The following is a 134,912-nucleotide window of genomic DNA, read 5'->3' on the forward strand; positions in this document are numbered from 1 at the left end:
TTACAGCTGATGCCATAGTAAACCTGCACCGTCTGTTATTTGTATGTTGCAGCACATTTAATGCCCCTAATGCTACTCAATTAAACTGTTGTGGGAAAAAGAGCTGTGGTTGGAGCGGATAACCGAAGAAGTAATCCACAATGAGCTGATGTCAGCTGGTTGTGGAACATTGAGATCAAATTCACCGTTTGTCTCACACAAATCATTTGTACATATATTTACCTCATTATTTGATTGTTTGACCATGTTTAATATGAACATCTAACATTCTAACATCACATGTAAAGCAGCTTTCAGAAATGCACTGAACTCCAGATAATTTTCGGACATTCTCCAGAGGGGCTGTCTGAATAGGCCCATGTGAGATAACAACAGAAGATCCTCTGAGCCACTTAATGTTAATGACATTTCTAACACACGATAGACACAAAAATAAAAAATAAAACACCAAAAGAATACCAATCTCTCAGGATGAAAAAGTACTGCCAAACACAGAGAAGACACAGACAAAGCTTTGAACAGAGCTTTGGGTGATAAAGATGGCAGATGCCTGTGTCGATGTGTTGTAAACAAAATGTGATCTACGCAGCGGCATTAATATGTTTACATTCCAAGTCACCCCTCACCTGAACGCTGCAGAAATTCTCTGGAGGAAGTTAATGTCTCAAAAGGGTTTATGTCAGAAAACTGGGAAAACCATGACAGTCCCCCTTTAATGATAAGAAGTTTAAGATTTAGCTCGTTGGCTTCCGATGAGAGAAATGTACATTGGTGGAACGATATTTGATGTTTTTGAGCGGTATCAACAGTGTTGTGCAAGTTCACACCTCTCATGAACTAGTTCAAAATTCAGTTCATACAAGTAAACATGAATAGTTCACGTTCATAATTCACCATTTAAATTCTGAACGAGTTCATAGTTCAGTTCATTTCATAGTTTTAAGGTGGAAAGTGAGAATGAAGAAAACCTTATCCATCACTACCCCTTGCCTTTACTGTCGGAATCTTTATGAGACAGTGTGTAAAAATCCCTCTCTGCTTTCTCTTGCCATCTGTATATGAGACCGAGAGCTGTTGTGTTGCAGGTATGGCCTGGCCCTTTAAGGAAAATTTGTATTGTGTGACGTAGTGCACCTGGGTATTGTGGGAAAAGACTAAAAAGTGTGTGAATAACGTGAAGTGACGGAGCACCTAGAGGTGATGCGAGTTTTGCTCCTGCTGTATATCCGAGAAATAAAGTGGCCGCATTCCAAGTAAAGAAACATCTCCTCCTTCTTCACGGAGCGGTCCGGACAGCGAGCCAAGATAACCTGTGAGCCGAGCTCCAGACTACGGCTCGGAGCCGAGACACTGGCCAGAGAAGAAAACACTTGGAATATGTTGCTTGTTTGGTGTGCATGTGTGTGCGATGAATCATGGCTAACGTAGTGCGAAGTCGAGTTACTTGGTTCAGGTTAGGCTACATCGCGGACATTTCACGGGCACTGAGCAACGACATGGTGCAAGCATTCGATTTAGACAGCGTCTCTCCTCAGGAGAAGGAAAACATTCCGTAACGTTTTAGCTAGACCTCAGATAATATTGTAATAGACTGGTAGTTAGGTTTTTGTTCTGTTTGACTGCTATGTGTTTGTAATGACTTATGTTCAGCTAACTGGACCATGTCAATAAGTATTGGGATTTCCAGAGGGTCAGTGAACCAGTCGGGGTGGGGCAAGTGACAGTTCTAGACCAATGGCTGGAGAGTTACCTGGCATGACAGGCTCTCATTGGCTGATGAGTTGGCATGTCAAGGGTGAATGAGGAAGGGGAGTGAAGAACACAGTAGTGGATGACAGGAGAGTCGGAGTTACGAACAAAAAGTGTGTCGTGTTCACTGGACTTTAATAAAGTTACACATAAAGAGAGAAGTTTCCTGTCGTCTATAAGCGAGGAAGCTGAAATATGAACGTGTTCACCGTTCAAATTCATTATTTGTCATTGAGGTGCGTTCAGTTCATCGTTCTCACAAAAGTGAACGTTTTCAATGAACGCGTTCTTTTGCGTTCGTTCATGCACAACACTGGGTATCAAACTACTATATTTTGCATTCTGGCAACAAATCTCATGAAGAAATCAAACCGCCGGTGTCACTGGTGATTGCTCAGTGTGGACTGATCCATTTGATGACCTGGAACTTTATCTGCTTTGTGTGACAGCATAAAAATAAAAAAATACTTCTGAGAACGCTTTCCATTTCCATGGACCTTTTGTCTGTCTCTCAGTACTGTCTGACCTCTCTGTACTGTCTGTATCTGTGGATGAAGTAAATCTCCAGAAATGAATCCCACATATTCAGTTTCTTAAATTCCACAATGCTAGCTGCTCTGTGGAGCTGCACTTAGGCACAGAGGTGCTTTGAGGTAAATGCTAACATCAGCATGCAAACATCCTCCATGCCAATAGAGTGATTGGTGAAGTGAAGTGTTTGAGTCCACAAAGCACTTGTGTTTTAGCCCAGGCGATCTCTTCTTTAGACGTAATAAGACAACAGAAAAAGAATAACATGCCTCAATAATGCTTTTGTGGTGTCATCCAAGTGTCAGCAAGCCCCGCCATTCATATTTGACTTTGAACGGCGTCATTTACACCTTGTGTTTAGCCTAAAAGTCCTTGACTGGTAGTGGCGATGCTAGCGAACGTAGCAACACGATGTTGTGCCTATAGGGTACGTGAACGCAGCACTGAGGAGGATATCAGAGGACATTTAGGCTTAAAACACGGTGTAAATAATGCCATTTAAAGTCAAACCTGTATATTTTATTACGTCTGAAGAAGCGGGCGCAATGGACTTCAATTGTATTGGATTCGGCTGCAGCACTGTTTACCCCTGAGACTCCCTCTATTGGCATAGTGGTCAGTGGATAATGAGTGAATTCTCTTTTTTCGGTGAACTATCCCTCAAACCATCTTAGCCTAGCATGCTAGCCATCAGTAATAAGCACTACAAATAAAGTTCAGCTGATGGTCCAGTCAATTTCTTTGGAGGTATGTGGTTGTAAACCCAAATTACTGGACACATATTTCTGAACTGATCAATCGAGACTGGAAAGTCTCTTTAAATTCCATCTAGCTCATTCAATCAAGCAACCAAGACATTTCACTCTGAACCAAAAACCTGCTAGGAGCGCTACAAGAAAAAGTCAGGGGAACAGCTAATAATTCCATGAAATAATTTGTAGTTGTATTGATGTAATTATCACACGTGTGTATCAGTAAAGTAGAATGGAAAAAAGCATATTGGAATACATCCTCAACTGACATTGAATACACGTACAAACATCTGTGGCAATCCATCCGATGGTTGTGGAGATATTTCAGTCCGACCAAAGGAGTGGACAGACAAACATTACTATGCCCAGACTCACATTGCTATCACGTCTCAGAAGCTAAAGGTGTCAGTAAGCTGCAGACATCACTGAGGAGCTTGTAGAATGGTCAAACAGCTTCTGAAAGCCCTACCCCATAAAAACTTGCTGATGGCGGTTTTGTGATTTTCAGATATGGTCATTCTCTGAATCCTTTCCATCTGATTTCTACTATTCAGTGATGGACAGAGAGAGTGGAGAACCTAAACAGATAGTTTACATATTATTTATTAGGCTTAACTGTTGTGAAATGAGTTTGAGTTTTACGTCAGATGTCACTGATTTGAATTATTACTATCGAACAAACAATGAGTATTGCAGCTGCTGTGGGAACAGTTTTAAAAAGGCCTTGATAACATCATGCTGACTGTCTGACTCCTCTTCACCTCACCTCATCTCATGCTACCTAGAGTGAAGATATATCTCTTCAGCTGTCCATTGAATTTGCATGCAATCAGTCAAATAGAATGTTGTTTATGCATTCTGTCAGAAACCAGGGTAAAAGGGCATCATAAAGGAGCTAACATACAGAGACTGGAGGAGAAAGTCCGGCTATGTATCACTGTATCAATTCCACCAATACAACCTGCTTCAACGTCGTTTCTTAATCAGGTAGTCTCTTGTATTTGCTTATCTTTGACTGATAGCCGCAGTAAACACACACACAAACACACTCACAATCCTGTTTAGCACTCCAGAAAGGCTTGTGCTGCTCTTGTAAAAGTAGTCTGCCTGAGATCCCACTAAGGCTTAGTCCACAAGCACCATTCCCACGTCCACATACACACATACCACTAAGCATATGCCATTATCCACGCTGTCAGAGGCACGCACGGAAATGACATATCTAAAGATATATATACATTATACACACTATAGACATATCAATGCATCAAACTATAATGTTTTTTTTGCTAAGATTTGTCAATGAAAAAATGCACAACTGACAGATACCAGTTAAATTAACAGTGCACAAGAAGATTAAGAAATCTTGGCTATCTACAATGCAAGTGGTTGTAATTTTGTCATCTATTTTTAGTCAGGTTAATGGCAAGGCTCCAGGAATAGCATTGTCAGTGTGTCGGCCAACCATCTTGGTCTGGAAATATCTTAACAGTGACTCCTCCAGTTTTGCTTGGACCACATTTTGATTTGTAATATAAAGTCTGAGACGACTTTTCTTTGTACAATGGGAATGTCCTACATTAACATAATATATTATTATTATCAATGCAGGAACATGCTTCTCTTAGGCCAATGAGGAAACATTCAGTCAGTTACAGGAGACAACTCCTAAGTATTTATTTACTGCTGATGTTGTGGTAGTGTTTAGTTACAGCATGCTTCATCTAATGTTATTATTCAGACAATTTAGATTTTCTGTTTAGTTTGACGTGACATAAATGACGAGAAAATGCCTGAAAGTCAGTTTTTTTCTGTGCCCCACACTGATGCATAACTGTCAATTGCCACAAAATTATTTAAACTATACTGTAATTAATCTCTAGTTTGTACATGAATCTAGTGTTAGTTTGGACTCAAGTACAGAATAAAGACTGATTCTGCCGTTTCAACAAAATATATATACACTTTTGACAATTTTAAAGTTTGCACTCCCTCATTCAATTTTTGTTTGAGAGTTAGTAGCGATTTTGACACAAATTTTAAATAATAAAGTCTGTTTCTTAGAATAGAAATAGAAATAGATACAGTATTTGCAATAGTGTGTGTGTGTGTGTGGTTGTACCATGTGTGTTACCTGAGAGCAGCACACATGTTAAAACCCCTATCTTTAGAGACAGTTAACAGTATGTTGTATTGTCTGAGCACAGTGTGAATGACAAGGAGTGGTAATAAAGACAAGTGGACAGGACATTGGGAGCAGGAAAGGGAAATGGTCACACTGGCTCAAGGTGCCTGAGGGCCAAAGGCACATCCACATGGTTTGGACTGATAGGGAATTCCATGACTTCACAAACAAAATGGAGAGTGGTTACTCAACTGTCTACACATTTACAATCAACAACAGCAAGCATTGCCACCATCATCATTATCAAATCTACAGTGTCTTAGAACGAATGAGATGTGACCCCCTGGTAAACAGATGCTTTTCACAGGGTCAACTGATAACAATGGGAAGTTCTGAAAATTTGATGTGGTGAGTTGGAATGCTATTTGCCTGAATATTTAACTCATGACAAGACATACTTCCCACACTGTCAAACAAAGCCTTGGTCACTTTGGACACTTTTCTGCCTGCTTTAATTACAAAGGCCATTTCTTGATTTCAAAGCAAATAAATACCCATCATATTTGACTCTAGTCATACAGAGTTGACTGGCTCTTTTATTGTTTTGGTGTCTTGTGTTGCTTTTTTATTAAAAATCTTATAAATAGAATTAATAAAAGGGCTCAGCCACAGCCAGAGGTTTCACAGTGCGGTCAGTATGGTAACTAACTGTGGTGACACATGTAAATTCCTTCTGTTCTGTGTCTGTAAATGTTCAGCCTGCTGTGAAACTGTTTGCAGCAGTGCACTTCAGGGAATTATCAGAGTGGTCAGAACAGTATAATTATGATTCTAATGTGATGAAGAAAGAGGGTACGCTCCAATTATATGCTACATAGATGAGGAATGCAATACATAAGTTCTTAGACTTAGTATATCAGAAATGTGTGCCATAGCCACGATCTTTCCCCAAATTATCCTTGTTTTAAACTGAGAAACTGAGTAGTTTGATATTGATGATTGACCCCTGTTTGCTTCCTGATTTTTCCTATCAGTCACGACTCGACTACCAGCACTGAGCAACTAAGCAATGTTGCCAACACTAACTGTAAGTAAGTATTTTCTGCAACTTATCAACCAACTGCTGATTAGACAATCTGCTTCCTGGTTACATCGGCATGCGCGTTACCAGTATACATGCCTGTCATTTCATATGTATTTTCAGCTGTGGAAGTATGGATTTCTGATGCAGAGCAAAAGTGATGGCCTAAGGCAGTACTCAGACCAACTTTGGCCCTGCATGAAGGAATGCATCCCTCTCATCCATTGAATAGAGTCAGCCCAGCAGCATCATAGGGGTCCCAATACTGCAGGCTCCAGCAAAACACAGTAGGGTGTCTGCAAAAAAAGTTCACACAGACTCAGCTTTTGCTGAAGCACAATGTAACATTATCCAGCAGATCACATCCATACAAGGGTGTGTTACTAGGGCATTACGTTTGCAATATGAACAAAGTATTTCTACTTTTCACTGTTTGAATCTCCACAAGGCAAAGTAGGTTCACAGAGCTAATGGCATGGCTGAAGATGGTTAAGGTGGATTTGTGTTATGCATTTCGAGTTTCTAATATGAGCACAACTCAAACACTGGCTCAAATTAAGAGAGTGGTCAGGAACAGGGACATAGTCTCTGGCTGGCTCAAACTGGCAGGAATCAAGTGATGATGAATCACTGGACTTTCCGAGATTAGTATGAGTTCAGCATGAGCAGGGCTTTAACCTTTTCTAACCTCATCAGCATGGCTGAGCGTGTTAACATGTCTGCTGTTATGTGTTTAAAAAGAGGACGTGGTAAGCATTCCTGTCTCTTAATTGCTGTCTGCTTAGTGACACGGTGACCGGAGAATAGGAAGAATGGGTTAAAAGAGTCAGTAGGAGGGCAAGGCGACTGTGGAGAGGAACGACTGGAGGGCGTAACAGAAGGGGGAGAACAGTGGGGAAAACTGTGGTGATGGAGTAGAGAAGGAAAAGAAGAATAGAGGAAAAGAGAAGGTAGGGGGTTAATGGTGAGGTCTGAGTAAGGGATTAACCCCCCTATAGACTACTGGATTAAGGCTGTACACCTGACAGGCCCCACATTAGACAAACTCTTAATGTCCCACTGGCCTCAGTCCTTCATGCAAACAGTTTTCGCTGGTATCTTGTGTAGATCTCAAACATTTCAAGGAGCCCTTCACTTTAAATATTACATGTCATACATCTAATATCTTGTGTTATGATAGTTCAAGTTGGAGAATCTTTTAAAAAAATGGACAAGGAAGACTAATAGAAGAGATTTGTCCCAGTTCCAGGGTGAAAATTCCTCATCAACTTGTGACTAATATCAGTTGGCAGATATGGAAATGGTGGCACACGGCCCCATGTTTGGTGACAAGCATGGCTGGATTTTAATTTTTTCCCCTTTGTTTTTCTCCCCCCATATTTTGAGACATGTCCTGTGGGTAGCCTGGAGTGCCAATCTGTCCTTGGCAGGGCTGAGTGGCCAAAGATTAATGGCTAAAGCCCAGATAGTTGACAATCTTTCCAAGGCCAAAAATAGCAAATACAAGATAATTTAACTATTGGTCAAAATGTAAGCAAATGCAATAACATTAATATGTAATGATGATGTTCCTGATGATGCAATAAAAGAACCATGAAGGACATGATTGCGCCTTTGAAGATGTTTAATTTTTCTCGATTTGCTAGAAATGCAATGAATGTGTAAACAGAGTGCAGGCAGTTATGAACGGGTTGTCCTCATTTCACCTATTGTAGCCTGCATCCTACTATCCTTATACACAAGATTATGTGTTTGGTAACATAATGTTGAATATGATAGAGGCATTCTTCTAATAATCTGTCCAGATCCACCCACCCACACTTTGGGTTATCAAGCAGCCTCAGTCTACCTATTCCAGTCTACTGGTGGTTGTGACCTGAGCTGATGTGCTGTAGAAATACAATAAAATGGTGATATTCCTAATGGCCTCATCTTCTCCATCTGTCATCCTGCTCTTGTATTTCCTGTATTTCCTAGCTTGGACAATTGCTAGATAACAAGTGAACTACGAGGAGTCTTGAACGGTTTAGACAACTGTCACCAGTTGTCTAAGCAGAGGAATCTGTTGAATAGGCTTGGTAGTCCCTTTTAATTATCCCTTTAAGGAAGGGGCAGCTAGGTATGGCTGGTTCAAATCCTGGTTCGGCAGGGGTCTGTCTTTGTGGAGTTTGCTGCATGCAGTGATGCTCTGCAGGGATCGATGGCCAGGATGTGGTGAAGGGGGTCCCCATTTGTCCTTTGTGGTTTCTTTCATTATTATTATATGTTTTTTTTGAGAAGTGAGTATTTGTAAAAAAAAAATTGTGGGACTTAAATTGCCTACCAACCCCTTTTTTAACCCATGAGATGCTAAAGCCAACCACTCAGTTACCCGCACCCCCGCCTCTCCCTCTCTGCTCCAGTATACCCCTTCAACTACATCCTAACTGTTTTTGCTATGTCAGCAAATTCAGGAATCAGGAACTTTCTAACCTAGACTCTGTCTGTGCTTCTGGCAGGATGTTCAGAGTGTGGCTCACAAAAGCCTCTGACTCCACACTAGCATGTTGTAGAGCATACCATCTACATACCTGAGGTTTGGCCAAACTTTGGTCTTGGCAAAGATTCTGATTGGACTGAATAATCCAAATGTTGCTTTCTACTAAAAGCTAAGATGGCTAATAGCACAATTTAGCAAAAAGGTGGCATACCTTTAATGTAACATTCCCATAATTTTTTTCGCTGGATACCAGCTGTAATATTGCAGTACTGCCAACCGCTCTGCATTTACAGGTCTACTTTATGGACAAAAAAGGGCAGTGTGTGATCTGAGAGGAATTTAATAGTTGGGGGTGGGGTGGGGTGGCAGTGTCCATCTGTGGAGTCAGAGGGGGGTCTCTAATCTCTGTCTCTGAACCCCCCTCGTCAAAGGAGAGATGGACAGAGAAAATACTGTAAAATGGGCAGAAGAGAGGGGGCTATTATACTCCAGCAGAGAGCCTGTTTTGATGGCTCAGATTTTTGATAAGGGTTTAGGGATCAGGGTTGGTGTGTTTCTGTATCTTTGACTGCTGTGCAGATAACTGAATGTTACTAATGTTACTGCATTTGGTTTTATTTTAGGCTTGTTTTTTCGAGTAACTTAATTCTCATACCTCTTGTGCAATACCCTTGAAACATGCTGAGGTGCACTTTATATTATTGTCATAGAGCTGCACACAATCATTCTCACTCATTATCAGTAAAATTATCTTGAACATGAGTATGCCTTTTTTTTCACATATCCACATATATCTCACTAAATGTCTTCTGAATGAAGTGCAGGGAGGCAGGACCTCTTTAAACTTTGTAAACACAAACACACTTGTCTAGCTTTGAGCAACAACTTCAAAAGCAGCACACACTTTTGTGACATGAATGTTGTATGAAGTATTGGGCCTCTCTCAGCTCTGGAGTTTCCTGACAGCCAAGACCATTGTCATCTCAAGCCATTTGAACTACTGGACCCAGGCTGGCGATGCTGAGACGGGGCTGAAGCAACAGTGTCTAAGCAGTGCAGTTGTCCTTGCCAATTCAAACTGTTGACATCGGTGGCTCTGGTCTTGGTCACCAGGAAACTCTGGAGGCAAGGTGTTATATTTCATACAACAATTCTGTCGCAAAAGTGTCAGTGCAAGACAGCCAAGGCTGAAACAGCCGTGTTTGAGAAATGGAAGGGTAAGAGCAGACAGGGGATATTTAAAGGTCTAGTTTCGGCATGAATTTGAAAATGAGCGCTGCTTTCCAGATTCCCACCCATGAGTGGTTGCTGGTGGCGGGAAGACGCCCACCTGTGATTAGAGGGTAGTAATATATTATATTATATATATATATATATTTACATATAGGGAGAGAGAGGTCCAAGTGGTCGACTCAATGTGAGCATTGGCCCTTCAAGGTCCATGACAGTTTGAAACATTGGATGGTGTGATGAACCATGTTCATCCCATTAGATTTTTAAATATAAATATGGTAATAAATCTGATGATAAAACCAGCAGTAATTTGTTTCATCAAAGAGCAGTCTTATTATTAAGTTTACAGAATTTAGCTTTACAGCATCTTTGATGAGCATGAATTTTATAACAGGACCCAACCATGTCATGGTGAGTGAAGAAGGCTGTGCTGTACATATTCTTGGAATTTTGTCGTAAAAATATTAAAATACTTTATAATATAAAGGGGCATTTGCAAGGCATTTTCTGACTAAAATTAAGTGTTGTGTGTTTTTGAACGCCTTGTTTATTTGACACAAACAGCAAATATACCATCTGTACAGATCTTAGCTGAAGCTATAGCTACCAGCTGTGTGAGCAATGTGCCTCCACTGCGAGGAGACAATTAGAGTCTTTGATCTGAACTCACCCTTACAGCAGCATAAGTAAAGAATAGTCTTAAAGTCAGCAAACTGAATGTCACTTACACAGCAAAAGCTCTCTATAGATTACTCATGTTACATAATATTCAAGACAATAATCTACTGTTCACTCCAGACCAAGGCTGCAGCAGCAAAACCTGTGTAGTGTAGTGAGTTCAGCAAAGGTGTGTTTTATTGCTTATGAATTGAAGATTGTAGTTGCAATACAATACATATGGGTAATATCACTTTCATTACTACAAAGTCTTGTTTTAAGTGGAATTAGTTACCGAGAGGGATACAAGTCACCACCAATGTGCCCTGAAGTTAAACAGTTAGTCTATAACCCTTTGGGGAACTAATGGTTGCCACAGCAGAAGCACGTGTTCATTCTTTGGAATCAGAGAAGTGTCAGAGCCTCATTACAGCCTGGTCAGGTGCAAGGTCACAAAGCCAGGACGTGTTCAGACCAGGAGCTCATATGCTTTAATCACATGTCACTGTACTGGAGATTTAAAGGGATATTAACCAGATGGAAGATTGTATGACATTCATCAACCTCAAACTACAGTAGGGACATTTGTGTTGGTGAGGTGTCAGGTCCTTTAGAGGGCTTGTGTACATAGGGAGGGACTAAGGATATACTGCTAATCAACATTTGGGCAAAATGAGCATGTCATTTGGATTCTAAAGGGAAGTGAAAGCCGCACAAACACAATTTCTCCTCAAACTGCTAAATACTTTGCATTTACACAGAGGAAATCTAAAGGATAAGACATTAAATTAAACCAGTTCTATCATTCAACCATCTGAGTGTAAACACTCATGTATTTAAACTGCTCTCTCTCAGGAGAAGCAGAGATGGGGGCTTGAAGCACAACACAAATGAGTTCCTTTCTTCTTCCTCTCCTGTGGCCTCAGGCAGCCCGGCTTCTCTGTGTGTGTATCCATGTGTGTGTTTGTGTGTGTGCACATGCATGTGTGTATAAGCGTGCCTTTGCCTGTGTGTTTTTCTGGGAATCTCACAGGACATCATAGGGCTCCAAGATGCTCCACTCAGTGATTAGCTGTGCTCAGCAAGCTCCACAGAGAGAAGCTCACTCTCTCACACACACACACACACACACACACACACACACACACACACACACACACACACACACAGTTAGTCAGGCTGACAGAGACAGACAGCCTGGCAGGCCCATGTGTCATTGGCTAAGCTGATGAACTGACGTGTGTCTGTAGTGTATATAGGTGGATGGATGCATGTTTCTTATATTGTCTCAATAAAGTGTATGTTTCTATATATTTGTAGATAGGTCACTTCAGTGTGTACAGGGATAATGGGATATATGCTTACTACTCTGTGTGTGTGTGTGTGTGTGTGTGTGTGTGTGTGTGTGTGTGTGTGTGTTTGTGGATGTGTGTGTGTGTGTGTGTGTTTGTGGATGTGTGTGTGTGTGTGTGTGTGTACAGCAGGGTCTGGTGCTTGTGTCAAGGCAGTAGTTGACTAAGCCTGAGATGGATCTCGGCCGGTGACTGATGCTGACAGACAGACAGAGGACATGATGAAAGTCTCAGAGTCACCGTGCAGCCTTTTCAACAGCACTCTTCTGTCACAGGAACTTTCTGGAGTCCCAAACAGGATTTTATGTGAATGCCCCCCACTACCACACTCATAAAACACACCAGTAACATGCGTTTAGAGCTTCCTGAATCCTTCTCTTGTATAGCAGTTGTCATTACAAACCTCGCTGCTGTATTTTATTCTGTACTTCCTGCAGATGACTAACACCGAAGGAAAGAATTTAAACTGCCAGTGTTCAACACAGAATTGGTCTTGTTGTTGACAACATCTTACTCTCTTTTCAAGGCCCTCGTAAATCCCTGCTAGAGGATATCAAAGTTACCGACACAGTCAGAATCCAGCCAAATCATCTACTGTACACAGTTCACACATGACCTCACCCTGAGGCAGCTCGAGGTATATAGAATATTACCACCAAGCTGTCAGACCTGTACACTCTTAACCTGTGTTCATTATTTACAGTGACACAGGGTGACTTAAACTCCTGGGATTTTCACACACAAAGATCTGCTGTTTACTCAGAACGCTGAGAAAAACCACATCCAACGAGCATCAGACCTGTGAGTGGAAACACATTTCTGATGTCAGACGTCAGACTATAACTTATGTCTCTCTGACTTTCTTGGCCTCTTTGAAGAAGCATAGCTCTGAAGATCCAGTGGCCCCATCTAGACCTGGCCTTAACATCTGTCCCGAGTGATTTGATCACAAGTGGACGGCTCTAAGTTCAGGAAAGAAGATGCATCGGAGACACATTTGTGATCAGATCACCCAGACCACATTCGAAGGTGGTTCCCGGACAATAAATCCTAAAGATTGAAAAGGCTCTCTGACTTTACCCATCACCAGTAGGTCCAACTTTTTTAATTATCCAGTTAAATGCCAGAACATTGGTAACACGTTTCATGTTGAATATCGATCAGGTCAGAATTTCACTGCAACATTATGATATTCCCATCAGACTCTGCTGCTGCTAATGTTGTATTTAGGTCTTCCATGCTTGTAAGCAAATGTTAGCACGCTAACACACTAATGATGGCACCACACCACTTATCACCAAACCACTGTGCTGTTAACAGACTAAAGATAGATAGATAGCATCATTATAACAACTATAAGACTTACACACTGAACATCAACACTCGCACGCTGTAAAATACCTGTAAAATACCCCATGGGCACATGAACCTAAACCTAAACCCAAGATCTGAGAGATTACAGTATTTTAACCACTTGAAGAAGTGACCACATTACAATAATACTCAATTGAACCCCAACCATTCTTGCACAATGGTGAAAACCTTTCTCTGATAACAAACCCTTATATGACCAGTTATTTATTTACCTAAATTGTTTGCATTGTTTGCATTGTTTGTCCTTGTCCGTTTGATAGCTTGTCAGATGTGTGGCAGGGACGCTGGGTCATGCATGTATTTATAACATATTCTTTTTCTTTTCTTTGACATTATTGTTTTTGACAGACACTGTACCTGAATGACTCGACGGAATGACAGCCTCCCAGTGTTCAGCTCCCAGATCCGGTCTACTCGTAAAGGCACATGCCAAATGTAGGCATGAGTTAATTCAGCCATAATTTCACTTAAAGGAGTCCAAAAGTGCAAATGCTGTGTGAACAATGAGTAATTGGGCTTTTAATGATATTCTGAAGCAGTTCCCGAACACTAAACTATTGAAGACAAGCTGAAGCTGTGTCCACTGTGAAAACAGAGATGGATGACTGTGAAGTGACTCCTGACCATAACCAGGACAGGCAGCTTGAATGAAGAAAGATGGCCAGTATGTGTGCGAAAAATAATTTTAGAGTGTAGAGGACTGGAGGAAAACTTTGTCAAGTTACTTATTGATTAATTAGTCTCCAATTAAATATGCCTACAGTTTGAATAGCGAAGAAAAATCAGCATACAATTTGCATTTGACATTTTGTGAGCCAGACAAAAATAGCCTTAGAAGAAAAAATATCTTTCGGTCATTTGCTTGGACAAAGGCTGGCTGCCAAAAGACTTGCTGTTTTTTTTAGTTGGCCTTGAACAGCACAATGACAAGTCCCAAAGCGCAGGTAACAATATAAAGAAGGATTTAGGTGTTGGAGTTGGAAAAGCAGTGCAGTGAGTAGGATTCCTTTTAAAGCTGGTACTAGGATGTGAGCAACATCTACCTGGAAAAGGAAATTCATCTACAACACATGTACTGTATGAATTACACCCATCCAACAAGACTCCACATGACTCGTGTTTGTTGCTCTGTTTCTACTAGATGTTTGAATAGCTAACTGTTAACACAGGAGCAGACGACCTCTCTCTCAGAAAGCAGTGTTGTGGCAGAAAACTGACTGACGGAGAGCAGCACTAGATTGTTAAGGGATTTTGGCACACTGAAAAGACATATTTTTTCCACTTGCAGGTTTTTCAGTGTTGTCAGAATTGCATCCACTTTGTCCCAAATCTTTAAAGTTTTAGATATTTCATGCAATTCATGTAGGGAGGAGCAGGAAGTTAGCTAGCTCAAACGTAGGAGCTTAATATTTATTTTACCAAAACCAAGTACTTTTTAGTGTAAAGCCTCGAGAAGACTGAAAATAAGACAAATGACAATATGCATGCTGTCGCCTTGCACACCAAAGCATTGATGTCATTGTCCCGAGACATGGTGTTGTTGATATATTGTGTTGGCATCTGATAGTTCTGGTGGACCACGTTCAAGGTGACAGCTGATTACAACAAGACTGCTTATTATACAATATGTCTCCTCAGATACTCAACCTTTGATTCTGCTACAAGGTGTTTATTCTAATCAATGCTGCAAATACCCTTATCTTTCTGATGTTCTCCATTACACGTGGCATCTATAGCACTGTGATTTGTGAATATGGGCAATACAAACCAAATTTGATTGATTTGATTGATTGATGTTTGTCAGTTCAATGTTATGTTGTGTTGTTCATTGGACCCAAAATGCGGATGTCAGACAAGACAGGTAGTGCAGAGAAGAATATTGAATAAAAATGGCAGGATAACTGACAACATCTCAAAACTCACAAAGTAACACAAGCTAAAGTCAGGAAGCACCTTTCAGGAAACACTTGGGAACAAGCCAGAGGGTATTAGAGGGAGGTAGGACATAGATGAACCACATTGGGGCATACAATCATAAAAGCTGGCTATTTACAAAGACAAGAAGTAAAACAAGCAAAAGATGCATAGGGAAAGAAAGTACTAAATAAAACAGGACATATAAGCTCAAAGCTCAAAGTTGAAATAATAACCCTTATTCCTCTAAAAACAAGGACAAAGTTTCAAAAAAAGCCCAAGTCAATCTAAGTTTTTTACAAGCAATTGCTTATTGACATCCAATCATAACACAGACCGAATGATTATAATGCCAATGCTGTTTAATCTCATAGCCTCCTGATCAAATGGGATTAGATAACATGTAAATATGAGGTGGAAATAGGCTGTACCGGAAATTAGAGTTTGCATAAGGTATTTCACTTCTGAAGCAAACTCAATGCTCGGGCAATCTGCTTGTTTTCTAGTGGAGAATGTGTTGTCCAGCAATTTTCTTCATTAAATTAGATGAATATTTGAAAGACTTGGTATAGATGGATACCAACAGTGACAAGATTTAGTGAAATTGTCATCATGCTGTGGAAATCCTCCACCCCCATGTTTATGTAGCCACAAAAAGAGTCTGAATCAAAAGCAAATTTCTCTGCTTCCACCCGAACATCTTTATTCAGCCGGAGCTCCAGTTTTTCACTTTGTCTTGGCAAGGCAAAGTAAACAGCTCTGCCAGAGCCAGTCAGCCAATATGGTGTAACTGATTTAAGGCGGATTAGAGATTCCTATGCTAAGCCTGAGAGAATCCTCTCAAATATGCACAGACGGACTGAATTAGCGAAAGAAACAATAGCCATTTTCAATGCATCTTATGTGAAATGTTTGCATCCTGTGATACTCGCAGCCATTGTAGCTGGCTCAAGAACATGTGACATGATTATATTTTAAAGCCACCCAAAGCCTGAGTTTTAACAGGAGCAGAATTTTTAAATACACATCACTTTCTTGCCCGAAATAAAATGGAAAATCCCCACTGTTTTCCTTCGACCTGAAGTAGTTTTTTTAAAGGTTTATTCCTGGTTTCCCCTGTCAGGGACTTGAACTAATTCCTGAAAGAGGTTAATGCTCAGAGGAAGAGAAATTGCTCCTAGTTTACAACTATTGGGACACCAGTATCCTAAATTTCCACACATCCCAGTTCTGTCCCCCACCTGGACAGGACATCCCAAAGGAAGACAGGTGACCACACTGTATTGTGTATCACTCACAAAAGATACTTTTCTTCACCTGATGGTCGTTCTGCAGAGGAGTTAAGACAATTTCATGCTTCATATGTCTTCAGGCAGAGGAGGTCCCTGTGGTGTAAATGCAGGGGGAACTGAGTTGCAATGCCCGCTTAGTCGCATGCTCCCCAATTACACAACCCTTTACCTCTCACAATTGATTTTCACTTACAAAACATTTTTTTGATCACTATTTTCCCCATTGCATTCATTAACACTGCCTGCTTAAAGCCTCACAAATAATCTCTGTGCTGTAGGGTGATCCTCCCTGATTTGAATACCCACGTGGGCCTATCCCCCCCATTCATTTACCTCATTGGTGAGAAATCAATGACATCAATCACGTTGTTGGCTTCAAAGTTTGCCCCTCTCGCAATCGCAGAACAAATCAGTGTTTGCCACTTTAACTTTCTTCTCACACCTTTACATCATATGGAGAAATGATTACAGGCCTTTCACCCAATTATAAACAAAAACAAACATTATAGCTTTTAGTTTTTTTTTATATTTATGTATTAATATTTGACTGGGCTGGTTTTTGAAGCTGTGGTTGCTTATTTGTCTTGTTTATTTATCACTGCTCAGGAGATTTCAACACAGACACATCGTCCTCTACCAGGCCCGTAGGGGATAGAGATGCTGACACTGTGTCCAAACAGAAGGCATAGCATGGGCAGCACGTCAGAGCAGCAGCAGCAGCAGCAGCTCCGGTGCTCAGTGTGCACAGTCTGCATTCAGTCAGAATACTGAGTTGAGGGTCACTCTCATTTGGAAATGCTCACAGCCCAAGTCAAAATCACTGTAGCACTGTTGTGCATTTAAAACGCAGCAACACAAACACTAAAAACACACTTCAGGCTGTGTTTATGTATGTGCAGCGTCTGTGTCGACAGCTGAACTGATTAAAATGAGAGCTTATCTGTTCAGTCACATGTGTCAACTGAAACACTAAGTCAGACAGAGGTTGTGTCATTTGCAATATAGTTATTTCGTTGGTTTTATTTTTGAGCAGTGCAAGCTCGCATCTTCCCTTTTGTCTCTTAGCCTGTTTGACTGGGGCGCACATACATTGGTGTATATTTATTGGTAAATACCTGAATTCCATCAAATAACATTTTTTTAAATATGTGGAAATATTGATAATATTTCTTTTACTTCCTAAAACATATAGAACTGGAACATTTTGCCAAATTCACAACAAAATATCAGACATTTTTGCCCGAAATGATACATGCTGAAGTCTCGTCAAAGCTGTACAGGAGGAAAAGGTGATGTCAGAGGATGAGTCAATGCATGCTTGGGTAGCACTGACAGAACTTTAATCAAAATCTACAGCTAGAAAACAGAGGAATGGTATGAGCCACACTTTAATTCGATTTTGACATGTTCATACTGTCTTCAGAGGTTTCAGACATTACCTCTGGTTAAAATCTGTAGAATTTGCTATGGAGTTTACCCAGAGTCCAGTGCATGCCTGAAAGAAGCTTTAATGAAATTGCTGCCGAAACCTTCTCCAGGCCAGTGCCAAGGTAAATTCTGATGCGACATGTTTTTAAAGGCACCTATTTATCATGTGGGCTAAATAAATGTTACGTGAAAGGTCGAAAGAGGTAGGACTGGGAGACTGTAAGAGCTCTCAAGTGGACTGTTGATATCACATTCAGATATACAGTATACTGTTGTTACATACTTTTAGTTTCTCTGATTCCCAGTGGAGTGAAATTACAGTATTAAAAGCTGCTTTCAGACAAGCACTGAACCCTGTGTTTGTGGTGATAAGAGCTGACAATGATGTCGAGCAGCTGTAAAAAACATCATTTGATCTACGCTGCGGAGTTAATACATCACTTCCTGTCTGTGCATGCTGCACCCGGCTGCCCCACCTCTCGCCTGGATAACGCTGAGGATTTGATGCTGTTGTGAACGCATCTGTGCAGAGATCCTCCAGCCCTGTTGTGCATGTGTGAAAGGCGGACTGTGGGTTTAGTCCATAGCCAATTCTCTGGATTTTACCCTGAGGTAATGTCTGAAAAAGGCTAAAGTAATACTTTCTAGGATCTCTTCAATCCAAGTTAGTGTTTTTGTTAAATAGAGTTAAATCATTGCTTTCTGTATTTGGTGCTATTTTAACGGTTTAAGAAACATTATCTGTTAAGTTGAAGAATCAGCCTGAGTCACAAATGTCTCTCACAACTGTCTTTAAAAAGCGAAGGGAAATAAGAAAAGCTTGGTTGAGGCGAATGTACCCAGCTCTGATTTTTCACACCTAAATAAAAGCTCTGTACAGTGTGATGTAAAATGTGAAGCCCTTTGGAATGACCTGCTTTTCTGTACGTTTGTCATGAAATGGAATCTGATTTTCATCTAAGTCACAAGTACAGGCAAACACCTGCTTAACTCTTGCGATTCTACATGGGTTTATTATTTTTAAATCCATCGAGGGGCCCCTGCATGCTCACTTGGTGGTGCAGGCACCTGGCATACCGAGGATTGAGGCCTGAGGCGGCCACACGTTCTGTTCCAACCCAGACCTTCCCTGTGTGTCTTCCCCATTCTCCCCCCTCATTTCACACTTCGACTGTCTGTATCTTCCATCAATCCATCAAATATAAGATTCATTTATAATATTCGGACATGAATTCTGGACGGACAACGGGGTAACATTAGCCATATATGAAGAAATGCATTAAAAACACACTCAAAATATATGGAGCCTTTAGGTGAGGGATGGAGCCAGGACATAACTTAATTTGACTTTGAAGATCACATGTTTTGGTTAACTATCATCCAGAGGGCTTTCCAGATGATCCTTATAGATACACTGACAATCCTGGGAATTTATTTTCTACTCTGACGTTGACTGTCCATGCAGAAAAAAGCCCAAATCCTGATGTCCCTCCACCATGCTTCCCCTTTGGTGTGATGCTTTCATGTTGATCTCCAGTGGTCCCTTTACACAATGTCCTTCCCAACCGTTCAGTGTTAGATTAATCAGCCCACAAAACATTTTCCTCAGTGGTACTGGTGGTTTCTTTGTCAGAACAGCAACTCACCTCACAGAGACACTATGGGCCTGATCTACTGAAGGTTTGCACAGGTAAAAACATTTGCAAACTTGATTTAACCCACAAAAAAACATGCGAGCTGATCTACCAATGGTGCACACTGAAGATTGCTTGCAGAATAACACGCGCTGTCCATTTAGTCCATTTGCCTTAATGAATATGTATTATCAGACATTTTTATCCCAGTGCGCAAAATATTGGGAGGAGTGGATGCGAATACTTTTCAATTTATCACACGCATTGTTATTGACAAAGCCTGAAAATATGTGCGGTGATTGTGACTGCGTCTAGAGGTCAGAGGCATCCCTTCCACCGGCCCCCCACCTGTTTTATTTACTGAGGTTTTATTATGAGCTCTGTTCCACTAGCATCTCCAATTCCATGGCATTAAATTTCGCTTTGGGCTTGCAGTCACTCTGCTCTCTGTAATGCTCCATGGCGGGAACCAGTAACGGACGCAAAACACCTCATTTAAATCCTACTGCCTCTACCATGTTTGCACCTGTTATCATTTACTTAATTATTTTCAGTAGATCACCTACAAAGCGCCCACCAACCAAACGTGCCATCTGCAATAATGCAAAGACAATTTAGCACTCTGCTTGGCGAATCCTAGTCGGGGGAGTAGCCACAATGAATCAATAAATCATCCTAGACAGTTTGTCTGACTATGGACTGATGAATTTCTTTGTTAACTATTGATCCTCTGAGTCTTGTGAGATGTCCTTTGTGAGTCCTGATTCACAGATGATTCTTGTGAACAAACTCAAAATGTTTTCTAAGTCACAGTATTGTAGCTTTCATTGAATGTTGTGTCTGAAACCTACACTGTGAATGTTTTAATGTATTCAATATGGACAGCACAATGCTTTGTCTGTTAGTTGTTCAAACAAATTTTCTTTGAACAACTAACGACTGATGAAAGTCTTGCTTTGACAATACTTTTGTTAAATGTTGTGACTTAGGACTGTCATGAAGTGGATTCCACTTTGATTTTCATTTGCATGAACAGACGCCTGAATAATCCTGTGTTTGAGCATCAATATCACAGCAGTGAGACTTAATGTTACCTGTGAAAAGCTGAATACAAACACAGCAGCAGAGATCCTTTCAGCAATGGAGTGAAAGTATGAGCATCTGAGGACTGGTGGGTCTATTAGGGTGACAGGGGGACAGTTAGTTCCTTTACAGATGAAATTGACGAGGCCATAGACAGTAAATAAAGATGGATGACATGTCTCTACTTGCTCCCGATGTAAAAAGGTTATGTAATTAAAATTATGCCAAAATATTCTGGTGATGTCACTTGAAACCAGTCTGCGTGATCGAGGAGTTTAGAAGCAAATACGATATCCCGCAAAAAAAACCCCTGCTCAACTAATACCTCTTGTGCATCAATATAAGCTACTGTACGCAGGTTTTTTCAAACCAGGATGATCCTGCTAAAAAACTTATTTCCAAGGAGTTGCCTCTCTGGTTTTTACCCGTTGTGAAACCTGAGGTGCTCTCTCACCTCGCTGTGTTCCCAAATGAACGCATTCACCTAGGTGTCACGTTTCCATCACTGCTTATTGGAGCTGATATAACCTGTGTCTACTGCAGGGTCATTTGACCTGCCAGTGAATACCGTTTGTGTGTGTGTTATATCAGAAAATACATCAGCATAAAGGGAACTAATCTAGTTCTACATGAAAATAAAAGACACCATCTTTGGAAAATTGTATTTGGTCTTTACTTTGACCTTTTAGTTCGGTGTATGTACGATCCATTTAATTGGGGGAGACAGCCACCAGGGGGTGATCCATATATTTTGGGTTCACTTTTGGCGAGCTGTTCCTCTTTATACAGAGACTATGGAAGAGATCGGTTGATCAATAACCGGAGAATGTGTTCTTTCTTGTGCAGTCTCAAGTGGCAGTGAGCAGGCTAACTAACCTCAAGTCACCATTAGCTGAGGGTCAGGTGCAGGGCTAATGCAGTGATTTAACTCAATATTATTTCTGCTACTTTGTCTAAAGCATGTTTATTTGTTGCATGAGACATGGGAGCTCTTTTCCACCATGAGACACCTTTAAACCAAACAAATATTTGAGCCTACGAGTATGATTCCAATTTGGCCGTTTTAGTGTGCACTGCTTCAGGCAGTTAGCTGTAACGTTTATTTCCAGCACAAAAGGTTAGTGACAGTTGCGGAGGCTGGGTCTGCAGGGCTGGCACAGACGCACTCAAGGGGACAATTAAGTGCAATTACTGTAGCTCCTCATATAAAACTGAACAAAACCTTAGTACAGATCAATGAAGTGTTCACTCTAAACAGTTCACCAGAGTCTTAATGACATCCTACAAGAAGGTTCTATACTCATATCTGCTCAAGAATGCGTCTCCTAGGAAGTACAAAAGTAAAGGACAATTCCGCCACTACTGGGATGACTCAAAAAAAACTCTGACATAAGTAATTCAAAATATTTGATCTGTAAAGTAACATGTTTATTTGATTCCATGCCCCTGTGCAGAAATTTAACCTACATGTAAACAAGCTATACAGAAAACGACTTACATAAAATTTCACAATCAGTGACTGTCTATTTCATATATTGTATTAACCCGTATGATCAAGAAAACATGAGAATATAACCACAGCTACCACACCTCCTGTTATGTATATGCTGTTGAAATGCTTGTGTATTGTCTTTGCTTGCTGTCTGCTAGTTGTTTATCTTGTGGGGTGTTATGTGTAACTTCAGAGGACTACAATACGCTCTAAAGGGATATTTCACTGAAACATTTAAATTCACTCACTATCTACTCACCACTATGCCGATGACAACACAGGAGCAGTATGGAGGCATGGAGTGTATTTTTTCACAGTTTTTTTTTTTTTACGTCTGAAGGAGTCACCAGTTCTTCAATTGTTTTGGCTTTGGCTGCAATGCTGTTTACCCCTGGGACTCCAAAAGTGCTTCTGAGGATTTAATGTTGCAGTTTCCAGATGTCTCTGATGTGTCATGAGAGAAAACATTTAAAAAAGAACTCTCTAAATTCAATCAATAAATGCTAAAATATCCTAATGTGTTGTCCAACACTTGATCGTACACTTCCCATCATGCAACTCAATAGTATCTTTCCCTAGCCCCTTAGGGGCTGATAAACGTCCTTCAAGCACATTCACTTTTTAACAGGGGCAGTGGCTTTCTGTTGCAAAACCCATTATCGTTCACACGCAAACACACACACTCACACACAAACACACACAAATACACGCACACACACACAAACGTGAATAGACCTTTATAAAACCTCATCAATATGCTGAGCGGCTCGTGCTACGGAGATTCTCCGGCTCTGTTCTCACATGATCTCATCCAGACATTCACAGGAGTTTGAACAAGCAGGCTGACTGGAGAAAGCCCGGAGCCTTTTACTCTGACATTAGCCCTTCCACAGAATGTCAGCAAATATCAGGGTATAATTATTTTAAGTCTGAAATTCTAAATCATCAATTGCGTCTATACTCAAGTTTAAATGTGTGAGATGCAACAGCTAATCAGCCCTGAGAATAAAACTCACGGGACTCAGGTCCGACCCCGCGTTAGATGATCAACCTGGCCACTGGTTAGCCTCAGATAGCGCTGGAAATGAAATGACCTGCAGGTAAAACACAGGGAATTGGCCACCGATTTTCACACAGTTTGCCTTTCACACATGCACAACACAGCGGGAGGGTTTGTGTACTGACACGTTAACAACAGCGTCAAATCTTCCGCATTATTCAGGCGAGAGGTGGAGCAGCTGGGTGCAGCGGGCAGAGGCAGGACGTGACATAATAGTTCCGTTGCGCAGATCACGTGATCATGACGCCACTTTTTTCACCTGGATATATTTTTCTCCTTGTTCTTATTTTATTTAATTTTTTGCATCTGTCGCGTGTTTGAAGCGTCATCAGATCTCCTACTGTGTTCACACATCGAATTCTCCTGCATTTCTTCTGAGTTTACACTAGGAGGCCCAGGCAGAGAAGGTAAGGAGAAACTGCGAAGCCTCTCACACGTGTACCTTTTTTTAATTGGAAAATAAGCGGACCAGAAACCGGAAGATACTCAACAACAGCATAGAACCTCTACCGCCACTAGTGCTTCGGTGGTGTCATTGCAGCTGGACTCACACACACATAACTATGAATGCTCGCCTATTGTGGCTCAAGCGCACCTATGTTGTAGCTTCGGCGAAGAGGCATGAATTGTCCTTAAGGCAATGTCCAAATTTGTGTTGGGTTTGGTGTGATTGCCACTTGCTTCATCCTCATGGAGCTGTGACACCTGCAGGCTGGGAGCTCCAGCTCCTGCTTATTAGAGCCTGATCAGAAGGTGGCACATGCCATGCTCCTGTAGCTGAAGGGGCTCTGTTGGCCTTTGAAAATACAGGCCACCGGAACTGTGTGTGTGTCTGGGGTGGAGCCAGGATCGAGAATCGGGTGCGTGTGAGTGCGTGTGTCCCTTCAATCGCTGACGGCACAGTCATAACGACCAATCATAGGCCAGTTCAACTCCTCAATGTGTTGATTTGGTGGAGGTGGGGGGTAGAGGTGGGGGGCGGGGCGGGCTGACTGCGCGGTGGAGAGAGAGAGAGAGAGAGAGAGAGAGAGAGAGAGAGAGAGAGAGAGAGAGAGAGAGCGGCAGTCTCAGTCTCCTCTGGATTCAGCATCGGTCGCTCGCGTCAAAGCTCCATCCTCGACTCACAGACACGGTGAGTGGATCCACATGAACTCTCTCTCTCACACACACACACACACAAACTCACACACACACACAAACTCACACACACACACACACACACACACACACATGACAACAGTTAACATACTTTTGACACATCATGAATACGCGTGTTGGAGCCAGGTGCTCTGGGCAGTGAAGTGTTATCAGGTAGAAGTTGGAGCAGGAGCCGCTCGTTGGTCGCGGTGAGCGGTGAAGGAGCACGCGCACGGAGTTTCGGTGTTTTCATGGGGAAAGTGAGGAAAACCACATAGTCCGCAACTTTGTATCTCAGCCCGTCACACTTCATCCGCTCTTCACGCCCGTTTACAAACAGCAACCCGAAAGGAAAAAAAACGAAGTTATCCCTATAATGTACCTCCTCCCGTTATTCCTCATTAATAGCGAAACAAGTCCGAATCCGGAGCACAAATTGACTTCTGTGTGCCAAATATGAACTTGCATGGAGGTTATCACGCGTGGTATTTCATTATAAAAAAATAGAGAGGTTTTTATTTATTCGTACTTATTCAAGAGCCCATTCATTACAACGGTAAATACAGGCTTGGATATTCGCTTATATTTGTTAAAGGCTATTTCAGCGCAGGGTGAGTAAAGACCACGTTACACGGGTTTAACGCTCTTACACGGTTAGTGTTGGCGTAGGTCTTTTTCTCCTCGGTTCGGTTATGTGTTTATTTGAACCTCTCGTCAGAAATGCAGTGGTTTTTGAGTCCCATCTGCAAAGGGAGAAGTGTGTCGGCTGAGGGAAACATTACGGCTGGGTGGCGGATGCGTTCTGTTGAAGAAGCTGTCACTGAAAACATGAAACCGGGTTAGTTCGCTGTTCCTCTGGATGGAGAGTGAGAGTCAGAGAGCGGAGCACGGGGAAGTGATGCTGATCCGCTCCGACTCACTTTCCTCTCTTTTTCCAACTCCCTCCCTCCCTCTCTTCATCCCTCTCTGGCTCCGTCTTGATCCCTCCATCTCGACGTCAGTATCTAATTAGAAGATTGCAACGTTTTTTTTTTTTTTATATATATATCTTTTTTTTTTTTTATTGTTTTCCACATGTCCTGCATCATCCGTCAGATAAGACGTTAGACCCACTTATACGACTTCGACTCTGAGTGGAAGAAAGAAATCCATTCCTTTGCTTCCCCTTGCTCTGCCGTGTGTCTGACTTATTGTTGGCGTACATCTGCTGTCTGTGTGGACTTGCTGTATTTAGTGTGGGGTAATGAGCGTCTCTGTGAAATGGGCAGTATAGACCCAGCTGGGTAACGTGCGTGTTCCCTCGCAGTGGACAGCTTGAACAGTCATGGTAGCAGGTTTTGGGGCAAACAGTGGCAGTGAACGCAGGCTGCTCGGTGTTGGATTTAACCTGCTTGGAGAGCCAGATGGGTGTGTTTGTGTCAGTGTGTGTGTGTGTGTGTGTTTGAGTAGGGGGGGGCAACATCTGGGCAGCTGTGGCAGCAGTGTTGGATGTAAAATAAGTGTAATAAATTCATATTTTCCATGTCTTCTGTATTGTAAAAATGGGGCAGTTTGCTGCAGTAAATCTGCTGCGGGTCTGTGGGAGGCTGACATCAGTCATTTTGGATTTTAACGGAAATCAGATTTTCCATGTTTGTGTTTGACCAGAAGCATTTTAGGATTTAAATTTATTGTTGTTGAATAAAGACTGAGACAAGGATATGCAGATAAGAATCTAATCAGAGTAGGAAAAAGCAGTGACCTGCACATGAATAGAGCTTAATACCAGTGAAGTCTGTTTGATGGTTTGATGAATTTCCATGGAAAATAGGGATTCATTAAACTAAAACCTTCATATATAACCTGGTAAAACAAGTCATGCCTGTGAAAGTAAAACAACAACAGGAGTTTGTTTTAACACCGGCTGACAAAAGATACAAATTTGGTTAATATATTTACCATCCAATGTGAGAAGATTTTTAGGTTATTAGTCATTAATTCTCTAAACTTGTGAATTGTAATTTAGTGAAACATTGGAACCCTGAAGAGACCACAGGGATCCGTAGCCCTGTTTGGTGATTCCTTTCTTTCTCCATTGATTTATACTTCAGAGGAATTTGGGGTTTCCCAGCATGAGTGCAACTGTGGATGGGCCTTGGAAATGTGCATAGCACTGGCATCCTTCACCCACATTACCGTACGTGGCCTGAGTCAGTCCTCACATTAGACATTCCTCACTGACTCAGATAAGCTCCACGCAACCTAACGGCCCATCACTTACATTTTTCAAAGAGCAAGAGCCAGAAGTAGACTGATGTCTGGTCTGCACATAATCACGTGACTGCTGCTTTTAGCCTGAATAGAGACTCCATCGCCTGAGCACTGTCCACCTGTGCACTCTGAGTGACCAGTCGGATTCTGCTTTGGTTATAATTGAATTGAAACATTTCTTTCAGTGTTCCTTCAGTGTTACACTGTAAAACAATTACTTAATGTGAATTTAAAGTTTTAAAATGTATAATCCGAAGTTATTTTTAGGTTGTAATTGTCAGATAACAGACTTCCCAGCATGCATTGCATTCCTTTTTAGGCACGATGGAAAAATGCATTTTGTGTCTTTGTTACCGTTACTCCAGGAAGTATTGAATTCTGACTCCTGTGAACAAAGCCTCAGATCTTTGTACTGACTGCAATAAAAGGTTTCAACATTCGAGCTATATTTTTAAATGTCAAATGAAATTTTAAGCATTTACGGCAGTAAGGGAACATAGGTATTTAAGTCAAGTCAATTTCAAATGTACTAGAATTTACTGAATGTTTTATTGCTCAACATTTACCAGAAGACACTGAGGATTTGTAAAAAACCTTGAGTCTGATTATTCAAGACATTTCTGATGAAACACATAAACATTAATAGGTTATGTTCCTATTAACTGTGTGGATGTTCAGTCAGTGAGCGTTTGCCAGTGAATGACACTGACACCTACTGGGAAAAGATCTCAGAACGCCTGCCCCACTGTGCCTCCATGCACAAGGACGCATTTCTTTGTGACCATAATGGGCAACTCTCACAACTACAATAGAACACTTTGTTTCCCAAAGCTTATCCTCTAAAGCGAGTTGCTTTTCATGCCGGACACAAATCCCATGGTGGTCCTGACTCCAGCTGTCTATAATCTAAGGTTAATCATAACGTGCACTGGTGGACCTTGTTGCGAGTGTGCAGGAACAAAAGTGCTGCTGGGAACTCTCTTGTCTGATCACCCCAGGGTCCTGAATGTGAAAAAATGAATAATCAGCTCCACTAAACTCCCACATTCTGGAGGACTTTATGTTGGGCGTGGCCTGTGATTAGCAATAAATCAGCATCTGCATGTTTCACATTAAACAAGATGCCCATGAAAATCAAAAATCATGCTCTTTACCTTTATTTATATTTTGACAGAAAAATCATAACTAATAACCACTTGCTTTTATAAATGTTTTTATTCACATCATAATTCCACTCAGAAGACACTCAGAGAGGCACCATTTATATGGCTTCTAAAAGAGAAATAAAAGAGCAAGAACACTGATTAAAAAAAAGAAGACAAATAAGTAAAGAGAAAACCAAAAACATTATCAAGGTCTTCACAAGAATCAGAAAGAGCTTTGTGGAAGCAGACACTGACTCTGCCCGTCTCTGTTGTCGTGGTGGGCTGCTCCAAAGCCACCGAGCCATGATGGCAAAAGCTCAGTCACCTTTAGTCTTTCGCCCGGACGCAGTCACAGTCGGGTCAGTCATGCAGTATGGAGCCTGTTAACCAGTCAAAAGTTCAGTGAGATAACCCCGAGCCAGGCCGGTAAAAAACACACAGAATCACTACAAAAACCAGTGAATCCATCAGAGAGGAGAGGGAGATATTTGTCCCCCTCTCTTTGTTGTAGGTAAAAGCCTGACTTCAGCACTCTCTCCACACTGGAGGCGCTCTCTTTTTGGTTAAGGCAAACAAACAGGGCACCGCAGCAGTTAGGGCAAGAAGAGATGAAAGCCCATAGTCCTCTATATTGCTGAAACTCAGGATGGATCTAAGTATAGCAATGCTCCTGAGATGACCAGAAAAGCTAGCCTGAATGAACAAGTATTTCAGTGTGTCATTCCAAATTAGTGCTTGGAAGCAGCTCTAATGTGTTTATTAAGCAGAGTGAGGGCAGCTTCAGTTTGACTGGAAACATGGATATTTGTTTCCTCACTTGTGCAGAGAGGATGGTTTGTTGAGTGGACTTGACAGGTCCAGATGGGTTTCTGCCCACGCCTAATTTAAAATAAATAATTAGAGAAACTAGATTTCTGCGAGAGAACTCACATTTATTGGTCTTGTATATGTCTATCTACATTCTCAATGTTATTTAAGAGAGCAAATCATAAATTCAGAAAAAAGTGACAATGAGGACAGGGAAGATATGTCTGTCCCTGAAATCACTCACGCTCTGAGTTTGCATGTGATTTAAACTGTATTAGTGGCAGGAGGACAGAGTTGGTTAGGATGATGTGAAAAGAACTGGATGACAGTCATGTGTGACGCAACATCAGCCTGTAAACTGTGAACTGACTAATATGAAGATAGGATAAGAAGGTGCAGGGATGGGATGACCTCCATTTTATCAGCAGCCAGCTCTCCAGAAGAGGGAGGCACCAGGGGAAGAGGGTTTCCCAGCGTGACCGATAAGCACTAAACACTGGGATTATCTGCAGCTTGTTCAGAAGAGTTACGAGACATATTTAGGACTTACATCTTCAATTTAAATATGAGATCCTAATACAGTACGTCTTTCATCAGCTGGTTATTACCAGAAGCTTTGAATCATTAGCCTTCTGTCAGCTCTTTAATACATTCTCTCTTTCAAGCCGGAATTCTTTCATTCTTAAAGAGGACGTGTTGATGGCATCAAGTTTTGAGTGAAGAAACAGTATCTGAGATTGAGGAGATAATTGAGATAATATGCATGCTCACACACAAATGCACACGCACACACACACACACACACACACACACACACACACACACACACTCACAGACACACACAGACAAGCCTTTTTGGTGGTGTTCCACATACAATTAAAGCTAAATAAATAGATTATCAGACATGAAGATTTTAAGGGTTTATTACATTGTGTTGTAATGTAAGAGGGATTCTATGTCTTTTGTGTTTCAGTTGTACATTCTGCACTGGATTAACATGTTATAATCTAGGTTTGCTTAATTTCTTTTTATAATGAGCACAATGTTTGAAATGGCAAGGGTCTAAAAAATTTATGTATTCGAATAACAACGCAAGCTTTGAAAAAATGTATCAGCTTGTGCGTACAAGCTGATACATTTACATTTACAAACCAATGCTCCAATCAGATACCTTCGTTTCTGCCAGTGCAATTCTCTTTTTGCGAAATTAAGAAGGGATTTCTGCTGGTGAGCCTCAGCTGGCTAGAATAGCAGCAATTGGTAACATTTCAGGCTGGAAAGTTTCATTAGTAAAACGGCAACATGTTTATTTATTTGTGTTCTTTTTCAGTTATGTCAAACTACATGATAAAGAAAGTTCTATGGCATTGTTTTTTGAGACATTATTTATCGCGTGGTTCAGCTCCATTTGCAGCACACATTCTCTGGTATGTATATATTTTTCAAGTCAGTGGAGACTCAAATCGTCTGCCCTGGGCCCCAGACACATTTAGATTGTATTGCATTGAAAAGTGAAGAAAGGAAAGGCTTTTGACAAGTGAACCAGTCAGGCTCATTTTCAGTATTGACGGCACAGGCTTGACCTTCAACCTCTGACTGGGAGAGCTTCTTCCCAAAAGGCCTAATACTTAAGTTGCTTGGAAAACTGCCAGTTTGCCCAGGATCTGTTACTCTATGTAAAGTCATGAGCCTGTTCACCAGGCACAGCAACACGGGAATGCTGGCGGTGCAGACGATGTTATCAGATATCATTTTTAATGGATTGAAATGATCATTACAAACACTGAGTGCATGATGTCGTCTGACAGGGGAGCATCTCACACATTTAATTATAGAAGCTCTGGATGCTAATGAAGCCTGGAAACTGCTCTGTGTGCTAATCTATGCTGACGGCCGACAACTGCCCTGACAATGCTCTTTGTGCTCTGTATGCGTGTGTGTGTGTGTGTGTTTGTGTGGGTGTGTGCGGGGGCGTGTGAAGAAGGTGATAACACTGATACGGTACAGGTACATCGTCAGGTACATTAAGTGGATTAAGAAGCAAAAGTGCGGCTGTAGTAAAGGTGTGTATGTGTGTGTGTGTCCCTTTGATCGTCATGTTCACAGACTATTTGCTGATTCAAACAGTGCCTAGCTCTGTTTTCCTAACCTGCAGACCTCGCTCCCCACAATTGTGTATAATTGCATGGAAAGCATAGAGCGAAGGAACGCTTTAATACACCGTGAGCATGGTTGTTAGCTATCTCCTTCCATAACTCCAGGCCACAGCAGATACCAAATTGGAGTGCATATGAATAGCAGTAGCTTTTAACACGCTGCAGAAAGCATTCACATCAAATGAACAGTTTTCCTCTGACAGGTGTTCAACTGCATCTGTCTGGAAGAGAGACGCTAAATTGTTGTTTGAAGACAAGCGTCAGGCTTCCTCTCGACTGGCTTGACAGATCCTCCAATTACAGCTCTCTGGGCCAAGTGTGTCATGTTTGCAAATGCAGTAGATCGCTGTTCATCAGAGCCGGGTCAGAAGGACTGAAAAGACGTGGCGGCTTGTCGGATTTCTTGAAACTGCCTCAATGTTTTAGTCTGAAATCGGATGAAAGGCTTGTTTTAAAGCAAGATTGAAATGGCTGGCGGAGGTCAGTACGTAGTTAGAGTCTGTTATGTTACAGGAGAGTAAAACAGAGGAGAACTTTGTTGAACATTAAAATGGACTTAAGAAATGAAGCAGTGAGAGGGTGCATGGCTGTTGACGAGAACACATAAATAATCTCAGTTAGGAGTTTTGCCAAGTTAGTTGTGTGGTTGTACGACTGCTCTGAGGGCAGCAGCCTTTATCACAGGCAGCCACGGAACCTCTAAAAACAACTGGAAAACTGTCAGCACCGGCTTCTAAACTGTGATTTTAAGGTCTGCACTGTAACTGCAGCGTGCTGCCCGAAACAGATGTGTTTCAATGGTGGGGCAGCATAGCTTTAAATTGTATCACTTATTTTTCCTGTTTAAACCTTCTGGGAAAAAGCTAAACAAGCTGTTAGAACATCCTCTGACGTCCTGCCCCATTGTAAAGTCTGACTTAAAAGCAATTCCCCATCTTCACCAGCTAAATAGGTAACTGTGTTTGTCTGCAGAGTAAGTAGTGTAGAGAGGGTTCACCGGAGCTCTTTCACTGCAAACAGCTGAAGGAAATGATGCTGCTGGTTATTGGAAAACCAAATAATAAAAATGATCCTCAAAAAGTTTCTATCTATCATCCAATTCCACAATGGTCTGTCGGTCTGCCTGTATGAGGAACACATATCTTGTGCATCTAATCGGCTCCACACTTGGCACACTGAGCACTGCATGAAAGTGCTCTTAACATCAGTTAAGTAAATCATTCATCAACTTATATATAAACCACACATGTGAACATTAATAAAGCAAATTCAGGTTTATTTTATGAAAAACTATAAAACTATAAAATCTTAAACCAGGTAGGATGAAGAAAAAACCACCCACTTGCAAGCAGGAGTTTGGCTTCAGTTCGACTCTGATCAGTGCACTCAGCAGGTTGAAAACAATAGCCCCTTAGACAATAAAGGAGTAAAGACACGACTTCCAGCTGAGCTTCACAGCTTTGATGAGGCAACTGTAAAACACTGAGTTGGTATATTTAGATATGGTTTGTTTGTATGGAACAAGCTTAAAAAAAGATTGAATAACAAAGATAAGGCCTACAAGTGAGTGAGGATTGGAAACCCAAAAGATAGATTTTCTGGCGTGTATCGCTTTAAAGTTGTTATTTGTTTATGGGTTACATCACTGTCAACACCTTCACACTTAAAATTCCAACTCCAGCAGCAGAAATACCAAACATCTCTTTCCCAGTGGAGAAATGCTGCACCAGAATTTATTCAGATCAATTCTTATATTGTGTAACATTTTGTGTTGTATTGCCAAGTCTTGCACTGTCACACAGTGCCCCTCCTTCCCATCAGCTGTCTCTATCTCTATCACACTTAATATTTTGTGCTTATATATATATATATATATAGTGCAGAGTAGCTAGTGAAGCTGGAGGTGTGAGAAACTGACAGCACACCTGGGATAACTTCTTGACGGTATGGTGCTACAAAAGACAGGCTTGATATTCACAGGAACAGTATATAGCCTGTCAGACCACTGAATAGGAACAGTTTATAGTCTCTTGACCCATGTTTGCCAGGTTGGTTTCACACAATGTAAAAAAGCACAAAGACAAACACACTTGGAAACACTCTCTCTGCATGTGAGGGTTTATTTGTTTGGTTTGAAGGGCTCCTCATCATCAGGCTTTGTCTGGGTTAATTGAAGATGAAAGCAGTAGTGGGAATGAGCGGGAAAAAGCATATATGTTGGCCAAAAGTAGTTTGGAACAGAATAGTTAATAAACTCCCTCACAAACCAGCCTCAGCTGCTGTTTATTGTGTTTCAAAGTATCTGTCTCCGGGGGCTGTGGGGAACAGCTGGATGATATAAGAGTGCACGAGCAGAGGTTAGTGCAAGTTGTTCAATTTTATTCCTTTTGATTATGGTCCACTTTCATTGGATTGGATTGGACAGGACACGGCGCTGTAATAAAACCGTATAATAAAAGAGGCTGTATTTCGAGGGGAGCTTTTATAACTGTGCTTTAGATGGGCTGTCAGATTTTTAACACATTTTCTGGCCCCGTTTTTATCTTCAGTGTAATCCTCTGTGTCATTCTTTAAATAGAAAAGATTACATATTTTTCTGGCAATGTTTGAGAGGGAACCTATTTATATGTCAGTAATATGTTAATTACTCCTAAGAGGGATAATGTTCATAACAGTTTGAATCACACTTTGAGGAATAGGGGGAAGGCTGAGTTAAGGCTTACTACCTGAGGACAACAGACGACTACACACAATGTGCTCTTTACACACCATGGCCTTGTACAGAACCTATACTGCACCTCTCCATTACAGTGTTCTCCTCTATAGCTACCGCCCACTCCCAAGGCAGTGAACTGCTCACACGCTGACCTTCGGTGCATCCATTCATTTTGCCGACCCATTACTCATGTGAAGGGTCGCAGGAGGCCATCTCAGCGTCAGACAGGTAGCCAGGCAATACTCGATTTCTTAAAGCTTGAATCTCTGCATCACTTGGTACTGATCCGGTGTGAAATATGTAAATGACAACGACAGCCTCGAAAGTTTAGAAACTGACTAGGGTTAGCGGAGGTGGCTGCACTAATCTATACTGGGTGACGTTGTTTTATCTTCTGCTGGAGGTGTGAAAAGTCAGAAGCAGCGAGACACACTGATAATGTGCCGGATGCGCTGAAGCATTAACATTATATCAACTCTCCAGATCAGTGTTATCTGTTTCACTGCTGACTACTTGTACTATGACTCATCTGTAGTCTTTAGCTCATCTTGTAAATTAAATATTACTTTTATAGATAAATGTTGATGTTAGGGATATTGTGTCAATGATATCGACAGCCTTGTCTCGACCAAAGTATTTGATATTGAACCTTAAGGCAACATTCATATGACTAGGTTGTCATTTGAAATTGGCATTTTCAAACAATAATAATCTTTTCCCTCTCATGAGTCTCATTCACATTAACACGCTTGAAAATGTGTATTATGTTACCCTGGTCCCTACTGTGGAAACACACAGTTCCTGGGCAAAGTTCCTGCAGTGGAAAAACAGCTAATTCAGATGTTGAGCCACTTTCCCCTCCACAATGACCACATTGTTAAATAAAATCCTCTCAAAAGCTTGTGACTAGGAGTGCAGTGAGAGAGCACAATCCAAGGCTAATGCCATGTTAAAGAAGGTGAAAAAAAGTCCTTGTTCTGCTGTTGTCCAGATCCAAGGTCCGGGGTCATGCCCCGCCCCTCTTCAAAATTGTATGGAAAATAGGTTCTGTAGTTTGCTAGTAATCCTGTTAAAGACAGAAAATCCTTTTGTGATTTTATAACTTCCTCGGTGGAGGTAATACAAATTGTACATCATAATGTTCATGATGGCAGAATTTACTGCAGCGCTGTTGTATAAGATTATATTAACTTTAGCTGTTTGCTTATGTCAGTGCTCAGTATTTACAGGGTAGTTAACGAGCAGAGACTGACACTTCCTCCATGTTTATCAGCTTTGTCACTGACTGCTCACCAGAGTGCTTATTAATCAGTTTTGGACGTGACATAGAAACGAGTGGCCTGGGAGCAGGAGCTAGCTAAACATGAATATTTGATTGTGACTTCTGAAATAAGTAGATTTTTCTCCAAAGACCCCTCAACTGCTTCCAAATTGGATTCATCCTTTTTCGAAGCGATTAATATAAGAGGAAGCTCCGCGGTTCATCTCAGTGAGAGAAAGATGGAATGTATAGAAGAAGCCTGGGACGGGGCAACTGCTTGTTCCTACTGAAGTGAATGATTGTGCCACATCGTAGATGTTTGTCTCAGCTAGAGGTTTTGTTTTAAACAGAGCCGTGTCCTCTCTGTAAGTTTTTTACTCTCTTAACCATATCTTTGCTCTTTACACACTCATGTAAACACACGTAGTAGTTTACAAGGGTAGACATTTGCTCATTTGCATAGTAATGGCCTGCCACATTCCACGGGAGAGTGACAAAAGCATGGTCCCTGTGTATGTGTGTTCCTGCTGTTTCTCGACTCCGTGCCTGCCATAAAACAGGGTTTCTCATGATAAAATGTCCTGGTGAATGAAAGAACTGCAAACAGAGCGCCACCACAGACCCTCGTAAACACAGTCACACACAGGAACAAAAACGCAGGATTTTATACTGGTACACAAAGTCAGGCCAAAGCCTTTTAAGCAAAGAGTTGAGTTTTCTTGTAAGCACCTTAACAAGTAGATGTAATAAGTATATGTTCGTTTAACAGCTGTCTTTAAAAGATCCTTGTCCGTTGTGTACTTAAAAGGTTTTAGTGTGCTCCCTTTACCTCCAATTCAGGGTTAAGTGGCCAAACCTAACTGTGTGCTGGTAGGAAATATTATATATGTACTGTCACTGAAACTAAATTAAGTGTGTGTGTATAATAATCCCTGTGAGATTCTGCTCAAACAGCAACGAGTGAGGCTCTAATGCAACCGAAAGGAAAATACAATAACAATATAGGTTGTATAAACATAATGTAAACACAGCACAGAAGAGCAGGTCAAGTGCAACTGGTAAAGGCTGCTTGGTAAGGCCATCAGTACAGCTACACATAAACACAATTCACTCTTTGAGCATCAACACATTCTCGACTGACCGACAATTCCGACTGATTTTGGACAGTAACATTCCCTTACAGAAATGCAATGTTTGGTGGTGTTTACTATTGTTTCGAAGTCGCCTTCTTTGCTTAATTTCTTGTGTCTTTATCCACATAATACTTTTGTTAGTTAACGTGTAATGTCTTGACCATAAATGCCTCTCTGCATGCTTGTAGATTGTGCGATCCCCAGAGGCCTGCGCCAATGTGTGAGTATAAATAAGGCTTAAAAAGTAAGGCCCAGAATTTGAAATAGCTGCTGATCCGTTTTATTTGAAAATCTCCAGATTGAGACATTTGAAAAGCATGAAGTTGTCAATCGCGTTCGCTTCCTTATGGACATTTTCAGATGTGTTGCTATAGACAGATATCTGATGCACATCTAGACAAATTTGACAAAAATTGACTCTGCAAGGGAAAAAGACAAAAGTGAGACTGAAGAAACAAAATATGTCAGCGAAAATGTGTGCTGAATTAAGTGCGACACCTAGTGGTAAATTGTATCATAAAATCAAACCGGTTTGAGAATATTTACACTAAGGGCTGGCCAATTGACCGAAAATGTATTGAAACTGATATCTATAACCTTTAACCGACTTAACTAATGCTAATTTTGGTTAATTAGGGTTATACTTCCCCCACTGCGTGCATTCACAAACTGTCGGGTTTCGGCCAACACTTATCACAAGTTATTAGGACATGTACAGTCCGTGAAGTTTAATTTCTGTTTTTCTGATTCTCTCAAGATTTTCCGGGACACGTATTTGAACACATTGAAAGAAAAGGGCGACATTTTGTGGGCATACATTTCAGCTGCTACACACAACAAGAGACGTAACGCACACAGCCAGGACATCAGGGTTAAAGGGACCGGAACGACACAATCGTTTAATAACTAAATATGTGTGAAGAGCAAACGAGACGAGCCCACACACATACACACACTCCTGCAGACAGGAGAGAAGTTCTTCCTGCAGATTATGACGCAACGCAGTGTTTAAACTTCACTGTTGCAGAAGAAGCAACACCTTGTTTATCCAGGACCATAAATATGAATTCAGCAGATTTTTATGAAGATCAGCTCTAAGTGTGAGTGAAAAGAGCAGAGGAGCAGAGTCTCTTCAGATCATGAAATTGATTTAAAGTCCTCCCTGCCCTATTTACACTGTTAAAACTAAGCAGCAGTAGAAATCTTTGAAGACACAAAAGTCATGTCCTTAACAAATGTAAATTTGACCTTTTTGCCAAAGAAGGTTTTTTTCATTTTTGATTGGTTAATGGGAGAAATAACAAGCACAGTAATTAATAATTTTAAAAAAACATAGTAAGACCCTGCTCTGGTCCACACCCATAGAGGGACACACTGTGATGTCATTTTACAGGATTTCAGATCAGCCATTTCCCCACTGAAGTGTTTTGGGGTCTGCTGGGGTGTGATAGAAGATGCTCACTACGAGTCAGGTCTCCCATCCTCGTCAATCCGGCTGACCCTCCACCCCTTCTCCCCGAGCCCGCTCTGGGGTTACGTAATACTGTAAATCCTAAAGTACCATCTGGTACCAACAACACTATCCATCACTAATTGTTATTGATGCACATGGCAGCAGTCATCAGAGCTCTCAGGAAACACACACTAATACAGACACACACACACACACACACACACACACACACACACACACACACACACACACACACACACACGGTCACTCACTCAAACACAGGGAAGGCTTTGCTGCTTAACCCAAAGCACAGACTGAGACATAATGAACACACTTACTTTCTGCAAAGGTGTATAACGGGGACAAGGTCTTTGATGGATAGCAAAACCATTCACCCCCCCCCCCCCCCCACACACACACACACACACACACACACACACTTCAACTTCTATTATCTCCCCTTTGTTAAGATTAAAGCAGCTCAGGTTGCATGGGGGATTAGGCTGGTTGGGACTTTGTAATTGCTGGGAAAGGGTCACTCAGTGAGTGCATTTGTGTATATGTGTGTGTGTGTGTTGGGGTCAAGCATTGGCAGCAGGGATTACATGACCCACAATGTGCACGTCCTGTTGTGTGCTTTGTTAGTTCCTGTGAACCATGACACTCCACTAAAAGCTAGCTTTAGATCAAATGTTTATGTCCCGTTCCCTTCAAACCGTGGCTGTAATTTGGATTGCATGCAATACAACTCTCATCCATTCACTATATTATCCAGAGGGCCACACTAAACTACATGTATGTAGGTCATTTTGTGGACACACAAATACGGTTGAGAGCTTCTGCCATTCACAGCCCCACCCCCCATATACCAGTTAGCATTTTTCACCAGAGGGGACAGTGAGGAGGTGTGAGCTCTGCAGCATTTCGAGTTGAAACTATCTGTGCCCTGATGTGTGCTTTGGGTAGAGACCCTAATTACAAACAGTGCTCGATAAAAAACACATTCAAACACATTTTCACGCTCGTCCCAGTAACGGCCTTGAAAAGAGGTGTGAGTGCCAGTTGACTGATTCCAGTCACTCACCCGCTGTCACATTGTGTGTGGCTGCATCAACAAGTTCATTGATTTCCTAAAACATTGATTGACCCCGAAACTCCGGCTTTACCCACAATGGTGGTGTGCTGTTATTCACCACGCACTAAATGAATGTTTCTGAGGCTGACCAATTTGTAAAAGTGTTATATTGTTGATGTTACGCTTTGTTATTTAACTGCTGCAATAGGAGGATCACTATGGCGACCTTTCGAAATGCTGGGCGGATTTTATTCTTCACATGAGGGCGTTTCAACCTCAAAACCAGCAGCTGCAGCGGAGAAACTGTCGATTTGATGTGCCGTGTTGCATGACCAACAGGTCTAGCTGGGTCTTGCTAAAGCCTTTATGCTAAAACAGTGATGGTGCATCCTTCAGCTGGGACTTCTACGTTCACTTCTCCCCTCAGTGAGGCGTTCACCACCTTTCTGCTGCTCCTGATAATCCCTGTGGTGACCGCAGAGCTCTTTCGGCTCAGTGGAGCCCTGTGGTCTGTTCGAGAAAAGGCTGAAGTATTTTACTCTCTTTCCAGTTGCCTCAGTAGTTCAGAATGAGCTGTGCACTCAAATGTTGTAGGGGCAATATTCCCAAGACTCAACAGCAGGTTTTAAATGGAGGAAAATGCTCAAGCATTCACATCCTTTTCCAAGACTTCAATCTTTGTTCAAAGTTTGATTTCCGCCAATTTCAACTATAAAGTGTAATTTATGAGCACATGATTTTTGTTACGGCACATAAAAAGCTTTCAAGATTAAGATGCATTTATTTGTCCCAAACACATGCACAGACATGCACAGGCACACTCATGCAGGTAGGGAAATTTAACCTCTGCTTTTAACCCATCTGGTGCAGGACACACAGAGCAGTGAGCAGCCATGTACGGCGCACGGGGAGCAGATGTTGGGGGAGTAAGGTGCCTTGCTCAGGGGCACTAGACAGGGTAGGGAGAATCCTCATGGATTTTTTGACAGATCAATCCAGCTTCGTCTTTTTGTTGTTTCTCCGTGGAGTCGAACCAGAGACGAACCAGAGACCTTTTCTGTCCATAGTCCAAGTTTCTGCCACTAGTCCACCGCCTCTCCAAAGAGCACAAACATAGCTTATATTACTTACATAATAGAGTGTTTTTGAACGTATTGTTTCAACATTGTGAGCATCCAGAAGTAAACTTGTGTCTGAACTGAAAGCTGAATGTGTGAAATGCATAATCAGTTTTGTTTAGTACAACAGTGTGCAGATAAAATAAGGTGCGAGCATGCATTCAGTAAAATGAAAATGATTATAGAACAATGTGTTTTTCTGATATTCTGTGTAAAACAATGCACCTGAGCCTGTAAATAACAGCATCCCCATCGATTTGAACACAGAAGTGGAGAGGATCCAGATTGGGTGCAGAATATCCACTTATACAAAATGAACTCATTCAATTGAATAAATATTGTAGTGTAGCGTCAGTGGCACTCGTCAGAGCAGAACCCTGCCATAAAAAGTCAGTGGGTATAAATGACTGGGACTGCCGCTGCTCTCTGCTCTGGTACTTTATTGTCATAATGGTTTGATTGAACATTCAGTGCTAAAAACAATGAAGCAGTTTAGTCTTTCTCTGTTGGCAGCAGCATTATACAGATAAAGCCAGTTTTTAACACGATGCTTTGTAACTTTTTTAAAGTGACATTTTATTGTCACTTACATAAGTTATAATCTCCTTTTCCTCACACATAAAACCCCAATTTCTCTAGATAATTAAAGCCACAGTATCCATTTCTGAGGTGCGTACATCAAACCTGTGTTAGTACTGTAGACTAAATGTAGACTAAATACCTTAAGGTAAAGAACAACAGTGAAACACAAATGAGACTTCTACACCTTGATAATACTTTGTGTTTATTCATTGTAAAGGTGTTTTATCTGTGTTAATGGTAAAATGGTCTGTATTTATATAGCTTTTCTAGTCTTGATGACCACCTAGCACTACAGTACAGTTTTGCCATTCACCCACTCACACATATATGTACAGCACTTCTTTCTATGAGGGGCCATTCAGGGTTAAGTATCTAAGGGAAGAGAAGCTTGATGATTCACTGCAGGGCAAGTTTTATGGTTCTCAGTCCTTTGTTGGTTTGCAGCCGATGGCTGATTTTCAAGGGCCTCAACTGTTACTACAGCGCCTCCTAGTCTCATAACTCAAAAGTGTCTGAGCTGAGAAAAAAAGTTTGTTTACACCAAATGTCACATGGAGCACCAGAACACCTCCATTTTTTAAATAACCATTTCCAGACCCCTTTATGTATCCGGAGCCTTCAGGTTCATGTTCTTTGTCTGCGCCATCTCTATGTATTACACATCTTTATCATCCTGAGATATTTGTTTTCTTTTTGTATTTTTCAGTTCTGCGTCTGTTGCATATTTGAAACATCATCAGCATGCCCTCTAGTTTGTGGTAAATATCCTGCTGTATTTTGACATTGGCTCACTTGGAAATATCGGTGGTTTTTACTTGCGGGCTGGCAGTATAGGCTCCACTGAATCATATGATGTTTAACACTTGATGCAGATTTAGCAAACCTATAGAACTATGTCCAATCATAACTTTATAGGGTTGTAAATATTAAAGATGTATTTATCTTGTGTCTAAAGAAAGTACATTACACATTCAATTCACAATGTAAATGGGCATCTTCTCTGAACAGAATGGTTAATGGATTTAAGCCTTGAAAATATATTTGACTGAAATATCAGAAAACTGCGACCCAACATAAGATACTTTCAGACATGAACTCCAGATAACCTCCTGAAATCATCTGGTGGGGATGCATGTGAGAACACAAACGTCTACAGAGTCTGGACGATCTCCAGAGCTTTTCCTGCAGGCCAATACTCTGTCACTGGCTGTGTGAGCGGCAAGTGTACATCACAGAATGTCTTGCTTTTCAGTTCGGCGTCCATGTTATCAGATTAGAGCACCCACACTGCTTGCGTGAGCAGCACCTCCCAGGCACATGCTGCTCTTCTCGAGAGTCGGCGTCTTGCCTATTTTCTCAGCTTACCTCGTGTGGTTCACAGAAAAAAAACTGTGAAAATGATCTTTCACCACAGTTTCGATATCTGTATCTGTTGATTATGTGACAAACATAAATATGTTCAACACTTGATCCAAAGTGAAAGCATCGCAAGGTTTCTGTTGACTGAATCCATGCATTTGTTATAAGGGGTTGTGATTGTTACTGCAAGACCAGATGATGCATGACTTCGTACCATAAGGTCCTGGCATAGAGTGTAGAGACCTTCTTTTGTTCCAGGAAATACAGAAGTCAAACCAGGAACCTCACTTAGCAGTTCTACTGCAGACTTGCAGCAGACACGCCTGTGTAAAGAACAGATGACCACTACAGGCAGCAGATCCGTGGCGATGCCATCACACGCTGCTCTTGCAGGCTGTGGGGCCCGGATGTGATAATGTCTGAATGAGCCCATGTGAGAACAAAGCAGGAGATTATCCAAGAGTTAACACAAAATGAAGATGATGTCAACTTGGAAAGATGGCAAAATACAAGAGCTCCTGGTGATAAAGGCCGGTGTCAATATGCTGTAAACCAAACACCACACTACCCCTCGCCTGAACAGTCCAAAGATTCCTATGTTGTTGTGAACACGTCTGACCTGAGAATATCCTGCTGCTTTCTTCATTTTTGCAAAACCTGGTCAAAATCTGGACTTCATGTTATGGACATATGGAGTTCATGTCTAAAAACAGCAATACACACATGATCTGCAGATAGTCACAAGGGGAGAAACAACAAACATCTTCAGTTTATTCAATCAAAATGAATGTTGAAGATCAGATTTCTTCACACCAAAATAGATTTGACCTGTGTTTGAAATATAAAAGGTTGAGCTAATCGTTAGATCTTGGGAAGAAAAGGAAAGGATAGTTATGTTTTGGGGAGACAACACCTTGCCTCAGTTCTGGGTTACACAACCAAGGTAATCTAAGATAAAACACATAACTCACAGTCCTGTGCAAAAATGTCTGAAGTTCAGCCAAAGTTGATGTGAGGCTTCTACAATCGAGAGAGCCAGATCAAGTATCTTTACAGGTTTACTGCCAACGTCTGGCTCAGCAAGAAAACACTTTCTCTGGCAACACAAACAGGACATTTAGTACTAAAAATAACCCTGGATAATAACCTGAATGTTTCGGCCCATGGTTAAGGAGGAGATCCCTGTTTAGTTAAACTTAAGCAGTTGAAAGTGTTAGCCCATGCTTCCAGAGTACAGATGTGTACCGCGCAACAGTGACATTTTATCATCTCAGAGAAAGACCCACCTGCATTTCCTTATTAAACCGTGTCCTGCTCTACATTTTCGGAAAAACAGTTTGAAGGAGACACATTTTGGCTTTTCAATGACCCACTATTCCATGTTCATTCGTAACCTCTTTGTTCTCGCTCTTAACACCATGGGACCTAGCTACTCAAAGTAATGTGGACTTATGAGAGTTGCGGTGCTTTGCCGTACAGGACTTCTACACTGCCCTCCATGGTTCATAAAACCTTGTGGTTTTTTTAAAGAAAGAACTGATGTCTTGATCACAGCAGGAGTGTTGAGAACAGAAAAGGGCTGCTATGAGATGGCCTGCGGACCACACACTGTCTACACTCCAGCTGCCCTTCACACACATAGATCAGTGTGTGTGTGTGTGTGTGTGTGTGTGTGTGTGTGTGTTTCATATGTATTTGTATTGATGTGTTGGTGTTATTGATCTTGCTTTGTAGGGAGAGGACTGTTAAGCCTTTCTGGGTGGGTGATGAGCTGTCTACCTGGACATAGTAATGCTGAATAGCTGATGGGGCTGTTGTAGTGGCTGGACAGTGTATGCTTCCTTAATGTTTATTCATCAGAGTCAGCATTACCGAAGCTTTTCATTTTAAACAGCAGTTTTGACCCGAAGTTGCTTTTCATTTGAATGTCCACAGGGATAGAAATGGCTAGTATCCCAACAACTAGCAATCGAGAATCAATCACAGCTTGTCAGTGTTGATATGACATTTATGAGTCAAGTGGTTGCCATGTCTCAGACAACACTGACACACAGTCAGTCATATACAGCTCAGTTTATATTTATGAGTGATATTGTCCTATTTCCTATGTCCTCTGCAAACAAGTGTCTACGCAAAACCGGTCATCAGCAGGCTGAAAAAGAAAATTAAACATCAATTCCAGTCAGTATTTCCAAGAAATAATCAGTAAATAGCATCTAGCATCTCTGCTTTACCTTTACAGTCCTTATCTCCTCGTGCCATGAATTCTAATATTCCACTTAATGTGTATTGATCCAAAATTCCTCCTGTGTGAGCAAGACTTTCCAAAATCTGTGTGAAGGATTTATGCTTTCAGTAGGATCCAGTGGCCTCGGGGCTGAGTGCCACTAACTGGGTAGGGCAGTCAGAATGTGAAGGAGAAAAACTAACGTATTGTGGGTTCTTGTCTTTGTCTAAGTGCTTTATACTTGTTTGGCAAGACTTTTAAAATACCCTTCACAAAAGCTGACCTCTGAAGGACTCCCTTTGAAAACATATATTCCACGGTTCATAACAATGTCAGATTGTTCTCGTGAAGAGCTGAACATCTTTTGGCCACACTGCAGCAAAATCCCCTGTTTGTCAGGGGGCAGTGCAGGAGACGCAGTGGAGAGTTTTCCACAAACAAGTAATTTTCCTCCGACGCTAGGATGACCTTAAGTGTCCGCAATATCAAGATAAACTCCTTAAGAGGGAACAAAAACACCATCCCTGTGCAAACCTAGTGCGAGTGTAACAAAGGAAATCTTTCTCCCAGTAACTGAATGGTAAATGATGGGCAAATCGTGCCACACTGTTAAAATAGCAGCTCTGCTTGGATTGAAATAGAAGGGAGAGGAAGGAGCACTGACTTTTTCTCCACAGCCCTGCAAAAAGCCCAACACCATGAATGTTTTCAAGAAAAGATGTTGATTTCACATCTTTCTGATTTCACATCTTGCCCCTTTCAGACAGGAGGTGGTGACTTCAGTGATGTTGACAAAAAACTTTGGGATTGGCTACATAATTGTGGATAAGTTAGAAGATAGATAATTCTTGGATTTTTGCATCAATGATTTTTGACATTTCATTTCCATTTATCGGACTATTTTATCATGTTATGCAGTATATCAAAAATTATTATATTCAATAACTTACTGTACACTATAATAAAAAATCCATCCCCATTGTCCATTCCTGGTCTTTACAGGACAACTACGCATTTCTGCCAGCTGTAACCACAGTTGTAAATCAGGATGCAGGAAGCAACTTCCATGCCAATGTGTAATTGAACGAGTTTTCTGGGTTTCTCATAATCATAACCCAGTTATGGTGTTTACATAGACCAAGCCAAAAACTTGGTAACTGACTGTCTCTGTATTTCCCTTCACACTGAAAAACCAGGATGACTGACTGAGTGACTGCAAAGTGGATTGGGAAGACATATGTACCGATTGTTACTGGCTAACTGAGCAGCTCACTGACGGAGCAGCTAATTGACACCGTGTCTCTGTGCTCCCAATGTCTGTTCTGTATTAAACAGAATGATTCATGGCGATGTCAGGTGGATCACAAAAAAGTTGCAGAAAAAGTTTCAGGTGTCTACAGTCAAGCCGCAGCCCCTGCACCTCTTTTATGGTTTATTCATAATGAGACTTCACACCCACAACTACCGGTGACCGGACTATCTGACGGCTCCGTGAGTGTGTGTTTGCCGTTTGTCTGTCTGTCTGTCTGCTGTCTCTCAGGCAGTGAGGACGCTGTTGGTTGCTTTCAGATGGCTAGTCCATTCGGATGGAAAGGGGGGGGCTGGGTTTGTACTTGTCACACGCACACACATACTCACACACACACACACACACACACACACACACACAAGCTGCTCCGTGGCTGACATTCTCCTTTTTTCACCTCTAATTGGTCCTCTGGGAGTTGTCAGAGGTCTCAGTGGCTGTCTGCAAGGTGACAACACACAATTGTTCACACACACACACACACACACACACACACACACACACACACACACACACACACACACATGCTACCGCCATCAGGAGAAGTAGATGGAGGTAACAGCGGAGCAGCGGCGCTGTGATAGTCACCTGAAGGTCATGAACATTTATCACTGTTTGTAAAGTTGAAGGGTGGGGAGATTAGAGAGGAAGCATCATGCTGGCCTCGGCTGCTGCTCCAAACTCAGTGAGACCCTTGTATGAATCCCAGCTGCTTTAATAACAGTCTCACCATGGTTGTGGGCATATCAACTCGTATACTGCTGAGTTATATTCCTGTTTATTTGAAAAGGCCATGGGGTTCTGGCAGTTTTGTTTTGGCTGCAGCCTATGGAGCCTTGCATGGGACGTGTGGAGCTCTCTGGTGGATGCGCTGACTGTGAGTCTGATGTTATTTCTGTGCACATGTTGGAAGTCATTTCACTACATGGACTGTATTTGTTGGTTCATTAGGCAAGTGCTTTGGACATGTGCAATTTAAAGTAGGCATGAAACTACCATCAACATTGTTTTCACTTCTAGTCTGACGTTTCGGTGGAATGCTTCCTACAACAGATTAAGCATGTTTCCCCTGCTGCAAAAATATGGCACTTTAGTACCACTTTATATTTATGTAAACTTACATTCCATTACAAAGTTCATTACGAGCATTTATTGGCTCTTTATTAATAATCATAAAAAACATATATATATATATACTTTCCCTCATAGGATGTTGTACACACATTAGTCATTAAGCAATATGCTTTGCTCAGTATGGTCCTTATAAGGTTGAGCAGTCATTCTCCATTAATTGCACTTAGTAATTATGGTCAATTGTATTGTAATAAAACACAAAATTACAAATATTAATAATATGATATATTAATTATATACACTCTTATATACACTCTTATATATATACAATCTTTATTACTCTTTAATCAATATTCATCCATCAAAGAATTTCAAAAACTCTGTTTGTCTGTGTGTCTGTTTGTTGAACTGTTTATCTTTTCTGCTTCACACTTGACATGTGTATTATTAAGGGCCCGAGGAAGAGCAGTGTTGAGTTTGGTGAAATTTGGACACTTGATACTTTCAATATTAACCGTTGAATAAACAGATAAGCAGCGCACTGTAGCAGCGCCCGAGACTCATCATCATCAGTGAAGTTATGGATAACAACAAAAGTGCATTTGTGATAATGAACATGTGCATGACAACAACAGCAACTGATTTGGAGTTCTGCGCACTGAGTCAAGCTTCGGTGAAGATTGAATAAACAGGTGAACATATCTTTGTGCAGCAGCTGTGGGTGCGCCAACAGGGTTCTATGGACTGAGTCTAACAGTAGGTCTTTATTTGCTCAGGCTCAATGACTATAAGTCACTTTCAGAGTTTCACAAAGAACCAGCATCACTACAGGCCATGGAAAAGACACTTATTCCTTTTCCATCCCCCATTTGTAGATATAGTAACCTCATATCCACAGTCAGGGAGAAGCCTAAACATCCCTCCACACCGCCTTTTCTTCTGTAATCTTAGCACCACTAATCATTGTATCCTCGTGATTTGTTTACATTCAGTTCGTGCAATGGCCTCATTTATACAGCTAAGCCATTTGAGCAGATGGCGCTCAAGATCAGCTTCTGATTGAATGAAACTCTCTGCCGAGAGTTCTACAGATATTTGTTCAGCGACACCCTGTCAATAAGTTCGAAAGCTCCTCTAGCCTGAAGAGGAAGCGTGGTAGATTATTTGGAAACTTTCCAATCTACTAACCAGTGTGATGATCACACCCAATTAGCCTGCTGGGGAATGAGCAGGGCTGCAGGACGTAATCAGATCTTTGATGTGGCTGCGCTTCAGCCCACAGACTACACTTGTGTCAATTACTGCTTCCCACTATATAGAAGCATGAGTATTTCTGAAGCCGCTTCAGGTTACACTGAGCCATATCACCACACTGATTACCTTAGAAAACATTCGTCATTATTTACCTTCTAATAGCTCTAGAAAGATAAAAGTTTTTGAAATGATTGGATGCATATCATTGGTTTCCGTAAGAGAGGGGTATATTCAGACTGTGGTATGCCCTATGTGAGTAAGTGTAGTTCTTTGCAGTGGTCGACTGTCTGAGGTATTATTTTAGCTCGAAGACTTCAAACGGTTCTGTGGAGAAAAATATCAAGTATTTCACAGAAATTGTACGTCAAGGCTTTGATGTCTGAGGCTTTTTGACTGCTATACGATACGTACCAAACCAATCTATTGAAATTAGAAGAATATTGTAGGGGATTGTTTATGTCATTCGGAAGTCAATCAATCTCTTAAATGATTTTTTTATTGAAAAATAATTATCTGCAGACGTGAGAGTTAATTTGTGGTGATTCTGGCCCTAGGCCGTACCTCCGTGATTCTTTAAAGAGCATGTTGTGGACTTTCCACAAACTCAACACACACTAGAATAACAAGGCGATGGATGGGGGGGGGTTCCCTTTGAACCGGAAAAGTAGAAGGCTCCGGCCTCTTTCCCTGATTGATAATGGAAGCGGTGAGGCTCGTTAAAAACGGAGTGAAGGCAGAATCAATTAGTCTCCTGTGTGCTCTTCATCGGATTCAATTAAAGCCTTTCTATAAAGCACTGCCTTAATGGGACTAATGCAGTACAGACACAGAGCAAGATGGAGCCAAGCACAAATAAGCAAGGGAAAGAATGAGCAACAATGCTTTGCCATTCATCAGCTAAAGGTTAAAGAGCAGCAATGACTGACTACTGTTTGATCATGTTGAACAAAATGTCTTTATAATGTGAACATAAGAGTCATGCAGCAGTTGACTGGAAGAAGGTGGTTGTGTTGGAACATAGGACTGGCACTCCTTTTGCCATGCTTTGGAATGTATCCCCGCAGTCACGTTGAGATGACTGCTGGTTGAAAACCATTGTTGCATGTCAGGGCTGTACCCTAGTGCTGGGAAGATGAACTGATGTGGTGAATCCAGTAAACAATAAGTGTGTGTCACCACTTTTTATATATTTGTTTTAATAAGTGCACTCAAGATCGTGTTTGTTTTTCCTTGATGAGCAGCTTTAAAGAAATGCATCGTCACTCTGCATTGTCCTGGAGTCTCTCAGAATCCTGAACGTATGAATTGATCTGCTGTGAACAAAGTGTTGCCCTACAGTGTCAACAGATTGAAACGGGTCATATTTGTATCAAAAGAGGCACAGATAAAAAAAGAATATTATTTTTGCTTGTTGCAGCAAGACATTGACAGAGCCCTGTGTGGGAAGATAAAAGCACATTTCCTTTCAGTGTTGTAATTGCTGTGTAAGAGTTTCCTCCATATCCGTCTTATTGATCCAGTGCAGTATTTTAGTCCACACAGCCCGTTTTGGAAGATGTTTTTTTGGATGCTACAGCGATTGAGTCAGTGTTCAATTTGATTTTTGAAGAAAATGTGTTTTTTAATCCAAGAACTTTTGTCGCTGAAATGATGCAGCAGCAGAGAGAGGCACATTTGTAAATAGTGAGGAAGCTGTGCTGTTGAATATTGACATACTGAATCTAAACTACTGGTTTTCGTTATCCTCACAGCTACCACCTCTTCACAACAGTATCGCGTAAAGCCTGCCCAAGACTGGATGACTTAGTTATTTTAAGATAAAAAAATTCTGATATTGATATATTGGCGAATATTCTTTCAGGGCAAACTATGTAATAACACATTTCCTAAATCACCCCTCTTATCTCTTTCCAATTTATGTTCTGTAATAAAACCATTTATATCCATGCATATGGGTGACTGTGGCTATGGAGGTAGAAGTGTCCTTGGGCAAGACACTAAATTAAACAGTTGACACTTAAACTGGGAGGTGTCCAATGAGGACAAGTACAAAATGAATTCTACTACCCACATTAAGTTCAAAATCAGGTTGAATCATTAAAATGACATTTCTGCTAGTCCCTGCTATACTTCAAGGCTAATTCTTTTTCAAATAGTATGATTTTTAGAAATAAATCTTAAATGGAAAACCTTTTCACAGGCTAAATCACAGGCACTTTTATGAGAAAATAAACTGTGAAAAAACCTGAATCTCCTCAAAGAGAATTAATTGATTAATGATGCACATGCACTAGATAAAAGCAATATAAACAATACCTACGATTTTGAGATATTGAACTTCATTGCATTCAACAACCTTAAAGGAAGCATCTGAAAGAACATTGCGATTGCTTTACTAAAGTCAAGCAATCATCTGTATCTTTCATTGGCCTGAAACAGAACCATAGCCATGATTGTTCTAGAATTGTAACCAAATGTTTATGGTGTTAAACATCATGTTGTCTATCAACAGTGTTACCCCAAACCAGGATCTTTCCCAAACCAAACCAAATTGTGCCTTTACCTCAACCCAAATGAGTAATTACTATTTACTTTATTTGTCTTTTCCAACAGTGGATTTTGAACACTATATCTGTGGCATAGCTCCTGCTGCTGTATGGGGGCTGTTTCCCACCCCTGTGGGTCACATCACTAACCCTAACCCTAACCCTTTTTCTCTAGTGTTTTTTTTCAGCAAGTTGATTTTCATACATTTACAAATCAGGTCTGAATGATTCCATTATATACTGTCCTGACACTGCTCTTCTATGAAATGATGACTTCATGTCTGTTTCTCTCTTTCTCTTACAGCTTCTTTCTCCAGTCAGTCAAAACCTGAAGGACTATGACTGGTACCTGCAGCTGCCAACTCAAGGTGATCCAGCTGGGCAGATAGAGCAGTTGTGACCTGTAGATCCTACACCTCCTCCTGGAAAATGAGGACTATCGTAGTGGGCCTCACATGGCTCTGTCTTTGCCTGTCGCTGGATGCGTTGTCTTTGAGTGGACGGAGGACGGACGCAGTTGATGGAGATGGAACTCAGGCAGCAATCAGAGGAGAGAGGCCACTTAGGAGAGTGAGAAGAGGCTGGATGTGGAACCAGTTTTTCCTGCAGGAAGAGTACACTGGCAGTGATTATCAGTACATTGGCAAGGTAAGAGCTGTGCCACTGCCCCCGTGTTTGTGGTTACACATGAATGTTGACATGGTCCCGTATGCCATTATATGAAATTCCCTTGATTTGTTGGAAAGAGATCCATTAGTCATGGTTGTTCTGTTTCAATTAATTGCTGGATTTGTTTGTTTATATTCTTGTTCAAAGTGATTACTCAAAAAAGAGTAAAAAAAAATTTTGCTCATGACTTGCATGCATGATGAACATGCTTGATGATCATGGCAGGAGTGTTATAAGTTGGTGCAACATGTGCTACTTGATATAGTTTTCATAATCAAAATTACATAAAAAAATAAACTGCTTGGTTTGGGTTCTGTACATTCGAGTACATAAAAATCAGTACTCTGACAAATTGCACATGTCTGGATTTGATACTAAAATTAAAACTGGGTGCACATAAGTATTATGATCTTTAAGTATTGCAAAAAGTCAACAGGGATCCTTTGAATTATATAATTGTAAAGGCACTCAATACAATGCCACTTTATAAATCTTGAAGGCAATTTGGTTTAGAGAAGAACAAAGAAGATACAGACATGCACTGACAAACATACGCTAACAACAATAACACATACAAAATATATATTCATATGTATTCTTGGGTCATTTTTCACCATTAAAAGTTTAGATTTTGATTGGGTACAATGACTTTCATACCTTGATTTTTGACTTATTTTCAATCTTTAACAAATTAAGCCAGTTCAACTTTTACTGCAGGATCATCACTCGATCATGATTGGACCAAAATAGTCACGTGGAATATTGTGGATATTTGTTTGATGGTTTCAGCCTTCGTTTTTTAATCAATACAGCATTCAAATTTTTTTTAACACACATTTTAAGTTACTTTTGAAAGACGAAAAAAAACACAGTCTGTAAGCAATACAACTTATAATATCCTTACTTGTTTCATTACTCTCATAGCTTTAGTCTATAATGACGCATTGTGTATAAGCTATGATGAGCATACCTTAGACAGTTATTTCTGATTGATAACACAGAGTCAGTCTGCTTGGTAATTCTTCAATTCTCATACTACTGGTACACCATGTTATAGCATTACCTTCTAGCACTTGTGGCAAACTCGCTTATTTCCAGCAAAAATAACATTTTCCTTGGTTTGACACAGCTGTAATTCACATTTGTATACAAACACTTGCTATGAAGCGCTGCTTGACGTGACAAGCACAGAGGTCAGCTTTTTCAGAAGGTACTCTGTTGTTTTGGTTTCATGGCCTGCAGCTTTACTTTTGAGTCGAGTCTCAGTGCTGCTGTCAGCCTGTTGTATCCACTGTTTGCTAGCTGCAAAACACCAGATAGAGAGATAGATTTATAGCAAGTAGAAGGTGAACATCATTGGAAAAAAAATGTAATGCAAACAAAAAACAGTGATTTATGAATACTTTTCTTGCAAGAGCATGACCTCAGTTAAACAAAAGACACATTTGTGTAATACTACGTAAGTTTTTCTAGTTACATGGATGCACCAATTAATCACACTGTTTACATTCATCTCCTAGTATGGTGGTTCGCACTCTGCAAATGCTGAAATTAAACAGGATTCCAAAACCCGGACCTGAACCCTGTGTTGTAAACAGAGGGACCTGCTGATACACAAATGTTCTCGGCAAAGACTTGTGTAGTTGCTGTGCAGAGCAGTGAGAACACAGCTGCTGTAGCTCTTTTTGCTCTCGACTGTCACTGCGAGAGGCTTTCACAGCGCTCTAAGATTCTCACACTGTGATATTTCTGCTCATCGAAACTGTAAAGACTTGTGTTGATGTTTGCTCAGCGGCTGCACTTTGCAGTACACACTGAATACAGAGAGGTGGGGAAGGCTGACAGGGAGAAAATGGCAGGATAGGCAAAAAGACAGGATGAGCAGGATGGAGTAAATATATCAGGAAGGTGTTTTCTCATAAGATGCAGAGAAATGTCTGTGTGCCATCCTGTTAATGTCTAACAGTCTGAGAGTCTAAGAAATGGCCCGATCATATTTGTATCCTAGTGTCAGTTTGTGAGGTTTTAGTGTTAACACAAATATACAAATAAAGAGTTCACCAACCCATAACCTGAGTTTTCAATAAACAAAACAACAAAGTGCCTTGAGACATATTTGATTTCCATTTGACTTTTATGATGCCAAAATCATAGCATACATAGAATATATTGATGCTATAAAACAAATTTATGGAAAAAGAAAAACTTAAAAACATTACTTTTCATTTTATAAACCACCACATTGGACATTAAAATAATTTGAAATGCAAAAGAGGAAGAAGATATACAGATGATAGTGTTACACTTTTTCTCCTGAGTTTATGTGACGCACCTTATGTTCATGGTTTATTAAGTTAGTGAAGTGGAAAAGGGCTAAAAGTGAATCAGTTCATGCAGCTCCAGCGTCTGTGGGCTGGGCACGTGTTCTTCACAGTGACCAAAAGGGCTACGATAAATGAGAGTAGAAACATGAAAAATTCATACAGGGCACGAGGTCTCACTGCCTCAACATCTCACTGTGAGACTTTGTTGTAGTTTTCATTTAATTTTTTTAATTACATAACTAAGTTGAAGAAAAATAAAGATGAAATTATAAGTCAATTGAGAAAAACACTTTTTGTATACACTTTGCAGATCCCATAATTGATCAAAGCTGCGGCTTCCAGACGAGTATCTCATATTCTAGATGTGGGTGTTCCGCTTTGTTTGATGTGAAGTTTCTTCGGCAGTGTCATGATGTTAATTAATGACTATCATGAAGAAAGCTTGGTATCTATCAACTTCACATGCAGTGTTTACCATTAGTTAACTTGAGCGACCTATGTGTGTTTCTGTTATCGCCGTAGATTGAATAGTGAGACACACTGCATTGATTAAGAGAGTACAATCCACATGCAGAACTTCATACTGAAACCATATGGAGTGAAATACATATCTCTAAAACCAGTTTCTTTCTCAAGATCCTCTGGCCAAAGAAGTGTTTCATCCATTCATTCATAAGTAACGCACTGAGTGAGGCTGTGCATGAAACATGCTGTTTGATGATGGTTTATTGCACTTGTAATGAGGTGTATAATGTTCGCTTACCTTGTGCAGAGATAGAAGGGCTACGTATGGATTTTCCATCTAACTGGCTGCTGTGTTTAATATCTAGAGGAGATAGTGGGCCCATTAGTGAAGTAAGAACATAGTGATGACTGTTGGTGCCGTTCTGTTTGATCAGAAGCCAGATGCCGGGAGGTGTTGTGCGGCTCTGTATGAAGCCCGCTGTCTGACAGCACAAAAACAAAGTAAGCTTTGAAACAAACAAGAGTTTGCTGCGAATGAGGTGAACACAGAAAGAGGCGAGACAGTCAGCAAACTCTCCGTTCGTGCTGGAGTGTTGCCTTCACTGCAAGGGTTCTGCCTGGTGGCTCAGATATGCTTTAGTGACGACAGAGACAGATTAGCAGGGACTGGAGACTGTTCTGCAGAGGCAACAATATGGCAAGGCAAATATTAACATGTTTTTACCCCTGATACCATTCAAGAATCATAAAATACACCATATTTATGCAATCCTGATCCAAATTGTTAATATTCAGGGAAACAGCCAAACAGCAAGCATTACCTTTAGATACTATTTGCCTGCTGTGGACTAAGCTGTCTTCATCACAGTCTAAATCCATCTGCAAGCCTTGTAGCCAAACCCCAGTATTCAGAACAGGAAGCCCAAAAGAGTTTGTTGTGATGTGGTGCAGTTGTATGTTATTGATTATGTTGCACTCATCCAGTTAATTACTGGGGGTCAGAACACAAGGTCACAGGTTAGCCAGTTTACTGACCCACATCCTGCTTCAACTTTGACCTATTGTACTTACCTTAATTGTGGATGGGCAATTCTCCAGTGGGACTTCTACTTACCTCTAGGCTCTGCTCACTTTCAGTTTTACCTCCAGACAAAGTTATTTAGATAACCAGGGTTAACAGATCATCTAACTACTTATCATTCTTGACCTTTTGGACTTCACAGATGTCACAAGTGAAATTTGTGTTATAGATCGAATCACCAGAGTGATGCAACTAAGACCCCAGTTGATACAAACCAGAATTGTCTTCTGCCTGGTTCCCCAAAATGATCACAACTGAAAATCAAACCTGTCAAATAAACACACAAACTAAAATAAGTGAACATAGGTTAAGTGTAATTTAGAGAGCTAGAGTCACATAGTTGAAACATTGACAGACTGACAGTAACATTGTGGAGGATTTAGAAGTTTGGAGATGCATCAGTAGTTGACACAAATATAATCTTTGTGAATGACTCCCCCATAAGCTCAAACACCACTGATATATGGAGCGACGGCTGCAAGCTAGTTGGCAGCCAACTCCAGCTGCACTGCTCCAATCATGTGACATACATCATGTGACATACCTCACTCTCCACAACCATCGATAATACACCTCCACCTCATCAGGTGGACTATTTAAGCAGAGAGAAATTTCCCATCATCCCCTTTGCTCGCTCTGCTGCTGCGGTAATGCTACCAGTTGCTTCAGCCCCTCCACCACCCCAGCATCCACCTGTAGGCTCCGACGGGGGGGTTACAAGTATTTGGTCATCATTCCTGTGTAATCATATGAGGGATTGATTAAGCTGGAACCTAGACGCCAAACACTAAACCTGTTCTACTGCTGCAATAAACGTTTGAACGTGAGTTGTCTGACTGAACAATGGAACCACCAATCTCACACTAAGTAAACCACATTAGCTCCAGTGGAACTTTCTCTAATAGAGTCAACAGCACTGACCCTCTCAAAGAAAACATACAATCTACTACATTTTCCCAGATTGTTCACACAGTGTCATTTGTTTTAGGATCAAATCAAAAGTGTTAAACTGAATAGTATAACGGTCGTGTTTGTGTGAATTTATGTGTAAACACTACAACCCTCAGAAAAACATTGTCCCTGAGCAGTTTGGATATGGATTTGATGATGCAGGTTTATGGATATTGTTATTATTATTATTGTTGTTCGTGATCATTAACTCCTTTAGAAGAGTATAACCCACTGTGGAAAAAGTATACACAATGATTACACAACAGCCGTACACAGTAAGTGTGTCTTCTACCACCCACTGCTGCACAGTAAAGTCAGGAACAGCAATGAGCAGTGCCATTGTCTGCATGAATATGATTGTGAGAAATCCCAAGAGACAGCAGTATGGTGCAGGTTTGGTAGCAGAGACAGTGATCTGGGACACATAAGGACTCCGGAAAGCATGCTCTGCTCCAAAATTGTGCTGTGATGAAATGTCCGCAGGCTTCGTCAGCTCGTCTTAGGTAAAAGCATGGAGGTGTTGCAGCCCTGCAGACTGACAGATCAAATCAGACTGAACACTGCTGGAGAGAACAGGCAGAAAGGATCAAAAGGAGAGAGGCAGGCAGGAAGGGGAAGACAGTCAGAGAGTGAGGGGGGAGAGTGGAAGGGAAAGGGAAGCAAAGGGAACAAGGAAAGAAAGGAAGGAACAGAGGACATTTGGGTTCTGTAACGTGGAAAATATTCACTAAAATGGTGTAGTTAAAGGAAACGTGAAGACGATGAGGACAGGTAGAACAAAAGAACAGCAAAGAAACAAGACAAGAAAAGTCAGCTACACAGAGAGGAGGAGGGGAGGGGCAGCAGGAAGAGAAAGGAAACAGAAGTGCAGAGAGAAAAAGGTGGAGCACTGCAGGTCGATTAGAGGAAGAGAGACATAAAACGATACACACATTTTATTTATCTTTATAACTGACCATCCTCATCACCAAGATCATCATCTAACTACACAAACCTAGCCAGAAAATGTGATAAAGCTCACAAGTTAGAGGTGACATTGACCCCATAACTGTTATTATTATTCAAAAAAATCCTTGTGGTATTGTGACAATATGATTATTGTGCATTCTGTTGGCTGAGAAAATCGTTGAGTACAACTCTAGTATTGTGACAGTGAACCCTCAAATCTTTGTTTCAAACACCTGGATAAACATGTCCCAGTTTTAAGAGACCAGAGAAAGCAGCTTGGAGGCCTTCAGTAGAGACTGGGATGCGGGTCGTGGTGGCCCCATTTTCTATCGACTGTCCCTTGACTCCTGTCAAGTAAAGGTAGAAAAGTCCCAACAACACTATTACTGTCACACTGCTCTTCCATTACTGGTTATAAGATGGAGAGGCTCAACCCCAGCAGAGTCCCCAAAGCCAGAGACTGCGCTGAGTTCGTCCCCAGCTGCTGAGTCCACTCAGCAGTGAGCAGTTGGTAAACAAATGACACTGATCTGAGATGACATGAGATTTGCTGGGTTTGCAGGAGACAGAGACACACCTGCATCTCTGCACACATCCGACAGTATCATTAGAATCCTGAACACATGATTCTTATGATACTGTCGGATGTCATTTCATGCATATGAGATACCTCTCACCTCTGCTGCCCTGGGATTCCACCTGAAGTTGGATGGTTGTGTATCTCCCACTAGAGAAACAGCAAGAAGAAATAGGCATAGGAAAATCGAGATCAGTCACATTATTACCATTGTCCTGATTGCTGTTTGGTGGTGTTAAAATTACATAAAGTGTGTATACGACACTTGCTCCATCTGCTCAGCAATCATGCGCTCAACAATTCCCTCAGCTCCCGATTTCAGAATAGGACATAACAACTCAATTTTCCAAAACAATCCCTGTCAGAGGTGGAGAGAAATAAGGACATGAGCAGCTAGAAAATCCAATCGAATTTGAACGTCTGATTCTCAGTGGGGAGGTCCTACACCAAATAACCGTTGGTGCTCATCTCAAAGTAAAGGTCCAGTGGCTCTGATTTAAAAAATCAGACAGAGTTGCCATTTAATTAATCCGTCCGAGCCAGCTTTTTGTTTCGATTTTTTCTTTTTCGCATTTCAACCCACTTTTCTGCCATTGTCCTATTCAGTCTACATGTAAAACGCTATTAGTTGTTGCTGCCTGTCTCTATTTTCATGATAATTTTTCTGTCGCCGTCTCTCTGGCTTTGGCCCCATTTGAAGTGTAGCTGCTCTAGATGTTTTCATTGCAAATCACTGGCTTGTGAAGACACAGAACATTATCTATGCGTTATACTCAGTGACACATTTTTTCCTGTTCATGCATCAGAACCAGGCAGATGAAGTGTGACCCATCCCTCCACACTGTTGATTTGCAGCGTTGTCTTATGCATGTGCGTGCGCGTGCGTCTGTGTGTGTGTGTGTGATTATGTGGGGTGTGGGGATGGAGAGGGACTTATCAGCAGGGAGGCAGGAAGAACCTGAGGGAAAAATAGCTTTTTTGCTGTCTTTGAAAAGTAGTGGAAGTGTAGAGGAGTCTAATTATCCCCTCAGTCGCATCAGACTCTTGCAAATGTCTTTTCAGAGCGTTCTAGCTGTTCCCAGAGTCACACATCAGCCACCAAAACAGCATGTCCACTCTAACCCCAGACTTAAGTTTTATTAAAACCATTATTCTCCACTAGCTAAACCATTTTAATTCAGTTTAGTGGAGAGATGCAGTATTTTTCTCATTTCTTCACACTGCGGCACTGCATTCAGATTGGGTTTTAATGATGCTTATATAGACAGGTGACAAATGAAAGTGAGACTATGTAACAGCTGAACAACAGTGTAACTGCGACAATAATTCATAATCAAGGCAAAGGCCAAAATGCTTTATTGAACTGCCAGATTTCTGAACAGGGTTCAGTGGGACATTGAGTGTGAGATGTTCACATAAAAGAGCTGTTAAACACCAGAATAAGTTAATGTTTATATAGATATATATACATGTCTAAAAAGATTTGACATGCGGGTAGCTTCTCAGAATCAAGGACATGACAATGTGCTCACCAGGTATGATAAAGTATTGGGTCAATACTACGGCATAACTGCTAATGGTAAATGCTCTGTATTTATATACCGCTTTTCCAGTGTTGATGACCTCTCAGAGAGAGTTTTTTGCCATTCACACATTCATACACTGCATCGTATATTCATACTTATTTACTATAATTTGTAGGGTATTGACCTTCTATGTAAAGTTCCTTGAGATAATGTAAATTATGATTTTGCACTTTACAAATAAAATAGATTTGAATTTTATGTGTGGGCAGCACCTTTTCTATCAGAACGTCGTGGGGAACGGGGGAAGACTAGCATCTAACAGCTGACCGTCTGGTAAGAGGACTACCGACTCTACCCCCTGAGCCACAGTCTTAACGCCTGTCATGCTTTACCCCTGGCCCGAATCTGATCCTTCTCATCCCTGTGTACAACCAGCAGTGGCTATCTGTTTCACCAATGGTTAAAGTAGTAAAGCAGTGGACCTACTGTGTGGACAAAAATCACAATACTGATTTGTCTTTTTTCAGACTTGATGAATATACTGATGTGGTATCTTCCTACATTGACTTCTCTGAAAATGTGATTATATACAGCAAGTCATGGTTCAATAGAGAGATAAAACATTAATGGGAAAAATAAGCACTATGCTTTAAGGATAAAGAAAGGGAGCTGTACGAGGCAGACAAATCTGATTTTGAGAGAGCTGGCGAATTATTTTTAGAAGGTTAGAAATCAAACTTTTGACAGCAAGGGTTTATGGCAAGGCCTTGAACAAAGCACTAACTATAAAACCAATGTGGCAGTAGTTGGTGATGACCCAAAGCTGCCTGACAGTCTTAATGACTTCTCTTGTCGCTTTGATAACAATCAAAGCCTCATGAGACAGCAATAGTAGCCACTCCCCCAACTCCCTTCCTTGTCAGAGAGTCTGAGGTGAGCAAACTGCTGTGAAGCCAGAAAAGCAGGAAAGCAGCAGGCCCTCATCTTGTATCCTGTGTCGATGAAATTTTAGGCTGATGAACTTGCTACTATCTTCACTCATATCTTTAACGGGTCTGTGTTGGAATTCAAAGCTCCAGCATGTTTTATATAAGTTGTCATGATCGCTCTGCCCAAGATGTCCAACATCAGTAAGTTTAATGATTACAGCTCAAGCACCTGCAATAACAAAAGTCAAAGGAAACTACTAAGTACAGGATGCTTTTTCCCTTTGTCTCTATTCCATCCGGCAGCATGATGAAGCTCTTGCCACTAATGCACCAGTTCTTTGTTCCATCGGCACTGGTGCCCCATTGGGTTGCATTCTGTCACCTCTGCAATATTCATCATATACCAACTCAATGAGACTTTGTTCAAATGTTCGTATTAGTTGATGACACAACATTCAACAGAAATAAGGTCTTTCTTCTGAGCTGAAGATGAACACCACTCAATAGTCTGGAGGTGGCCTTCAGCTTTGGGTTTCATGAAACAGTGATCTTTGATGACATCTCCGTCTGTTTATCAAAAAAGCCCACAGAAGACACTTTTTTCGTACTATCTCAAAAAGTCGGGGTGCGCAGAAAGCACCTTTTCTACATCAGTGTGGTACGGCAACTCGACAGCTGAGGCTGCAGCTGCACAGAACAGTTTGCTCTGCCTCAAAAATCATCAGCTGCAAACTCAACCCAATCCCTGACATCATAAAGATCCGCATCTGGCGCAGAGGTCTAAAAATACTACAGGACTGCATGCACCCTGACAACCCGCTCTTAATAAGTCTCCCCTCAGGGAAAAGACTTGGGGGCATCAAAACTAAGACACGTCTGCTCCTCACCAGTACTTACCACTGAACCAGCACGTTACTAAATGGCTCCCAATTCTGTATCAGCACTTGACGGAGGACAAAGCACTAATTACTACTAAAACACCTGGCATTCTACTTTAATTTTGTTCGTTTAATAATGTTTCATGGAGCAGGATTATCTGTTTTCATTTCTTATGAGGTGTAATGCAGTGTATTGTCCTGTTGAGAGCACACTGAGGCGACAGTATTGCAATGAAGCCTTGAAAAGGTATTTTAAATTTTGATTGTATGCATGTGTATTGAAACATGTGCTTCCCAACATCTCAGACATTCTGTTGCTTTCCCTTGTTAATTGTGACCCATCTGTTGGGCACTTAAGCATAAATAAATTAAATCAAGTGTCAGCCAAAGAACAGGCAGGGCAGCACAAACATCCACTGGCCAGAAAGATGAATGAGGGCAAGACCTTCAGTATGTTTGAACACAATATAATAAATATAGTATTATTATTATTACATATATTTTTTATATATAATAATAATAATAATAATGATAATAATAATAATGATGTGTTGGGAACAGACAGTTCTACAGAGAAAATATGAATTCAGGCACATTTCAGAGGGTTTCTGCATTGTTATAACATCAATAGCCTTTGCAGACCTTGGATTTTTTTTTTCTTTTGCTTCTGAGGCACAGGACTTCTGTAGGGACAGAGATACTAGGTTGAAAGGAAAATCCTCTCATTGACAAACCAGCAAAACTCCAAAAGGCCAAGTCTGCAGATTTAGATTTTTCTTAGGAGGAAGAAGAAGAGGCTGTGAGTCAGCACTCTTGTTTCCCATCAAGGTTCATTGGTATGGGCGGTGAAGTGAGTTTGTGAAGTGAAGGCCAGAAAGCTCATAGAGTTACCCAGTCAAAGAGTTCTTGGTTGCTGGGGAGGCAGAGACGAGCTTGCTTATTTCTATTTTTATGTCCCACATAATGAGCTGCAGGTTCCTTAACATACAAAGACAATGAAATGATGCAAAGTGGCTCTGGTATTCTGGCAACCATGTCTGCAACTAAGGTTGTGTAGAACAGGAGTAATACGAATGAGTGAGTAATAGTGTATTTTATATCATTTATTGTTTCCTATAATAATATAATAATGCGATATGTAATGAGATAATAGCTCCGTCTTACACACACACACACACACACACACGTGTTCACATGCGATCAAAGGCTTCAGCCTTACACCTGACCTAAAGCAGTAAAGCAGGGTAGATGAAAGGTGAACAGTGATCCCCTTGAGGTCAGCAGATACAGACAAAGAAGAGAGAGAGAGAGAGAGAGAGAGAGAGAGAGAGAGAGAGAGAGAGAGAGAGAGAGAGAGAGAGAGAGAGAGAGAGAGAGAGAGAGAGAGAGAGAGGTTACTGCTGCAGGTATGAGAGTAAAAGCAACAGATCTCACAGCAGATCCGATATATGTTTACTCCTTCAGGCACAACATGAAAACTGGCTTTCTGCTGCCTGCTCTTCGTTTTCGACCACGGTTTCCCCCCTTCAGAAGATTCTTGTGTTGATTCTGAAGCTGACTCTTGGTCTTTATTCATGTGTTTGTCTTTGCTCTTCTTTGCTTGATCTTATATAAACCTGTCACCATCATCCACTGGCTTTTAAACTTTGCAGAACTTTTACATACACAAAAGCTGAGTATAACACAGAGGCAAGACAGACTGAACAAACTATATGTCTCCTTTCAAAGTCTCTCAAACTAAATTAAATAAGTACCCTCCGCGCCAACTTATAAGAGTGCTTTCCAAAATTATAGTGCTTTTAGTAAGAAGATACAGCTGCTAATATTCCAGAATATAACTGGCATCAAACCCCATGCAACCCCGGATTCCAACAATGACTTAGTCTGTCTGACTCCTCTAACCTGTCTATAGCACTCAGTCCCACTTGATCCTACTGAGGACAATCATCTTTTAAAAGCCTCGTAAATATGTAGTTTGATTTTTTTTAAGGCTCATTTAAGTCCTAAAAAAGCTGGCAACTCTGATTTTTGGCAAACAAATATTCCAACAGCAGGATGTAGTGCATTTGCTGGGGACTATTTTCAGTAGTAGATTAATCCACACTTGCTTTTGTGAGCAGGACAGTTTACTTGTCCACTGGACTTGTTGAATATCAACAGACTTATCGTCTGTGGTTGGCTGAGTAACCCGCTTCAACTTACAGAAAGAAACATTAAACCAAACCACACTTTTTGTTCACCCAATAAATAACAATGTCATGCTACTTGGATCAAGTTCAGTCTATATGGCCACAATATTGATTCCAGTCATTAGTAGATGCATTTGAAGATAGATGTCCAGTAGGATACATTTAGATGTGCACAGGTTGCAGAAGTGAAGTCTTTTTATCTTATAATTACTTATAATTATGTTCAGTTATGTAGCTTAAATATGTGTGTGTGTCTCTGTGCAGCTCCAGTCAGACCAGGACAACGGCAACGGCTTAGTCAAATATGTGCTGTCTGGTGAGGGGGCCGGCGCCCTCTTTGTCATCGACGAGAATAATGGCGACCTGCACGCCACCCGCCGCCTGGATCGGGAGGAAAAGGCTTTTTATATCCTCAAAGCCACAGTGGTCAACAAGCACACAGGTCTGAAGCTGGAGCCAGAGACAGAGTTCATCGTCAAACTCCACGACATCAACGATAATGAGCCTTACTTCAGCAAAGAGGTTTACACCGGCAGCGTACCTGAACGGTCTCTCATAGGTACGGGCTCTCAAAAGGAATAGCACTCTTTTTACTTGGTGTTCCTCTAATTTTGAAATAATGTGCAAATTTCTAAATAGGGATAACCCGGATTGTGTACTATTTGTCTATAATAACCATGTGGATGTGTATCCCTCAGGAACATCTGTCATGCAGGTGACAGCTACAGATGCTGATGACAGCATGTATGGGAACAGTGCCAAACTGGTCTACAGCATCAGTCAGGGACACCCATACTTTTCTGTGGACCCAAACACAGGTAATAATGATGGAATCCTTATTGTGAACCAGTAAAGTGTTCTTACAGTGTTTGTCCTTTTAAAATTTACCGAAGAACAAATAAATATAAAATAAAATAAATACTGAGCCCCACCTCTAACACTGTAGTTATAGGTTGTTGCAAGTTTCCTCCAGCTCTTTGCCCCCTTAATGTATCTGCTTTTATTTCATTCATGCCCGAATCATTGGATTGAATCAACCAATAAAAAATATTGTCAATATTTAGTTAAAGGTTTGAGGTTCTACATCACTGGATCCAAAAACAATACAAGTTTCTGCACTGGTGCTAAAGTGACTGTCAAATGTGTAATACTGAAAAGAAAAAGAAAGAATCAAACTCAAATTTAAAGCTTGAAGTTGTTTAGCCATTGAAACATTTTAATGTGAAGAATCAGGAACCGAGACACAAATACATGAAACTTAAGATCAGCCATTCCGTCTGACTCTGGTTGAGATATTAACATTTGAAGGGGAGTCTTCCTCCAACAGTGTTTAGCACCACTCTGCTAGCTTGACAAAGCAGAATAAAACAGCAGCAAAATAGCACATTCTAAAAGCAGGGTCACAGGGTCTGTAAGCTGAAATACACTCAAATACTGCATCTCATTTTCCGTTGAATTGCTGACTTTAAATCTCTCCCTCATAAGTGGCACTTTTGAGTCTCACTCCTCCATATTTATTTTATTGGATTCAATTAATCAGATCCTTTTCCAACACTGTCTGTACTCAGAGCAGAATTTCAAGTGTGTGAGTGTGAAAGAAGTAGCATGAATAGGAGCCTCTTCTATGTGCTGAAAAAAGGAAATACACAGGGCACCTTCACCCTGCACGTTAATGTTAACACTACACTGAAAAAAGGTCAGCCCTTCACTGATCGTATATACTTTCTCTGTAAATAAAAAAGTCAGCCGTCCATTCAGACAATCAGCACAGTAATCTCCCTCTCTCTGCTCATCTGTTTCAAACAAATAAAGGAGTCAGGGCCATGGTCAGATTACTGCTGGCTGTGGATTACAGAGCCATGATGGACCATGGTCTCTGATGCAGAAAGAAGAGAGTAGAGAGAGAACAAAAGTATCGAGGCAGATGAGTAACATGAACATTTACTGCAATAACAAATACAGTCCTTTTCCTGTGGCTTCTCCACAATAAAAGGCAGCCTGTGTTTTGTGATTTAAATATTTGCAACATTAAGCAGCAATGTTAAATTAAGTAAAATTACACTGTACTACATGAATGCATAATCTATATTGTATTTCCTTTTAATCTCCTGTGTGTGTAAAATGGAAGGGTGCACTATTAACAGTTTATTTATTTCATAAGAAGCTTACTGATAGGATGGTGAAGATGAAGGCGATGGGATGAGCAAAGCTAAAGCTTGTGTGATGTGTTTTGCTCAGGTCTGATCCGGACAGCCTTGGGTCCTGGTGACATGGACCGCGAGCAGAGGGAGCACTACCAGGTGGTGATCGAAGCCAAAGACATGGCCGGGCAGAGAGGAGGGCTCACAGGGACCACAGTGGTTAACATCACACTCACTGATGTCAACGACAACCCGCCCCGCTTCACTCAGAGTAAGTTAACAGCACTGAAGGAGGACAAATGATGAAACACTGAGTCACACATGCACACACATTAATTATGGAGTTCAGAGGCAGAAAAGGGGGCATTATAACTGCTGTTTTTTTCATACCTTGTTGGATATGAACAACTTTCCCAAAGGAATCAAACAACATTTCAGTAAACCTTCATCTGCTGTTAACGTTCTATTGATCGACACTTAACTTGGCTGTGAAGAGAACAGGCTGTGGGAACACCAGTCACAGGATGGCAGAAATGTTACAGAGTTTATATCCACAAATCAAGTTTCCCCCCAGGAATCAATAAGGTGTGTCGCATTCAAATGGCAGCACAAGCTACATTATATTAAAAATGAGCTTTAGAGGCATAGTCACAAAAAAATACCCATAAACAGGCTGTTTCTAAGAATATTCGATATCCTACCATTTCCTGAGAAAATGTTATGGATTTTACAAGAGCAGCACAATGTGCAGACACTAATGGAAATCTTGGCCAGTGTGTGTGGAGTGACAGATGCTTTTAATCACACACAGTACTCACTACTTAGTGGAGCAAACGGTGTTAAGATAATGGTGCATGAGGGAGCGTCTCTGATATTATTGATTCAGAACTTTGCAGATTCTGACAGTTTAAGTTCGTGTTGAAATGGAACAAGCTGCTTCGCTTTCAAGCTCCCCCAAAACAAACACAGCAACAGTCTGCTGCACAGTGCAGCAGGGATGCTGAGGTTGAGCAAGGAAAGTTGCCCTATGCCGCCCCCCAAAAGCCCACCATCTCTGAAGTAATTACTGAGAACTGAGTTAAGTATGCAGTGAAAGCAGACAAGCGTATTGGCTTCGTAGACCTGCAGGGGTAAGGGTTAGGATCTTGTGAGCAGTTGTCTGTCAGCAACAGCAGAAGTCAGGAGAGAGCATGCAGCTGCTGTTTGCCAATAAATAATGATTTTTTTAACTAGACAATGAGACCGTTTTAGGTGCTGTAGATAGCAGCAACATGTGGTGTGTGGTTCAGAGTATCAAGGAGCGGCTGCCTCCAATTAAAAATACAACCCCTCTGCGTCTGTAAGCAGTGTCAGGGCTATGTCAGATAGACCAGGCAGTCCGGAATAATGATTCAAAGGCAACACACCGGGTGATAACTGTCACTCAAACGTCACCACGTCCTCTGGCCAGGAGGAGCCCCAAACTGCGAGGTGTCTTCAGAGATATGAAATGAGACTAACACAGGCTGTGTCCCGCTTCAAGGGCTGAGGTCTATGAAGACCTTCGTTGACAGATCTGACATGAGAAAGTTTGGTTTAGGTCCTATTTCTGTGGTCTCTTTCCTATTTGCGTCACCAGCTTGCCCTGTTCTTACTGTTGCATCATCAGCTACTTTGAGCCGCTGCACTGACTGCAGCTGGGACTCCTGCTTAGCTATCTCTTCAGCTTCATCTTTGGCGGGTAATGTCTCCTGGGATAGGTTATCCTGAAAGGGGTTCCACCTGTTGGATCCCTTGTTGCCCTGGATTGGATGCAGTTGAAGGAGCCTTTGAAATGGGACACAGAGCATAAATCTTCAAATGCAGCCTCTGAAGCATGTGGCTCCTGAGTTGGGACACAGAGCAACAGTGGGACCCAGTTGAAGTTTGGTATTCAAAATGCAATGGTTTTGATTTTGAGCATGTACCACTGGTCCACGGATTAAAGTTCAGAGGGAGAGTCCAAGATCCAAAGGTACAAGTATGTTAGATATGATATGATAGAAAACAAAACAATGGTGGAAGAGGTAGGTGATCTGTTGAGATGAGGAGGATTGGTGTCAGGACATCCAGTTGGTCAAGGAGATCCAGAGGTGACCAGCAGTTAGAAGGTCAAGGAGTAAGGATTAGTAAGTTACAGAGGATTCCTTACTAGTTCACTGTTGAGCTGCTTCAAATCATGGATCACAACCCACATCACTCAAAATAAAACACACTGTCAATGCTGCATTCAGCATGAACTGAAAGTTTCTGCTCAGCGTTGTTACGGATCGATAAATCATTGTGCTCAGCTCACACGCCAGAGGCCTGAAATTACTGAACTACAGACATACCAGTCAACCTAATGGTGCTTATAACCAACACTGTAAGTCCTGTCCATCACAGCAGGAGCACCATTCACTCCCAACTTGCTGATTTACTCGCCCATTTCTGAAGAAATCAGACAGCCTTTCTCTGTAAAATGATTTCTCTGGATATGTGTGTCTTTCCAGGGGAATTCATCCAAGTAACACTAATTCGTCCTGAAAGCCTTCATAATTAATTTAACCTAATTCATCCTTAATCACAGAAACAGTCTCACTGTAAACGTGTGGGCTTCGTACCAAACTCTCCAAAGACCTGTGCTGTGTTAGTTTGAGACAGGCACTGCATATTATTAATATAATTTACATACATATATATATATATAATTTTCACAGCCACACTGGTGGCTGCTCACACAGGCATTTTTGCTATGTAATAGTATATTCTGCAGATTTTGTTTTTAGAACAATCAGTCAATCATTTTATTCTAAATTACTTTATTCAGATTACCTGTTTTGTCCAACAATCCGTTCAGAAGTTAAAGATATTCAGTGTATAGTCATTGAAAACAGAGAAAAGCAGCAACTCTTCACATTTGCCAGGTTGGAGGCTGGGGCGCAGGAGGTAAAGCGGGTCTTCTATTAACTACACGTTCGATCCCATTGTCCGCCATACTGTGTATAAGATACCAAATTACCCCTGAAGGCTAGGCGGCTAGTGTGTGGTGGGAGTATGAATAAGAAAAAATGCTGCAAATAGATATTCTGTATGATCATGTGTGTGAATTTGTGGGTGGCAAAACCGTACTGTAAAGCTCTTTCTCTATAGAAACATGGACCATTTACCATACAAATCAAAGTTTGACATTACAAGACCCATTGAGCCAGCACCTCCAGGTCACAAATACTGTACCCTTCAATGGGTTCTCTGGCGTATATCAAAAAGAAAGGGGGCAGTAAAATTAACTTTTATTCCAGATTACAGCCCCTAAAAGCAATGCAACATTTATAATAAGCACCTAATATCTTTCATGATTGTACCTAGTAAATCCAATGCAGACTGTCTCTTTACAATCAGCAGAGACAACCATGATGGTGTCATCCCTCCACAGCCACACCACACATTATAAAGCAGACTGGATTTGGAAATTGATCCTGTTTAAGTTGTCATGGTTAAATGGATGCCTTTGGAAGACAACAATTAAAAGTGGCAATTATGTACTGATTTGTGTAGAACTGGACATGTGTTAAACGTGAGATCTCTCCTTCAGAGAAAAAATGATATTTGAATAGGCCTACTAATTCTGGCAAGGATTCCCATGGCAACAGATCCACTGTGGTCAGCATTTGTGCAGAGATAAATACATTTATGGATGTAGAATAGTCCATTAATTACAGCTGGTGTTGAGAGTGAAAGCAGATTAACCTGTCCAACATTACAATAATGTTGAAGGGTTTTTCAGCAAAATTACAAAAACAATGTTTTTTCGTTTAATGTACCTGTATTTAAAAATATACTCGTGCATTTATCTCACAGTAACAGGTGTCAGTGAAATTACTTTTGGCTGAACAAACAATGTGTTTAGTGGATTGTCCGGATCAACAACAGCACTGTCTCTGGCCCCAAAAATATACTACTGCTGAATTTTGTAAATGTCATTGTTCGCTGCTGCGTGTCAAGACAGGATCATGGCAAAGCAGGCAGCTGCCCCCAAGGGCATCAAGCCCTCTGGGGTCCCGAAGGATCCCTGTGTTGAATATTTGGCATTATCCTCCACGAAAGCACAGTATATCCTGAAGCGACAATGGCCTTGGGGTGGGCTCTGCATTTTTAAATAATGTTAAGGTTATCTATAGTTTCAATACTATTGTGTTTTGAGTGGAGGTAATTCAGTTCATATGCTTCATTATTAAAAGTAACATTATTCTCATGCAATATTTAAATTGCATGTACTTATACTTATTATCTCACAGTATATAAGCAATACATATGCTGAAGCAGCCACAAAAAGATTCATGCTTAATCATCTCAAAAGGATGATGATGTGATTGAGAACTACAGAATTCTCAGCTGCCGTTTTCCAAGATCAGAAACTTCGGGACTCATCTTTTTAATCCGACCTTGACAAAAAATACATAAAAAAATTGTTTAATAGAGGTTCAAGGCGACCCCATTCCATAGGTTGTGACCATCGCTCACCGACATGACAGTGACTGTCAGAAGCATTGTGTGTGTGGTGCAGTGCAGATTAATTCAGTGCTAATCTCACGTTTATAACAGTTGAAGTTTGTAAACAGCAGGGGGAAATGTGGCAGCTCGTCAAGAGCGTGTGTGTGTGGGTGTGGGTGTGGGTGTGGGTGTCCAGCGGCAGTGTTTCAGTGCCAGCAGTTGTGTAAAAGAAATGGGTAAATAGTTGTGTTTGCCTCGATCAGATTGTTCGAGCTCCAATCCCAGTGAATTGACACGAAGGCGGAACATCCTGCCCTTGGTTCTCTGGATCTTTGACTTTCTGTCTTCATTCAATGTCTGCCTCTCTATCTCAGCCGCGGTCAATCACGGTCACTGTATCAGAGCATCAGTGCCTCCTTCCTCCTGTCAACACTACTGCCTAGTCACCCATTGCTGAGATCACCCAGGATATGTCGAAAAGACTGCATGTCGCATTATCATTTCGTTTAAGTCAACCCACGCGCACACACACACACACACACACACACACAAGATGAGGAGCAGCCATTCATTACTATATATGACACTGTCTGTTTACTGTCTGCAAACCCACAGGTCAGAAACTGGTTCTCACAAAGGTAGAACTCTAACACAGTCATACACACACATGTCAATTCATTTCACTTCATACCGTGACTCCAATCAGTGTTGTCGGAGTCGGAGCCGAGAGGAAACACAATCTCCAATCAGCCGGAAAGAAAGCTGAGTGGAGATGAATTCTGCTCTCTTTACTTCTGGCTCTTTGGGGTTTCACCAGGCCCCCACTTGTTTGTCTTAGTGTTCTGTTAACACAGAAATAAACCGATTGACTACCACAGGTACTGCAGTTGCACAAGTAAAATTGCTTTTGTGGTTATATTCTGTCAGTGTGGGTATATGTATTTGTAGGTTTTAAGTACAGCAGCCACAGAGCACCAATCACATCAGAGACAGTAACATAAGACACTGTTGGATGGGTTCTTTACTGTCTTGTGTTACATGTCATATTAATCTTAAAGGGGACATATTACAAAAATGTCACCTTTGTATTGCTTATACACGTTAATTTGGGTATCTGGCATGTCTACCATCCCAAAAACTTCTGTGGAAGACACTGTTGTGTGTTCGTTGTTGGTTTGATTTTGCTCGGTGTGTTCGGCTTCATTTTCCTTCTTTGGCTTGTTGGTCAGTGGTTGCTAATTGGTTTAGTTGACCAATTACACTCACTGAAGTGAACTGCAGTTTCACAGAGTGCACTGCTGTGGGACCATCATTTCTCACTGCTGATATTTTCAAGAAATTAATATACACACATGATCTGAATAGGGACATTCATAATAAACTTTATTCACAGGCTTTATCACAGCTTTCCTTGGACAGTGGCACCATCTGAGTCTGTACTCTCCTCAGACTGCAACAGGCTGTCACCAGAATAACCCCACAGCACGTGGATATGTGGCCTTCTCTGAATAAAAAAATCTGTACCCAAGCTGTCCATAAGCCTGGCCTGTATCTTTTATTATCAGCTCATAATAATGCAACTACAAGTTGAGGTCGAGGAGGATTGAACATCTGTTCATTAACCTTTATTATAAGATGTGTTGCAGACACTGGTCCACTCTAAATATGAAATTTTAATTTTGTTGGCTATTGATGTAAAAAAAGATTTTGAATGAACATCACTACATCTGAAAGCCACTGCAGCTGCAGATGAGCCATTGTTTTTCCCCCTACACTGAAATTAAGTGTATTATTTATCATCCTTTATCTCATTCTCTCTCTTTGGCTACATTCATGCAAACACACCTAAATATACCCAAACAGTGGCAGATTGAGTTCTGTCTAACTGCCAGAGTGTATGACACCTGCTGTGTCTCAGTAGTATATAATGACTAACTCAAGTGGTTTATGCACCACTACATCTCTGAGATGAAACATATGCACACACACACACACACACACACACACACACAAGCACACTAAGTAAAGGATATATGTTGATATGAAAATGCCTCAGGTTCAAGCAGCACAGTGACAAATCATTTGCAGTCATTTAGGTGTGTTAGTGTTCCTGGACTCTGTTCCGTGACTCTGCCTTATTTAGTACAAACTGGGGGTAAGGGTAAATCTGTCAGGGTAAATCTGAGTAACAGCCAGCTCTCCTCAGCAACAAACTGAAAGCAAAATACAGTGTTAGCACTTACTGCAGAGAACAAAAGGAAACATCATGCTCACACAAAATACATTGACATGCTTTTTTTTATGATTGTCAGCAGTTTGGCAGAGAGACATTATTCCTGCACCTGGCTTCCATCATCAATTACATTATTGTTTAGTCTTTTTCGGGGCTTCTTTTGTCCTTGCAGTCTACCCAACTAACAACAAAGACAGAGTTTTTCTATTCAGCATTTATGCTGTGATATGTTTTTTTATTAAAAAACACACTTTCTCATTGTCTTTGTTTGAGAATATGTGATCTATTTCATTTTCTCTCTGTCACTCTGACTCACCCTTATGACAGGGTTCTTGATCAATACCTGTCGTCTACTTAATGGCTTAGTTGGTGATGTTGTGACTGTATGTAAAGTCAGGTTTTTTTGTGCAGCTCGCCAGTAACAGTATGAAAAGGCCTCATGGGGCCACAATAGACAAGACACAAACACCAGCTTAAGTGGATGGTGAAATTTCCCCAAAAAAAAAAAAAATCTAATGAGAAAAATCAGGGTAAACTTGAGAGGGATTACATGTGACATACCCTATTTCAGTATTAAAAGGTTGAAATAAGCAGATGACAAGGTATTGGTTAATTCTGTAATGTCGCAAAACAGCACAGACATGAAACCAGCAAAGGTAAGAACCAGGGTTTCATAACAGGAACAAATTCTGTACTCATACTTTTAACCAGGACCTTTTACTCCTATCAGGAGAAATAAGGTAAATTAGGCATAGGTAATACAGAAGACTTTACAAAAATGAGCTATCGCCAGTGTGACAGAATTCACACTGGTGGTAGCTCTCTGCTACAGTGAGAGCTGGAAACTGTATGCTTGTATTAAATGCGCAGTAAAAGCCCCATCTACTAATGTTGTGCCAAATTCTGCCTGCTTGCAGACAATGGAAAAGCTTCTATGGGTGTTTTTACAGGCCGCCAACACGAGCAGCGTCAGATAAAGAGAGAGAGGCAGAGAGAGAGCCCCACCCTAAAGCTTCCTGTAATTTCAATTTGATAAAATGCAATCTTCGTTAAGTACTAATGACTTTTAGGGGGATGAAAAGACTTCCCTGAACTTGTACCCTGGTCTCTGCGAAACGTATAGTTCCTGCAAAGGTTCCTAAAGTTCCTTGAGAAGGTTCCTGCAGTGGAAACACAGTTTATGATGAAGCTCGATGAAAACAGCTGTCCACAGCACATAGAGAGCCCGACTCTTGTCACTGCATGTATGTCATGTCATCACCCAGATAGACTTTATAAAAGTATGGCAGACTGTTTGAGTCTCTTTCTCCCGCAACCACATCCAACAGTGATATAACGGTGTCATGGATTACACCTCTACATCTACAATATCTTTTGTTGTTTGTGTGATGTAGTTGGATTTGGTCTGGAGTTTTGATTTGTTAGTCAGTGATTGGTAACTTGTTTTTTCTTTTTAATTTTTTGTGGCATTTTTGTGGGTAATTCCAGTATTTTTCAGGTTTTAGGAGCATTCTGTTGGCTCGTATGCATTGCTGTCAGAATATGTGTCCCAGTTGGGTTTTTTATGGCACTTTGTGGCGCTGCCTGTGGGTTGTTCACAGTCAGCTCTGTGTGCTGTACACAAACCAACTACAAAATGGTACCAACAGGTTTATGGATATGCACAAATAACACAACTAACCTTTTCAGCAAGGTGGTTGAAGGAATGAAATAGAGTGGCCTTGTTTGCATGGTCGAGCAAGTCCAACAGCAGTGAAAGTCTTTTCACAAAAATAATATCTCAAAAGGCTCCCTTCGCAATAAATCGAATATAGTAGAATATTCACTTCCATTAGTCATATATATGAAGCATAGTAGGGGCAAAGACCAAAAGGTTGTGCCAATAAATACAGTGACTGATATGAAACACAGTTTTCAATAGTCCATATTGCAGTACATTAGTTTCCCACCGTGGACCTTCAACTGGACGGCCAGCCCAATTTAGAAGTTCACATGCATGTGTTATGAAGGCTATGAAACGACCTTCGACAGAGATTCAGGATGCTGGCAGCTGCAGATGTGGCAGTGTTTTTCCATCTCCCGTGATGAAATGTGTATTCTGAGCACATCCTGCTCAGGAGCAGCAGCTGTAAAGTAGCATTTTGAATTTATATATTAAATATTGCCAATCTATCTGATATGGCTCAATGGGTAGTGTAGATAGTTTCGCTTCCCCTACCTTTATACATGAATTGTATGAGTGTACTAACAGAATCACATTTTACAGATTATACTGACAGCTTGTTATTCAACAGCATGTTTGTGGACCAGCTCTGACAGTCATTGGTGTCATGATGGACAATTCTTCACTATATACTTTCAAGCTTTTAATAGTTCATACATTTACAGATACAAACAATGTGTCCACTTACATAGTATCTTATAAATTGAGGATACCTCTGACTGGTAGATAGTGAACTCAGACCATAAATGTATTATAATCTGAGAGGTGACCCGCCCAGAGTGATTTAGCTTCTCTGTTAATTTATATACTTTTCTAGCTGGGGATCAAACCACTGAATTTCTGGTTAGTGGGTGTTGATGCTATAGAGGAAAACCATCAGGTGAGGAGGTGTTTGATTGGTGTTTACAGTGAATGTGCATCATGGCCCTGCAGCAGAGTTCACAGTAACTTGCAGCTCAACAGGAAAAAGTCATGACGACAGCCTGCTCTCTGTTGTCGACGACTTCTCACAACTCACTTTGCCAATGCTTGCAGATTTATCAAATTAATTAGACAGTGTAGGTCCTTGTGCACTGGCCGCTAACTGGCAGAATTTATAGTCACGAGGAGGGAATAAAAAATTTGAGAAATCGTTATCATTGGAAACAAAGTGAATAAATGCTAATGAGGGCAGAGTCGTCAAACTGCTATAACTGTTTCACAATAAGGGAACATATATTTGTAACGTTTTTTTATTTTTTTAATTTCCTGGGGCCTTTAAAGAATTGTATGTGATCCACACTGTCACACAGACTTTGTTGCAGGATGGTAAAATAAAGACTCTCTGCAGTTTTCACTTTAGTTTTTAGACCCAAAATACACACTTTTAAATGTCTAATTGCAGTTCTGCACATGTAATGAGAACAATTGCTAAAGCATACATTACGCATTAAATCACCCATTGGGCTAATTGTTCTGCGGCCATAATACTTAACTACTTACATTAATATGGGAGTAATAAATCAAGGAAAATACTTACTGTTAATGCATTGATTGATTGACATTTCAACCCACAAATAAAAAAAACACTTGACGTTTATGTGAATTACAGTTATTACAGTCATAACTCACATACAATAACAGGTCAACTTTAGACAAAAAAATTATTTAAACTGTGAAATGTCACTGAATTAAAGATTGAAGTGAACCTTAGTCTCCTCACATGGATGTACATGACGGTGCAGACACCATCCAGCTGACCGTCAGGGATGTTTTCTGTGTTTTCAGGTATTTACCAATTCAGGGTTGCAGAGTCATCAAAATCTGGCGTCCCAGTTGGGAGAATTCAAGCCACTGACAGAGACACCGGGAAAAACGCAGAGATGTATTTCACCATCGTCAGTGGAGACGGCATGGACATGTTTGAGATCTCTACTGACAAAATCACCCAGGAAGGAGTGATCACTGTCAGCAAGGTGAGAGGGAGCATGACCAAAATGTGGTCCAAGACCACTAATCGCATTTGTAGCACTTATCTGAAAACCAGGTATTTAAATTACTTTTACGTTTAAGGCACAAAAGACATTTCAATCAGGTGAGACGAATTGAAGATGAACAAAATGCATTGTCATGCTGAAAGTCTATTGAATAACCAATTCCAATGGATTACTATAAACATTCAACAGTCATCTGATTAAGCGGGGGCAGGGCAACAGAAAAATAATTGCGAATGAATAACACCATCATATCCCAGTTTCCTTTGGCATATGTGGCAAAGTCTGTCACATCAGTGTCCCAGTGTCATTGCTGTTACCTTTAGATGGAAACAGAAAGCCATAAAGCTGTCACTAAGATTAAAAATGTCTTATTCAGAGAACAACTAATAATAATTTATGTTATGCATGATTAATAATTGCCAAGTTATTTGCGTTTGTTATTTCATGGGCTGCATTTATGTAGTATGTGCATATTTTGATTATAATAGAAAACACATCAGTGTAGCATTTGAACAAAAAGAAGCTTTGAAGCATACACACACATGCACACATACACACAGTCCTATATTAAATAAGTATAAATAATAAATTGATCAAATGTTTGCATGGCTCTTTTCCTCCTTTCGTATTTTGGTTGGGGGCTGAAAAGTTTGGGACCCCCTGTTGTGCTAGATCTTTGTAAAAGCAAGTAAAATAAAAAGCTGAATAAACTTCAGTAGCTGCACACGGAATGGAGCAGAATGAAAACTCACGAGTGTGCATCTATTGTTGATTATAGATAAATCTTCTGCTTTTCTGATGCTCATGTTCAAATAAGGCGTCTTTTAATTATCTTGATATTTTTTTCACGGCATTGGTTGAATCAAATTAATTCTAAAGTAGTGATTCAGCAGATCCCACACTTTCTACTCATACGGATCCTGCCCACGTAGTCTGTTTTACATGTACTCTTAAATATGCAAAGCCCCGGCATGCTTGACAGATGAAAGAAACCAAATTAAACTTCTTCATCTTTACCTTCCCAACCCTGTGCAGCAGGCACTAATGCACTGGACTGGAGCTTGTTATGCTGCTGAGTTTTGAAAATGATTCACAGTGTCCTCACCGAGAGTGTGTTTACTGATTTTCACTCACAATTGATATTTAGAAATTCTTTTGTTCCTCTTGCTGACACAACCTCAGAAAGTCTGCAGGCTTTAACAAAGAAGTAATGATGTTCTGTCAGCAGGATGTGAGATGAGAACAATATCCAGGATTTCTTCAAGGAAGCAGAGGCAGTGCATGTCGAGCTGTTCAAGTGAATCTGAAGCTTTGTTCTTGTTTGAAACAACAACCATGCAGCGTTGCCACAGTCGATGTCAGGGAGCAGATTTCACCAGCATAATTTGCACTTTTGAAAAAACTATTTCAATTTGTCATCAGATTGAATCTGTCGGCTGCTTTCATCACAATTTTATTAATGTTAAATTTTCCACTCTAACCACATGTGCTGTTCTCATTTTGTTATCATTCAGACAGACTTTAGCCCCCAGATGTGCTCTTACATTCCATAAATCCTGCCTCTGATGCTCAACTTTTCAAATATCAATTTAGATCATATATCGAATCAAATAGTTTTTTAAACTGTTCTCCTATATAAGCAAAAGATGATATAATAACAATTCAGTCTTTTACCGTCCATTCTGATTCATTATTTAACATGTTTTATTATGAAATCACACTCAATAAAACAGGTCCAGAATGGCTACAAACATAACAAGCACATAATGAGACCACAGAGAATCAGGCACAGTTCTGTATCGTCATCAGCATGTTAGCACAGTGCTTATCACAACAGGAATATGTCGATGTTTTATGTTCAAATTGTTCGGCTGGCCCCAAGTGTCCAGAAGGTTTCTGTGGCCAGTTATTATTATTTTCATTCTTCTATTCAGAATAATTTGTGGCACCTCTTGGCACTCAAGCCTGTCTATAATATATAGACAGGAGGTTCAGATTCAATTTTGCCATCCGGTGTTGATGTTCCTGTTACTTCCTATTACTGTAAACAGTCCTCTTACAACCCTCCTGTGTTTGCGGTGTTCCTCTCTTTGCCTCTGCAGCCTCTGGACTTTGAGAAGAAGCCATCATACACTGTAGAGATCCAGGTCCAGAACACCCAGGTGGACCCTCGCTTCATGTCCGCAGGCTCCAAAGACATGGCCACGGTTCGAATTGGCGTGGAGGACGTGGACGAGCCTCCACTGTTCGACAAGGCCAGCTATCTAATGGAGCTGAAGGAAGATGCTGAGGTGGGCGTGGCCGTGGGCTTGGTCAGCGCCATGGACCCCGATGGAGCTCGCAGCATGGTCAAGTAAGGCCAAACCTCACTGAACTCTATTTTAGTTTTAGCCTTTTTTTTTCATGCCTCATTGACTTTTAGATGTGCTGTCCTTTGGATTTTTTAAAGACATTTACAGTCTCACTGCACATTCCCTTGACTGCAGATTAGATGTAGCCTTCAGCAGGTAGGTCTCATTATAAGGCATTGCTGGTTTTGTTTTGACCAAGTGCGGTGGTGTAGCGGTGCCTGGAGAATTGGGTATTGTCCTTTAATTCTTCTTTTTTTTTTAATCAGCCCTTCCAACAAATTATATAAACAGAGACATGTACACTTGCACATTTAGTTCACCTAGAAATGGGCAAATTGTTACTTAATTTCTGATGCAGACGCAGATTTTGCATCAATACTGGCTCACAGACTCCATGGTGATGCAGCTATATGATGATGCATTTTGAGTCAAGTCAGTTGTCTATGGGCCAGTACTTTGTAGCAGACCAGAGTGGGCCACCATTACAGAAATTAACATTATTAATCGTGGGGCAGTTTGGAAAAATTATCGTATAAATATTACAGTTTGCAAATATTACGTAATACATAACTTCCCTCAAGGTTATTATCATAATTAACAAGGGTCTGCCTTTAAAAAGTACTCACCGAGGTTGATTCTTCACTTTAAATTGTTGTACAAGAGGGAGAATCAGCACAGAGGACGCAGAACGTTATGAAACGTCTGCTGAATTTTTTTGTTGTAGTTCGCTTCATGTTGGAATTTCTTTAGAGTCTGAATTTAGTTTTGTTTTTTAATGCGTTTGGTTAATCACGAGTTTGGGTAAAGGGCAGGTGATATTTTTACCTGGAAGACAAAAACAGATATGACCCATAATACTCCGCCTCTGATTGGCTTACTCTGCTATTCTGATCATAACTAGGCAGAGTAAGGCGCGTTATGCTTTCACTGTCCGGGGATTGACTTGCTATCAACATCAGGAGGTAGAGAAACCTGGACAGATGAGGTGAATCCATGAAGTGTTACTGCGTTCTGAGGGACAGCTGGCAGGTCAGGGCTGAGTTGGGCGCCACCTAGTGTCTAAACTGAGAAGTGTGTGGCCCAGACCTTCGAATTTTTTTCTGTATGTGGCCCTCGGGATAAAAAAGTTGGACACCCCTGAGTTAGCAAGTCAGGTTTGTATGTTTGTTCAGTCCTGCCTCTACCGGGTCTCAGCCGGCCACTGCAGCCGTCAGTAGAACCCACTCAGATACCTGAGAGAATTTCCACTTAAAATTGCCAACAATTCCCAAAATTCGAACTTTCTTTTAACAGGAAGAGCCTCTGTAGGAAGCAGAGTTGGGGCGAGCGGGAAAAAAAAGGGGGCGAGTCAGAGGAGTGGCGGGTTGAAAAGAGGGGAGAGAATAGAGATAGAGGGGAGGCAGGAGAAGTTGTGTAACTAACATATTTGAGCTATGTGACAAAAGACGTATTCAGACTTTTGCATCTGAACATCACTTCGTCTCAGATAGGACCGTGTATCACTGAAACGTGGAAGACCATTTCTGCAGCGCAGGGCTATCATTTTTGAAAGTTTACATATCTGTGCTTTTTGCTGTTATTTTTTAAAATCTCAGCTAAACTACAGTGGAGTTGGATAAAGTTTGACTTCAAATTGTCTTGGATTCTCTAAAGGCCTACAAGGGTTCTGATAAGAGTGTGAAAACTGTGTAAACAGAGGAGAAATGTGGAGCAGGCTAAAAGATAGGAGGTACAGTGATCACTGGTAAAATAATAAACCCAGCTGTCTGTGGAATTTACAGCTGTGTGTAATAACTGCAGAGTATATACACAACAGAGACCTGCACCTACTACAGGCTGAGAGCTCTGTGTCTCTCCTGTTAGTAATTGTCCATTTCTCAAATGGCATCAGTGCATCCTGGGAATTTTCTGATGTTTACAAAATAAGAAGCCCAAGGCCCTCAGTAATTTGCTCTGCTGCTGCGGGTATTGATCAGGAGTTACAAGACTGTTAAGATAAGTTGAAACTTTCCTGATCTCTGTAGGCAATTTGTGCTGTTGCCAAAAAGAAAAAGTAATAGGACACAGCTAAAAAACAAATATTGATCTAGAAAATGGAGCAGTGTAAATAAAGAGGGGATGAGGATTAAATAATCATAGATTTGGATAGTGCACACAATTCAAACACCAAGCAACTAAATCAGCATGTGGAAAAAACTTTACTTGTCCACAAAGCCAGTAACATCATGCTACTCAATGCTAACAACACAAGCTATCATATAAAAGCCCAGACTCCAATGATTCCAACCAGAGCCTATCTTTATTATCTTTCTGTGACCAAAACTCACTGACCCAGCAGCAAAAGAAGAGGAAATATAGCGACATACATAGATGATGTCTTCACTATGTTGTTTGGACCCCATAAGTTAGTCCATAACTAAACTGTTGCTGTGTGAAATGAAAGTGTCCATGCAGCAGCAGAGCAGAGTAGTAGAGTATCTACGACAGTTGATAGACATAACATGGAGGATTTGGTGTCAAAAGGCATTTAAAGGCTGTAGATGTTGTAAACTAGCCAACATGGGCAACACAACGACGACAACAGGGACACAGACAAAGATGTTTATGTCTTTGGAAGAACAAGCTAGCGAGAGTGGTGTCACTGCACACAACAAACAACAAATGCCTTCTTAGATCATATATGAGAAGTCTTAAACTATTTCTGATAAGTATGAAACTTAATCTCGATGAATTTCAATGAGGCCACCACGTTTTAAATAATTAATGTGACACAACTTGAAGCACTTGTGAGTCTGGGAGTGAGGCTGCCCACAGTAGGTCGTCCTGCGAAACACAGTGACCACTGAGCAGTAGCCTACATAGTTGTATAATGCACAAAATCTGAATTGAGGATTATTTGTAAACCAGTCTTGAGTAATTGTTTCAGCCCTATAGTGTGTAGTGTAATGTATTGAAGTGTGGTGTGGTGTGGTGTGGCGCAGGCTGAGTAAGAAAAGGAAGTAATCATGATGTATGTATGTCAGCAGAATAAAGTGGAAGCTGCCGGCTGGAACTCCGTCTTTATTTCTCGACATTCAAAGCAGACGAAGTGATGAGGAACGTATTCCAATTAAAACAAGCATGGGACAATGGAGTGCTCTTAAAATGATGTGTCACAAGAGGACACACACACACACACACACACACACACATACACACACACACACACACACACACACACATACAGACACACACTTAAACCCATTTCCAATTATGTCTGTGTTGTGCATTTGCGTATGTGACTACATCATCTATTCACACTGTGTCAGTGAACTGTTATTTTACTGCTGAGTGCTTCCTAATTATGACCAAGCGTGGATTGTAGTCAGACAATGTTTTCTTTCTTATATGGGAAATAATAATTAAGATTGAATGGTACACAATTAGCTGCTGATAGCTGTTTGATGATATGTTTTTGAGTGGATTGTGAAACTAGCCTTGATCCAGGCACTGACGATATTCACATGGAGTAGAATGTGAGGTTCCTGTTCACAAAGCAGTTTGCTACCACTTTGACAGGCAGGCGGAAAAAGACAGAGGCAAAGGCATCTCAGTTCTATTATCTATGGAGTGCTGTGAAGCTGTGAATAGCTGCATTCAGCAACTAGTTCAAAAAAAGAGAACGCTCTGAGAGCAGTCCACAGTCAGTGGCAGGGATTTTCAAGTAGCTGTGATGTTTTGAACAGGCTATAGTGAGATTGAGAAATAAGAGGGGGGAGGACGGAATGCTGCGACTCACAGCGCAACAGTTATATGATTCCAGTTGTTAGAACATCAAGCTCGGATGAATTTTTTCTTGACCGAACTTACGTATTTTAGATTTCACCTCAGAGTTTAAAAAGTACAGAAATTCTAGCCCCTTTCTGATAATCTGATCATCTGCACCACATTGTACATACTCATAGATCTCAACACTATAAATTTCTGAGACATTTTTTCCTGAGAAACTACAAAAGATCAAGGGTATAACCCCCTTTTTATTTGATCTTTACCAACATTTATTGTGTTCTTCTTTGGCTTCTCTGGCAATTTGGCCATGTTAATGAAAGTTTTAAAACCTCCTCTGTTGTTATTGAAGAAATAGTAAGATTACATGTTGTTATTGGGCAAAGTTCGTGAGCCTCCATGTAAACTCGAATTAATAGAGATTCATATCAGTTTAATTCATTTCAATTTTACCTAAAGGTACATCACAGAGCAAGACAGAGACCTTATCATATTTAAGGGGGAAACCTAACAGTTCCCCGGGGATCAACTAAGGCAAAACAAATATCTCCTTGTGAAAAAGCAGAGGCATACACAAACCAAGATTTCAAGAGAGCTCTTGGTGATAATGGCCGATGCTGATGTCGATGTGCTTCAAGCTAAAACAAGTCAGCAGAATTAATATGTTCCATCCTGCCCTGTCTGCTGCACCCCCCTCAACTGAATCCTCCGTAGAACTTGTTCCTGTTGTGAACGCATCTGAGTGAAGAATGTCCTGCTGCGCTGTTCATGTGTGAAAGCAAACTTGTGGACAAAGTCTGATCCCATTTCTCCCGAAGTCATGTCTGAAAATGGTTTTAAACAGCTTTACAGGCTCAGCCTTATCTACAGCAACTTCAAAGCCCAGAAAATCTCTTTCGCTTTGCATATATCGTCATGCGCGTGCCTCCATCATAGATTGAGAGAAATCAATTATCCTCCTTCCTGCAGTTACCACCTGGTAGGGGCTCCACCGATACAAAGGTTACTGCGGTTCATCCCACCCACTGGCTTAACTTAGCCCTTTCCTACCCTCTCGCTCACTCGTTTGTTACAGGTACTCCATCGATCGTCGCACCGACATGGACCGCCTGTTCAACGTCCATCCGGGGAACGGGTCTGTGTTCCTGCTCAAACGCCTGGACAGGGAGGAGACTGCCTGGCATAACATCTCAGTCATTGCCACTGAGTTCAGTAAGTGCGGCATGTGCAGGATGAGTTATAGATATGATGTGATTTATTGATGTGGAGTATAAATGAATGAAGCCAGACACATTTATCGCGGAGGGAACTCAGGGACAAGGGGTGTAACACTAATTACAGCATCCAGGACTGGCTGAGTGGGAAACAGGAAAGCATCTGTTCATCTCAATAACAAAATCTCATTTAGCTATCTAAAAAACTTATTTTTTCTTTAGATAGCCTCCTCTGGGATTCCTGCTACCACTCCAATAAAATGGAAGTAATGGAATGTCATTGACGCTCCTCAGACAAACTGAAAAAAAAGTACAATACAAAAAAACAATATCCTGGTCACATTGGATAATCCACAGACCTGAGAATGAGTCATTTCTACAGAAATAATTTTTATGAAATCATTGAAAAGTGTCTTTTTTCAATGGTGTGAGGAGCCCCACTAACTTTTCCTGACACCATGAGGAGGGATTCATTATTTCCTGATTCCTATTCATAAAAGCAAGTATTATTTATATCTGGTAAGCATAGGAAGGAATAATCAGTCAGTCACACCTCTGAGGGACCTTGAGACACTGTCACTTACACTTCTTGCTCCTGATTATCCCTCCACAGCCAATATAAAGAAAGAGAACATGTGTTGAAACAGAAGAAGCCCTGTTGTTTTCAGTCACGCTGTGCTGCTGAGTATTAAGTCACTGTTGGACACTGATGAATTTGTGGTAATCAATGAGAAAGCCTATAACAAAGTAAATAATGGCAGGCAGCCTTCAAAAATCTTTTTTGTTTCTTTTCTTTTTTTTTTTACCAGTTTCATGTTTCATTAACATCAAATACCTCAGCTTCCGCAAACAATTTCACTCAAACACAAGTGTGAAATGGAAGCCTGATTGGTTTCCTTGCTTCAACTGAGGCACGCTGTGAAAATTACAGGACGCTAGAAACCATTGGCTCAGACATTGGCTGAAGAAATATGGCAATTTTTATGAATTTGATCTTGAAACCTTTTTTTTCCCTCTTTCATGTTTAAATTTTTCATCTTTTATTTTCACATAAGTGAAGATACTGAGACAACATGTGAGCGGGAGGGAGAGCAGGGAAAATGTCAAACAAAAAATGTAATGTAATATAGCCTGCATGTAGACGTGTAGCCTACACAGAGCCCTACGCCGTACCCTGTCGTGCATCTCCTGAAACATTGAACTACACGTCAAGGCTACGCAGAAGAATGATTGGTCCGCTTGGTAACATCGCATATCCGGCGGACACACCGCCATTTTTGTATTGAATTAAGGGTACAAACACGGAACAAACGTTTTTCTTTTCTTCATTCCATTGCTTTAAGAAATGGTAATTATCTTCAACATATATCAGCTCCAACTCCAACACGATCCGATTAGTAACACTCGCCATTGTTCTGAGCTAAACAGAGATGCCAGAGGGCTTGTAAATAAGCGGACCACAAAATGGCTGACACTCCACACAAGCATAGAAAATCTACCACCCCTATCATTCGGGTGGTGCAATTGCCTCACGACTCACACTCAGCCTTGTGCTTAGGATAAGTGCGTACCTACGGCGTAGCTTCGGCGCGGGAGCATGAACAGCCTTAACTCTGTAACTTCATCCATCATACAGGGTTGACCAGCAGACACAAACACAAACCAGCTGAGGTTATACTGGGGAGCTCCCTGTGTGAATGTGTTTCCTCAGCATAAAGCCGTTTCTCTGTTTGCCTTCAGATAATCCCCGTCAGAGCAGCCATGTTCCCGTCTACATCCGCCTGCTGGACATCAATGACAACGCTCCCACCTTCGCCACTGTTTATGAAACCTTCGTCTGTGAGAGAACCAAGGCTGCTCAGGTAAAAGTCTTATCACTTCACATATATGAAGAAAAAAAACATACTGTATCATTATAGACAAGGGAAATGTATGATTTATTAAACCAACTACATCCGGCCCGGGTGGCATCCAGATTGGTTGTCCTTCTAACCAACTAAAGCCTTGGGTTAACCTTCTCGAATATTTTGAACTTGGTGCTGCCTGAAAAGATGGACACTGGTCCCTTTTGCATGGTGACCTCATCAATCTTCACACCCAGCTACACCCGAATGAATAGATAGAGCACAGTGTTGAATAGATATTAATCTGACACACTGAAACAATGCTGCACTTACATGCAGCACTTTGTAGTTTGGCTTTTTTCCTGAGTGCAGACACTGATTTACAGAGAGCACATTAACCAAACAGCCAGGTTTTGCTTTCATTAAGTTTCTTTTAGAATTAACATAAATTAGCAGCGTCATGCCACCAGCTACATGTGTTACAGTCAGAGCTTCTTAGAATTCTGTTACCCGAGAGTTTTGTATATTTCGCTTTTCAAATTAGGAAGGAAAAAAAGGTTCATTAAAAAATGCTTATCCCTGCAGCATAGCATATCCAAGTGTTATACCAAAATAGATTGCAGCCCAATAACAGCCTCACTGTCTTTTGTCTGTGCTTCTTATGGCAACCAGTAACTGGGTTTTTTAAAGGCATCCTTTTTTAAACACAGGTAATTTCTGTGATGGCTGATGGTTTGTTGAGAAGCTGCTAATTACTGCTTCACCTCAGCCAGCAGGGGAGACATAACGAATAGGACATAACTGCGCTATAAGGAAAGAAATACATGTGATTTTTAAATTCACATAATAACAACACAGGGGAAATTGGATATAGTGATCACAGATATAGTGAGGAACCGTGATCTGTGTCAGCGGTTTCCACTGTAATAAAATGGTCCCAAACAACAAACACTACAATCTACTCAGAGGAACTAAAAATGCATTTGACCAAAAAGGAAACAAATCATGCAACTAGTGCAACAGCAAGTATTACCTGTGAAAATAAATGCTGTAGCTCATTTTTAGGCAAAGACTGTAAAACTTTGTGTGTAGATTGTTTTTTTATCTTTTGATTGGATACATGCTGTTTTTATTTCCCTGTGATCATTGAAAGTGCAGTTGTGGCTCCATCCCAACTCATTTAGATAAGAGCCTGGTCTTGTAGGTCCTGAAGAACTGCCCAGGGATGTTGCCAAGATGGTGGTGACACCTACCATTATAGACTTTGCTCTTACACACACCCCCAGTCTGCTTTCATTGACGGGACTCGTGATGTGCCATGCCTGAATGATAGAGTCAGTGTGGACAAGGACAGTACAATGATTTGTAGGTTATTAGTTCAATGGATTCAGATTCAGAGACAGATTTGACGTTAGACTTACATATACACAAATTGCTGTTGTTACGTAAGACTCTGTAAGAAATACAGGGGCTTGAGGTCGAGGTTGAATGTGGCTCTTTCAATTTACAATCCTAACGAGAGGTGCATGTGGTGTTGAGAGGAGATTTGATGTGTTATCAAATTTTGAGTAATTGAAGTTAATTGAATGTTTTCTGTTTTGATTTCTATCAGTTGTCATAACATTCCATTCACCAAGGTCACTGCTGAGACAGAACAAGCAAATGAGATAGAGATCCTCCCCTCAGTCGCGTCACATTACCACAGAGATCTGTGGAGTGTTCAGGTGAGGGGGGGGTGCAGTATGAAGGAAGTGGGATGTAACATATTGATTCTGCCGCAGAGATCATGTGTTTGTGTTTACAGCACATCAACACAAGTCCTTAGCACCGAAAGATCTTTTGACATCATGAGGTATTTGTATTGTTTTTTGCTTTTCATACTTCATCGACATGCCCACTTGCTCGTGGTGAATCCTGCTGAGAATCTCCCGCTGTTTCTCTCATGAGCTCATTTAGACATTTGGCTATTCGGTTACTGGCTGAGAATGGTAACCAGGTTACGAACTGATTAGGTTCATCGATGATCAGATCAGCAGAGCAAGGAGACAGGACTACAGGCAGACTAACCAGGAGGCCACTGTAACCTGAAGCAGCCAAAGACACCGGATGTCTAAATAAAACGTACAATATTTAATCTGGGTATTTTATTGGCATAAAAAGAGTCAAATGTTTTGACCTGGCTCATAAAATACTCATTATGTTCAAGTCCTTTTTGCAGAATTATGCAGAAAATTTAATACAAATGCACTTCATGACCTAAGTGGTAAGATGTTATGAAATGTAACATTAAGAAACATTTATTTCTGTGTACTCTTCCTAAACACAGAATGGCAAATATATTGTGTTGAACTGCTGTTTTTCATTGATTCATATTAGTGGCTTTTTTCTGATATTTTATCAGCTCGGAAAACTAAACTTGAATGACCTCCAACCGAGAAGGGAAACTGGGTCTACAGCCTTCACACAGCAGGTGGTACTGTAGTTATTGTGCACTGATGCTTTTATGAATCACTTATGGGACATGCCAAGTCCAAGAGGCTAAACTGAGCTGATAATCCCCTTTTATAAACAGGGAAACATAGCATTTGCGTAGAATCAGTCATTACTACCACACTGACCCTTGTAATGGGTTCTACAAATGTAGGCCAACATGTCTCCTGGTTTTATTACTGTTCATATCAAGAGTTTTAGACTTTTTGATATGCTTTTTTGTTACAAATCTCAGTATTGACATACAGTAGATAATTTTAATTCCCCTGCATCTTAATAATGGACTGACTTTACAGTCTAAGAGGAAATGACTTTGTCAGACCTCTGTAGCACTGAAAGCATCAAATATTTTATCCATAAGATATTTGAATTTGAATTATTTCAACTTATGTGATTAAAGTGCTGAAGCCTATACATTTTCCATATTTCAACACATACACAGGACTCTTAAACAAATATATCTGCAGCTGAGAAGCTGAATGGTTGTGGTTCTTCTCTTGTGTTTGATGATGAGCTCCTTTTTGGACCCTGGTGGGAGCTTTAATACATCTAGTATTGTAGGTAGGGTTTACACACACAAACAATCACACGCACAAACTCTATCATAGTCGAGACATAGGACATTAAACTGACTTCCATTCATTTCTAAGGGACTCCAACAATAACCATAAATACAGCTTGTGTAACCATGAACCTTAAATCATGTCTTCACCTTAAAATGTTAAAATGATTTATGTTATGAGAATATTAGTCCCCATAATGTGACTGTGTACACAGATGTAGGTCCCCACTTTATTGTTTAATACCACACACTCAAACGGACAAATGCCCACACATGCATAAAAGCATACACACGATACGAAAAACAGACATGTTAAATATTAGACGACAAAACACAATTAGGTGCAACTACACAGCTGATTACCACACATGCGCACGCCCAACATCATCTTGATGTTCTTCACTATGGTGGCTTGTCGCCACTAATCTCCGCACATCCCTGTCATCCTGCCATCCGTTCATCCTTTAATTCCTCTGCCCTTTCATCTGTCCATCAATGTGAATCATCAGTATTTGTTCGCTAAATATTCTCCGCAGCTTCCCTCTGTTTACGTATTTGTTCAGTGTATTTGTGTATGTGCACATGTTTGTTATTGGCAAAGATCTTTCTTAAAGCCTTTGATCCCTTGGCTAGTTTCTCATTTTCAATTCAATAAAACTGTAGTTAAATGAGTATTAAAAAACATATATGGTCATCAGCTGATAAATGACAGAAATACGCAGCACCGTAGTGTCCAATATATGTCTTCTGAAGTTGCTATGAGGGAAGTTTTATCAGTAGCCTGGTTACACATCCAGCCGACACTAAGCAGCGTCAGCATTGTTACCTTGCAATCCTGTTTGTGTCCACCTGAAAAATACCCAGCTCTTTAGGTGCTAAATACTCCACTATGTTCACAGCAATTAATAAGTAACATGCAATACTAAATTGTAAGGAATATTTGGGCGTACTGCTGACAGCGGTGTCCGACGCACAGTCTCACGTCCTCAAATACTGGGGTCTGTTGGTCAGGTAGTCCAATATGCAGATGTGAGGTGAAGGTCCACTCCAGCATGCTCCAGTGTGTCCCTCAGGAATGCTGGTTGAATGGTGTTGAAAGCGCTGAAGAAATCAAAGAACATGATCCTCACAGTGCTCCCAGGCTTCTCCAGATGAGAAAGAGCTCTGTGTTCTGGGTAGATGAAGGCGTCATCCACCCCGACGCTAGGGTCTTTGGCACCAGCACCATGAAGGAGGTCCTCGATAGCTGTGGTATTCTCCCCAGCACCAGGCTCAAGTTGAAGACCCTCGCCATAATCCCACACAGCTGGTCAGTGCAGGATTTGAGGAGCCGATGCCGTTGGGACCTGCCACATTTCTTATCTTCATCTCCCTGAGCTCTTTTCTCACCTGGTTTGTTGTGAGAGACAGACTGGAGAAGTGGGTGGTGCTGGGTGGACTGTGAGGGGGGGCTAGGATGCTTGGGATGGGCGACTGAGAGCTGAGTGCTGTGGGAAGGGGTTTGGAAGAGGAGGTAGTTTAGTGTACTGGGGGAGCAGACGAGGGGGGTGGCAGCTGGGTTGGCACCTTCGGTCCCCTGCAGACTGGGACTCATCTTTCTTGTGACCAGAGATGGTTCTGAGGCCTCTCCAGACACCGCGGATGTTGTTCTGCTGCAGCTGCTCCTCCATCTTCCTGCTGTAGCTGTTCTTCCCCTTGCTGATCCTCCTCCAGTTAATTCTGAACAGGCAGTATGGAGATGCAATAGTATAAAATCATGTAGTTATAATATTACGATTATTTATTGTATATACTGAACTCCGGTTATAGATTGAAACCATTCTTTGCTTGTCTTTGGATTTAAATTTAGAGTTTGACAAACTCTTCTAGTTTGTTGAAAGCCTTTAAAACCTATCAATCATGTTGCATTACATTACATGTCATGGAGCGGACGCTTTTATCGAAAGTGACTTACAATTAGTGCATTCAGCATCTATGAGGAGGCATAAAACATATAGTTGAAAGCCCAAGTGTTTATTTCATAATTGAAGCTCATTTTACCCATGTACCCATGCTTTCTAAATTTGAATCCAGCGACACCCAGAAATCCACTAAGGATTTCACTGCTGTCAGGATTGTTGCCTCGAAATGAAGGCTTATTCAAAACTTACCTTTGGAGTTTGACTCTCTCACCCTGTGTAGCTGTTCAAAGCTTGTAGCATACTTCTTCACAGAGAACAGCAGCTGTGCTCAGCTGGAATTTAGTCAGCTACAATTGGTCCCACTGGTGACACGTTAACACTTCCCCGACTACTGCATTAGCATAACCCACTGCCAAGGTGTTTAGTCCCGTTTTAACTAAAGGAAATGATGTTGGAGAGCATCTAATTTAGAAGAATGAGAACATCTTTATGAATATTAAACTGAACATTGACTCAGTTGAATTGGTTGTTGTCATTTACGGTATCTGTCACAATATGCAATCTGTTCATTCTATATCAGTGTAATATATCTTTTTCTGAGCTGAGCTGATGACAGAGATATTCATGGTTGACTTGGCACAGACATGTGATGCTGATAATATCCCAGCTTCTCTGTTGGCAGCTTTACATCACAGCAGTGTTTACTGGCACTGTGAAAGGAATCTCTATCCCGCCAGTCTTTTTCACTCATTGACTGCTCTTAATTCACTTAACTCCACCGTGGTGTTCATGTCAATGTATGTTGGTGTCTCCGACAGCGGATCCAGACGGTGAGCGCCGTTGATGCTGATGAGCCGTCGACAGGACACAAGTTTTTCTTCAGTTTGGCTCCTGAGGTGATGCACCGTAGCAACTTCACTGTTCGAGACAATGGAGGTAGGTCACACTTTATAACTGCAATAGATTAAATTATACATTTTACAGAAGAAGAGGACATTATACAAGGGAATTTACTAAGTATCAACTTCTTCAGCCATGGAATTGCGTTTAGTTTTTCTCAATTAACTCTCACCGCTGGGGATGGTAAATTCTTCCTGATCATCAAAGATGCTGGAAATCCCTGAATGACATACTGTCTCTGGCAACAGAGAAGAATAGTTACACAAAGTTGCTCTTAATTACAGTATCAGTAAGACATAGCTTTTTTTCTGTTATGTGATTAGCTTTTTGTGTTTAGCCAAATATATATTTATGATATATGATTTTTTTATCGTGAGCCTTTTTATTTGTACTGAGATAAGTGAATATATTGTTGCTGTCGCTCCTTTTTCCCAACTCATACAACAGATTTCTCCTGAATCTGTCACTTATGCCTTGTTACACATTTCCCTTTGCAACACGGTAATAAAGTGATTTTTATTCACACCTCTGCTGTGTGACAGTGTCTAACACACTGTGCGCAGCAGGTGTGCTGCAGTGATCTTCTAACAGGACTTTTTCTTGCTCAGATAACACTGCCAGCATCCTGACACGTCGAGCCAGTTATAGCCGACTTCACCAGAGCATCTACCTGGTTCCTGTGGTGATCACTGACGGCGAGTACCCCATGCAGAGCAGCACCGGGACCCTCACTGTGAGGGTGTGCACCTGCGACCGCGAAGGCAACATGGAGCTGTGTAATCCTGAGGCTCTCAGCAGCTCTCCAGGCCTCAGCACTGGTGCACTCATCGCCATCCTCCTGTGTGCCATCATACTGCTGAGTGAGTATGGGAAAATGTGTGTGTGTGTATGTTTGTGTTCGTCCGTGTCTCCCACTGTGTTCACTTCAGCCAATACATCTTTGTTGAAATGATTGAACTAAAGAAGATGGACTGTATTTGTGTAAGTAAAGTTAAAACATGCAGAAAGTAAGGTTACAAGGCAAGAGAGTTGGCTGCCCACTGTGACGGAATAAATTTAACTGATACAGCAGCAGAACCACATTGGCAGAGAAACTGTTATTAATGTGGATCAGCCAATAACTGATTTTCCCAAATAAGGTCAGCATTTTACCTGATGTGTACCCAGACTGAATCTGTGTCTCCATCAGCAGATCAAATTTTCTTTTCTATCTCAGAAAGACAAGATATGATTGAGCTATTCTGTCATTTTTTAAGTAAAAAATAAAGGAAAGTCGTTATCGTGCACGACAGGTCAGTATTACACGAAATATTAATGTAACGCAAAAATAAAAGTATTGTTCCCCTTATAAACAACCTCATGTCAGTGACATATAGTCATACACTTACAAAATAAAAGACGCTGAAGGTTTCGCTGCCATCGCCCCTTCTTCCTGAGTCCTATTAAAGTCCAATCTGAACAGCTCATCTCAGCATGTCATTCCATTTCAAATGTAAAATGAATGGTTGCCATCTGTTTCCAGATTCTTGAGGACATCCTCTCCAGATTCAGTGTCTGCCCCAACTTGCTGTTATTTAGTTTGCAAGATGTCCCTCTTAAACTGGCAAAGTCAGGAAATATAAAAACGGAGACAGACAATACAAGTTAGCATACAGTGTGTTGAGGAAACCAGAACTCCTGGACCAGCAGTTATTTTTCTATTGAGCCACACAAATCAGACTGGCAATAGAATTTTTTTGTACACCTGAGTCCCCAACAATGGTACTCACACAATTCTACAAAACTAATTCAAATCTCAATATGGCCAAAATGTCCTCCATTTTTAGGTGCAATTGTTAACAGAAAGAATGAAATGGCTCCTTTTCAAACATTGATTAAAAAAAATTTAAATGCCAGGAAATTTTAAAAAAAAAAGGAAAATATTTTTCTACACAATTAGCAAATAGCAGAACAAACTTGAATGACAGATATGAAATGAAACGTGCACACACAGCGTGCAACATGTTTGATCATGCTCGCACCAGCCCAGTGCAGTGGTTCCATTTGTACAGCATTGTTAAAACGACCATTGAAGCCTTTCTCATTTGCTGTAATGGAAAACAATGTCAGTTTATAGCTGCAGGCGGCTGCTGTTCGTCACAATCAAACCTTCTATGGAAATGAGTGCATCTCATCTGCCACCACATCCCCACTTGTCCTCTTATTCATGCAGTGGTCACGGTCCAGTGGGCTGCTGGGAAAATGAATACATATTTATGCCTCTGAAGGTGCAGTCATTGCAGACTTAGTGGACACACACACACACACACACACAGACACACACACACACACACACACAGCAAGACACAGGGATGTATGAAAACACACAGACACAGGAGGTAGGCAGTGCTGAAATGCAGTGTACACACTCCCCTTACATGAGTGCAGAGAGATGAGAGCAGCCGGCCATCAACTGGCTCCACTGTCCCACTTCAACACACTCATGGCAACCTGGCTAAGGCAATACTAAGAGGTGTCATGCCAATGCCTTGATCTGGTTATTTTAGTCTAACAAATATTCGTCAGCAGAATAAATGATGTTATAATGAATATGAGTGTTCCTGGAATTCACCTGTAAATTGAGAGATAATGATACAATATGACACCATGGGATACAACACTATACAACACTTCAGGACACAATCCAAATGATAGAACACAGTACTGCACTAAAAATCAATCAGTCACTCAATCAATGAATCAATCAAATTTTATTTTGATTATTACACTATTTACCTCATTTAACAATCTGTACAAGGTTAACCCTCAACTAGATGGATCCCTCTCCCAGGATGGACAGAAGTGCAATGAATTTGTGTGAAGAGCACATCAACAAAATAATATTTACAACATGCATCAGTATACCATACAATTATACAAACTGTACAATGTTAAATGATAATACCATAAAAAACATATGATACAGTGTAACAATGGTACCACAGCAAACAAGTCAATATGATACAACACTATAGCAGTAAAGGAATACAGTATGATATGACACTGAATGATAAATCATGATAAAACATCAATGCCATACAATATCATGCAGAACAATACAATATAGTCACATTTTAAGACATCAGCTCTGGTCAGCTGTAGCTCGCTGGAAACAAAACAGTATAGTACCAACCAATATGAGGTGACACTAAATCACCTCTCTGACATCACACGTCCGCCAGAGTGTGTCCCATAAAACAACATTTTCACATAAGGACACAGATGTGGACGTAGAATAATAGCCAACAGATCCATGGAGAGTTGAGGGGCAAGTACATTGAAGATTGGTACTTTCATTCAGTGACGGCCCTTTTAGTTCTCTCATCTGGTCTGAAGAGACATTACAGCAAAGTGCACTCTTTCTGCAGCGTAGATACAAGTACATCAGCTCTTCAACTAATCGTCCTCTCCTCAAACTTGTGCAGAAGTCAGGTGTTGATACCAGAGCAAATGGTTCACTTCAGTCCAGTTCCTCAGAGAAATCACATCGTGTGATAAGTGAAATTATATTTAACATGTTAATCAAAACATAGCCTTAAGCTGGAGTGTTTTAATAGTGTATTGATCATCACCTCAGCCATCATATCCCCCCCCCCCCCCCCCCCCCCTGTACATCATGTTCTGTAACAACCTCCTTTATCCATACAAATCTTTCTTGTTCTGTGTTTACTTCTTGTTAATTCTCTCAATACGCTCACACAAATCACAGCCTGTCTGCTCCTTTGGAGATGCTCCATGCATTGATTTGTGGTGCTGCTCTGTATGCATTGTTGCTTACTTCTCTTCCCTGACCTTAGCTACGCCTCTGCACTTTCTTGTTGCCACTCTTGCTCGCACTTGATTCACAGCTTAGCCAATCAAATGTTCTGCATGATTATTTATGGCTGAGCCCTCTCTGAAATCAAAGGCTGCTGTCCTTTGTGTCTGCCTGTAGCAGGCCTTAGCAGCCCTGGTGTTTTTATTTTAGGGTTTTATGTGTCTGCACCTTGTTTAGAGACCCATGTGTTGGTCTGTATCCAGATTAGCTATGATACACATCTTCCCACTAAACCCTACTCTTTTATTTGATCATCTTTACACTATTGTGTTTCCTGTGACTAGCTGGAGATTAAAAGATTGTTCCGGTTTATCACAAAGTGATGCGAGGCTGCTGAGCTCCTCCAGGCAGCCAACTCCAGTGTGCTGCTGCTCCCATGGCATAAATCCAACGCACCCTTTTAATGTTCTCAAGCTGTCAGTTCTGCTCGTGTAGCATTTCAAAAGCTCCATCTCCACCCCAGCATCCACCTGTAGGCTCTAAGTCTTATTATCGTCACTCCACACTCCCTGGTGTGCTAAGCTTGCTGCTACCTTGTGGGTGAGTGATGAGGTCAGAGCTTAGACATCAAATATCACCTCTGTGCATATTCTACAATCACAAAACCCCTCAGGTTTAGGACAATAACCATTTAGTTGTGTACTTGCAACATGAGACTATAAAAATACCTTGAAACAAACAGGGCTCAAGTTTTTGAAAGGTAAGAGGCAGTCAGCCCAGACGCAGGGATTAAGAAATACTAAGACTTGTCCGTTTGAAGAGCTTGCATAGTTAGGTATCTACTTGTATTTTCTAATACCTCTGTCATGCTTCTGTGTATTCAGCTGCCTGTCTGGTTTGTTGGCCACAACATCATTCACTCCACCCAGCAATGCCACTGATGCATTTAAGTGTTTTAAATAGAATGTTGGCTCATTTGCAGTTGTCTGCTTTATGACCTGACTCACTGCAGCATAGTCGCATTGTTCCTCAGCAATTAACTTGTTGAGTACATGTTTTCATATCCAATAAACACAAAGCTGCAGAAATATTTTTTTTAGTATTATCTGCCCTCTGTGGCTGTAGATTCTGCTATAGGATCAGTTTCCTGTGAACTTCTCTAATCCTGGACCTATCTGCTGTTGTCTCTTGCAGTGATCGTGGTTCTATTTACAGCATTAAAACGCCAAAGAAAGCAGGAACCCCTCATCATCTCCAAGGAGGATGTCCGGGACAACGTGGTGAGCTATAATGATGAGGGCGGTGGCGAGGAGGACACCCAAGCTTTTGATATCGGAGCACTGCGACACCCAGATGCTGCCGCTGCCTTAGAGGAGGCTGCCAAGCAGAGGCGTGACATCATCCCCACTGACACCCTGCTCTACCCACCACACTGCCGACACGCTCCCGCTGCTCCTGGCCTCATCATGCCACCGGTCGGCTCGGCGTCACGGGACAACGGGGACGTACGCGAGTTCATCAACCAGAGAGTTCTGGAGAACGACTGCAACCCGACAGCACCACCGTACGACTCGCTGGCCACCTACGCCTACGAGGGCGCTGGCTCGGTGGCTGAGTCGCTGAGCTCACTGGGCTCTGTGTCATCTGAGGCTGAGCAGGACTACCACTACCTTAGTGACTGGGGGCCTAGGTTCAGGAAACTAGCTGACCTATATGGGGCCGAGGACAGTGACTTCTCCTAACGAAGATACCATGGAACCACACACACTCTCTCTCTCACATACACACACACACACACACACACATAAACACACACACACACACACACATGCTTTCAGTAACATTTTGATCAGTGCAGGGCTGAGGACAGCTGTGTCTCACAAAAACTCAGTAAAAGAGATTGTAACTGTTACTCATGAAAATACAAAAACATGAAAAAAACAACTGATGTGCTGGCAGACGTTTATTCCATTTAATGGAATACGGTAATCCAGAGCCCCACCTGATCTCTGACCTGACTTCACTGCACATGGAACTCACCAAGTCTTTTTCCAAAGGAGACAAAAGTCCCTAAATATCTATATTTGGGAGCTGTGAGGTAAATCAACCAGTAGAGGGGTGGATCCAAAGATCTTCAATTTCACCAGAGTGGACCTCTTCAGTGGTTAATTTCAGGCCTGAATGGAGTTGAATATCAAAATTGGACAGTATTTTGTACAGAGAATTGGACATTAAGCTTTTGCTCTAATCTCTCCTGGGTTACTGAATAACTGTTTTACAGAGTGTTTCTAGTGGCTTTTAATGCAGGATTGAAGATGGACTGAATCGAGTGTGCGGAACCATGTCACTCAAAAAAACAAATATAAATGTAGTTATTTCAGGACTGGACCACACTCACCGCTGCAGATATGAAGTGAAGAGTGTGGGGAAGACACTTTTTTTTTCTTTCTGACTAAGTGCCCTTTCTGCTGCCCTTCGAGCTGAACTATAAACGCCTGTACGCTGGCTGACACTGGAGGGGGCTGTAACAACTTTTACATGATTGCTTCTTTTTTTTTTTGCTGTCTTGTACAAAATGACCATTCCAGAGGAGCTTTTCTGAAGGAATCCTCGCTCCTTGAAAGTCGCCTTCTTCGGGACACAGAGTAAAAGACAACTCGTATGAATAAATGCACTGATTTCTTTATGTTAACGCAGGTTTTTAGATTTGTTTTTCTTTGTGTTGCACACAAAAAGAAGATGTATGTTAATAACATCATTCCTAGATTTTTTGCTTCTTGATTAAGTGTATATTGTGTCAGAACTGTGGTTGAACCTCATCATACTGGAAGAAAACTAAGTTTTGTTTACCTGTGATTTTACTGGAGGTAAAAGAAGAATACAATCCAGATGTCATACAGACAGATGCTCAATAAGGGTAAACACATGTCAATTGGGAAAATGCTTCACATTTAAATGAAGGACACAGAGAAACCCTGGATTCACAGTATGGCTCTCACTTTTATTTCGAAAATTCAGATGACTGTTGGAGCATGACTTCTCAACAATGACCAGTGAATCTAGCCATTTTTCAGGCTGCACAAATATAAAGCTGCACTAATCATTATTTTTATTACAACAATGGATCAAAAGACTACAGGTAATATGAAGCAGGGCGATGAACGCCAACTCTTCCGATCTCAAGTTTTGGGGCCTTTTAGCTCATTGTTTGGTTTTCATGCCAACGACTGCTCTGTTCTGGTTTAGCTTAATCAACTCTAATCGGGCTCATCTCCAGCAGCAGGCAGCAGTTTTCTATCAAACTCAGTGAACCTGACCTCTCCAGCACCGAACAGCAGGCAGACACAACTAGTGACCATCTCTTAGGAGTAAGTGGAGACCAAACCAGAGCTAAAAGCAGAGTGACACTTAATACTTAATAATTCATGAGATGCACACACTTAACCCCAATTGGATGTTACTGTTGCCCCCTATCTGCAACAAAATAAGCCACGTTAGCCACAACAACAATAACATAATAATCTAATGTCAGTGTTATGTTCAATCAGTACTTGTATATTTTGGGATGTATTCTGTTTGTGATGAGACACTGCAGACGATCAGACCAGTATCAGTGTTACAGGGTAACATCACTCTGGGACTAGAATGTGTTGGTTGTGTTCAGATGAATGAAATAAATAAACAAACACAACAGACAGCCCACAGACAGACGCTAATCAATCCCCTTTCCGTATTGATTCCAAGTTGACTTACTAAAAAGTGACAGACCTACTTCACAGCTGCATCTTGAATGTCTTTCAGTCACTGGTAACCTCATTTTCAGCTCGTGTTATTTCCTGCCCACACCTGTTTTTCTGGCAAGAGGATGTGATTCAAATGTTTGTTCCCAGGGGTATTCTGGCACAGATTTCATTCGCTGCTCTTGTTTGAGACAAGAGAAAAGAAACTTTGTTTACCTTATTTCTTTTTTCTTTTTTTTCTTTTTTTGTTAGCTTCATTCAGCCCACCCCTGTGTCTCATTCCAGACTTGTGGGGTTTTGTTGTAATGTTGTAATTAACCAACACTGTAAGGCAGTTATCATTTGCTTTGTTGCTATTGAAGAAAAAGGTTAAAATTCACAACAGTCAACCTCAGTGCCATGTTAAGAAAAACATTAGTTTCCCATTGAGGGATGAAACCATGTAGTCAGGATCATTTCATGTCATAGCAGGCGTTTGTATTGTGTTTTGGCTGTTCCAGTAAAAGCTGCAGTTTGCTCCAGTTGTGTTTTGTGACTGTGGTCTGCTCTGAAGGCTTAATACAAAAATGTCCACATATTTTTCTTGTTTATTGTAATTCATTCTTTTTTGTACCAAATATTTATAGGACACAATAATGACATTCCTGGAGGGAAAAAATCGAAACAACCTTCAGCTTCACTGTTTTTTCATGTATTTTGGAGGTGTAAAACTTGCTGTAGGCAGTCTACTGTCTGTATATGATGATGTATTATCAAGTTGTTTAATTTTATCAAAATAAACCTTTACAGTTAAAATGTTAGATTTTTGGGGGGGATGAATAATAGCCGCAGGAAACCATTTTCATCCTTCTTACATCTGTCTCCTCTGCTCACCTTGCTCATTAAAATAGTCTGTTTATAAAAAAGAGAAAATTAAATCTCCACTGAGAAGAAAAAATATCACTTTCTGCTGCCACTCCAGTTATTTCTTCCACATCCAGCAACAGAAGCAAACTGCTCTGAAGCTTTATGTAAGATTGCCCATGCATCTTCTTAACGCTTTAAAGTGCAATATGTAACGGCCAGGAAAACTGGAAGGGAATTTCTGGTTTCCTCTAGATAATATAGTGTCTTAACCAAACAAAAGAAGGGACACACAAAAAAATAGGTGTCCCTTGGCTCAATATCATCCAGTTAGGCCATTTGTGAGAGATTACACACACAACTCACAGAGAGCAGACTCCTGGAGCAAACTCTCTCCTCAGTCCACACACTCCTCAAGCTGCCTGTGACACAGTGAACCAGATCTTCCTCTCCACCCTCAGAGGAATGACTGTCTCAGTCTCTCTCTGTTCACATCCCACCTGACAAGTCTCTCTGACTTTGTGACATGAGAAGTAGCCATGCAGCTTAACTAAAGGAGTTCCACAAGACTCTGTGCTGGGCCCTCTCCGCTTCTTCCACTACACAATAGAAATTAGTGTTGTCATATACTCTTGTGGCTTCTACCACTGCCTGATGCTGATGACCGCTATTCTTGTCACCCCCTCCATCTGACAATCAGGTAGAGGCAGTCATCGCCGCATCCAGTTCAAACCTACAGCCATGTCCAACTGCGCCACTTTTATTCAGCTGGATATTTATCATTCCATCAAAGGACCTTGTGGGCTCTCACCTCACACAACACTCTTTTTTCATCCATCTTCACAGCAGTCTCATGTCTTTAAAAAACTCTCAAGCACTTGTATTGTAGCACTGAACATGCTTTAAGCTGTTCACATGATGGCTGTCATGCAGCTTTGTTTTGACATTTGTCTAAACATTTTTAAAATACAAACACACAAATATACGTAAAACTACAAGTCTTTTATATTTCTTTAACCACGTCCTTATTGTTGCACAGTTACCTACTTTAATCAGCTCCACTTCCTGCAGCTCAGCCGGCTGCATAGCTAACTTTTTTGCTCTGTTGCCTCCACGCAGTTTCTCCTGAGATAGATCGGCTCAAGGAGGATCCACACATTGGATCATTTAAAAAAGAAGAACACAATTTTTTACTTGGGCCTAGTAATCCCCCTGTGACGAAATTGGTCGTCAAATACAGCATCTGAAGGCTAGGCCCCTGAAATAGGACACAGCTACAATCTCTGTTAACCCAACACACCTGAAAACCCATATCCTTTGACTATACTGAGCAAGTATATTCTGGTGTAAACAGAAAGTAGATGTCACTGTTTCTGTTCATCCAGACTCAAACAGAATTGAACTCAAATAGAATTGAAAGCAAAACAGAGGCAGCAGGGTTTTTGAAGGTCTCCCTGTTAGCAGATGGAAAACCTGAGAAGAGTGGACACCATGTGAAAACATAGCAACAGTTTAAATCTGAAATGAACCAGTCTGATAATGAGCCACTTGGACAGTGTTGTTTCATTTACTTTTCTTCTAACGGTATCACCTTTAAAGACAAGTCTTAGTACTTACATTCTTAAAAATACATACAAAACTCCACATGAGCATGTTTTTTTCCGTAAATGAAACTGAGAGATGAATAAATAACCAACATGGTTGGACACTTTTTATTCTGAAAAAAAAATACATGTTGTGAAACTGCCAAGAGGTTTGACAAGACATGGGGTTAGGTGGTTGAGGTCGGGGTCCATTTGAATTTATATACACATTATAAATTATGTAAACTTTTTTTTCAATGGCCAGATTTGAAACCTTTATCCCTGTTCTACTCACTGTGTACCGTCTGTATGCAGCCGATGGACAGTAGACTGAGAGGAGAGCCTGTGTGTGGGTGCGTTAGTGTGTGTGTTTGTGTGTGTGTGTGTGTGTGTGTGTGTGTGTGTGTGTGTGTGTGTGTGTGTGTGCCTGCGTGGGTGGTTACCCAGTGGCAAGCGTTAGTGATGACAGCTGTAACTTTACCATGCTATGAGTACACAGCGTGCCTCCATTAGTGCTTCATACATTTTCTCAATGTTAATCTTTGATGGGAATGTCATGCAAGGAGATAGAAAGTGACTGTCAAACTCACTAACCCTGCAAGAAGAATACCTCTCTCTCTCTCTCTCTCTCTCTCTCTCCCTCTCTCTCTCTCTCTCTTTTTTCATAAACCCAATACAGATTTTCACAAAAATGCGCGACCATTCATTGTTAAGGCTGGGAGTGAATACTGAGCCGAGCTTGTTCACTGGGATGTTGAGCTGTGTGTGTGGCCTGCAGGGCTGGGCTTCACTCCTACTCAAGGCACAACACACACCTGGGGAGCAGTTGGAGGAGACTGAGAGAGACACACGCAGCAAAAGAAGGAGTCAGATCCTCTACAAACCAAGTAACACTGGGACATTTGTATTGTCAGCCTGCAATCGGAAAAAAAATTAAAAGTTGGAGGATTTCAACAGAAACCAATAGGGATTTATAACTTTTTACTTTTTCACTGGGACAGTGGGCCAGGAATGAGTAGGAGAAAGAAGAAGGAAAGATTTAGTCCAGGAGGACTGGGACACATCACGGTCAAAGCAGGCTGCTGCGGAGGGGTCACAAAGAGCCGTGATATCCTGAATAATAGACCATATGGCCCAGTTTACACCAGGTACTAAGTAAATAAGCAAGTACAAATTTTTCAAAAAGCAGGGTTACAGAGTGCCTCTGTCTCTTAATGTGATCGCAGACTGACTCCTTGATGTTGAGATCAGGGCTCTGTGGGGACCAGACCATCTGCTGCATGGCTCCATCTTCTTTATGACTCTGGCTCTGTGTTTGGGCTCATTGTCCTGCGGCAGAATGAATGTGGCTGAGAAGTAGTCTCCGGGAGGGGACTGTGTGATGGACAAGAAAAGTGTCTGACACTTGTGCACTGCATGTCATGTCTGTGGATACATCATCTATTGGGTGACATCTGGAATTTTTGAACATACGATTTTTATGTGAGTGAAAAGGAGGAACAGGTGTTATCGTATAGACCAGTTTTCTTTGAAACTGTCTTCTTGGACAGGCCCAGTAAATACAGGCACGATTAAAATGCAGGTCTATATATCTCCCTTAATGATCCTTTTCTTTATTATATTAAAAGATTAAATGAATTTATATAACGTGTTTGTTTTAGGATTGGATCCAGGGTGCGTGTCATTTTCCCGGTCGAGAGACCTAACAGAGTAACAGCAGCTTGTGATGAAATTCATTTGGTAGAGAATGATGTAAGATAATGTAATTGTTGTGTTATCCATGCACAATGAGTATCAGCCTGATTCATTCATTTTTAAATGAAATGTCTTAGAAGAAGATCAGAGATCATCAGTACTTCCTCTCTGTGAGACTTCAATCTATGTGTTTGTTGGTCAAATAAAGAAAACATCAGCGTAAGTTAGGGAGGTCAGATATATCTGTCAGCCAGTGTGAGTCAGACGTGGCTGTCGTCGGCCTCCCACTACTAACAATTAATTTACACGTGTACTGATAACAGCGTGTAATCATTGTTTTACTTTATGCAAATGTGTAATAGCCACTTTATATGCCTTTCTAGATTTGAGTTACTGAAGGTAGTAGAACACGAATTGACACAATCTGCTTTTATAACTGTTCGGACCCCTCGGCGTCAGTTTTGAACGTGCTGGATTCATCTGTTGTGTCATTTTTCAGCGTGCAGAGTCAACATATTTTTCTAAAGTGCTACATTTATTAACAGCAGCAGAGTCTACAGGGGGTGGGCCTGCGGGGCTTGTGTGTGAAGTTGTGAACAAAGTGCCCCCGTGTCACATCAGAGACTGTCACAGCAGGTTTACATCCACACTGCTGTCTATGGTTAGCTTGAGACAATGGGCTGTGTGGTCTGTTTGACTTCTGCGTCAACCCTCAATTCATCGAAAAAAAATGGAAGTGTCTCAGAGTGCCCTGCGTGTCACAAAATGACAACACCTGAAAATGTAACAAACCTGAGTTCACCATCCTAGTTTAGCATGCTAATTTGGACAAAATATAAAGTGCAGCTGAGGATGATGGAAATATGTTTCGGTCATAAACCAAAATTACAGTTGATCCGGGGGGAATATGAACCTAATATCATGGAAGATCATCCGACAATGGTTCAGACCTGTCAGCCCGGATGAAAGTGGTTCAGTTGTCATGTTGTGTGTAGCGAAGTGAAGTGTATTAAAAAGACTGTCCTAACTTTATGAACACTGCTACAGGTTTGGCTCTCTGCAATGATTCCATGATGCCTTCTTGATGTGTTAAAAATGTAAGTGATGGAAAATATCCGCAGCCCTCATCATCCGCTGGTTTCTTTCATGTTTAACCGTGAAAAATAGAAGTCTGCTAGATATCATTTTGTTTAGACCGGCTTGTTCCATTATGATTAAAGCTGTATTTGCTATGTATTTTTAAATGAACAGAAATGCCCATGCTGACCAGATGGGAATTATTATCAGACAAAGTCTTGTAGAGATGATGATGAGTAAATGGGGGTAAAGCTAAATTAAATAGAGGAATATAAATATTAGACTTACAAAGACAGTAAAGTCAAAGCAGAGACACAGAAGAAGGAATGTGAGATGAAATGACAGATAGATGAGAGTAAATCACATCCTTAATCTTATCATTTAAGACTCAATATTTAATCAGACATCTTCTAATTAATTACAAACCTTTTAATAATACTTTCCAATGATTAGAGGATTATCCTCTTCTTTGATTATTATAACCTCCAAACATATATACGATTAGATTTTTCTGATTAATCCCCAGCTCCCTCCTTCGTCTTAATGGGGCTCACACTCAGAGCTTTTCTTAACATGGCACAGTTCAAACACGGAGCTGCAAGTCAATTCAGTACATTGAACACAGCGTTCAGATCTAAAATGGTCATTTAGTCGCCTGTTGTGTGACGCACAGCCTTGGTTCTCCTCAGTCACTGGGTACTGAGGCTGTCCCTTAAGTGTCTCATCAGTCAGAAACCCCCCTATTCAGGTGGAGTTTGTTTTTCATTATTTTTCAGTCAGTGTGCAGCCACTTCCTGGCACCAAACTGTTCTCTGTTCACGCTGCTCTGCAGGGGGAATTCATTTCACTACATCAGGTCGTCCTGTCTGCTCGGTGCAGATGTGGACCTGGACCCAGGGTGAGTCTGAGTGAGATGAAGGCAGCTGCCCAGTCAGACTCTGATAACATTGTCAACTGCCTCCTGTTTAGAGATTGTGGCGTCAAGCATTTCTTGACTTAAATAGCGTTTGTATTTGTATATATATATATATGTCTATGAACTCAAACAAGAGGACTCCTCTCTGCAGATTCATCAACACACAATGTGTCCTGCTGCCTTCAGACGGCTGCTGGGATTTAATGAAGGAGACACTGTTCAACACAACAACTGGCTGAACATGTATATTACATTTTAAGCCTTATTTAATAATTGGTGCATATTTACTCACAGAGTTTTCTGTATTAAATTAAATCAGCACATTTTACAGACAGTGAGACATTGTGCCACTAACAGAAGCCATTTCCATCAAAATATCAACTGCTCTTTCCCACCTGAGCACCACCCCCCACTCAAATACCAGGGACAGAGGATTCCATGGTCAAGACCAGCCACTTGTCACTAAATCTGTTGCTGTTAGAAAGTGAAAGGTGAAAGCATCATGAGAGCTATAGAAACCGAGCAGTCAACTGTATTCAAATCAATAGTCAGTTTCTACAGTATCACCAGGAATTTAACAGAGCAAGGGTCACACCTTAGAACTTAATTGGTCCCATAGTGAGAACTGTCTTGGAGCCAGAGGCCCTTCATTTCAATCTCAGAATCCTAAAGTTTTTTTATTCAATTGCCTCATTATTGGAATGACATGGTTTTTGGTAACTTTGCATGTTGCAACATTAAGACTTTAATCTAGATTTGAATTTAGATCAAATTTAATATACACATAGTCAATTAACTAAAAAAAAGTCTGAATTAATGCAGACTCATCTCAAAGTCAAGGATTAATATAGATAACAATTAAGCTATAGATACCAAGACTATTAGTGTAATCGCTCGTCAATTCAGTCGTCTTCTTTTTTTTTAAGCTACATAAAAGAGAGAAAAGTAAATTATGAGAAAACTCTTCAAAGTTTGAATCTAAATCCAGCACTGATAAAAGACAAATAAATTTCATTTAAGGAAGCAACTTTGTCCTTGAAAAACCAAAGATGCAGTTAAGAAAATCAATTTCTGTGTATACATTTATGTTACACTATGGCCTGTTAGACTAATCAGTCAATACCACTTTTTGAGCAAGCATCTTGAGATGCAATTTCATTTTTTTCCTCGTAATTCTTCGAGTGGAACTCAAACGACTTTTAAGCAATACATTTCGCTTATTTTTTTTTTACTTTCAAGTAATAGACTTTGCATTGATCATAGAAATAAATAATGAAAACTACATATTTTTTAGTCTGTGATTTGATGAAAGGAAAGCTACATTCTTAAAGGCAACTTGAAAGGAATCAAAGTTCATATAACCAGAGCTGTAGCACAATGAATCACAGAGGTGGACCCAACAACCCAGCAGTGAGTTAATGCATGAAATGTACATGTGGGTGTAACTATCCTGTTCATACCTCGTAATTACCTATGCTGTATAGAATACAGTTATTTTTTATTCAAAGGATTTTCCATTATAGTTATTGGGTTAAGGGGGGGGGGGGGGATTTAAAACGTGTGTTTCGAGTTCTTCTTTTCACAGGCCTGGGCCCCTAAAGCTGATCATTGAAAGAATCCCCTCGCACTGGCCGCTTGCTACAAGTTGAGCTCATCTTATTTTCTATGGTGCTATGGATTGGGATCATGTGCATCTACTGTGGTTTAAAGAAATGTAGTAAGGTATCTGGTATTTTTCAATAAATCCATTATATTTTATTATTCAATATTTATAACATGTTGTAAATGGGGTATCATGCTTTGGGGTACTGTGGGCGGGGGGATTAATCAGTCTCTCCCTAGAATTCACAGCTCCACGTTACCGGTAAAAAAGGCCTTGAATAGGAAACGTCCAGGTGCACCAATAAGATGGACACTATCGCAGGGTAGCAGCTTCAGAACTAGTCTCCAGATGTAGCAAGATGTTCTGTTTTCTCAGGGAGTGTGGTAACAAGTCTCTTTACTAGAAGTCATTGTAGTTCTGTACAGGCTTCAAGTTGCTGTGTTGGGTAGGGAGGGGAACTGTGTATTTGTGACTCTTGCAGATTAAGTCATATGGGCCGCCGTTCCAAAATCTACATTCAAGTCTACACCTACGGTTCATAAAGGAGGAATCCTTCGCGTTCAGGTCTGTGGTATTTAAAAGCTTCTTATGGGAAAAGGTTTCCACTTTGAATTGTATTCAGTCAAACAGTTGTCCCTCTGAAGGCAGTTGTAATTAGGATAACTGTAATTCCAGTGATTGTCTTATAGTGCTGTACTGCTTGTATTCGGTGAAGGGTATTGTGGGGAGAGGCTTTTTCCTTTGCATTTTTCAGTGTGCTGTGTCCTGTGCGCTTTCCAATACCCAATATCACCAGGAACTCCTAACTAATTGTTTGTACAAGTTCCCTTGCGCATCAAGCATCACGTAAGGTCACTAAATGTATTCACATTTCTCTTAACATTCATTGTCTGCTATATGCCTCCATTGCAATTAGCTACTTTACTTTGTATTGACAATACAATGAGTGAACCCTCGTAAAGGATTTTCTTATTGCATAATGAATGCATAGCTTGTTGTGATTGAACACAGTTTTGGTATGTATTTGTTCTTTTTGGGGGCTTGTGTGGGGGAGCTTTTATTGTGCTTCTTCAGGTATGACAAAGCTTGGATCTTTGTAGAGCACGGATGTGACCTGGGCTCGTATGACACCCTTTTCAAAGTGGAAATTGAAGGCAGATAAGTTCAATCCATCAAATATTAATGTGGGAAGCAACAAATTCTCAACCCTAGTGGGTGTCACTTTAATGGGTTTAACTGCCCTCATTGTTCATGAAATGAAAGCAACTTTTTATTCAGTAGCTGAGGAAGGCTCTGCATGGTGCAGCTTCAATTTGGTCTCAAATGCAGTGCAAATGTGTTGCAATAGTTTATATTGCTATTGGGTTTGGTTGGGTTATCCCTGCACTTCTCTTCACAGAAATAAGAGTGCGAGACTGGCTGAAGAACTAGTGAAGTCCTCTAACCTGGAGCAGGTAGTAAGGTGAAGAATTACATCTTGGAACTGGCTTTATCTTAACCTCAAATAATCAGTAACAATAATGCTTTACTAGCCTTTCTCTGCTCTGGCCACAGGGCCCTACTGCTTTGCATCTTTAACCAAAAGATGAGTAGACCTCAAATCTTTGAGTATTGTGTGGTGGGTGTTTTGTGTAGATCACTCTTTGTTTCAGATCATCCTCGCCTGTCCACTCGATCTCACCTGCCTCTGAATGCAGAATCTTTTCCCTTCGGTTTCTCAGGTCACGTCAGTCTCATGGGTGCTAAGTTAAGTAATTTCGGTTCCCTTGATTTTTCTTTAACACGCCATGGCTTAAATGTGTAACTCAACATGTTGCATGCACATCAGCTCTGCATAACATTTTATTTGTAATGCACAACATAATGTTCATGTATTTTTTGTCAAACACTGCAGTAGTGTTCAGTCGAGCTTTTTTCGTGAGGGGGGATGGGCAACACTTTTCTCTCTTTTCAGATTTCTTGTTCAGCTTAACTTGCGACTGAGCCAGGCGACTTAACCCTCTGCAGGGAGTCATGGGATGTCTTGGTACAGCCAGCCTCTATGGTCTTTATTCTTTGACGAATTGTGCATCACGGAGGGCCAATAGCTGTGGTAAAATGTGCTACGCCATTGGCGGTAATCAAAAATTACACCGATCATTTGTCTCATTGGAATTTCAGTGTGGGGTTTATGTGGGAGGGGGTGGGGAGATTTACATTGTCTATCTTTTTTCCATTACAGCGTTAAACTTGGAAAGAAAGCCATACCAGATCGCCTGACCCGTGAATCCTGCGGAATTGCAAACGGGAAAACAATATTATCAGGGATGCTGGTATCTTGGCTTTGATAATATGGATAAAAAGATATCTTTGAATTAGTCATTCCCCAATTCAGTGTCGTTGTGGGGAATGCTTGGGATTGGAGAAACCGGTTGTCTCTTTCTTCTAGTTTCTGCCTCCTGACCGAGAGAAATCCCTATGTGGTGACAGAATAATATAGCAGCCAGGTGCTGAGTGGTTTTCTTTTCCTGGGGGAACAAAGCCTTGGTTTTGTTCCTCCAGGTTTTGCTTTTGCCCGTATTACAGCAACAACAAATAAGCAAAAGACTCCGGTGGTGGCACTCCTGACTTTGTCAGGACAGGGTTCAATTCCCTGCGGTGTCTTGCTTTTAAGAATGCTGTGCAATGGGGTACAAAATAATTCGAATGACAGTTGGTCCCATTTTGAATTGCAAACCACAAGTTTTGGTTGGTAACAAGGAGACATTTGCTAATATTGAAACTTTCTTTTATTTGAGTGTAAATGATCAAAGTTTTCGTGTGTCCCAGTCCAATTTAACTTCTTAGAAATTTTCCCATTATTTACTACTTGTTTGCATTTCACTGTGTGAATCATGACAGATTGTACCGTGGGTAGAAGTGCTTTTTTGAAATCAGTTAACTGCACATGATTGCAAATGTCTTACGTAGCAAAATGACAGCTTTGAATAAAATACCTTCTGCTCACTTATTATTTTCTTTTCTTTTTGTATAGTCTTAAATGAATGATGTGATTAGTCTGACTTTTGGCAACATGACAGCTTGGAGAATCAAAGTGCCAACAAAAAAAACATTTGTGCATCGGTGATAACTTGGGGGTCATCATAATGAAGTTATGTTGGATTGAGGGGCCTTCAGTCATTTGTCCCCAATGATTTTGGATTATTAATTTTATGGAACACTTTTGGCAGAAGTCCTTTTGTTGGGGAATTAACTAGTACAGTATTAACATCTTAACAGTGAAATTAAGATTAAGATTAAGATCCATTTATTCGTCCCAAACACATGCAGGTAGGGAAATTTAATCTCTGCTTTTTACCCATCTGGTGCAGGACACACAGAGCAGTGAGCGACCATGTACGGCGCTCGGGGAGGAGATGTTGGGGGAGTGAGGTGCCTTGCTCAGGGGCACTAGAGAGGGTATGGAGACTCTTGGATTTTTGGACAGATCAATCCAGGTTCGTCTTTTGTTGTCTCTCCGTGGAGTCGAACCGGAGACGAACCAGAGACCTTCTCTGCCCATAGTCCAAGTTTCTGCCACTCGACCACCGCCTCTCCGAAATGCACACTTGGTAAAGGTAATCTGTAAAAACAAGGATTTATGTACTACTATTCCACGATAATTTGAAAGTAGAGGATGCCTGATATCATCTGGCAAAGTGACTGCTGATGAACATTAACCTTACAGCTAACTCGTATGCATTTACATTTTGTATGAATGTTGCTAAATGTTAGCCTGACGTTGTCATACTCACAATTCTAGTCAGAATGTGAGTCTGATACCGCTCCATTGGGCTGTGATTATGGGCCGTGTTTCAACCGAACCAGGAAATAAAATTCCTCTTCGCTCAATTGGATAGACCTATAACCAATCAGAGCAACGCAGTATGTTACGTATGTAAAGCGACGCATAGTTGTTGTCATCAGACCTCAACTGCACGCACGCTGGAAGATGTAGAAGAAGATCAGTAAAAACGATTTTTGCCGGAGTTGTAAAAAGAATTTAAGGATACACGGAGAGCTTACCAACACGATCAGCATTTTTGAAAGAAACAGTTAATGTAACAGCCCCCCCCCCCCCGAACATGACGCAGAGTTTCTCTACTGATGGCACACGGCTCTTTATTGTTCACTTCATCGTAGCCGTAAATACACCGTAAAACTGGAATGACATTAAGTATATGATATTTTAATCCATAAAACCAAACACAAACGTTAAAATACAATAAACAAACAGATCACCACGAGACAAGTCTGATGCGTTAACGTGATAGCGACTCCCGTTCCGCGCTACCTGCAGCAAAGTAAATGGGACCAGCTTCTTTACCTCGTTCCGCTGGCGAAGGGTGTTAAACTATAGTTTTTGAGAAATGCCGCACAGCCCGCATCCGGTCGTAGTTCCTGCTCCTATCCTTGTGCCGGCACTGTACGGCAGGTGTCTTATTGCACTGGTCCACAAGCGAGGGATCTGGTGCATCTATTAACATGGTCCGCTCCTTAAACTGCAGGTATTTATGCGAGGGGAGTCGTTACGTGTAAAACAAAATAAGCCCAACACAAAATAACAGAATAAAACAGTATGCATAAAGTGGCAAGTGTAGCAGTCAGTTACAGTAAAGGTGAATGCACGTACAAACAAGTTCTCCGTTTAGGATTACAGCTCCACAACACATCAAACAAATCATATCGCATTTGTCGGTCCTGTAAGAAATTAATAACACGGTTGTAACGCAACATTCCCATGTCCCATCTTCTTCGCGACCATCGGGGCCAGCTGATAGATTAAACTTTTTCCGAATCCCGTAGGAAGGACGGCAAAAACACCTTTTCAATCTACAAATGCCTTGATCGCGTTTCTCTGTTCCTCTTTCAAAATTAATGCGCTGTCGATGTCTCCTAAAACAGACTCAATGGCAGCATCTACACATCTCAGCTCTCCAGCGGTAGGCATGTTTGTGGAAAACAACGTCAACCAAAGTGCACTTTGATGACGTAGTAGTTGATTATGTTACCGTTGATCATCTGTCCATCATCGTATAAAGCCCGCCCTGACAATCTGATTGGTCCGGATGATTTCGAACCGGGCATAATTTCTCCCCAACGGAGCGACTCCAGACCGAACTTCCCGACCTCCAATGTTGTGGGCGGGGCTAAGTTCGTCTGGCATCCAGGCTAGCTAAATGTACCTTTTTTTCAAATAGTATAAAACTAGAATAATTTATAAATGGATGCTTACAGAGCTACATACAAGGATCTACAGAGGAAAAGCATGCAGGCTAAATATACATCAGGTGTTATATGGTATTATGAGTGAGCAATTTTTGATGAGGAGAAGAGACAAACATGTGTTGCAAGCACTTACATTTTGAAATGATTTGCAAGCCAAAAATAGATTTATTTAAGCAAACAATTTTTTTTGCATGTTTATCATTAACCATATTACTGTCAATAATCACCCCTCCCATGCAGTTTTACTTATATACACACACAAACTCTTTCTTTGTGTGCTGTCAGAACGCTAGACACTCACATAATCTCTTCCTCTCTCTTGTGCTCCCTCAACTTTTCCTGCACACAAGCTTAACCTGGTACTGCGTAACATTTGTGCCACAAAATAAACCCGTCACAGAAGGTAAACTCTGATTTCCTCTTTCGTGTCCAATCACAACTCTTCCACAAAAGGGTGAAGGAATGTGGGATTAATACATGATAATGTCTCAGCTTTCACCAATGGAAGCTGAATGGAAGGTGTTGTTTCCAAAAAATAGCAGTGATGTCTGGACTGAATTGTGGAGCTGAAGAGGAAACTGGGGTTGTTCTTGTTTTCTGCAGAGCTGGTGATCATTCTCTGTAATTTGGTTAAATCATCTGAAATGTATGCAGTTCTTCATTGGTTCAGTGCATCTCCCTGGAATATAGGTTCATATCAGACCCTTAACGTGGGTTAATGATTATGCAAATAAAATGGGTAAACTCAATTTGTGTAAGCCCGTCCTCTATGTCCCTGCTCATTAATAATAAGGCAGCTTAATGCACACATAAGCACACAGATTATCACCCAATCACAAACCATCTGCATAACCAAACAGTTGAGTGGAGCGTGGAACTGTTAATCAAAAGACTCTCCATGCATCTCCACAGGCTCCGATTGAGGGCTCTCCTGGAAATGGGAGAGAAAAGAGGAAACGAAGGTGAGAAGGGAGGTCGAGGGTAGTGCATTCTGGAAGATGGAGATGTAGGGGATGTGTGAGGGTGCGCTGATATTCTCAGTCAATTCCAATAAATATGTCACAAAGACGACACTTGAAGGGACACAGATCTGAAACGTTTCCTTTTGTGTGAAATTGTGAAGTTAAGCGTGAAACTGAGGAGACTGTTACAGTGACAGAGTCGTGAAGCTTCTGTTATCATAGGAAAATCCAGACAGACTCCAGATGTGAGCTTCTGTGGCTTGATCTGTTGATACAATTCCACAGTATCTTCATTTGACTCATTAACCTGACATTCATGTGTTGATTAAAGGACAATAACGTTAATAACATTTAGGGAAACCAAACTTACACCTGGTATTAAAATGTAATCTCTATGATTAATGTTGTTGTATTAAATCACACACACACACAGTATGTGTGTGTGAGAGAGAGAGAGAGAGAGAGAGAGAGAGAGAGAGAGAGAGAGAGAGAGAGAGAGAGAGAGAGAGAGAGAGAGAGAGAGAGAGAGAGAGATGATGGTGGGTCATGGATCCTGATCGTGGTGGCAGCTGATCGTGGACTATGATTACAACAAGACTCTACAATGTGCCTACTCAAATATTCTACCATTACTTACAATAACCCCCCCCCCCCCAAATGTATTTGTCATTGCTGCTTCTTCCATCCTTATCAGACATTCTCTTTTGTACAAATTCTTAAAGCATTGAGACACTTTTCCTGCAAATCAATGTTCAGTCAGGAACACTTTGTCATGATTTAACCATTTATTGCACAATGGGAATACAGGTGTGCTTTGTGGAGGGCTGCATTCTTTGGATATTCTCTGGATTAGCGAAGCAGCATGCTAAGAAAAAACGTGCAAAGTCCCCCGGTAGGCATAAGCATGCGAGATACATTTGTTCAAGATGAATATAATTTACCACAACCATGTTTGGACTCAGTGCTAAAAGGTGGAGGCTGGGGTGTTGGAGGCAAGTTGCTGGCAGCATGAGTGGCAGTTTAGCTGAGCAGGGATCAGTGAGGAGGAGGACGTATTTAAAGGAACTGCTTTGTTAAGAGAATGGGCTGTGATTGGTGGGTGACTGACGAGCACCCACAAACCTATCAGAAGCTGACAGCTTACGACAGCTTAGCGCATGGCTCTGTGTCCTGCATGACCTGACGCGATGCTTCTTTGTAATTACTGTTATTTTGTTGATGGCTCTTTATGAGGTTTCTACATTCTTTTTACCCTGTTAAATGTTGTTTTTTTGTAGTTTTTCCTTACTCTTGTTGAGGATTAACGGGAAAGGATGTTGGATCTTGTTAAGCTCTTTGGGTCAAATAGTGATTTTTGAATATAGGTTAGAAAACCTATAAACTTTGATTCATTGATTGTTGCTCCTGGACTTCCTGGTCCTCATATTCACACACAGTTATCCGAAGACTATAAACCCTGGTTCCAGTCTCCCTGTTCCACATGCCGAAGTGTCCTTGGGCAAGATACTGTGCTGCAAATTGTTTCTGACAGCTGTGCCGTTCTCATAGAGAAATTGCTGTACATAGACGTATGAATGTGTGTGATTGGGTGAAATAAAATGGGTGACAAAAACTGTACTGTAGCACTTAGAGTTGTCCTCAAGACTAGAAAAGCTCTGTATAAATAGAGATCATTTACCATTTTTACCATAAACTACCTCTGAGATCTGTTCCTCTTCACCAACAATCATTCATTACTTTTTTACAACTTCTTACTCTGCATGTGAACGTAAAAGTTGCCTCAGAGTCTGATTCCAACGTTAGGGTGCAAGGAAAAGAGAATCCAAACATAACAACGTACTAAAGCAATTGCTCTGCAGGGATTTGTCAGGAAAATGGTACAGTCCTTCCCCTGACTGCTGAGATTAAAAAAAAAAACAGGAAGAGGACGATCTGAAGACTAACTTCAGAGCAGACTCAGTTGATGGTCGTCTCTCTGGTGAGATCCTTGTTGAATCACATCCACCACAGATGGCGTGAGAGAAAGAGCCACTGAGACTGAGGCTGACGAGTCCAGTAAACAGTTAGAACCTGCTGGGTGTGTTGGCTCCATCAAAGACCGGTACACAGAACAGTATGAAGAGAAGTGTCTATCATTGCTCGTCAAGGTTTTCTTGACTACAGGAGCAGAGCTGCTTTGGAGAATATCTTCAAGGATCCAAGTAAACTGATAGGAAAGAAGATTTCAGTACTTTTTGTAAACTGTGCTCGAGTAAAAGGATGTATTAGCCATCAGACAATTAGTTTCTTGCCCAACGTCACTCGGAATGTAGACTGGAGGAAATGGGTATCAAACCTCCGACCTGATCATTTGATGACGTCCCCACCTCCCTACCCTCTGAACTACAGCCGCGCCCCAAACAGTATGAAGTATGAACACACTGCACCAATACGTAAAGACAGTATTTTCCTAATTTTATTCTTGCTTGTTATGTCCGATATAAATGTAATTATTATTGCTATTATAAGTAGTAGTAGAAGCAGTGATCAGGGGATAATCAGAGGGGAGAAAAATGAGAGGTTCTATCATTAAAGGAGCATTCACTATCTGTGATTGAGTGAGAAGATATAGAAAAAAAAATATTATCATAATATAGAACACTAATGTAAAACAGTTCTGTTTTGTTATTGTGTTTTTTCATTGGGATATTTGGTGAGAAAACTAAATCAAAACATGTCAAAAAAGGGGGAGAAAAGCTAAACATACTTAACACAACAGATATAAAAGTATTGTCTATAGATATATTATGCAATAAAAAGCAGAGTGGCTTCTTTAGGGAAATATACAGCAGCAGTTGGAGCCTGGAACGAATCTTAAGTATATAGCAAAGTTTCATATCTTCCTCTTTTTTTCCAAACAGGACTTTTATTGTCACCATTGATCAGTGCACACGCCCAAAGTGCCATTGCCTTCGGTGTAACATCAGTAACTGCTCCTCCCTCTAGCTAATAAATGTCATCACTTTCATTATTGTCAGACCCCTACACAGGGGTTTGATTCCAACCTGTCTGATCATCCACTTTGATCTGCTTGTCTCACTTATTGTTTTTACCAAAGATGTCACATTAAAAGATTTCTGCTATTAACTTGTCAGCATAACTGATAGAAGCAATAATTAAAGCTACACTGAGTACAGTGGATCATCACTGTCACTGGACAGATAAATAGCTTGTTGCATTGAAGCTCCTCTCATCAGTTGAGAGCCTCGACATCCAGCTGTCAGCAGCTGGGAGACACAGTGTGTTACTATGAGAGCTTAATGGAAGATGGCTGAAGAAACACAACCTGGTGTGACGACTTTGTTGCAGATATGTGGCTGCAGAGCTATAGCCTTCATCACCAGTGCTCACAGGCCTGAAGTAAAAACCAGTGACTTCTAATTACAGTCAGAAGAAGCGCCATAACATCATGCTATAAAGAATCATGGGACTATGAATCTCTGAAGTGGACACGATTCTTTGAATTTACACAGTCATGACGTTCTGGTGTTTGAAGGTGGAAATCTTTAATTTGAACGTCACAGATGTAAGTGAGTTTTTCAATTACACTGACCTTACGTACACTTATCTCAGGACAGAGTGGAGCAGCACTGTCGCCCTCTCACACACTTTGACCACTTCTCTCATTTGAGGGAAATCAAACAACTGCGACCGATTAGAGCGTGGGAGGTGACGGTGGAGCTGGAGCTCAGATGGCTTGTCTGCAGGGCGCAGAGAGGAGAGGGTTTAATACAGCCGCTGTGACTTTCTTTTTGAAGGCAGTAATTACATCTCATCACGTCCACTCCACATCACGCTCCTCACTCTGCTAAAACACACCTTTATGCTCCGCTCCAGTCGCCCCATTGATTGAGACCAACTGAACGCGTGTGGCCATCAAAGGCAGAGTGTTGCTGAGCCTAAAAATAGGTTGCTTTTTTCTACTCTAATTTGACATCACTTTTAGTGAAATGCCAATGAAGCACACCTACAGTATCAGCCAGAATCAAACACCAGATCTTTCCACTGTAAAACAGACTCCTAAATATGATTATTTATTTGCCCTCTTACTTCAATATAAAGATAAATACAGTGCACACAAACCTTGTGTAGATCTGCCAGTGATGCAAAGCAGATCAGAGCAGGTCTTTGTGCTCTGAGCTCATGCGTAAGCCCTCAATCTGATTCTGATACAGGGAAAGCAAGATCTGAGGTTTGTAATTGGATAAGATGATCTATTTATGCCTAAAAGCCAGAACGCCACATGTGATACTTTATTTAGCACCAATTCACACACTGCTGCTAAATTAGATTTGGGATGTACTGTATTCCTGTCGTTCCCTCTATTTGTCTTGGTGCCACATGCAAATTAAACCCACAAACATTACGTTCACAGGATCAGAGCTGCAGACAGTTTGTAACTCGTCTCTTTTCAGGACAAAAAGGCACACGGAATGGGGGAGACTGGGATTGAACCACCAAGCTCCTGGTTAGAGGATGACCGAATCTACCTCCTGAGGCCATTTAATAGTACACTGTGGCAAAGGACCATGCCACGGGGCTCTCCCACACACAGACCGAGACACAACTTTTTCTTTTCAGCATCTTTTATTCTCCACACAGCAGACAAGAGCAAACATAAATTCAAAACTCATAATAAAGCAGCCAGCAATTTCTGCTGGTGTCTGGCTTTGCCGGCCAGTGTCTCTGTCTCTCCGCGTGTCCGTCTCAGTCCCTGTGTGATTGCGTGACTGTCTTTTTGAGGCAGGTCAGCCGCTGCCTTTTAACCTAAGGATCCATCGGCTGACAGATTTCACATGCACTGATTGATCCTCTGCTACAGGTGAAGGTAAATGGTTTTGTATTTATAAAGTGCTTTTCTAGTCTTGATGACCACTCAAAGCTCTTTACAGTACAGTTTTACATTCACCCATTAACACACACATTCATAAAGTGCATCTATTCGCAGTACTTTGTTATTCTATGGGGGGCCATTCGGGGTTCAGCATCTTGCCCAAGGACACTTCGGCATGCAGATGGTTCAGACTGCGGATCAAACTGCTGACCTTCAGGTTGTAGGACGACCACTCTACCCCTCAGCTCTCCCAGCCCCCCCACCGCCACATACACTCATGAGCTCATGTATTACATTTGTTATTAAAATGTATACCAGCCTTAATAGAACATGCTTTCCCCCCCAACATTTTTAATGCAATTGTAACAAGTAACAGAGACTCAACGCAAACACTTTTACCCTGTGACATGGAGCAGGTTCAGAAGAGTAAAGGCTGAAATATGCTACTCCGAATCCGGACGGGCAGATGTTTCAATGGACAGGACTGATGTTACATTGAAATAACCGCTTACTGACTGTATTGATCCATGGATCGATTTGTCCTCTCTGTCCTGCAGGAACTACCTAATGCTTCAAGCTTGTTTCCATCTGCTGCAGGCAGCTGTGTTTTAGAGAAAGTGGCTCTGGTACGCCCACTGTGCACTACCTGATCTGAACCACCTAACAAGTTAAAGAGCAGCTGGGGAACATAGTGGAGCATTTGGCAGACATTCTTCTAAGTGGCTGGTGAAGATCAAAACTGAGCCAAAAGACAGTGGATATAGGACTGTAACTGCCATGCTGCTTTATTCTCAGTAATGCTGCAGTTCTGTCACAATCGAAAAATATTCTTGCAATCAATTAAAAGCTCAAATGAAAATTCCATATTTTGATCCACTTAAATGTCCAGTGTGTACGATTTAGGTAAAAGGGACTTATTGGCAGAAATTGAATATAAAAATAATGCCTTACCCTAGAATGAGCTCTTAATATTTACTTCAGGAGTGGGTCCTCTCTTCAGAGGCCACCATGTTGTTTACATTAGCGCAGGCTGGACAAACTGAACACCAAACTGTGATGGTGAGGGGTATACAGGGTTAGGGTGAGTTGAGGGTATACAGCTGCAACATGCAACTTCAACACTAGATGTCGCTAAATCCCCCACACTAAACCTTTAACATAAAAGATCACTCTTCTTCACAAGAAGATTTGAGCTGTTGAAATTACTGCTGCTTTGCCTGATGCAAACACACCTTCTTACTCATTTTAGACACATGACTTAATACTGCTGCCGGCCACAGATAGTTCAGGAAGTAAAAGAAAAGAAGCCTATGTTCAGTCTGTTGGTCAGAGAGGTGCAATGTCTAAAACTGTGGCAGCAACGCTGTAATGAGGGAGACGCAGGAGATAATCCAGACATTTTCCACAGGAGCTGGAGAGGACAACAAATAAAAATACAGTGAATGTTTGGGTTTACATTCATCAGGTGGACTCCAAATAGATTGTAAGGTTTTTGGTTTTACTAAATGCGACAACCGGCTTTTCCCTAAAATAAACCCAAACGAAAGTACTTTATGTCGTGATCAGCAGGAGGAACTGTAAATATAAAGGGTCATTTGTTTCCAAAAGAAGGCACTCATTTTTAGGGTATTTTTTTCCCTTCAAACATGTAATTGGTTTTGGTTTAAATGAGTCATTTTATGAGGTTTTCTTATGTATCTGGACTATGTCAGTTTGTCGGGGGAATTTGTATCAACACATTATGTATTAGTTTGTATATGATTCAACCCAGGTGCATTTGAGGCTCTTTGATCTTGTACTCCCTCTAATTTTCAGGAAAAAACGAGGAATATTACATTACATTAAATTACGATTTGAAAGCAAAATTCTCAGAGAAAAACAAGAATGGATTCATCTGAATGCATGTGATAATTTGCTTATAACACCCCTATCAAAATATGTGAGGCATGAAGGACTCTGAGGAGAAACACAGGCATTTAAAAGGAAGGCCACAAGAAAGTTGAAAGAGAAAAAACAATCTCTGATTCGAGTGCACCAAATCTGGACTTTAGAGACCAGTAACATTATCTGCATTTAGATTCCCCACACTGGAGGACAATGTGTGTTTGTGTCTGTGTGTGTGTGTGTGTGTGTGTGTGTGTGTGTGTGTTTGTGTGTGTATGTGTGTGTGTGTGTGTGTGTGTGTGTGTGTGTGTGTGTGTGTGTGTGTGTGTGTGTGTGTGTGTGTGTGTGTTTGTGTGTGTGTGACGCCAGTGGCTTCCCCTCTTCATGTACCTCTCTGAATTCTTCATACCCCTTTACACTCCCTGTGCTACTGTTAAATAATATATACCAGCTCCTGCACTGACTGTTCCAACTCTCTCCACAGCTGTGCATCAACACAACCCATTTACTGCTGTGGAGCCTCAGAGTCCTGTTGGGTTGATGCAAAGCAGCAAGTTATGTGCAAAATATAACTGGTGAGCACAAAATGAGGCAGTGCTTGTTGCCTGATTATGCTCAGAGTCGGTAACATCAGACCTCTGAATCCTCTCAACACTTCCTTACTCCGGCTAAATGAAGGAAAGCCTCCTTCAGGGAAACTGAATCAGATGCATCAGCCGGGCAGCTGGTTGCCATCACCAGCCACTCTATTTACCTTGTTTAAACTCAATGCTTCAATCATTCATAACTCAACTGCTCACTGGAGGAGCTGAGGACCGAACCACCAAACTTCTGGTTACTGGACGACCCACTCTACCTCCAGAGCCACAGCAGACAGAACAGCCAAGGTTCAATGTATTCTTCATAAACATATTCACAGAGATAGAAAACAAGCCCACAGGTCGGTTATACAAGCAGCTTTTTGCAACCCATGGTTATACGTTATATTGGTAGATGATCTCCGATAGCTGCAGCAAAGGAGGAAGTCTGGTGACATAATATAAAGATATTTATGAATATAAGTGCAGTGTCAGCTGAATCTTTCTGTTTGGTATGGTCTATTTGCTTGGCCTGTAGTAGTGCTGGTTTAGGCCTTCAAAGTGACATGCAGTAACTGAGCTGCAGCAAGTAAGGACAGACTGCAGGACTCAGTCTACAGGACCCTGATGCTGCTCCACCGTGACTGCACCAACAGCTGTTCACCTGTTGATCAAAACAGCCGCTGTTCGATCCCAGTCTTCTCCCTTCTGAATACAGAAGTGTCAAGATTCTGAACCCCAAATTACCCCTTCTCATAGAGAAGGGGATGCACATACAGTAGATGCACTGTATGAATGTGTGAATGTAAAGCATACTGTAGTGGTCATCAAGACTAGAAAAGTGCTACATAAATACAGAGCATAGACCATAGAAGCCTGAATTGAAGAATCGCACTGACGTAAGCGACAACATCACTTATGTCAATGAGCCCCAGCTGCCGCTGCTACAGAATGAAACATCAACGCCATTGATATAATGCAAAATATTGGATGATTTTCCGATGCTCATAAACTTAATCAGCATTGCGTTTGGCAAGAGCTTGCATGTATGTAAGTCCTACTCTCCAGCTCTAAAGACAATCATTAAAAAAAATAAAAGGAAGTATATTACACAAAAATATAGTACTTTTAAAACTAACAACTCAAACAGCAGTATAAGTAAAATGAAATAAAGATAAAGTGTACATCAGCTCTGGATAGTAAAAATGACCATGTCTCAACATTCAATAAGACAATCAATATTGTCATCAGCCATCAGTAGTTTCATCAGTGTCTTGTTAGCTGTGTGTATTTAATGTCTGTGTTCCCCTTTGTGTTTATCCCATTGTTTCATTGGATCCGAGCCATTCCAAGCTTCAGTCTCAGGTTTCCAGTGCCTATGGTCCAAGCCAAAGTCACAGACTTGCAAGATGCTACACGTTCTGAAGTCTAACATTAACGGGACAGTCTCTGTCTCTGTGATATGCACCAACATTCTGTGAAAATGTAGGCAATAACGGATGAGACACATTTAAAAAAAACAAATGATGGAGCTGGAGTTATTAGACTCCTTTATCTGTGAAATTTAGGCAATACCTGAGAACGGTGTACTGAGTGACACACCAACAATACATTGTATTTTCGCAGCCTACCTCTATTCATAATTACTGCCTTTTATTTTGCCTTTATTGACAGTGAGCATAAAACAGAGAAGAGATGGGGGAGGCCTCTGTCCACAGGGCTCCCACACGACCAGCTGAGCCAGTGAGGGCCCTATTTTTTTAGAAATGTTGCATAGAGTTTCCCTGAGTGGAAAAATTGGCGTATTGGTCAAAGAAACATGTGACAAAGTGCAACTGAAACAGACTCATGATATGGACGTGACTTAGGTGTCGCTGAAGTCTCTACTCCGCATTCATATAATAATATTAATACCATATTTCAATCATGTTCTCCAAATAGTTTGTTCACTGTGAGGTGTGACTGTGGCTGAGGGGTAGAGTGGTCATCCTCCAACCTGAAGGTCGGCAGTTCGATCACCAGTCTAACCCATCTGCATGCAAAAGTGTCCATGGGCAAGATGCTGAACCCTGAAAGTGTTGCCAATAGATGCACTGTATGAATGTATGTGTGAATGGGAGAATGTAAAACTGTACTGTAAAGAGTTTTGAGTGGTCATCAAGACTAGAAAAGCGCTATATAAATACAAAACCATTTACCATTTACTGTGGCTCTTTGAATTACACAATTTCTTTCAGTGTTTATCACAAACAATTAAACACTATATAATTGTTCTGGATGGAAATGTAGTGGAAACGTATTTACTATTAACAGTTCTCATGTCACACAACATTACAGTGTATAAACATACTTTGGGTCCCAGCTACATACCTAAGTACAAGTTGCTCTGATGCAAGTATAGACGAGTATTTGAATCAAATGTAAATAGGATGAGACTGAAACTGAGAAATGTAAATGAAACCAGCATAAACTGGACTCCTTCTTCTATCCTAATTGTGTAGCCCCTTGATAATAGTGCAGCACTGTGCGGAAAAAGGTGCACAGGGTCTATCTTGTTTTGATGCAATACAGAAGTAAACTGTGACCTTGAAATCCAGGTATTTCATCACAACACAGCAGGAAATAATCAGTTCTGAAAGGTAGCATAAAACCATTAATTGCACTGTATTCTATCTGAGTTCTCCATTAAAGTAATCGATTATTTAATTTAACACAGAGGAATGCTGCTCTATCTGACAGGTTATTGTGCGACAACAAATTAATTTAATCTTCATCTAATATTTTGCGTTTCCTCTGTCCTTTCCTCTTTTGATTAACAACTAATGCTTCCTTTTATCTGGGCTTATTCCCCCCCCCCCACACACACACACACAGTTTCATTCAGAGAAACCACCGTTCAATGATATACAGTAAAGCAGACTGAGTAAAAAAAAATATTGATTTGCTCATGTTTTTAATGTGCTTCTCTTTTAGAGAGCGTGCTGTATAATAGGAGTCCAAAGTGTACATCCCAGTAAATAGTGTTCTATCTGCAGCTGTATGAGATTAATGGGGTCGAGGTGACAAATGATCAAGCGGCAGTGAACTGACTCTTGCTGCTTTCAGACATGCACTCCGCAGATCCTCCGTATTTTCTCTGGAGGAGGTGTATGTGCAGAGAACCTCCTGCTGTGTTGTGAATGTGTGAAAGGCAAACTGTGGGTAAACTCCAGGGCCTATTGTGCACATGTCATGTCTTAAAAATGGCTTTAGTTTGTTAAGCAACAAAGTGCAAGTCTGCAGGACACAAGCGGGGGTGGACTGGCCATCTGGCATACCGGGCATCGTCCCGGTGGGCCGTTGACCCAATGTGGGCCGGTCTGGTCCGCTATGTTTGTTTTTTTTTTCTTATTTTTTTCTCTTCTTCCTCTCTAAATTCCCTCCAATTGGGCCGGCCAATTGGCTACAGAGGGCTAGCAGTGTGTTGCCAGCATCGACACATATTATTGGTCTATTGTTTGTCATTGTCAATCAATCATGGGATGACAGGCTCAGAGAGCCCGGACAGTGCTGTCAATCACAACACAAACCAGGGTGGGGCGGGACCTCATAGCATTGGCGGGGGGGAGTCGCGGGACGGGCTGCTGCTGAGACAGAAACTTAAAATGGATAATAAGAGTAAAAAACGCCCGGGTGGTGCTGAGAAGCATCGGAAAAAAAAGCTGAAGTCTCTGGAGGTGGAGGCTGCTAAATGTGCCAAACTGACGGACCTGTTTGTTCACCAGCCCAGCAGCAGCAGGTGCGCCGGGAGACGAGCGAGGAGGACTCGACAATGATGAGCGAGTGGAGGCAGACATGGTAAGTAACGTTGGCCTGGGGCTGGCTAGGCTACATTTTTTAGACATGTCCAAAACAAAGTAGAAAACGTTTTTGATTTTGTTTTAATATGCCGAATTGTGATATTATGGGTTATTATTGTTCAGATGATTTAGCTAAGCTAGCTAAGAGCTGCTAACGTCGTTTACTGTTGCCATAGCAACAGTAAACTTTATGAGCTGTAAATAGAGATGCAGAATCAAGCTAATTCTTTTCAGAAGTTTTATTGTGCTTATGTGTTGATCCTTAATGGTGTGATCAAGTACACTAAATGATCAATTATTCTCCATTACAGGTTGTTGTGATATATTTGAGGAGTCGTTCTCCCTCTGTTTTATATGTGGACATTTGGAACCACTGTTAGAATTTGGTAAGTTTATCATGTATTTTTTAATGTATAAATTCATACTTCATAATTATAATAATTTTCAAAAGGTTTTAAAAGAAACACACATCCATAAAGTTCTCAACTCTAGGTGCAGGACAGAGGAAAACATTTTCTTTATTTTTCAGACATTATAAAGTATCCATGTCCTTCTCAGGTTGACCACTTGACATGTGAGAGCCTGAGGAGTTGTTCCCCCTCTGTCCATGTTCGAGGACTTGCTCTCTGTCTGCCTCCACTCTCTGCCTTCACTGTACCAAAGTTTGTCTGTTGAGTCTCCTCTAGTCTGGTGAGTTTATCATTTTTTATGTTTTATGAAATCATACTTAATTTGTGATGATTAGAGACATTATAATGTATCCATGTCCTTCTCAGGTTGACCACTCGACATGTGAGAGCCTGAGGAGTTGTTTTCCAGACACAGGTAGAGCTGGCAGGGGTGTCACCCTGGGCCTGCCCTTTTGGGCTGGGCTTCAGCTGCAGATCTAAAGGCTGCTTCCAGGGGCATGGGGCCCTCAGCCTTTGTTTTTCTTTGCTTCTGCACCTTACAACATACATCACACCTTATTTTCACACATCCAAACACTGTTAACACCACTGACGCGTAATAATTTTACACATCCCACTACGTAGTTAGAGCTATCTTGATTTGGAGTTAAATAAATTTACTTTTGGCTTGAGAGGTTTGTGTGTGGCCTCCCTTCTTGTTGCCATCTTTGAGCTAGGTGGTAACAGTAGTATGCATGAAAGAAGATGCCGCGAGATTTGTGGACTTCTATGTGGTGTCCGCTGATAATGTAGTGGTCTGGTCTGGACAGACAATGCCAGGGCTGAATTTTTGTCCCAGTCCACCCCTGGCTACAAGCGAACACACAGAATACAAGGTGCCTGGACGATACCTAGAAGTGCTCTGTAAGTCACTATGTGATTGGATCTAGGTGAGGTGTAACTGACCTCCACATCCTTAATATGCCCAGTAAACTTAACGGTTACCGTTTGACCAATTTCCATATACACACATGAACAAAATTGTTGGTACGCTTCCATTAAAGAAAGAAAAACCCACAATGGTCGCTCTAATAACTTGAAACTGACAAAAGTAATAATAAATACAAATTTACTGAAATTAACTAAGGACAATCAGACATTGCTTTTGAATTGTGGTTAAACAGAATCATTTAAAACTAGGGCTACGTTGTAGCACTTGCGGGCCCGAGCACCCGCACGTTGAAGCCTGTTGCGGTCGGTGGAGAGAGCGATAAATGACCAAGCGCACGTCTTCGCGTTGCATGCGTTTTGCGCACTGCGGCAAGGATAAACGATTCACTTCCTGCGTCTGTCACGCGATGTCGATCCTTGCCTGCTAATTGCTCATTACGGTCCACGCTATCAATTGCACCTCAAACTGTGAAAATATTCTGTAAATCGAGTGATAGTTGTAAAACAAAGCTTACTTCCTGTTGCCAGTAGGTGGCGCCATCACTATTATTACACACAGACATATAGATCTGTTCAAGTAGGCGCTCTGCAGTGGTAAATATAACACTAGAAATGCACTCTGTAAGATGCTGTTGTTCAAATGGGGATAATGGAAAACACTTTCCAAGGCATTCAGCAGCGTTCAGTGGTATTCACGGTTCACATGAAAAGTGAGGGTGGCAGCTTAGTGAAGAATAAAAAGGGAGCGAGAGATGGATATTGAAACCTTGACTTTATTCACATCTGTGCTTTGCAGTGACCTTTTCCACTCACTTTTCAAAATTCATTTTTTTTGTTCAACTCACTTTTATACTAGAATCTCTTAGAGGAAGTTGTTCAAAATATTGATATTAATATGAGTTACCTTCCCATATTACCTTGCTCAGTGTGCAGAGTGGAACCTTTTTTGCCAGACAACTTCCTTTCAGTTAATGATATTATCCAAATAGATGCTTAAGTAAAGCACTAATCAAAGATTAGGCTGTACCACACACAGCTCCTTGTTGTAAGAATGGAAATAGAGCATCATCTATCATCTCTAACAAGGAAACTACATTAGTAGATTAACAATCATCTATTCATTCATTCAGTTTAATCTATTATCTAAATAACTGTAATGTAGTGGGATGTGTTGGATTCAAATGCTCGACTCGGAGACAGATATGATAAGGATCACTTTTACTGTAAGATTATGGTACACGGAGTGGCAGTCCAGTCACAACACAATTCCAATAAGTGTCGGGAAGTAGCAGAAGTCGAAGGAGGTCCAGGTTCGGTACACAGGTAAGGCAATCCAGTAACAAGCACACGATTCCAATGAGTGTCAGGCAGTAGCAGGGTTCGGTGAAGATCCAGTCCAGGTTCGGTAAAGGGGTAGACAATAGTAGAGCAGACAGAGGTACAGACAGGGAAGAATCAAAAGCAGAGTCGATTACACGGACCGGGGTCAGAATCACTGGAAGCTTACTAATCATGGAAGTCGCTGGAACGCTTGAGACACGGGGAAACAAAGACGAACTGGCAACGTGACACAGGAAAACACTGACTAAATACACTAGGTGATGAGGAACAGGTGCAAACAATCGGGGAAGAGCAGATAATCAACCAGGTGGAGCACACACAATGGAGGGAGGGAGGAGTCTGAAATGAGAGGAAAGATGAGTAAACAACCACAACACAGAACAGAAGAATAAACGATAAATATCAGGTCAACTTAACTTAAGTAATCAGGACTGAATGTTCTGGTTCAATGTTCAATGTTCCGCCTGGCCTTCCAGAACAGGGAAACAAACTGAACTAAAATAGTGGTGTTACCTTTCGAGCGAGGCAACCCGGTAACAAAGTCCAGAGAGATGTCAGACCAGGGGCGATGGGGCACAGGAAGTGGCTGCAGAAGACCAGAGGGTGGATATCGCAAACTCTTGTTCCGAGCACAAACAGGACAGGCAGTCACGTATTCCCTGACCTCTCCCTCCATGGACGGCCACCAGAAGCATTGTCCGACCACAAGAGAGTCCGCCGTATCCCAGGGTGACAAGAAACCCAGGAGGTATGAGCCCAATGGATGCCCTGGGAACGAAGTTGAACAGACACAAACAACCGGTTCGGGGGACAGCCGTCCGGCACCTGACAATTAATATTTGCCTGTCTGACACTTTGTTCAACTCCCCAGGTAACGGCCCCTACCACACAGGATGGAGGCAAAATATTAGAGGGGAACCTCGGGGCAGAACCAGGGTCAAACAGACAAGACAGTGCATTTGCTTTAGCATTCTTGGAACCAGGGCGATATGACAGGGAGAAATTAAATTGATTAAAAAACAAAGCCATGCTCTGCTCCCTCCGACCAATGACTCCATTCCTCCAGGGCCACTTTAATAGCCAGCAACTCCCTATTCCCCACATCATAATTTCGTTCAGCGGGAGAGAGTTTCCGAGAGAGAAAAACGCAGGGATGGAGTTTTTTGTTCACTTGTGATCTTTGAGAGAGGATTGCCCCAACTCCTACGTCCGAGGCATCAACCTCAACCATGAACTGAAGAGAAGGGTCCGGGAGTGTTCTGGCCTTCCTTGATGCAAAATCATCAATAATGTCATCATATGAAATCTGCTCCCCTATTGAGTGATTGATACTGATGACGGCAAGGCCAATCAGCCGTTCCTGAGACATGGTTGACCTAAGGTACGTCTTGATCAACTTCAGTTTTGAAAAGCTCCTCTCTGCTTGAGCCACAGTGAATGGCACAGTAAGTGCAATCCCGAGAGCAGTCCAAAAGTTGGGGTCGATCTCCGATAGATCCTTATCATGCATAAAAGTGATAAGCTGAAGGAGGCTTATGGTTTTTGATGGCAGGTCAGGGAAGTTCTTAATTTTTTTTTTGTTCTTAATTTGTTCTTAATTTGTTGGGTCTCATAGAGATTTCAGACATAAATTACACACTGGTCTCTCCTTATGTCCTACCACATTGACTCAGAACCCAAGAGCAAGACAGGGTTCATCGTACTTTCTTTTTAAACTTGGTTTTTGAACACCGTCTCTTGTTTGTCCCTGACCAGCTGCTTCACGTGAACGAGCCCTGATCTCACGATGTGTGTCTCTGAGACAGTGAGCGGGGCGGGGGGTGGAGCCCCGGGGCCTATGTGTGTGTGCTTGACAGGCACAACACTGTTCAGGGTGCCACTGCAGAGGGGCTGAAGAGCCGTCCGCAGCTTCAGAGCCTCGGGTTGCCAACCCCTTGCTACGGCGAAAGAGCGATTTGTTTACTGCTCCGCTGTTAAAGAGATGCAAACGTTAAAACATTAGTTTGGCTATAATATTAGTTTATGCCTCCGCGCCCTTACGGTGGGGCGCGCCACACAGTTTGAGAATCACTGCTCTATACAGTGGATCCCCCATTACCCCCCTTGTCCGTTCCATCTGGGAGAGCCAGATGTGAACTGTCCCCCACCTCTTATCTCTTTGGAAGTTGTTCTGGGATCTTTGGTTACCATTCGTATTATCCGTCTCTTAATTTTGTCTTCAATTTTCCTCATGCGGCCACGTCCAGGGAGGTTGGCTAAAGTCCCGTGGACCTTAAACTTCTAAATAAATGTGCAACTGTAGTCACATGAACATCAACCTGCTTGGAGATGGTCTTATAGCCTTTAACTTTAACATGCTTGTCTATAATTTTCCTTCTAATCTCCTGAGACAACTCTCTCCTTAGCTTTCTGTGGTCCATGTTCAGTGTGGTACACACCATGATACCAAACAGCACAGTGACTACTTTTCACCCTTTAAATAGGCAGACTGACTGATAACAAGTCTGAAAACACCTGCGATGCTAACTAGAGGACACATCTTAGTTAACATGTCCCTATGGTCAAATAATTTTCAATCTCTTCTAGGGGTACCATGATTTTTGTCCAGGCCTTTTTAATTAGTTAGTTTTTAGGGCCCGAGCACCGAATGGTGAGAGGCCCTATTGAAATTGTAAGGATTTTTCTTCTTATTATTATTATTATTATTTCCCTTTCTGGACTTTTTCAGGGCCTACACATTCTCAAACTCCGACCAAAGTTTGCAGGAAGTACGAAGCCCAAAAAAGTAATTGTATTCTGGAGTAATTTGAAATGGGCGTGGCAAAATAGCTCAACAGCGCCACCTACGGAAAGCCCCCTTAGTTAGCTTTCACCGATCCTACCGAAAATGAAGGCAGTGGTGTATCATGACCAGATGCACAAAAAAGCCTCTCAGTGGATTATGATTTTGTTTTACTTTTAAGTACTTGTCCAAGGGCTTTCATCAGATCAACTTCAAATTAAGATGAGTGTCATCACAACAAGATGGAGAGCGTCAAAGTTTGGTTACACGCCATCAAAACACGATCTTCTGTATCTCGGACATACATCGTCCAATCAAGTCCAAATTAGACATCTAAGACAAGAGTCCCGGCCTGACGACGTCTACACAGAAATTATTACTCGAAATCACAGCGCCCCCTGGTGGGACCAGGAAATGTCTTGTTTTTTGCTTGTCTTACACTTGATTGTATTCCTCCTCATCCACTGACCTCAACCATGTCAAACTGTATCAAATGGGTCTCAAGACATTGATAATGAAGACATAAAATAACTGACTTTTCGTCAAACGCCATATTAATGGCGTGGCATCAAAGTTCATCAACTCGCCGTGAAACACGAAATTGCTATAACTTCAGTGTTCATGGTTCTATCTCACTCATACTACATGTGTGTAACAACGTCCCCCCCCTAAAAGTATTAATATGGTTTTAAGGAATGGGCATGGCAAAATAACTGACTAGCGCCCCCTAAAAGGCAGACCCGGCACTAAGATTGGCCGACATTTACAAAAATCGATTGGGGCTTGTGTCTTTTCATAACAAACAAATACGTCTCTTTGATGGATATGCTACACTAAAACAGGAAGCCCGCCATTTTGGATTTAGTGGCCATTTTTGCCATATTTACACATTTTTACTTTGATGTACTTGTCTTTGTAAAAAACTGATTTAGAGATTGATTTTTTGTCACACCGTGTGACCGTGGCATGGCGTCAAAGTTTGATTAAACGCCATCAAAACACGAGGTTCTGTATCTCGGACATACATTGTCCAATCGAGCCCAACCTAGACATGTCAGACAAGAGTCCTGGCCTGATGACATCGACACAGAAATTATGACTTGAAATCACAGCGCCCCCTGGTGGCTACAGGAAGTGACATGTTTTATACTTTGATGAACTGCTCCTGGTTGCTTTACGATATGCAGCTCAAATGAGCTCAGTCAAGTCATTGGATCATGGTCAGAATTGTGACTCAAACGGTGTAAACATTGATGTGCGGCAAAGGATTTTCCTTCGCAAAAGGACACAATGTTGTCATAACTCCACTGTGCATGTGGTGTCCTGTCGTTTTAGTTTGTTAATTTCAGTCTCCTCAGTGTATTTTCTGTTTCCTGTTTTATTTTGTAGTATCTGTCCCTTGTGTGTGGTTTCTATCTTCACTTCCTTTCGGTGATTGTCTTCCCAGTCCTCATGTGTTTCACCTGTGGTTAATTGTTCCTGCCTTCCCTCTGTGTCTATTTAAGCCTCTGTTTCCCTTTGTCTGGTGTCGGGTTGTACTCGTTTGTCTGCCCGTTTCCACACGTATAGATATGGTTTGTCTGTGCTTGCTGTCTCGACCAGCTTCTCCTGCTTCGTTGTTCTCTGTGCGCTTTGTCGCCTGTTTAACTAGTGTAGTGTTTCTGTTTTGTTTCTTTCTTTAAAGCCTTTTTTAAAATAAATCCCCTTTTTGTTAACAACCTCTGCATCCTGGGTCCATCTCCTCCATCAAACTGTAACAGAACAACCCGACCAAACTATGGACCCAGCAGAGGTTAATTTATTTTTTGAAAAAGTTTATTATTTTGAGTTTTTGTTGTACGAGCTGGAGGATGGAGCCCCAGACCCTGCGGAGACCCTGAGGGAGATCTTGGCAGTGGAGGCCTGGCTGAAGGATCGACCGTGGGTGAGCCACACCGTGCCATACCTCCCGGAGGTGCAGGAGAGATGGAGGAAGCTGAGCAGCCATGCTGTCCCATCCGCTAACCCGTTTATGGGAACCCGTCTGGCTCGTGTTGGACCCCGCAGCCTGCAGCGGAGGTCTGGGGTTGGTGGCAGAGGTCGCAGCAGTGCCCCCGCATCTCTAAGGCCAGCTCGCAGGCACCACCCCCCAGCCGTAGTCCTGTACGCTGGAAGCGGAGGGGTCTTTTGGGGACCCCGCAACCTCAAGGGGTTTCCTCTGGCAGATTGCGGACCTTGGAGAGAGGGGATCCCCAGCAGAAGCCAATCCCTCCAGCAGCATGCTCACAGGGACCAGCCACCTCCAGTCCCGACTGGGTCGCAGTCCTCTGTTCCAGCACCTGCTCCAGTCGCTGCTCCGCGCCGGAGGCCCCCAGCTGATGTCTCTCATTCTTCGACGTCAGTGGTCCTCACAGCGGCGTCTGCTCCAGCACCGGCTCCGGTCCCAGCTCCACGCCGGAGGTCCCCAGCTGATGTCTCTCATTCTTCGACGTCAGTGGTCCTCACAGCGGCGTCTGTTCCAGCACCTGCTCCGGTCCCAGCTCCGCGCCGGAGGCTCTCGGCTGACGTCTCCTGTCTTTCGGCGTCGGAGATCCTCGCGGTGCCAGCTCCGCACCCAGCTCCAGTCCCAGCGGTGTCTGCTCCAGCACCTGCTCCAGTCGCAGCTCCGCGCCGGAGGCTCTCGGCTGACGTCCCTTGTGTTTCGGCGTCGGAGATCCTCACACCGGCGTTGGCTCCAGTGCCTGCTCCGTTCCCTGCTCCAGTGCCTGCTCCGCGCCTGAGGCTCTCGGCTGACGTCCCTTGTGTTTCGGCGTCGGAGATCCTCACACCGGCGTTGGCTCCAATCCCTGCTCCGCGCCGGAGGTTCCAACCTGACGTCTCCTGTGTGTCGGCGTCAGAGGTCCTCGCTGCACCTGCTCCTGTCCCCGCTCCTTTCCCTGTCCCGCGCAGGAGGGTCCCGGCAGACGCCACTTTGGTTCCAGCGTCTGAGGTCCTCGCGGTGCCAGCTCCGGTTCCTGCCCCACGTCCGGGGCTGAGGTCGGAGCTCTTGCCCTCTGCCCCTGACCGGTCTTCGAGCTGCCCGCCTGAGGAGCAGGAGGAGCTTCCGTGCTTGGCTCCTGACCGGCCTCCAGGTCGTCCAGCGGAGCCCTTGGGCTCTGTCCCCGAGCGGCCACGGCGTCGCCCTCCCGAGCCTCCGAACTCTGTCTCGGAGCGGCCACGGCGCCGCCCTCCCGAGCCTCCGAACTCTGTCCCGGAGCGGCCACGGCGCCGCCCTCCCGAGCCTCCGAACTCTGTCCCCGAGCGGCCACGGCGCCGTCCTCGCGAGCCTCTGTGCTCAGCCTCAGAGCGGCCACGGAGCCGTCGGCACCTCCCGGATTCCCTCCTCCGGTTCCCCCCTCCTCCCACCCTTCTTGGTTATGGACCGTCTGGAATCCGGTCCTTGAGGGGGGGGGGGGGGTACTGTGGTGTCCTGTCATTTTAGTTTGTTAATTTCAGTCTCCTCAGTGTATTTTCTGTTTCCTGTTTTATTTTGTAGTATCTATCCCTTGTGTGTGGTTTCTATCTTCACTTCCTTTCGGTGATTGTCTTCCCAGTCCTCATGTGTTTCACCTGTGGTTAATTGTTCCTGCCTTCCCTCTGTGTCTATTTAAGCCTCTGTTTCCCTTTGTCTGGTGTCGGGTTGTACTCGTTTGTCTGCCCGTTTCCACACGTATAGATATGGTTTGTCTGTGCTTGCTGTCTCGACCAGCTTCTCCTGCTTCGTTGTTCTCTGTGCGCTTTGTCGCCTGTTTAACTAGTGTAGTGTTCCTGTTTTGTTTCTTTCTTGTTTAAAGCCTTTTTTATATTAAATCCCCTTTTTGTTAACAACCTCTGCATCCTGGGTCCATCTCCTCCATCAAACCGTAACAGTGCATTGTCCTATCACTACTAAACTTCTGTCACATGATAAGAGTACAAGCCTGAACAACTCTATGTATCAATATTTCCTCAGTGTCATAGCGCCACCTACTGATTCACCATGAAACCGGAAGTACTTTGTTAATCCACCCTGCATTATCTAACCGGTTCCAAACTACTGACCTATGGTCACAATCGTGATCTTAACAGCTCCATATATGAATATTAGTTCAGGGTCATAGCGCCACCTACTGATCAGTGTGAAAATTAAATTGTGTTGACATTGTCCAATTGACAAAAAATTGCTCACGCTACTTCAGTGTTAATTTCGTTGACGAAAACTATGACGAAAAATATTTGTTAACGAACTTTTTTCCATGACGAAGACGTAACGAAAACGGATCTTTGAAAATAAAAACTATGACTAAATCTATTTTAACTTTCGTTGACGAGACGAGACGAAAATGTTGGTGGTTGACTAAGTCACAATAGTTTTTTAAAACATCGTATCAGACAGTCATGAAGTATCAGGAGCGGGCGAGTGAGTGTCTGTGTCTCTGTGTCTGTGTGTGAGTGCCCCAGAGAGCGCACCGGTCCCGAGGCTCCGCCCCACGCCCCGCTCACTCGCTCACAGAGACACAGTGAGATCAGAGCTCGTTCACGTGAAGCAGCCGCTCAGTGACTGACTGCTTCTTAACTATGGAAACAGTGAAAACACAGAGTTTCTCTGGCCTCAGCTGCTCAGAGATCAGCGCCGCAGCTTCTTGATCAGAGCAGAAGCTGCAGTTGGTTTCTACCGAGCTGCAGTTTCTGTGTCCGCCTCCAGCCTGAACTGCTCTCACTTTTTGTTTTCACATTTAAAACTAAATATATATTTCTAAGCTATTAGGCTGCAGCTATATGTTTTTATTTATTTCAAAATAGGGTACTTCTTATTTCATACATTTCCCACAAATATTGGGAGGACTCAAATAGCCCTACAAAGTTCTGTGTTTAATTCATTTAAAAGTAGGCCTACACTTGCCTGTGTATTTTCTTCTCTTCATAAGTGTTCGGTGTTTTCCTTCGTTGTAACAGGTACAAATGGCAATAAAATGTCAACAGTTTTCTTTATTGTTGTTCTATAATTTCGTAAATGCAACAAACTGTAGTTTAGTACAGTATAACTTTATATTAAACTTTATTAGCTTTGTTATCAAACATGTTTTGCTGCTCCAGACAAATTTTATTTGGGGGAAGAGGCGGCAAAATTACTCTTTTGAAAGTAAAGGTTGCCGACCCCTATAGACTTATGCTGGTAGGGATATCTAATGGACAACTTAAGGACTGAAAGCTAGACTATTATGCAGTTGTAGACACAACACAGGGGCCCTGGGCCTGAGAAGGGAAGAAAAGGAGTTTAATGTGGCTACTAAATGTGACTAAAACTAGACTAAAATGTAATTTGTTTTCGTCGACTAAAACTAGACTACAACTAAGAAGGATAAAAATGACTAAATGTGACCAAAACTAATATGCATTTTCGGCAAAAGACTAAGACTAAGACTAAATCAAAAATAGCTGCCAAAATTAACACTGCACTGCATCATCACCTGTATTCAACACAAGCGGACTGTTCACATAATGCGGCCTTGGTTTCGTCTGTCAAACAGGACTAAATTCTACCCATTATCTGAATCAGATCAGAAGGTATCAGGAATCAAGGATACCATTGTACCTTGTTAAGTAGCAGGACCACTGAACGAAAGAATATAAATGATGGAAAATTGTCTACTTTCTATCAATCAATCAATCAATCAATCAAATTTGATTTGTATAGCCCATATTCACAAATCACAATTTGTCTTATAGGTCTTTAACATTGTGAGACATCCTCTGTCCTTAACCCTCAGCAAGGGTAAGGAAAAACTACTAAAAACCCTTTTAACAGGGTAAAAATACTTAAATCCCTCTCCCAGGACGGACAGAAGTGCAATAGATGCCACGTGTAGGAAAACATCATCAAGATTAAAGTTTTTAGCAGCATTGATGAGGGTAAACATTTTGAAGGATAACATCAATACTATATATCAAGCAGTCCTGCTGCAATCATAGTCTATGGTCAGTAACCAGCAAGATAATGATCCATCATCAAGATCGGATCCACGATAGTCCACAGTCATTGTTATTTAAGATCCATCATCAGCTGCCACCTCGGTCTTGGTCCACCACCATTATCTCACTCCAACGTGACAAAGGATCCGTCATTCCCACTACAATCAGCCGGCCCGACATAGAATCCACCACACTGGATCCACCACCGCGACCTCTGACACGCGATCCACAAATCGCAATCCATGATGATGTGGCCACAGCTGTGGCCCAGGATCTATGGGCAATAAGGCACAGGGACTCCGGGGAAGGGGTCTAGTCAGAAACATGTATTGATGTGATATGAATTACTTTGATGTGATAAGGATGGAGAAGAGGAAGGAGAAGCAGGAAAGAGAAGCTCCGTGTGTCATGTGTCATAAATTCCCTCTGCACCATCAGGTGTTTTTGCCTTGTAATCAATGATACAATGATACAGGCCGAACTTGCAGGTACACTGAGGCTCAAGGTAAATCTGACTGGCTACTGGTTTGTATGACAGTACTATGCAAGTCATGTGGCCCACTCAGTAGATCAGACATCAACACCTCTATGCCTTTTTAAACTAAAAGCCTACTATTTTAGAACATAAGTCAAGTTAAATTCTGCCGCACTAATTAATGCATAGCACCAGTTGATCTTATCCACCTTCTAGACCTATAGCAGCATAACTAAGAGCAGGTCTAAGACTGGACCAGCTCTAACTATAAGCTTTATCAAAAAGGAAGGTTTTAAACCGAATCTTAAACATACAGATTGTGTCTGCCTCCCGAGCTGAAAGTGGTAGATTATTCCACAGAGAGCTGTCCGTCAGCACTGAAATCATTAACAAAGATAGGCAAAT

General features: G+C 41.5%; 1 protein-coding gene across 1 annotated transcript; it reads left to right on the top strand.

Moving 5' to 3' along the window:
• Window positions 1–24,246: 24,246 nt before the first annotated feature.
• Window positions 24,247–98,292, top strand: LOC128455143 (cadherin-6). Its single transcript, XM_053438819.1, has 12 exons — window positions 24,247–24,368; window positions 50,140–50,483; window positions 62,637–62,931; window positions 63,071–63,190; window positions 64,611–64,784; window positions 74,728–74,915; window positions 77,039–77,289; window positions 82,128–82,264; window positions 84,007–84,128; window positions 89,882–89,999; window positions 90,572–90,823; window positions 94,954–98,292. The coding sequence occupies exons 2-12, from the start codon at window positions 50,265–50,267 to the stop codon at window positions 95,499–95,501; spliced, it is 2,424 nt and encodes an 807-aa protein (XP_053294794.1). The 5' UTR covers window positions 24,247–24,368; window positions 50,140–50,264; the 3' UTR covers window positions 95,502–98,292.
• The last annotated feature ends 36,620 nt before the right edge of the window (window positions 98,293–134,912 follow it).

Source organism: Pleuronectes platessa, chromosome 13, assembly GCF_947347685.1.
Source record: "Pleuronectes platessa chromosome 13, fPlePla1.1, whole genome shotgun sequence".
NCBI lineage: Eukaryota > Metazoa > Chordata > Actinopteri > Pleuronectiformes > Pleuronectidae > Pleuronectes > Pleuronectes platessa.

Coding starts and splice junctions, on each gene's coding strand:
- LOC128455143 (XM_053438819.1), top strand. CDS start 50,265: ATGAGGACTATCGTAGTGGGCCTCACATGGCTCTGTCTTTGCCTGTCG. Junction 84,129..89,881: donor AGAGAACCAAGGCTGCTCAG/GTAAAAGTCTTA, acceptor TGTCTCCGACAG/CGGATCCAGACGGTGAGCGC. Junction 90,000..90,571: donor CACTGTTCGAGACAATGGAG/GTAGGTCACACT, acceptor TTTCTTGCTCAG/ATAACACTGCCAGCATCCTG.